General features: G+C 36.6%; 1 protein-coding gene across 2 annotated transcripts; it reads left to right on the top strand.

Moving 5' to 3' along the window:
• The first annotated feature begins 26,432 nt into the window (after nt 1-26,432).
• On the top strand, nt 26,433-125,718 carry LOC150103683 (dehydrogenase/reductase SDR family member 11-like). Of its 2 annotated transcripts, none has more exons than XM_090396492.1 (6): nt 26,433-26,716; nt 40,701-40,895; nt 59,590-59,743; nt 88,926-89,020; nt 105,537-105,666; nt 124,284-125,718. In XM_090396492.1, exons 2-6 carry the CDS (start codon nt 40,708-40,710, stop codon nt 124,479-124,481), a joined length of 765 nt encoding a protein of 254 aa, XP_090252618.1. In that variant the 5' UTR covers nt 26,433-26,716; nt 40,701-40,707; the 3' UTR covers nt 124,482-125,718. The 2 variants fall into 2 exon arrangements, with proteins under 2 accessions (XP_090252618.1, XP_090252619.1); XM_090396493.1 differs by lacking the exon at nt 26,433-26,716 and adding an exon at nt 26,932-27,016.
• The last annotated feature ends 717 nt before the right edge of the window (nt 125,719-126,435 follow it).

Here is a 126,435-nt window from a genome sequence, read left to right as displayed (position 1 = left end):
AATCTGCATAATAGAGTTCCACGTGGTATTCTGTCAAATGCGTTTGCAAAATCCAGCAAAATTATTGCGTAGCCATTTCCTTTATCGAACTCAGCTGTTACTCTGTTATGAAAAGTTAGTAAATTGCTAAGGCATGGCTGACCGTTCACAAAGCATGTTGACCCTCATACGGTATCATCTTTTTATGTACCCAGTCTTGAATCCTCTCACCAATTTTTGAATTGCTAAGAGAATTCAAGAATGGAAAACTTTAATAAAGATAAACCATAAAGCAGCTTCTGTCTAAACTTTTTTTGTTTTTTAAATTTTTAATGTTTTTTAATAAAAAAACATTAAAAATTTGGAACACAGATATAGAAAACGCAACAAAAGAAACACAAATGGCATACAAATCACTGCTTCAAAAACATACAAAAGAAACAGAAAAAATATACAAAAACAAAAGAAATATAGCTAAAACCATAGTGCTGAAAGCTCACCAAGATTCCTGGGAAGATTTATTAATAAAATAGAAAAAGGCATACATGGAAGACAAGACATAGCCTACAAAATATTAAGGAAATTAAGCAACGAAGAAAGAGATAGAGCACAAATCAACATAAAATAAAAGAAACAATGGAGAGAACATTATAAGAATTGATGGTATGACTCAAATTTATTAACGAAAGTAACGACAATGAAGAAATCACTACTGATGCAGAATTAATTAGCTTGGAAGAAGTAATAGAAAATCAACTGGATTAGCTGGTATAAATACAAAGCTTTCGAAGCACAGTGGAGAATATTTACATCACAGAGTTTTAAAATTAATAAATTACTGTTGGAGGAAACGTTAAGTGGGGATGAAGGGATTTTATCCCATTAATCCAGAGAGGATTGTAAAAAGAGTCGAAGGCGAGAGGGGAAGAACTTAATAGTTGCGTAAGTGCATGGTGAAGAGAGGTGTGAGGAGTAGATTTTATACTCGGAGAATTGTCAGTGAATGGAACGCATTACCAGAATGTGTTGTTAATGCAAGGAGTGTTAAGCATTTGAAGAATCGGTGTGATAAATATATTGTCAGTTGAATGATCCTTCCACGATGAACCTGCTGACTCTGCAGGGTGATATCATAATCATGAATATATCAGGAGGCGACAACAAATGGTGGTGATGAATTCATCTTCCTTTTTCTCTTTTCCTTCGGGATAAGATAATCACACACAGATTTTCTTTGTTTGGTTCCCGATCGTAGAGTCACTGGCTGATCCACTATTTTGTTCTGTTTTTTTTTCTTTCCTCCTCCTGCCTTCTGCAGTGTTAAGTGGCTCATTGAAATGTTTGTGTTTGCTTTTAACCTATTCTATTATATTCCTACTTCATTTTATTTATTTATTTTTCTTGTTTATTTGGTCATTAATTGTTCGTACATCTCATTTCTGTCTACCCTTGTTTCCTGCTCTCTTTAATTTCTTGTTTCTTTTTTATTCATTTATTTGTTCTTCTGGGTGTTTTGGTATTGCTTTGATCTCATTTTCCTTGTTGGTTTAATGTTTGCATATATGGATCATCAATCTATATGTCTGGTGCTCCTATTCATTATCAAACATTGCATGTGATATTATCCATAATGATTCTTAGAGTTCTATTCTTGAGAGATACTTGTGACATTAAAATAAGAATTATCAACACGTAAGCAGAAGAATATTTTAATATTTGCCAAATATTTCAGTCTGAAATTAACAGACTATCATCAGTGACTTGAGAGGAAAGTTTTTAACAAGGTGGAATACCAACAATTGATCATTCAAAAGTAGAACGAGCTGCGTGATGTTACATTGCTAAGCACTAAAGAGAGATAAATTTCATCAGGGTGATGAATAAATTATATGCATTAATTCACAATTTCATACAACAATCTTAATTTATAAATTCAATTAAAGAGAACATTAGACTAATGTTGGAATTAAAAGGTCTCAATTAAAAAAATTTTAAAAACCTGGTGTGTTATCCGGATTAAACTTTCCCATATTTTTGACATGGATAGGCAATCATTTCAATTAAAGTTAGGGCGTTGAAGTAAGGCCTCAGCACTTTCTTTGAATAGGCGTTCAAATTTATAGCGACATCTGTGTCGAAGGCGAGTCCTATAGCAGAGAATGTTGTGGCTTGTCTCTATCCCGTGTTGCGCCAATCCGGACTTATCGGATTTGTTGTGAAGAATGTACGATTGATGTTCCTGTATTATTTTTTCTACAGAGCGTCCTGTTTGTCCAAAGTAGGAAAGATTGCAGTTACAAGGAACTTGATACACACCAGCTAGAGACGTAGTTGAGCGTTTATCTTTAGAAGATGGGAAATATGTGGATATTTTTAATAGGGATATAAGTGGCTGTTAAATCACATTTCTTCAGAATTCTTGAAATTGGTTCTCAGATTCCGGAAATATATGGAATTGGAATTCCATATTGATTCTTTGTTGTTCTGGATAGGATTGTAGGAATCAAACAGATGCTGTGTACTCTTTTAGGAGAAGCCATTTAATTTCATGTGATGTTTGATAGTGGAAAGTTCTTTCTGTAATTCGTGGGGAGTTGAGAAATTAGTTCTAGCTCGTCGGATTAAACATTTTATGATTCCTGTTTTTTTTTGTTTTTTTTTTGATAAGGATGATGAGCAGATTGTTTGAGAATGTAACGTCCAGTGAAAGTGGGTTTCTGTAAACTGTTGTTGTAAGAATACCTGAAGGTGAACGGATGAGAAGGATGTCTAAAAATGATAACTTGTCGTTTTTAATCTCCATGGTAAAGTTAATACGAGGGTGAAGAGAATTGATTTTGGCTAAAAAGGAAGGTAAGGAATCTCTGTTGCGAGGTCACACTAAAAAAATGTCATCTATATATCTAACCCAAAAGCATGGTTGACGGTATATATAGATGAAAACAGTATGTCTTCTAGATGTTCCAAATAAAAGTTGGCTAGAGCAGGTGAAAGTGGACTTCCCATTCAACTTGGTTGTAGAATTTGTATTGACACAAGAAATATCCAGAGTGCATCACGAAATCGAATAATTTTACGATATTTTGTGGGAAGATGTAGCCAGTAAATGTAAGGTCTCTTTGAGAGGTACATTGGTAAATAGAAATTCTACATCGAAGCTCACCATTAGATCAGTAAGTTGTAAATGAGATAATTTTTAATTTGTTTAAGAAATCAGAAGAGTTTTTTCAAAAAAGAGCGTCATTTGCCGATATGTGATTTCAATAATTTCGCTAAATATTTGGCTATGCGATAAGTAGGTGAATCAATACAGTCCACTACAGGACGAAGAGGAATGTCTGTCTTGTGGATTTTTGGAAGACCATAAAATTTATGAGGTCTCGCAAAATGTGTTTTTTATCTTTCTATAGTGTCTGCATCCAAACTTATAACCTCATCAAGAAGGGAATTTCATTTCTTCAGTTTGCCTGTTGTTGGGTTCGTGATCAAGTTCTTGGTATGTTGAGCGATCTCTCAGACACATACAATAATATGTGTCACGGATAGTGAGTAATATCTTTAAAGCTTCTCAGAAAAATATTTTTGTGTGTCATTGCTAACTACAGCTCATAAACATGCTGTGCACACTGCAGTGTATTTAAGACCATAACAGGTGCATGAATATTAGTCTTACCAAATGAACATGCTTAAATTAAAAACAAAACTCTATTAATTTCTATTATAAAACTGTTAAAAATACTTCTTTAACAGCAATATTCATGCTCTCTAAATGACTTGTAAGTGCCAAGTACAAGTGCAATAGACAAAACACAACATTACAGTTCAATCATACTTAAAAAGGATGGAATATGATAACTGGCTTCACTTGAAAAGTATCAAATTATTGTATGAATTTAACAAATGCATTAGGCACAATTCGATAAGTGATATGCAGAATATTAAGATCCACTTTGTTGTGGATCTTAATCTTACTTTTGGATATAAACTTTTATTTATGTGCATTGATCCTTTAATTAATGCAGTTGTATTTGTATGAGATGAAGAAAGACCACGCATTGTGCGACTTTGAATTCCCTCCCTTACTCTGAGTTATAAATAAAAATAAGGCTGTTGCTTTACGTACGTTTTTGATGGGTATTTGTCTGATTGTTCTTATGCAGGGGGTCAGTCATGAAGATATCTCTTCGGAATTATTCGAAAATTCTCAGCGTGAAGGTGTGCTGGTTGCGTTTGGTGGTTACAATTCTGACAAATTAACTGATCTATTTTGTATTACAGAAAAACGGACAAAAATGGAAGTTTTATTTGCATCCGAAAGAAAACCTTGCCTTCAAAAAGGAGATGTCAGTTGTAAGATTTTCACCGGTATGATTATAAACATCACGCCAGCAGATTTTAATGGCGATTCAATGATGGACATATTAATTGCTGTATCCCATAAAAAAACAAAGGAAACGAATTGCGGATATTTTTGGGAAATCGAAATACGACAGATTGTCTTGCGGTTACTCGCTTTAATATTACTGGTAAACCCTTGGTTATGGACTATAACGGTAATTTGATTCCAGATCTTTATGGTGAAAACGTAGAGGCGAAAAGAGGTATCGGAACAAACTTTAATAAGGTAAATTTCACATTTATTCAGTTTGAACCTAATAATCAGACAGATAAACTTCAACTGCTGAAAATTCCTCAGTCGTCGTCGTTTTTAGATCTCAATAACGATATGGTTGCTGATATTTGAAGACACCCACCAATAAAATGACCGCCAGTATGGATTCCGCCACTGCCGATCAACAGGAAATCTACTCACATACGTCACCCATCTCTGGAAAAATGCTATGGAGAGGTTTGGCGAATCTCATGTGGTTGCACTAGATATCTCCAAAGCCTTTGACCGGGTCTGGCACAAAGGCGTACTACGCAAACTACCATCATTCGGTCTGACCCAGGACCTCTGTATTTGGATTGCCAGTTTTCTGTCTGGACACACACTGTGTGTGATGGTGGACGGCTCCCTATCCTCTCATCACTCAATTAATGCTGGGGTCCCACAAGGTTCTGTCCTCTCACCAACCCTCTTTTTGCTATATATCAATGACCTATCGCAATCGACTTCCAATCCAATACACAGTTTTGCAGACGACAGCACACTACACTCCTCACTTCCATTTGATAAGCCTTACCCTACACAACTCACCTCAACCTACAGAACATCAACCACCACCCACCCTCAACTCCGATCTCCACGCCATCCTACAATGGGGTTCGGAAAACCTTATAAATTTCAATGCCAATAAAACTCATTTCTGTACTATTTTCCATAAAAAAGAACCATTTTTTCCCAGTATCCTTTTTCACAATACCCAAATCTCCAGACAGTTTGAGATCTCGCTTCTTGGAATCAACCTCACATCAAACTTCTCCTATAATAAACATATCACAACCATTGCATCCTCAGCCTAAAAAAAAAACTAGGATTTCTCTTTCGCTCACGACGTTACTTCACCCCCGAACAGCTACATATTAACATTATACAAATCACAAATCCGCCCAGCTATTGAATACTGCTCCCACATATGGGGCGGGGCCCCAAAAAGCTCTCTCAAAATGTTTTACTCAACATAGAGGAGAGCAATTAGACTTATCAACACGCAGTATGTATATTCTACAAATATTTTCATGGGAAATGCTCATCTGAATAATTCCAATAATTCCTCTACCCAGTACTAAGCTCATTGAAACACGTGCAGCTACTGCACAACATCCCTTCACAGTACACCTAGAAACAAACAGAACAAGTTTCTTTTCCTCTTCCTTCATCCCTGCAACTGCTGCACTGTGAAAAAGTCTTCCACCTGCTGTGTTTCCCAAGGAATGCAATTTAAAGTCATTCAAATCAAATGTAAACAAATTCCTCCTTTCCCAAACCAATACCCATACACGGTACTAATGTACCATAGGTTGACCCAAAAATCAACAATTGTTGATATTGACTGTAATGGAGTATTGGAGCATATTATGCCAGTCTGTAATGATCCAGAATTGTATCCTTTCAGCAGTGAAAATATGGAATGCTGACAAAGAAAACTTGTAAAGTTCATTAGATTCCTTTGTGTTTGAAAATAACACTTGGGGGTTTAAGGTACCTAGTGACGGTAATGTACTAGAATAGGCTGCTTTGGCAATAACAGTGAGATCGGGAGATGTTGACATGGATGGTTACCGTGATTTTATTACAGTTTTGCACCAAAAGGGGGAAAAAAAAAGTAAGATGGCTCTACTAAACCAATTAGTAGAGCCATCTTACTTAAAAATGGTGTTGAAATAGCAGCCTTTTATGACATATTTGAAGACGGAAAATTGGACATTCTACTCTCAAGGAAAATTGACAATGTGGCTTATATAGTCCTGATTGTAATGAAAAACTCATTCCATGTGGTACTAATCGACCTGGTCCCATTATAAGGTACAGTACAACCAAGGCCGTATTCATGGGTGTGAGAACTCTGCGGTGGTACAGAGTCCCGCAAAGCGCAAAAAAATTGAAAAAAGAAAATCAATTAATTTTTTAAAAATGATTATATAAATTAATATTGTAATTATTATATAAAAAATATTATTATATAGAAAAATATATGTAAATAATTGTTGTTATAGTAAGCGAAATAAGATCGTAGCGCTAGAGTAGTAGTATTTGAAACTACTCTAAGATATATAACAATATCGTACAGCAGAGTATTAAAAAGGGAAAAGTGCATTTTAAAACAGGTGTTTTTAATAGTTTTAAGGAGTTTTTCTATTTTAGTTTATGATTTTATGAACAAGTAAGTATATACACGTACTGTCAAGGCAATTTTTTTATTCGATCTGTGGCACGGGCAAGCAGGTTTTTCCTCACAGAAACTCGGGTTTTTCGTCCTATAAACTCAAGAAAATCGACCGTAGAACCCACATTATTTCAGACATTAAATATATTGGGTTAGGGACCACGAGATGGCGGCATATTTGTAAACTGGTTTTTGGTTATCCGACATCAGAATTTTTCTTCAATAGCAGTTTTCAATCTATATTAGATTTATTTATTTTCTAATGTTATCTATTTTAGATATATTTTGTTTATCAGGTAAGTAATTAAAACAAGAAAAACGTGGAACTTCAAAGAAATCCACTGTTTAAATTTATGAAGTTGAATTCATATATTTGTTCAGATATATCAGTTGATAACGGAAGTTCTGAAATAACTACAAACAGTTCTTCGGCTTCAACATTAGTTAATAATGAGTTAATAATTAATAACTGCCCACTCAGTCTCCAAAAGTTAGATAGGGCCATTTAGCCCTATCTAACTTTGGAGACTGAGTGGGCAGTTCAATCTCCACTGGTACCCAATCACAGATATATGGCCCAAGCTTATCACTAATTAAGTGGTACATAGTGAAGAGAGACGGCTCAAATGTGCCGCCATCTCGTGGTCCCTAACACAATATATTTAATGTCTGAAATAATGTGGGTTCTACGGTCGATTTTCTTGAGTTTACAGGACGAAAAACCCGAGTTTCCGGGAGGAAAAACCTGCTTGCCCGTGCCAGAGATCGACTAACTCGGGAACCGGTCGAAAAAAGGCTTAGAAAAATTTCCTCTAGTCGCCGACTAGATTTGAAACCAAGTCTTCCTTCGTGCGGCCAAGCGCCATGGTGTGCAAACGCCACATCCACCGAGCAACACAGGTTCTCAATATAAAAACGCATTTTGCAAGATCTCCTAGATTTTATGGTCTTCCAAAAATTCACAAGACAGACATTCCTCTCCATCCTATAGTTGACTGTATTGATTCACCTTCTTACCGCATAGCGACATTAACGAGATAGCGACACTTGTCAGTCGTCTCTTCATTGTATACCGCTTATGATTAATGGTGATCTTGTGTTAGCTGCCCCTGATTAAATATCAGTAGAGATTGAACTGCTCACTCAGTCTCTAAAAGTTATATAGCATTAAAATGGCTTCGTCTACTCCATATAAAGGAATAAAAATGCGTTAGCTGATTTTTTCGTATTATTACAAAGCGACTCGGATCTTTTTATACTGCTATTCGAAAAGTGGTTAGTGTATCCACTTTTCAGCCAAGAGGCTGCGGATTCGAATCACGCCTAGGCATGGATGTTTGTGATTGTCTTTCACCTTCATACATTCATTCATACAAGTGAATAAACACTCTCCCAATATGAACTGGGTCACCATGGGAACAGTAGACCCAACCCTCCATTAATGGGAGAGGCCTTCACCCTGTAGTGGGTAGAAAAATAGGATGTATATCACCATCATCATTCGAAAAGAGAAACCTTAGGATATGTAGAGCTGAAACCGCATAATGCAGTACTTCAGCTGAAAAAAAGGAAATAGTGTCAAATAAATATAGTTACCTTAAGTGCCAACACAAAAATAAATACACCATGTCCAGACACACACAGTGCTCATCTATACTTTGTATCGTCCAGACAGAAATATGAGATTTAAATAGCGTGCGCGCGCACACACACACACACACACACACACAAGGAAAAGCCGTGCGTATGTGTGTAAGAAAGATCGCCTGTTTTAAACAAGCTTCATGTTAATTTCTGTACGCTAACTCAGAAATATAAATGCATTTAAAAAGGTTCTTCACGTGATGTTTTTACTAAGTCAAAACTACGAAAGCATCGCTATCCAAAACCATCTTCATATAAATTTAAATTGGCTTCGAGGATGTAAGTAGAGCTTTAGCAGAACAGAAGAGTCTGCCATTTGAGATAGCTTGCCCAAGACTATCACTAATTATAAACGACATCCAAGGAACAGAAGAAGACAAGTGCTTCCCTCTCGTTGTCTCCAACGCAGTATTTTATTTTTCTAAAATAGTGTGGGTTCTTCGATTGATTTTCTTGAGTGCAAGGACAAAAACCAAAGATTTCGGTTGAAAAAAAAAGCCACTTACCGTTTCCCGAGATCGACAAACTGGGGAACTGATAGAAAAAATAGAGTTAGAAAAAGTTCCTCTAGTCGGCGACTATACTCGAAATGAGAACGGCTTTTTTGCGCGACCAAATATGACTTCCACAGGGGATGTTTTATTAAACCAACATGAACTGCATATATCACAGTACAATATATGCAGATTCTTTAAGCCTGAGGGGTATCAATATTTGTTACACCTAATTAATTGTAAAATTACTTTCTTTAAATGTGTTCATTCCAGGTTTTGTTTATCTTTCATTTACCCTTCTTCTTATTTTGTATTTAAGACATTCTTTATTAGATATGTGACAATTTAGTCTTGTGCAATGTTTATTTCTAATTATATTCTTAGTTACATTCAGATGTTTATACTTATTCCATTTGTTTTACTATGATTAATAATATAAATTGTTAATAATTTTTGCATGATGTTGTTTGATCATACACTTTAAGTTCTAAAAGGTTTATTCCAGAAGTTATACTGTTAGCTGATTTTGCTGCTTCTTTTCTGGGAATCAGAAAAGAACTCTCTCTCTCTCTCTCTCTCTCTCTCTCTCTCTCTCTCTCTCTCTCTCTCTCTCTCTCTCTCAAATATTGCTTAGAATGTCCAATGAAATGGCTGAGGGATATCGGCTTGTATCAGAAAATTACAGCATAAAGAAGCTATTGTGTACCAATTTTCTTGTATAACAAGACCTGTAGAGTATCCATAACTATAGAATCACACATGCACTATAGTAACAATTAAATACTTTATGCAGATATTTCATCTTACTTATCACAAGATGAAATTACATCATCAGTGCAAACAGCGAACAACAAGGAAGAATTTGAATAAGAAACAGTAAAGCGTGTGAGTAGATTGGAACCCACTATGTATAGTCTCTGGATAGACTGCGCTGCTCAGTGGACTTGGCGTTTGCATACCACGGCGCTTGACTGCACGAAGGAAGACTTGTTTTTGAATCTAGTCGCCGACTAGAGGAAATTTTTCTAAGCCTTTTTTTCGACCGGTTCCCGTGTTAGTCGATCATCTCTCGTAGGGGTAAGCGAGTTTTTTCTCCCAGAAAATCGGGTTTTTCTTCCCGTAAACTCAAAAAAATTGACCTAGAACCCACATTATTTCAGACATTAAATGCATTGTGTTAGTGTTAGGAACCATGAGATGGCGGCACTTGTTGAGCCGTCTCTCTTCACTGCGTACCGTTTAATTAGTGATAGCCTTGGGCCATCTATCTCTGATTGGTACCAGTGGAGATTGAACTGCCCACTCAGTCTCCAAAAGTTAGATAGCGCTAAAACGGCCTCTCCTATACCCTATAAGGGAATAAAAAGGCGTAAGCTGATTTTTTTAAATATTTTTTATGTATACACTAGCGTGTTCAATTGCTAAAACTACTGTATTGGACTGAAATTAATTAGTTAAAAATACAATATAATGATTACAATTTATTTAATGCAATTAAGGACAGTAATTTCCTATACTTTGGAATGGTAAGGCAATCATTAAGATTTAGGTTGGGTCGATGAAGTAGGGCTTCAACACTTTATTTATATAAATGTTCATGTTTAAATATGGATCTATGCAGTAGATTGGTGTATTCCAAACTGGGAAAACACCAGCGTTGGCTATTGTTTGCGCTGATGTCTTTCGACACGATAATCACAGCAAGTAACTTTAATGAAATAAAAGTACAAATATTTCGCACTGAAACTAACATTACATCATCAGTGTAGACAACAAGCAAATCAAAGGCAAGGAATACAAAGTGTACAGAGCAGTCGGTGGTTCACCAATTAAAAACTGTTGCCGCGTGCTCGAAATTCATATTAATAATTCTTACAAATATTATTAGAAACTTTTTATGGTAAGAATACCGTAAAAAAAAAAAGAATGCCATAAGAATACCATAAAATAAGATAAGAATATCCCAAAATTTTTGGAGAGAGAGACAATCGTTGCGATTCAGATTTGGCCGATGTAAAAGGCATCGCAACTTTCTTTGAAAAGGCATTCATATTTGAACTTGCATCAATGGAGAAGACGAGCTTTATCCTACTGGATCTTGTGTTTAGGGTTAATGCTATATTATACTATATGTCAGACCAGACTTTTGAGGTTTCATGTACTCAATATAATATTGATCTTCATTAATTATTTTTCCACAAGAACTGCCTCTTTGTCCAAACACTTATATCGCTGACATCTCTCCTAGCCCATTGGCAGAATTTTGAAGAAATATCATCTTGTTCCCACATATTTTCCGATCAACAAAATTTCTCACCTGTTGCCATCTACAAAAGACAAACTGCCACCTCTATCATTAGCTGGTGTTTACCAGATACCATGTGGTAAACATGTGAATATAATACAATGAAATAACTGGCAGTTTGTCTTTTGTAGATGGCAACAGGTGAGAAATTTTGTTGATTGGAAAATATGTGGGAACAAGGTGATATTTCTTCAGAATTCTACCAATCGGTTCCGAGATGCAGCGACATTAAGGGATTGGAACCCTGTAGCCTGTTGAAGAACCTGAGGTGTTGGAATATAGGTGTCAATTATCTGCTGGATTTAATTAGGTTTGTAACCATTACATTTCATTTACATGTTGATATTGGAAAGTTCTTGTTGTAAACTTGAGGGAGAGGAGCACACTTTATGTGTTCTATTAATTAACGACTTGATAGCACCAATTTTTTGGGAGGTGTGATGAGCAGAATTTTGACGAATGTATTTGCTAATAAAGGTAAGTTTTAGATAAACACTGGTTGATAATTTACCAGAGGTTGTGCGTGTAAGAAGTATGTCTAAGAATGGTAAACTACCATCCCTTTCTTTTTCCATGGTGAACTGAATGCATAGGAAAGTGATAAATTCTTCTTCCGATTGAGGCCAAATAGCAAAGACATCATTCACATAACGAAACTAATGAGAGGGTTGGGGATGGATGGATGAGAACAAGGTATCTTCTAGATGGTTCAAAACATAGTTTGTCAAAGGTGGAGAAAGAGAGGGCTACCCATGGGGCAGTACCTTCAACTTGTTAAGGAGATTTTTGGGAGATTGGGAAGACGTTTGGGAGATTCTTATCTTATGTAATCATCAAAAAAAAAACGTTTTTAATAATGATTGTAATAATTATTAATATTAATTTCTAGCACGCTGCAACAGTTTTTAATTCGTAAACCTCCGACTGCTGTATGTACTTTGCATTCCATACTTTTGATTTGCTTGTTGTCTACACTGATGATGTACTGTTAGTTTCAGTACGAAATATCTGTACTTTTATTTTATTAAATTTAATTACTGTGGTTATCGTGTAATTTATTATTTAGAGTTATGCCACAGGTACCTTTACAGTTTAGACCTACTATCCTTCACGGGGAAGAATCCACTAAACAAATAGGCAAAATAAGAAAATTATCGGTTTTACAAGGTAAGCTTCAAAAGATATATTTTGCACACCATGGTGCTTGGCTGCACGAAGGAAGACTTGGTTTCGAGTCTAGTCGGCGACTACAGGAAATTTTTCTAAGCCTTTTTTTCGACCGGTTCCCGAGTTAGTCGATCTCTGGCACGGGCAAGCGGGTTTTTGCTGCCGGAAACGCGGATTTTTCGTCCCGTAAACTCAAGAAAATCGACCGTAGAACCCGCATTATTTCAGACATTAAATATATTATATTAGGGTCAGGGACCACGAGATGGCGGCACATTTGAGTCGTCTCTCTTCACTGTGTACCGCTTAATTAGTGATAGCCTTGGGCTATTTATCTCTGATTGGTACCAATGGAGATTGAACTGCCCAATAGGGCTAAATGGCCTCGCCTACTCCCCGTATACGGGAATAAAAAGGCGTTAGCTGATTTTTTTTTTTTTTGCTGATTACACCACATTTTTTTTTTATTATTCAGTTATATAAAACACTGAAATAATAGTTCCCGACAAATTTCGTTAATCGTAGGATTTACATCTTCAGGGGATAAATAGTATAACTTAAAGTTTAAACAAGAGAATTAATAAATACAAATCATAACCGTCTGGCTATTCAAAAAACTCAAATAACAATAATTCTATAAGTGGGAGAGTCAATTGCATTGACTCTCCCACTTATAGAATTTTAAATTTCTGTCATGTTTATTAACTGTCCATACAGGACAATCCAGATTCCGTATGGGCAGTTAATAACATTCGCATGTAAAATTCACACATATTCTTCAAAAAATCAAGAATATTCAAATACAAGAGTCTGACTTGTTAGTCAGCTTTGACATCGTTTCCCTCTTTATCAATATTCCATTAACTGACACTGTTAATATACTTTATGATGATTACCCTCCCGATATGGCAAATATTTTTGAATTTGTTATACATTCAGGATATTTCAGCTGGAAAAGCAAGATCTATAAACAAGTTGAAGGTACACTACCATGGGTAGTCCTCTCTCTCTCCACCTTTGGCAACCTATTTTTGGAACCATCTAGAAGATACCTTGTTCTCATCCATCCATCCCCAACCCTCTCATTAGTTTCGTTATGTGAATGATGTCTTTGCTATTTGGCCTCAATCGGAAGAAGAATTTATCACTTTCCTATGCATTCAGTTCACCATGGAAAAAGAAAGAGATGGTAGTTTACCATTCTTAGACATACTTCTTATACGCACAACCTCCGGTAAATTATCAACCAGTGTTTATCGAAAACCTACCTTTATTGGCAGACACATTCACCAAAAGTCTGCTCATCACACCTCCCAAAAAAATTTGTGTGATCAAGTCGTTTAATAGAACACATAAAGTGTGCTCCTCTCCCTCAAGCTTACAACAAGAACTTTTCACTGTCAAAACATTAATGAAATGTAATAGTTACAAACCTAGTCAAATCCAGCAGATAATTGACACTTATGTTCCAACACCTGGGGTTCTACAATAGACTACGGGGTTCCAATCCCTTTTATCTTATAAGAGATTGGATCTTATAAGGGATTTATATCAGGGAAACTAGAACCATTAAGGGGGGGAAGAGGATATGCAGTCATCAGTGAGGCAGTTGAGTGTAAGAATGTATATAATGTCCCTTAGCTAGTATGAAGAACAAGAGATCACAATGGGATAGTTAGTATAACTCACCAAGATAGGGGTTGGACAAATGGACCTCTGCATTTCATGTATAGTAATGCCAGGAGTATTAGGAACAAGAAGGAAGAATGTTTGGTCTTAATTGCCTCTTCCTGGCCACAGGTTATTGGCATTAGTGAAACATGGCGAACAGAAGATGATATAGTTAGCAGAATATAATGTGTACGGTATAGTCTGTTCAAGAGGGACAGAGAGAATAAAATGGGGAGAGGGGCATTATTGATGATAGCTGATGAACTGCAGCCAAGGAGAATTGAAGTTGTATTGCAGGATAGTGAAAAGAACTCATTTAAGACTATTTGTTGTGAGATTGTGACTAGCAGAACAAAATATACAGTTAGGTGCTGCTATAGACCAGGTGATGGAATAGATGGTGGAGATAGTATGCATAAACAAATTGGTGAAATGAGTGGAAGGAGGGTAATTATTATGGGGGATTTGATTGGAAGGAGGAGAGGACACATGTGAGGAAGGAACTGGATTTTATTCAATTATTAAGGGAAAACTATCTGCGACAGCATGTAGTGGAAAGTACTAAGGGTCGAGAGTGCTTCACCTTGTAATGGCACCTGAGAACATGAATGTAATGAATATGTTGCCACCAATTGGTGAAAGTGATCATGAGGTCCTGATATGGGAGGTGGCTAAATGTGTGAAATTTTCGATTAAGACAGGGTACATGTGGAATTACCATGCTGGTAAGTATGAAAAGTTAGGAGATTGCTTGGTTCAGTGATTTCGCATGTAAAATTGCAAGGGCTGGATGGTGATAGTGCATGGAAAGTAGTCAACGAGCGTTTACAGGAGGAAATGGCTGACTCTATACCTAGAGTTCGAATAGTAAATCAAGTAGGGATTATATGGATGGATAACACCATTAAGCTTGAGCTGCAAAAAAAAAGAAACAACTGTGGAGGGAATTTAAGGAGAAAGGTGACCTGCAGGCTCACGAACGATATAAAGCACAGGCAAGAAAGGTGAAGAGTGTGGTAAGAAATGCAAAAGGGAATTATGAAAGGAAATTAGCCATGCAAGCTAAAGAGAATCCCAAACAGTTTTTTCCATATGCTGCAAGCAAGAGAAAAACTGTATATGGCAGAATGAGTTTAAGGAATGCCGATGGTAGGGAGGTCACTGAATCAGTTGATAGTGGAATTACTGAGTGAGCAATTTGCAAGAGTATATCATGCAGGTGGTGACATTGAAGGAATGAAGGAACCATTAGATTATATAGGAATTGTGGTGAATGAAGTAGAGGTGAATAGTTTATTACAAAAACTTAATGTGAATACATCTGTGGGATTGGATGGTATACCAGCACGGGTCTTACGCGAAGCTGCTAAAGAATTGTCAGTGCCCTTGACCATATCGTTCAATCTGAGCCTCGGGTCTGGTTTCGTCCCGAAGGGGTGGAAAGAGGGGAAAATAGTTCCATTGCATAAAGGAGGATCCAAGACAGCTGTTGCAAATTACCGACCGATCAACATATCAGGAGTCGTTGTCAAGATCTTGGAGAAAGTAGTCAAGAGTAAAATACAGGAATGGATTGAAGAAAATGAGATATTGTATGGGGGCAGCATGGTTTTGTGAAGGGTAGATCATGCCTCAGTAACTTGCTCAAGTATTATAACACAGTGATGGCTGAACTGGATAAGTGTAATGGGTTTACAGTGATTCTGCTGGACCTTGCTAAGGCTTTTAACAGGAAACCACATTGAATTCTAATCAGTAAACTGCAGTATATGGGGATGGATAGGAGGGTGGGTGATGGAGAGATATCAGACAGTAGTTTATTCAGGAGTAGAGTTCAAAAGACGGCCTGAGAGTAGTGGTGTGCCGCAAGGTTCTGTTCTTTGACCACTACTATTTAATTTATTCATTAGCGTTATAGGAAAGGATCTGAGAGGAACAATTCATTTGTTTGCTGATGATGCAAAGTTGGGTAGGGCAATAGTGAATGCAGATTATGTCAGAATTTTGCAGGATGATTTGGATAGATTGGAGGAGTGGGCTAAGGAGAATAGATGCCAATTTAATGTGGCAAAGTGTAAGGTTATGCATTTTGGAGTGAAAAGATTAGCAGCATTATACCACTTTGGTGGAACGGTACTCCAGGAGATTGATGAGGCCAGGGATTTGGGAGTGTTGGTGGATAGGGAGTTGAAGTTTAGGGGGAACATTGCAAAAGTGGCTAAATCAGCTCATGAAACCACTTGGCTGGTGAAAAAATACATTGACGAGCAGAGACAAGCAAGTTATTATTCCTCTGTATCGAGCCTTGATAAGACCCTATCTCGACTATTAGATGGGAAGGAGGTGGAGAGGATCTAGAGGCGACTGACCAAGATGATAGCAGGTCTATGGAATGAACCTTATGAGAACAGGTTGAAGATTTGTGGGTTGCAGAAGTTGGTTGATAAGCAGAAGAGGGGGGGGGGTAAAATTGAGACATTGAAATTACTGAAGAATTTCTATGGGATTAATTCAGAGGATATTTTTGAGAACAGGACTGGTGGTGAAAGGAGTAGGGGCCATCCATGGAAGCTGGGAAGAGTGTGATTAGCAAATGTGTTAGAGCTAGGTGTTTTACTATTAAAGGGGTGAGCGAGTGGAATAAGCTGCAAGAGTCTGTTATGGGTGCTATGACTGTGAATGAGTTCAAGGCAAAGTATGATAGATATTGTGTGAATGTTGAATAGTTGATGAACATGATGTTCAGGGCCTCCCTCGATGAGTCTAAGGACTCCATGGAGTTGCCCGTAATAATAATAATAATAATAATAATAATAATAATAATAATAATAATAATAATAATCTCTGGCATATCAGAACCGATTGCCAGAATTTTGAAGAAATATCATCTTGTTCCCACATATTTTCCGATCAACAAAATTTTTCGCCTGTTCCCATCTACAAAAGGCAAACTGTCACCTCTATCATTAGCTGGTGTTTACCAGATACCATGTGAATGTAATCTAAAATACTTTGGACAAACAGGCCGTTCTGTGGAGAAAAGAATTAATGAAGTTCAATATTATATCGAATACATGAAACCTCAAAAGTCTGGACTAGCACAACATGGTATTGACACTAAACACAAGATCCAGTGGGACAAAGCTCGTCTTCTCCATAGATTCAAGTTCAAATATGAATGCCTTTTCAAAGAAAGTTGAGAAGCCCTTTAAAATCGGTCAGATCTGAATCGGAGCGATTGGCTCTCTCTCCCAAAAGTTTGGGAGATTAATACTTTGTGATATTTGTAACAATTATTAATATTAAGTTCTAGCACTCGGCAACAGTTTTTAATTGGTAAACCACCGACTGCTATATGTACTTTGTATTCCGTGCCTTTGATTTGCTTGTTGTATACACTGATGGTGTACTGTTTGTTTTAGTACGAAATATCTGTACTTTTAATTCATTAAAGTTAATTACTGTGGTTATCGTGTAATTTATTATTCTGCTAAAACGTTTTTCATCAAGGAGCACCAGGCATATCTGGAGACGAAAATTAGGGTAGTAGTGAAAGGCATACCATTGAATGATCCTTTAACTTGTCACTTTTGTAAAGAAACACTTTACCTCATGATAATTTATTGTAAAAGCAGAAGAAATCTGATGTGTTGTGAAACAACCAATGTCACAGATTTTGAAAACGACTACTTTAATATTCAATAATGCTGTATCCATTCCACCTCCCCTGTCCTCGCAGGGCGAGCTAAATGCTCACAAATGGGGAGGCCCAGGGTGGACAGGGGTACACAGCATGAGAAAGGTGGATGCTCTGAGAGGAGGTGAGAGCATGTGTAGAAAGAAATGGAATGACCTGTGATCAAGAGCAAATAGTTGTAATTGAAAAGGGTTTTAAAATGAATAAGCAGTAAAGGAAATGGCCCCAGTCGAGCATTGAGAGATCACATCGAGTGGGTAGTATCAGTGAAACTATCTGTAGATCCAGAAATGAGCTGTTGTGTTTGTATACAAATGCTAGAAGTATAAGAAACAAGCAGATGAAATTGTTGCACTAATTGCGTCTGTTCACCCGAAGATTGTCGGAATAAGTGAGGCATGGTTGGAAGAGGATGACATCCTGACAGGAATAGAGATGGAAGGGTATGATGTATTTCGTGAGGATAGAAAAGGTAAAAATGGAGGGGGAGTGCTATTGATGACAGAGAAAGAGTTATGTCCATGCAAAGTAGATATGCAAGAGAAAAATAGTGCCAGTGGTTTGAGGCAGTATGGTGTGAGATAGAGCTGAATGGAATCAAATACTTGGTTGGATGTTGTTATAGACCAGGAAATGTGGGTGGTAGTGATAATGAAATGTATAATCAAATTAGCCGAGCAAATAAGAAAAGGGCGATCATTATGGGTGATTTCAATTATGGCAATATAGACTGGAATGATGAGATAGCAACTGGAAGTAAAGAAAATGAGTTTCTTGAGTTTTTGAGGGATAACTACTTCAGACAGTATGTTACAGAGGACACAAGAGGATTAAGGGTCTTGGATTTGGTTATCTCATCACAGGATGTAATTATAAATGAGGTGTCAAATCATCCATCAATTGGCGAGATTGACCATGAGGTGATAACTTGGGTGGTTGCCAGCAGTGCAAGGCCCCCTGTGAAAAAAGGGTATATGTGGAACTACAAGGGGGGTGATTATGAAGAGCTCAGGAAACAGCTTGCAGGTGTAGCATGGAGTGAGGAGTTAGCTGGAATAAAAAAGATCAATGCAGCTTGGGGATTTTCAAAAACTATCCAGTAGATGCAATGTCTGAATATATTCCAAGGGTGAGTAGGTTAAATAAAGTAGATTTGAAATGGATGAATAAAGAGATTAAGCATGCGATACAGAGAAGTGGAGGCAGCATAAGCGAAGTGGAAATAGCCAATTCCATGAGGTCTACAAAAACCAGGCAAGGAGGGTGACATGGTTGGTGAGGGCAGCTAAAGAGAGGTAGGAACAGTAGTTAGCTAATGAAGCCAAAAAGAATCCGAAGGAGGTCTTTTGATATGTAGCCAGCAAAAGAAATAATGATTAGGGAAGAATCACATTGATTGGAGAAAATGGTATAAAGACAGCTGTTGTGGAATGTGTGATGGTGGTGGAGATACTTAATGAGCAATTCATACAGGTCTTTCAATCTTGTGAATGTGACTTCATGGAGAGATTGAGAGCAGTAGATTATGGGGAGGAGAGACTGACTGTAAGCGAACAAGAGGTGTATGGGGACTTGAGTAAACTAGATGTTAATAAGGCTGTGGGACTTGATAATATATCGCCACAGATTCTGAAGGAATGTGCCAGGGAGTTGACACCTGTCTTGACATATTTTTTTAATACGAGTCTTGCCCTAAGGAGTGGAAGGAGGGCAATATTTTGCCACTACATAAAGGGGGTGATCGAAATCTAGCATTGAACTATAGGCCTATCTGTGGGTCAGGTGTTGTGGTTAAGTTGTTGGAGTAGCTTGTGAGAACTAGGATCCAGAGTTGGATTGAAAACAGTGGTATCATCTTTGATGGACAGCATGGATTTGCTGAAGGGAGGTCATGTTTTAGTAATCTACTTACTTATTACAATAAAGTGACTGCTTCCTTGGACAGAGGAGAAGGATACACAGTGATATACTTGGATTTCGCAAAGGCTTTTGATAAAGTACTTCATGATAAATTGATAGTCAAACTGGAGCGGATGGGGTTGGATATTAAATTGGTACATTTCATTGGAGATTGGCTGTCTGATAGATATCAACAAGTTGTGTATGGGGGAGCGATGTCGAGGAAAAGCAAAGTCACTAGCAGAGTGCCTCAGGGATCTGTTTTAGGGCCATTACTGTTTAACTTGTATGTTAATGATATAGGTGAAAATTTGGATGGAGTTATTCAGTTGTTTGCAGATGATGCAAAGTTGGAACGAACCATGAAGAGTAGTGAGGATGTTCTGACCTTGCAGGAAGACTTGAATAAATTGAGTGGCTGGGCACGGAAATGGGGATGTGAGCTCAATATTGCAAAATGTAAGCTTTTAAATTTTGGAAAACAAAGATGGGATGCAGAATTTATGCTTGGTGAGGATACATTGTTGGAGGTCGCAGAAATAAGAGATCTCAGGGTGATAGTGGATAAGGATCTGAAATTTAGGGGACACATAGCCAAAATTTTGAAGACAACAGAAAGGCTTCTGGGAATGATGTGGAGAACATTGACGTGTAGAAGTAGGGAGATTCTTGTTCTGTTGTATAAGGCTTTGATTAGGCTACACATGGATTTCTGTGTCCAGATTTGGTCACCTGCTTTTCAGAAGGATGAGGATATTTTGGAGAGGATCCAAAGGCGACTGACTAAGGTAGTTTCTGACCTCTAGAATGTCCAGTATGAGGAAAGATTCAGGAGATGCAATTTGCAGAGTCTGGTGGACAGGAGAAGAGGGGAGATATGATAGAGACCTACAAGTTGCTAAGGGGTTGTTATAGGATCAATGTTGGAGAAGTTCTACAGAAAATAGTGGTAGATCAGGGGAGAACCAGAGGTTATCCCCGGAAACTGTATAAGGATGGTGTGAGTAGGGGAGTGAGAGGCAGGTTTCTTTCGTGCAGAGTTGTGAATGATTGGAATGCCTTGCCTGAGAGTGTGGTGTCTGCAGGGAGTTTGAATGTGTTCAAAGCACAGTATGATGAGCTATGTGTGTGAGTGTGATAAAAGGACCTCCAGATGAGTCTTTGACTCCATGAGGTCTTGGGTAATATTAATAATAATAATAATAAATTTTTTCCCATCGATTTCCTAGGTATCAGATAACGGGGAGCATAAAAAGTTGAAAGCTTCACTCTCTGAATTAGAAATGTTCCGGTTCCGTCGAGTATTTTATCTGAATATTCATAAGACGACCGTGCAAAACACCGAATGCATGACATAATACAACTGTATAATATATATATATATATATATATATATGTACATATACCCAAGGTAAAATAATTTTTACGTATATATATATATATATATATATATATATATATATATATATATATATATATATATATCAAATCATTAAAAAAAATCAGCTAACGCCTTTTTATTCCCGTATATACAGGGAGTAGGCAAGGCCATTTTCAGCCCTATCTAACTTTTGGAGACTGAGTGGGTAGTTCAATCTCCACTGGTACCCAATCAGAGATAGCTGGCCCAAGGATATCACTAATCAAGCGGCACGCAGTGAAGAGAGACCGCTCTTCAGGTGTCGCCATCTCGTGGTCCCTAATCCTAACACTCGTATTTAATGTCTGAAATAATGTTAGTTACCATCGATTTTCTTGAGTTTACGGGACGAAAAACTCGAGTTTCCGGGAGAAAAAACCCGTGTCAGAAATCGACTAACTCTGGAACCGGTCGAAAAAAGGCTTAGAAAAATTTCCTCTAGTCGCCGACTAGACTCGAAACAAAGTCTTTCTTCGTGCGGCCAAGAGCCCTGGTGTGCAAACGCCGCATCCACTGAACATGGTATTGAGAATCTTCATAGGTTTCTCAACCACTTAAACAACCTCCATCAGGATATCAAATTGACCATGGAGATTGAAGAAAATAGTTCCCTCTGTTTCCTAGTTGTTAAACTCACCAAGAAGCCTGAATCAATAAAAGTCTCTATATTTAGAAAGCCAACACACACGGACAGATATTTGCATGCGTCCTCACATCACCATCCAGCGCAAAAGTTGGGTATTATATCAACTCTTGTGAATCGTGCAAGATCTGTACTGTCAGATGAAGAAGAACTAAAAAAAGAACTACAACATCTTAAATGGACCTTTAGAAACAATGGCTACTCTTTAAAAAGTATTAACAAACAATTATCCCACCGTCAACGTAGCAACGTAGAGACACAGGACATCTCCTAAGGTTATATCTCCTTGCCATATATCAGCGCACTATCCAAACAACTGAGTAGAATCCTAAAGAAGTTTAACATACAAACGTGCTTCTCGACTATTTCAAAAATAAGATCAAGTTTCAGCAACTACAAACAATCTCACAACCTTCTACAATTCCCAGGTGTTTATAAAATCACATGTGAGTGCAAAAAAACCTAACTATGGCTAAACGGAGAAATCTATCCTCCTACGTCTCGAGGAACACCAGAGAGACATTGCTTACCAGAGAACCAGAGCCACTGCCCTATCAGGCCATGTCTTATTTTCAATAAACATGAACAACGAAAGCCGCCAACATGAAGTAAATTGGACAACAACTTCAAACCTACACATTTGCAACGCTCAGAGAGAACGCTGCATTGTCGAGTCAAAAGAAATCACCTTGGACCCTCTTCATAGGAACAATAATCTCAGCTATAATTTGCCTGACTCTTTCAGCTCTACTATCAGATACTGGAGATCGAGTGGTTCCACACACGCAGAAATGTACAACAATAGAACTTTGACACGGACTATAGCTCAAGTTCATAATAACTGTAATTTACAGTCGAAAATTATAGCTTTATAATTGTATAGCTTTAGAGTGTCTCAATGTTTCCACTTATAATAACTTTCTATGTTCTTAGCGCCGGATGAAGTCGATCCCGACGAAACATGTTGCGTTTCGAATAAATCACAACTTATTATAATTCTCGGATTTTTAGTCAGTTTATATAAAAATGAACATATCCCAACGCCGAGTTAATATTAGTAGTTTATATATATATATATATATATATATATATATATATATATATATATATATATATATATATATATATATATATATATATATATATATATAACAGCTCATGTTAGAGCGCCTGTATTGGATTACTGCGCTATGGGAATCAGGCAAATTGTAGCTTACGATTGTTGTGAAAGTGTGAAGGATCCAAAACTATTTCTTTGATTCTATAATTCGTCTGTCAAATTCATCCTTGCATATATATAAATTGGTTGGGCGGTCCCATTCAACTTGGTGTGGCCGTTTTTCGAGGTTAGAGTTTGCAGAGAAGAGAACATGACTGGAAAGGGCGCTCGCTCATGTTCTACTGTAGGAGATATCACGTCTATGTTCCTCAAGACGAAGTGAAATAGATTTATCTGTCTGGCCAAAATAAGGTCGACCATAGTCGCACATAACTTTATAAACACCAGGAAAATGCAGTTGGTTGTGTTTTGGTTTTGGTCGACTCAGAATATATATATATATATACCCCAAAACATATATAAGTTATTTACACATATATTTAACTTCAGAATTATAGCAAGTTCTGAAGTTAAACTTCTTGAGAATTTTTTCTGAAGTTAAACTTTAGAACTTGCTTTACTACGCACCCAAAACTTCGTTCAATACTTAGCAAACCTAAAGAGAAACATTTTCCAACTCAATTTCCAGGAATATACAAGATTTTATGTGATTGTCGAAAGCCATACTATGGCCAGACTGCTAAATCCACCCTTCTACGTTTCGAAGTACACCGTAGAGATATCTCCTACAACAGGACTAGATCCAGCACTCTCTCTAGCCACGTTCTCTTTTCAGTTAACTCAGACCAAGGCTGCCAACACATTGTGAACTGGACTCAATATACTACATGGAATCAATTAGATCAAATGATACAACACCGTTATGAAAAAACTTTCAAACTTTATAAGAACAAACAAATTAGGAAATTCAATGAACTTTACAAGAAAAAATATTGGACACAAAACAACCTCCCGGACGACAAAGTGATTTTTAATTTGACAAATCACAGTCTCACAAAAAAATGAATCTGACATTCTCAAAAAAGGTTTTAACTTTGCGATTACTCCCAAACACATTCCTAAAATGGATTTCATGTGTGCAATTGAAAAAGGCCTATATCCACTACCACAAAATGTAGCCAACACTATTAGATTCAAAAGTACGATAATCCTAGCCAAAGCCAAACAACCTATTCTCAATACGTCTTCTTATGATAGAAAGGCAATTCTCAACTTGAAGAAAAACAAAGATATCATTATTACAAAGACTGATAAGGGAAATTCTACAGTTATCCTTAACTCTAAAGATTAGTATGATAAGTTAAACGTATTACTATCAGACAACTCCACCTATAAGATCCTAGATAGAGACCCTACAATAAAAAATCATAACGAAACAAAACTAATCAGAAATTGTAACATTTGGGCAGAAGAAGTGAAGAGAACACTAAAATCCTCACATCCTATCACTCCAAGACTATATGGGACACCTAAAATACATAAACAGGATATACCTCTCCATCCAATCGTTGCTGGAAGATCATTACCAACCTACTTTTTGGCAAAGCATCTTGCAAACTTATTAAATAATAAAATAAGATCAACAGAATTCTATATCAAGAATAGTCAACCTTTTGTAAATAAACTCCAAGCCATTAAGATTACCCCAACAGACTTGCTAGCCAATCTAGATGTTGTATCCCTTTTCACCAATGTACCAGTAGAAGAGGTAATAAACATCATCCACGATCTCTTTCCTCTAAACATCACACAGATGTTTAGACACTGCCTTCAATCTAATTTCTTCAAGGTTAACAAACCATATACCAACAATTAGAAGGCCTAGCAATGAGAAGGCCACTATCACCATCTTGTGCAGACCTTTTCATGAAAAAACTTGAAAAAGAAATCCTCTCCACAATCTCCCCTAGACCATCTACATGGTGAAGATATGTTGACGATACGTTCATTATATGGCAAGACAGCTTAGAAAACCTAAAATCGTTTGTGGATAAAATCAACCCAATACATAACAAGATAAAATTCACTCTGTAAGTGGAAAACAACAATCAACTGCATTTTTTTAGACATCTTGATAAAGAAACAATCAAATAGTGTCAAATTATCTATTTACAGAAAGCCCACAGATACTGGAAGATATCTTCATTATACTTCAAACCATCACAAAACACACAAACTGAGCATTATCCACATGTTGAAATATAGGGCCAGAAAGTTATATCAGAAGAGGAGGATACACAGACTGAACTCTCACTAATAGCCAGCACATTATCAAAAAATTGATATCCTCAAAACATCATCAAAAAATATCTATACGGTGACAACCCCAGACAAGAAGAATCAGGCTCCCAGCACATTTCTACCATAGTGATCCCTTTCATCAAGTCAATTTCTTATCAAATAGCCAGAATACTAAGAGCCTACGACATCAGAGTGGTCTTCAAACCAACCACCGGCATCAGACAAGTTTTAGGATCCCCAAAAGATAAGGTGCCTTTCTACAAATATCCAGGAATATATTACATTCCTTGCTCCTGTGGTCTTGCCTACATCGGACAAACTTCGTGGAGTTTAGAAATCAGACAAAAAGAACATGTTGGGGATGTAAACCACAACAGAAGTATCTCTTCCGGCTTAGCACATCATTGCTGTACATCTGACCACACGATAGGGTGGCAAAACAGCTCCATGCCATATCTGGATGACGACTACAGACATCGTTTATTCAAGGAAGCCACGATAGTGTTAATAACCGGTGGAAACCTCAACAGAAATCAGGGTGCAATCCTAAACAGTTCGTGGAAAAACCTGATCCTCTCTCTAAATCAATCTGAACTACAGCTAGCTAGTAATCACATTACACGTTTACAACAAACACGCATGCGTGATAATGAATAAGAACAATAAGTCCTCTCTGTCACGCGAACGTGTAACCTTTGCTACTTAGTTGATTTACAACGTTTTTTATGTTCCTTTCAATTTGCATTTACTAGTTTTTATGTCTCCGCCTTGAAAAAGCCAGACAGTTTGCTAGCGAAACTGGTAGGCTCTAATGTAGTTTGTTTTTTGTAATGGTCAGTAATAAATAAGTTTGTATTTTTTAGCCATGTCATCTCTTTATCTCTCGGTATCAGTCATTAAAACTTTTTAATAATATATACTGTGTGTGTATATATATATATATATATATATATATATATATATATATATATATATATATATATATATATATATATATATATATATATATATATATATATATATATATATATATATAAAGTATTTTTTTACCTTGGGTATAATCTTGGGAAGTGGAGTAAAACCAGGATTAAAATAGCTTGGTATCTTTAACATATATAGAAAGTTTTTTTCACTTGGGTATATATTATGTTAAAGATACCAAGCAATTTTATAAGCTAGGTTTTTAATCATTTTTCCCAAGTATGTAATCATTATTATTTTCTCTTCTGAGGCGATATAATATAAATGTTATAAATAATATTTCTAATACTGTAATAAATTATAGTAAAATCTCTTCTTCGCAATAGCACTTCAAGCGATGGTGTATAACCTTCAGAGACATCGTCACTAGTGGTCATTCCGGAATAATAAGTGTGTGCTGAAGCGAAGAGCTGAAAGTTACTGGATTCTGGGACAAAAACAGGAAGTACCGAAACAACACTGCCATGATTGACAGCACGTGTTCAAGGTCGGCCCCGTTGCTTTTGTATGAAAGGTGATAGATAAGCCACTTATTTCATAAGTTTTAGAAGTACCAACAGATTAGGTAACTACATAACCTGTTCTGGCATAGTAGTAGAGCTATCGTTTTGCTGTGTTCTAAAGGGTAAGTGAATGTTGATTTCTTTTAATACTGAATAAGAAGCTAGGAATTATTTTACGAAGAGTAATCTAAGGGAAAAAAATCGTTTTTGACAGAGAGGGTGAAGGTTTATAATAATTCAGTATTAATAATAGTAGTGACAGTAATAAATCATTAATATCACTGGAATCAACAGGTGCTTCTCGTGTGGTTACCTCCTAATGTTATCAGCTGTGGGCACGTGATTTAGCTGGAAAAACTTGTTTTCGATTCCCGATGTAGTACGGTACGACAGGAATATATTCAAAGGCTTTTCAATTAAAAGTGAGTTAACTGGAGTCATCTCCAGATGAAGAAGTCATCATCATCATCATCATACGTATCAAGGATTTAGGCCTGGTATGGCCTTTTCCCGCCTTAGAAGTCATCGTTTAAGAGGACGTCCTGGTTTTCTTTTTCCTAATGGCTTGTACTTTAAGGCTTGTTTTGGTAATCTTTCTGTTTTCATTCTTTGAGTGTGTTTCATCCATCTATGTTTATATTTTTTAATTTTTTCAATTACTGGTTCTTGGTTTAATTCTTTCATAATATCTTCGTTTCTTTTGTGATCAAATAGGGTATACTTTGCAGTTTTTCTCATAAACTTCATTTCTGCTGTTGTTAATCTTTGTTTGTCTTTTTGTTTTATTGTCCAGATTTCGCTTCCATACATTAAGACCGGTAGGGCTAATGTATTGTATACTTTTAGCCTGGTTTGTTTTTGAACTAGGTTTGGTTTAAATATAGAGTTAATTACACCTGTTATTTTTAAATATTTTGCAATTTTTATGTTTATATCTTTTTCATTTTCATAAGTGATCATACATCCTAGGTAGTTAAATGAATTCACCTGTTCTAAGATCTTGTTATCTAATACTATTTTAGTTCTTGCTGGATCTTGTCCTTTAAAGGCCATAGTTTTTGATTTTTCCGTTGATATTATCATACCATAATCTTTGGATATCTCATTTAGATTTAAAATAGCTTTCTGTAAGTTATCTTCAGAATTTTAATTATTATTTGGTCGTCTGCAAAGAGGAGAGTGTTTAAGTTAACTGTAGGTGAAAGTTTAATTCCTTGATGTAAATTTTTACTCCATTTTATTATTATTTCATTTAAGTAGATATTAAAAAGAGTTGCTGAGAGGGACATCCCTGTCGGACCCCTTGGTTTATCTCTATTGTATATGATAGCTCATGATTTAATCTTATTTGTATTTGATTATTTTCATATATACTTGTGACAGCTTTTAGGATATTATTTTGGATTTGTCTTTCTTTTAATATGTTAAATAATATGTTTCTTTTAACTTTGTCAAATGCTTTTTCAAAGTCAATAAATGCAATATGTGTTTCTAAATTATATTCTCTTCTTTTCTCTATTATTAATTTTAGGCAGAAGGCTGGGTCTATACATGATCGTCCTTTTCTAAATCCATTTTGTACCTCTAGAATAAAGTTTTCGGAATATTTCATTAGTTTGTTATTTAAGATTCTGCTGTATATTTTGTAACATGAATTTAGTATACTGATACCTCTATAGTTTTTAGGGTCATCTCTATTACCTTTCTTAAAGATAGGAATCACATTGCTTTTTTTCCATTCAATTGGGGGCATACCAGTTGAGTAAATTTTATTTAAAAATAATAAGTCTTCCTTTGAATCTTGTTCCTGCATATTTATATAGTTCTGAGCCTAGCTTATATTCTCCAGATGATTTTCCGTTTCTTGTTTCTTTCAGGCTGATTTCCAATTCTTCTTCAGTTATTTCCTTTTCATTTTCGTTAATTGTTTGCCAGTTGTCTTTTTTAAAATATTTGTCTGTCCACAGTTCTGTGTAGTAATTTAGAAATTCTTCTAATTTCAATTCAGTGTTTAATTTTAGGTTTTCTTTAGTATCTGCATTTAGGTGTTTCAAAATCTCTTATTTTATAAAAGTCTTATTTTATATAAATCATGTTCTAAATTAGAAACAAATTTATTCCATGATTCTCTATGTCTTTTTCTGACTTCTCTTTTAGCTATGGCTCTTATTCTTTTATATTCTATTTCATCTTCTAATCTTTTACTGCTTAACCATTTGTGATAGGCTTCTTTTTTCTTTTTGATTATTTCTTTGATTGTATCATCCCAGATCTTCAGTTTTTTTCTTTTATTGAATTTTTTGGTCTTTCCTAAGCTTTCATTTGCTGCTGCATTTAGTATCGTTTTTATATTAAGCCATTCTATTTCTGTTTCTTCATTTTGTTTTATTTTATCTAGATACTGGTTAATTCTTTGTTCATATAGCCATTGTACATTTGTGTCATTCAGTAGTCTAGTTTTATAAACAAATGTTTCAATTTTTCTTTCTGTTCTTGTTACTTGTAGCCATTTAGGTGGTAATCTTAATTTTATTTTAACAAGGAAGTGGTCACTGCTTATTTTATACTGTGAACTCTAACATCTAGTGAAAATTTTGATGTCTTTTCATTTAATATGAAGTAATCTAATATTGATTTCCATCCTCTTGCTGCCCAAGTATATTTATGTATGTCTTTATGTTTATAGAAGGAATTCATTATTTTTAGGTTATTATAAACTACAAAGTGAATCAATTTTTTACCATTTCTGTTTAGAGTGTGTTCTCCATGTATTCCTATATTATTATTAATTTTCGTGTTTCCAATTCTTGCATTTAAGTCTCCTGCTAAAATTATGTATCATTTTTATTTATTTTATTATATATGTTTTGTAGCTGATTATAAAAATCAGTATTATCCTGTTCTCTTCCTTCTTCTGGGGCATATAAACCAATTATTGTTAAATAGCCTCTATCTATTTTTATTCTAGCTTCTATTATTCTTTCATTCCATAATTTATAATGTTTTAACTGTTTTGAAAGGGAGTTATGAATCCAAATCATGACTCCTGCTTGTGCTCTTTGGTCTCTGTCGACTCCACTGTATATCACATTAAAATTTTCAGTTCTCATAGTTCCTTTTAATTTCTTTTTTGTTTCAGTGATTACTGCTATTTTAAAATTTCTTTCATTTAATAACTGGTCTAATTCTATTTCTTTATATGCTATTCCTCTTACATTCCAGTTTGCTATGTGTATTATATTTTGTCGTTTCCATTTTCGTTTTCCCTTTTCCATTCCAGGGTCGTTTCCCATAGATTCAATCCGATTATCTTTTTCTGTCAGCTTACAAGTATGGTTATGTTCTCCATGTCAGGGGACTAGGCTGACGATGGAATAGTTCAGTGGTAGGGCTGCTACCTTAAGGCTTCTGAACTCGCCTTCTTCCGAATTTAAACCCATAGGAGGAATAGGGTATATTGAAGGGGAAAGGGTAGATTATAGAAGAAATATAGTAAGGTTTATAGAGAGGACATAGTTGTAAGGCCAGAAATGAAAAGACCCCATGGCCCTCGAGTACTCTAATAGCACAAGGGTCATAAAGTAAGAAGAGTTGGCTGATAAGGCCTTATAGGAAAGATTAAAGTAAGTGGGTCTTCCTCAAAGTAGAAGAAGGAGAGGATAGATCCAGCTAGGGGTCCATGGGAGTGCCACTTCCCTTACAATCAAGATGATTGCTCCTTATGGCCCATGAGTCCTTATTCAGTATATTCGGACCACCCCACCATATATATATATATACACACACACATGGTGGGCTCCCCTATCCGCCACCCAGGGGACGCGCTCTCTAGGGGTTACAGGGTCCCCTGAGAGTAGATGATGAAGTACTTTAATTAATACTTATTTGAAGATAAGTGATCTCACACAGAGGTGGCAGGAGTTTTACTTCCCGAACTCCATTTTTTCATTCGTATACGGGTCAGTTGGCTAAGGAACAATTAATTTACAGCGACAAATACTATTGGTATGCGGATAGCGTTTTGTGCAGATGGAGAATTGAGTGAGTTGCATTGAGTGCTTTGTTGTGATGAAACCTTGGAGGTGTCTAATAATAATAATATAGATTGAAAAGAGAAAATAACATTTGGAGAAAAGGAAATTAAATTCATACGACTTCCGAGAGTATTACCTAAAACGACACATGGAAGGAATAGAGTTTGAGTGTTGGATGTGGTGATTTGGAGTATTTTGCTCATGATCATATCCAGAGTTGCCATTTTACCTTTGGTTGCAGAGTAATTATGGTGTGTTTATCTGGGAGGCAGACAAACATGTGGAATTTTTGGTTAATATGGAACTACAGAGTTGGATATAACACACATAAGGGAAGCTTGGAGCAGTGGCATAATATAAGAAAATAAGGATGTTAACACTGCATAGGTGATTATTATTACAGGCAACTTCAAGGAGTCCTTAGACTCATCGAGGGAGGCCCTAAACATCACGTGAAGAACTATCCAACATTTGCACAGTATCCATCATACTTTGCTTTGAACTCATTCACAGTCATGGCACCCACAACAGATTCTGACAACCTGTTCCACTCACTCACGACTCGAAGCAAAAAACATAGTTTTAACACGCTTGCTAATACCTTTACTCAGTTTCCATTGATGGTCCCTAGTTCTGCCACAACCAGACCTGTTCTGAAAATTTTCCTCTGAATTAATCTTGTAAAAATCTTGCCGGCCTGGTTAGTGTATCTGCTCTCCAGCCAAAAGGCTGCGGGTTCGAATCCCGCCTTGGGCATGGATGTCTGTGAAAGTACTAGTGGTGGCAGTTGGCAGTAAATGGCAGTGGTGGTAGATGATGAAGGTTGGTGGAGTAGTGAGACGAAGAGCTGTAGAGTAGATACCCTCCCTCAATGAGTCTTTGGACTCCCTGGGGGTGTGATGTAATAATAATAATAAAAACCCTTCAGTAATTTGTATATCTCAATCAAGTCACTCCTTTACCACCTATCAACCAGTTTCTGTAACTCACAAATCTTCAACTTGTTCTCATAAGGTTCATTCCATAGACTGCCTACCATCTTGGTTACTCACCTTGGATCCTCTCCACCTCCTCCTCATCACCAAGAAATTCCCAGATCTGCGAGCAGTAGTTAAGATGGGTCTTATCAAGGCTCAATAAAGAGGAGCAATAACCCGCTTATCTCTGCTCATCAAACTATTCTTCAGACCAGGTGATCTGATCAGCTGCTTTAGCTATGTGCTCCTAAACTTCAACTCCCTACCAACACTCTCACGTCTCTGGCTTCATCAATTTCCTGAAGTATAGTTCCGCCCATGCGGTATACAGCTTAATCTTTTCCATCCCATCCATTCTCCTTTGCCCAATCTGCCAATCTATCCAGATCATCCTGCAAAATTTTGACATCACCTGTACTATTGCTCTACCCAATTTTGCATCATTCAGCAAACAACTGAACAGTTCCCTTCAGATCCTTTCCTATATCATTAATGAATGAATTAAACAGTAGTGGCCCAAGAACATAACCCTGTGGCATGTCACTAGTTACAGGCCTTCTTTTGGTCTCTATTCCTGAATAAACTACTCTCTGATGTCTCTCCATCAGTCATCCTTCTATCCATCTCACCAACCTTATATTCATCTCCATGTCCAGCAGTATCACTGTAAATCCATTACCTTTATCCAACTCAGCTGTCCCTGTATTATAAAACGTGAACAAGTTATTGAGGCATGACCTACCCCTTTACAAAGCCATGCTGCTCCCCTCCCATACAGTATCCCATCTATCCATTCCCGTATTTTGCTCTTGACCAATTTTTGACCAACTTTCTCCAATACTTGGACAACAACTCCTGATATGCTGATTGGTTGGTAAGTTGCTACATCAGTCTTGGAGCTGCCTTTATACAATGGAACTATTTTCCCCTCTTTCCACATCCTTGAGACTAACCCAGAGCTGACAATTCGATTAAACAATGTGGTCAAGGGCACTGACAATTCCCTCACTGCTTCACATAAAACTGAAGCTGGTATACCATCCAATCCCACAGCTGTATTCACATTAAGGTTCTGTAATATGCTATGCACCTCCATTTCATTACCTCAGTTCTCGTATAAGCCTTTGACTCTTTCTTGCGATATCACCACCTGGATCTTGCAAAGTATTCACTTAGTAATTCTACTATTTTGACTGATTCAGTTACCTCCCTACCATCGGCATTCATTAAAATAATTTTTCCATATGCATTCTTTCTTTTACTTGCAGCATATCGAAAGAACTGTTTGGGATTCTCTTTAGTCTGCATTGCTAACTTCCTTTCATAATCTGCTTTTGCCTTTCTTTCCACACTGGTTACCTTTCTGGCTTGTGCCTTGTACTGTTCACGTGCCTGCAGGTCACCTTTTGCTTTAAATTCCCTCCACATTTTTTTTTTTCAGCTCCAGCTTAATGATCATATTCATCCATTTAATTCCCACTTGATTTACTCTCCTGACTCTAGGTATGCAGTCTGCCATTACCTCCCTCACACACTCCTTTACCACTTCCCATGCACATCCAGCCTTTGTAGTTTCATATGCCATGGCACTGATCCAAGCAATCTCCTAAACTTGTCATACCTACCAGCTCTATAATTCCATATATATACCCACTCTGAAAATTCCACACATTTAGCCACCTCCCAGGTCAAGACTGTATGATCGCTCTCACCAATTGGTAACAACGTGATCATATTCATTACAGACAAATGTTCAGATGCAATTACCAGATATAGCATGTTCGAACCCCTAGTATATTCCATTAGATGCTGTCTCAAGTAATTATCCCTTAGTAACTGCATAAACTCCATTTCCTTCCTCCCATGTGTCCTCTCCTCCTTCAAATCTATATTCCCATAATTGAAATCACCCATAATAATTACCTGTCCTCTACTCCTTGAGTCTAATTGTCATTGCATGCTATCTCTATCATCTTTTCCATTCCCTGGTCTATAGCAGCATCCAACTGTATATTTTGTTCTGCTGGCCTCATTCTCACACAGATACCCTCAAATATGATATTTTCACTGCTCTGCAGTTGAACTTCTGTTCATCAGCTATCTTCAATAGCACTCTTCCCCCCCCCCCCCATTCTATTTTCTCTATCCTCTGTGATGGTAAACTAACACTTCTAGTATCTCAGAAGTGGTGAGTGAGGTTTGGAAAAGTTGAGGATAGGAATATTTTCCTCTATAGAGGACAACATAGCTTTGTGAAGGAGAGATCATGCTATAGCAATTTTCTATTTCTTCACTTATCACCAGTTGCCTTTTATTGTTGACTGGTTCCCAGTTTTCCTGTCCACCTGTAAATTGTCATCAAAATTCTTTTTTCCCATGGCTCGTACCATTCCTCATTGCTCGGCGTTTCTTGCATTTTCTTCTGCCTGGAGGAGACCAAACAAATACTATTTTTTATTTTTTGGCATCCTGTTAGAAGGATGCCAAAAAACATGACCACACCACTGTAAAGTTTCTCCCTGCAATCTTTCTTTCCCAGAGTCTTGCAGATGCATCCATTCTCTGATAATTTCACTCTGAATTCACTGGGTACTAGAGATATGATATCCCCATTTTTAGGCTATCCATTTCTATTGCACATAGCCTTTGTTGCTGCTCGTGATTAGTTGTCATTTTTCATCCCTCCATATATCAAAATACTCTCATTTATGACTCAATAGTTTTTTCATGTAATTCTCGACTCTGTTGATCATATGCAATGCTCTTCTCACTTAACTTATGATGATCCACATCTTTCTCACAAGTGCTAGATTTAAGCGATATTGTCCCCAAATATTTAAAGTTTTCAACAGAGTTTATATCATATCTATCTCCTGCTATCGTCAGACATTCTGTTTTTTGAAGGTGCATCATTAAATCTTCTAGTTTTTCTGTTTCTAAAGTTTAGGTCCTATATACTGCATCATCTTTACCTTGGGCTATTATCATCTGGTTGTTGGCAAAAAAAGTAAACAGTGTGCCCCCCCCCACCAACTGGAACACCCATTCCTCAACAGATGTATCCGAGAATCTCATTTTCTAATTACATTTTGTAAGTAATTTTAAAAAAGGTTTGGACGCACACCACATCCCTTTGTTTGTTTTTCTAAATTTTTCTGAAACTGCCATCCAACTTTGACTGTTTCCTGGACTGCATCACAGATGTTTATCAGATGGTGGTTCATCCACTCCAAATTTCCTAAGTGTTTCCTACACTTGGGGTATTGGTACTGAATTTTCTCATGATCTAACACAAATTAATCTGTTAACTAGAAGACCAGATGATTCTCACCATTCTTCTGACACTCTTGACCTTTTCTTAGTCAGCTCTCCCTCCAAATGCCTGCAGATATTTGCTCTCTTCTTAGCAGCTCTGACCATAAACTTATTTACCTTTCCTTTTCTATGAATTGATCTTCTCCCACCTAATCTCAATGTCAGCTTTGTACCCTATATACTAAAACAGTGCCAAGTAGATGACCTCCGGAATTTCTACACTGATTACCATTTCTGACCTGATCCAATGACCTACTCTAACGAAATAACTGAAATAATTCTTACTGGAATTAAGACTTTTATTTCCCACCCAACTACAAATCTCTGACCTGTGCCCAAGTTCTGGTTCTCTAAAAAAAAAATATGCATTTGTAGTCCATGATAAAAACTATAGCATATATCCAATGATTCTTGAGACTTTTCACACAATCTGCAATACATCCTAAGGTATAACACTGATTCCACTGATGTCACAGAAGAGGAAAGTCACTAGTAGTGTGCCTCAGGGGTCTGTTTTATGACCATTGCTGTTTAACCTGTATGTTAATGATATTAGCAAAGATTTGGATGGGGATATTCAGTTGTTTGCAGATGATGCAAAGTTGGGATGAACTATAAAGAGTAGAGAAAATGGTATTATGAGCTGTGTGTATTACAAAAGGATCTACTAGAAGTTTTTGATTCCATGGGGTCTTAAGGTAATAATAGTATCAGAAAATTATCAAGAAATCCAAAGCAGACTTTGTAAGAGCCAAATGCAATAAGCTTGCATCATGTTCAACTGGCAGTAGAGCCTTTTGGTCTCTTGCTGAGGCTGTTTGGCATAACTTTCTTCTGCTCTTGCTTGTTACCACCTTTCTCTTACCTCCTGATGATACCATGGTAACATTTCCCAAAGATAGAGCTGATCTCTTTGCATCCGTTTTTTTTTCTTCTTCAATTCTCAGGCAAATCATCTAAAAAAACAATATCCTGAACTGCTCATGGAATACATGAATTCTTCAGGACTCTGATCTTTTACCAGAAAAAAAAAAAATCCTGAATAGTCCTGATACTAATAATACTTTCAGTGTCTCAGAAAAGGAAGGTGAACCAGTGGCATGCCTCAGGGTTCTGTTCTTGGGGCCTTACTGTTAACTTATTTGTTAATGATATTTTATTTGGATTTACTAAGGATCTTCAAATGTTTGCTGCTGGTGCAAAGTTAGGTAGAACTATCAGGAATAGTGCTGATATTAATTCTCTACAGGAAGATTTGAATACACTTTTAGCTTCGACAAGTGAGTGAGATTGCAGTTGTAATATTAATAAATGCAGGGTGTTACACTTTGGGATACAGAGATATAAGGTTATGTGCTGTTATTGGTGGAGATGTATTTCAGGAAGTGAATGAGATTTGGGATCTTGGAGTGATGGTAGACAGTGAACAGAAATTCTGAGGGCACATTGCAAGTATTGCAAAGACTGTACACTGCATTGCTGTTATGATAAAAAGTATATTTATTATTTATTATTATTATTTTATTATTATTACGGGTATCTCAATGGAGTCAGTAGACTATCGCAGGAGACCCAAACTAGCAAAACAATATCTGTCATATCTCTTCTTGAATTCATTTACAGACGAAGAACTTACAACTAAGTCAGGCAATGAATTCCACTCATTCACCACCCTCCAGGCAAAAAACCTTGTTCTCACACCCTTGTTAACCACACTCTTCTTTAATTTCCAGCGATGACCTCTTGTTCTTCCATCACTATCACACAGCTGAAACATTTCCCCTGCATCAATCCTATAAAAACCTTTCAGTAATTTAAATGTTTCTATCATATCCACTCTTCTCTGCCTATCAACCAACCTCTGCAATCTATCAATGTAGGGAGCATTTTTTACATCACTCATCAACTTAAGTCACTCTTCTCTGAACCCTTTCCACAGCCTTCTCATCTCCAAAGAATCCAGGTGACCAGACCTGAGCACAGTAATTCAAATGTGGAAGTATCAACGCTTTATAAAGGGGAATAATAACCTCTTTATCTCTGGATGTCAGTGTGTTCCTCAACAACCAAGTAATCCTATGTGCAATCTTGGACACCTTAGCAATGTGTCCTCTGAACTTCATCTCCCTATCTACCAATACTCCTAAGTCCCTAGACTCATCAATCTCTTGGAGTACCTTTCCATTGATGTAGTACACAGCTGGTAATCTTTTAATCCCAAAATGCATGACTTTACACTTTTCCACATTGAACTGACATCCATTGTCTTTTGCCCATTTTACCAGCTTATTTAAATCCTCCTGCAAACTTTCAACATCAGCTTGATTTTTTATTGCACTACACAACTTTGCATCATCAGCAAACAACTGAATATTTCCCTTTAAGCCATTTCCTATATCATTTATATACAAATTAAGCAACAATGTCCCAAGCACAGAGCCCTGAGGCACACCACTGGTCACCTGCCTCATCCTGGACTCGGCATACACCACCTTCTGGTATCTCTCCCTGAGCCATTCTCCTATCCATATCACCAATTTAGTATCTATTCCCATCTGCTCCAATTTGCATAACAGTATTCCATGGGGGCATCCTGTCAAAGGCCTTAGCAAAATCCAGAAGTACCACTGTGTGTGTAGCCAGTTCCTTTGTCCAACTCAGATGTCATTCTATTATAAAAAGTTAATAGATTGCTAAGGCAGGATCTACCTTTAACAAAACCATGTTGGCCTCTACAGAGTATCATATCCTGATCCATCCATTCTTGAAATTTGTCTTTAACCAACTTTTCCAATACTTTTACCACTACTCCTGAGATGATGATTGGTCTATAATTAACTACCACAGTTTTAGAGCCACCTTTATGCATAGGAACCACTTTGCCTAACTTCCGCTCCCTGGGGACCATACCAGAGTTCAAACTTAAGTTAAATATCCAAGTAAGAGGGGTTGACAATTCCTTTGCACATTCACGCAACACCCAAGCTGATATTCTATCTAAACCTACAGCATTTAAATTTTGCAATATATTAAATACCTCTGATTTCTTAACTTCAATTCTCACATTAGTTATTGCTATAGGTACAGAGATATCCTCACTTGGGTAACAGACTTTGAAAAGTGATCACTCAGTAACTTAACTATTACGTCCGATTTTGTCACCTCAATACCATCAGCACGCACTAAAGTCATTCTTCCGAAGTCATTCTTCCTTTTACATGCTACATATCAGAAGAAATCTTTGGGATTACTCTTGATCTCATTGGTTAAGTTCTTCTCATAATCTGATTTAGCTTTTCTTACTATGTTGGTAACCTTCCTAGCTTGAGCCTTGTACTGCTCATGGGTGTACTGATCGCATTTCTCCTTGTACATTCTCCATAACATTAACACGTAGAGATAAGGAGGTGGTGGTGCCTCTATATAAGGCATTGGTCAGACCACATATGGACATATTGTGCTCAGATATGGTCACCCAGTTTTCATTGTGATGTGGAAACACTAGAGAGGATCCAAAGATGAATTACCAAAGTGATATCAGGAATCTGAAGTGTTGGTTATGAAGAGCATTTGAGGGAATGTGGATTACCGAGGTTGGTGGATAGGAGGTAAAGAGGAGATATGATAGAGACCTTCAAGTTAGTTAAGGGATTCTGTTGTGTAAAGATGTGGTGAAGAAGGGTGTGAGGAGTAGAGATTTTTTACGTGGAGAGTTGTTAGTGAGTGAAATGCATTGCTAGAATGCATTGTGAATTCAGGTAGTGTAAATAACTTCAAAGCTCATTATGATGGACATGTGATTGGTTGAGTGGGCCTCCCACAATGAGTCTGTTTACTCCATGGAGGTTACCAAAATAATAATAATAAGCCTCACTTCTAAATAGTATCTCTCCAGTTGTAGTCTGGAATTAACAAGGCTCGATAAATCCACTTGCCCATGGTGAGTAGATTTTGCCAGCTTGTAAGTAGCTGCAAGATGGATCAAACAGAATTTTTTTTATGCAATAAAAAATAACTTTTTGACAAAATATTTTTAACTTCAAAAATAGAGATGCATCACCACTGATCATTTTATAGAAGTCCTACTGACTTATGGACACACATCATTAAAACAAATAGGAGTCTTGGGCAAGTACATTTTTTTTCATGATGAGTAGAATTTTGAATAATTTATCAAGCCTGAGATTTAACACTCATCTCCTGTATTGCTTATATAAGCAGTCATACTCATCTGACATCTACCGTAGCAAATACAAATTCGAAAGACTATTTATGGAATCAGCTTCAGCCCTAAGAAATTCTCCAACCTCAACAAATTTGGTTGTATGCAACTGCCCCAAATTTGGGAAGCTTACATCAGCAGACCTTCAGCCAATTGCCAAGAACACCTATTAGCCCGCTAGAGGGCACCATCAGGACTTTTAGGAGAACAATAGCTTCATCTCTTCATTCCAAGTTACTGTGTTGTAGTGCCTACGTGCACGTGCCTTTTTTTGTAAGTTCCTTTAGAAGATGGCAACGTGACGTTGCCAAAATATCGGAAAGTATTTATTGATGTATAATTTAATTTATATCCTTAACTACGTTGTTCAATTCCTTAAGTGTTTTAATAATGCATAACCAATGTATAAGCCTGTCTACGAGACTCAGCATGGAAGCAAGCCTTTATGCAGCTTGTCCATCTTTTTCATTCAAAACACTTTTTCTCTTCCATTTAACTCCTAACACTATGAATCCCAAATCAGAATGACCTTAGCATATTGTTCTCGCATTTGGGATAGCGCATATAAAACCTCAATAAGAATTCTTGATTATATACAAAACAGAACAAATTATAATTATTGTTCATTTGTATAATGCCTTTTAGGCTGTATATAGATTGCTGTGCATGTATATAGTCATCTGGTTTTTAGAAGGATGAAGAGAGAGAGATGAGAAGATGGTACAGAGGATTCAGAGATGAGTGACTAAGCTGGTGATAGGTCTGTGGAATACTCCCTATGAGGATAGGTTGAAGGTGTGTGGGTTACAAAGTTTAGTTGCTATGCAGAAGAGAGGAGATATGATATTATAAGATATTAAAACAGTTTTAAAATTGACAAAGGAAATTTTTTACTATATCACAAATAGTCAGAATGAGGTTCATTTGTGGAAGTTGTGTAAGAATGAGTTAGTAAGGGATTGTATGAGTAGAATGGATTGCCAGAATTAGTTGCGAGTGTGCTCTGACAGTGAATGAGATTATGGAGAGGTATGATAGTTTTGTGTATAAAAGTTAGTGTGAGTCTCCCATAATAAGTCTCCAGATTCCATGGAGACACCATGTAATGATAACAGTATTGGAAGGGGTCTAGAGAGATGATTGACTAAGGTAGTTTCTGGTCTCTGGAATGTTGAGTATGGAGTAAAGAAATGCAATTTGCACAGTGTAGTGGATAAGAGGAGGATGGGTCTATTATTGAGGCATATAAGTTGGTAAGGGATTATCACCAGATTAATGTCACTGAGATTTTCCTTAGAATTGAGTTGAAATAGGGGAGGGGACAAACAGAGGCCCTCTCTGGAAGCTGTATAAGGATGGTATGAGTAGAAGAGTGAGAAATAGGTTTTCTGGATGGAGAGTGCCGAGTGATTAGAATGTGTTGCTTGAGAGAGTGAGTGTTAAGATGATGAATGCATTTAAGATGTGGTATTGATGAGCTGTATTGATAGTGATATTTCTATGATGAGACTGGACTCAATGGTGATCTGATAATGATAATAGGTGCTGTTTCTTTTAGCAATAAAATGGAGCGTTGGAATGGACGTGTGGCTTTAGTTACTGGAGCGTCAGTTGGAATCGGTGCTGCAGTATGTCGTCTGCTTGTCAGAGAAGGTATGAAAGTGGTTGGCTGTGCACGGGATGTAGATAAGATCAAGAAAATTAGTGAAGAAAAAGAAGTGAAAGCTGGACCTGGAACTCTTCTGGCCCTCAGGTATAGTAATATTATTAGTAGAAATGTCTTTTTAGAACGGTAGGATGAGTTATTATTATTATTATTATTATTATTATTATTATTACGGGTATCCCCATGGAGTCAGTAGACTCATCGCGGGAGACCCAAGCTAGCAAAACAATATCTGTCATATCTCTTCTTGAATTCATTTACAGATGAAGAGCTCACAACAAAGTCAGGCAATGAATTCCACTCATTCACCACCCTCCAGGCAAAAAACCTTGTTCTGACACCTTTGTTAACCACACTCTTCTTTAATTTCCAGAGATGACCTCTTGTTCTTCCATCACTATCATACAGCTGAAACATTTCCCCTGCATCAATCCTATAAAAACCTTTTAGTAATTTGAATGTTTCTATCATATCCCCTCTTCTTCGCCTATCAACCAATCTCTGCAATCCACAAGCTCTCAATCTATCAATGTAGGGAGCATTTTTTATATCACTCACCAACTTGGTCACTCTTCTCTGAACCCTCTCCACAGCCTCCTCATCTCCAAGGAATCCAGGTGACCAGACCTGAGCACAGTAATCCAAATGTGGAAGTATCAATGCTTTATAAAGGGGAATAATAACCTCTTTATCTCTGGATGTCAGTGTGTTCCTCAACAACCAAGTAATCCTATGTGCAATCTTGGACACCTTAGCAATGTGTCCTCTGAACTTCATCTCCTTATCTACCAATACCCCTAAGTCCCTAGCCTCATCAATCTCTTGGAGTACCTTTCCATCTATGTAGTACACAGCTGGTAATCTTTTAATCCCAAAATGCAAGACTTTACACTTTTCCACATTGAACTGACATCCATTTTCTTTTGCCCATTTTACCAGCTTATTTAAATCCTCCTGCAAACTTTCAACATCAGCTTGATTTTTTATTGCACTACACAACTTTGCATCATCAGCAAACAACTGAATATCTCCCTTTAAGCCGTTTCCTATATCATTTATATACAAATTAAACAACATTGGCCCAAGCACAGAGCCCTGAGGCACACCACTGGTCACCTGCCTCATTCTGGACTCGGCTCCTCCATACACCACCTTATGGTATCTCTCCCTGAGCCATTCTCCTATCCATATCACCAATTTAATATCCATTCCCATCTGCTCCAATTTGCGTAACAGTGTTCTATGGGGTATCCTGTCAAAAGCCTTAGCAAAATCCATAAGTACCACTGTGTAGCCAGTTCCTTTGTCCAACTCAGATGTTATTCTATTATGAATAGTTAATAGATTGCTAAGGCAGGATCTACCTTTAACAAAACCATGTTGGCCTCTATAGAGTATCATATCCTGATCCACCCATTCTTGAATTTTGTCTTTAACCAACTTTTCCAATACTTTTACCACTACTCCTGAGATGGTGATTGGTCTGTAATTCAATATTGCAGTTTTAGAGCCACCCTTATGCAAAGGAACCACTTTGCCTAACTTCCACTCCCTAGGGACCATACCAGAGTTCAAACTTAAATTAAATATCCAGGTAAGAGGGGTTGACAATTCATTTGCACATTCACGCAACACCCGAGCTGATATTCCATCTAAGCCTACCGCAGTGTTTGCATTTAAGTTTCGCAATATATTTAATACCTCTGATTTTTTAGCTTCAATTCTCACATTAGGTATTGCTATAGGTATAGAGATATCCTCACTTGGGTGATAGACTTTTGAGAAGTGATCACTCAGTAACTCGACTATTACATCTGATTTTGTCACCTCAATACCATCAGCACCCACTAAGGTTATCCTTCCGAAGTCATTCTTCCTCTTACTTGCCACATAGCGGAAGAACTCTTTGGGATTACCCTTGATCTCTTTGGCTAAGGTCTTCTCATAATCTGATTTAGCTTTTCTTACTATGCTGGTAACCTTCCTAGCTTGAGCCTTGTACTGCTCATGGGTGTCCTGATCGCCCTTCTCCTTGTAAATTCTCCATAACATTTTCTTTTTTTGTAGTTCAAGCTTGATACTACTGCTCATCCATCTAATGCCTGCCTTGTTTGACCTCCTGACCATGGGGACACAATCTGATATTGCTTTCCTCAGATACCCGCTGATTTTATCCCAAGCACTGCTAACATCTTTCCCTTGCAATATGTTCTGCCATGGGATGGCTGCAAGCTCACTCCGAAGCGAGTTATCAAACTTTCTAACAATTTCATTCATATACTTTGATATATACATAATATAAAACATTAACAATTTTTAATATTTTATAAATCTTATAATTTGCTGATAGATTTTAGAGAAAGCATTGACTTCATAAGAAGCACTTCCGATATGAGTAGAAACATAAAGACAAAAATGCATCTCAGTGCACACATTTTGCCTGAAATAATACTGTTGCTGAACCCCAGTTGAATAGCATCTGTGTTCTCTCACCAACAGGACTGTGTTTGTGAATCCCACTGTGGCTTGGATGTTTGTGAGTCTTTAGCCTTGACCACCTAACTTGTCACACTTGTGAAAAGATATTATTATTAACATCTGACCTTCATGGCATCAGAGACTCATAATGGGAAGTACACACTGTCACATACTCATAATGGAAGGTACACACTGTGCTTTAAACTGATTCAGTGTCTACATTTGCAGCACATTCCACTCTCCAACCACTATTTATGCAGAGAGCCTTCTCCTCACTCTTTTGCTCATATCTTGCTTAAACTTTTTCCAGGGATTGCCTCTTGTTCTATCCACTTCTCCCATTATATGAAAAGCTTCTTCCATGTTAACCTTATAACAACCCCTGACCAACTTATATGTCTCAATCATACTCCCCCTCCTATTCATGAGGTTTTGAAAATTACATAAACTGGTCTCATACTCCACATTCCAGAGACCAGCTACCACCTTTGTAGAATCTTCTCTGCACCCTTTCTAACATATCTTCATGAAAACTTGTGACCAAATCTATGCAGAATAATCCATATTAAGCCGGATCAAGGCTTCATACAATGGAATCATAACCTCTTTATTTCTGTATATCAAGGCCCTCTACATCATTTCCATTATATAATGTGATGACTTCACAACTTGTGCCATGTGGCCCATGAATTTCAGGTACTTGTCCTCCACCACTCCCAAATCTGTCATTTCCTCTACCTCTTTCAAAGTTTTTTCCCCCACCAAGTGTATACTTTGCATCTCACTGTTGCTTACCAAATTTCAACACCTTACATTTCGCAATGTTGAATTGACAGTTCCACTTACCTTCCCATCCATACAATCTATTCAAGTTCTCCTGTAAGACTATAACATCTTGACTTTGCATTGTTCTTCCCAATTTTGCATCATCTGCAAACATTTCTATATCACCAGTTAAACCCATCCCAATATCATTAATATACAAACCGAACAATAATGGTTCCAGTACATGGCCTGTGTAGCTCAGTGGAAGTGCATCCTCTGCACTAGGCTGTCTAAAGATCAACTAATGCAAGTCTAGTTGCTGACAGGAGGAACTTTTTCTAAGCCTTTCTTCAACCAGTTTCTGAGTTAATCTATTTCTAGCAGGTTTTTTTCTCCTCCACCACTTTTTCTTGTAAACTCAAGAAAATTGATCCAAACCCACACTATTTCAAACAAGTACATATGCTGTTAGGGTTAGGTACCAAGAGATGGCAGCACTTATTTGCCACTTATCATTAGTGAGAGTCTTGGGCTAGTTAAAAGAGGCCTTGCCTACTCCCTATAATGGAATAAAAGCTATTAGCTGATTTTTTTTCTTCTTCTCAATACAGACCTCATATACACCTTTCTGATACCTATCTGCTGCCAGTCTCTGATCCAACTCACGAGTCTGTTATCCATTTCAGTTTATTGAACATCTTGTCATGTGGCAGTCTATCAAATTGATATCATACATTTTGTGTTTTGATTAAGCTAAGGATTACATAACTATACCACAGATGTATCTTTTCAAGTTTCCTATAAATAAAAGGATGACACCATTTTATGAAAACATTTTTGAAAAAATTTTTATGAGTATAAAAGAATAATTTTTTGTTAAGATTGGGATGGTTTCTTCAGGATTCAGCAGCAACCTCCATTAACAATGTTTTGGATATAATTTACTTACGAGTACATTCATACTGGACTGTGTGTTGTACATCAGGCAGGAATTTCCTTGATTGTGATCATCTTCCTTCTGCACTAGGTATGTACATTTTTCCAAAATTTTCAATATATATATGAGGGTGTTCAAAAAAAAGGCTGAACTTTTTAAATAGCATGGCAAATGGCACAGAGAGTGCACCTAGTGGCAGGTTTTGACAACAAACTGCCATTTGCCTCATTTCTGTTATGAGCATTAGTCATTAAATTATATACGCTGAAGTGAGTATGTGCACAAGCTGTTTGTCGGATTAGCGACAAAGTGACAATTGAAAGAGCTTGAAGAACAATGTGTGTTTGTGAAATTTTGCTGCAAACTTGGTAAAAATTTTACAGAGACATTTCAGAAACCAAGATGTAATCGTCGCAGTGGCTGGGGAAAGGGTCTCCTTGACCAAAAAAAGCACAGATGAGTCGGTCAAAGATCAAGGTGATGTTGGTTGTGTTTTTGATTGGAAAGGCATTATCCATTATGAATTTGTGCCCCATCCATGCTATTCTCCACCCTATTGACCAGCAGACTTTTTCCTGTTTTCCAAACTTAAAACCACTCTGAAAGGATGTTGTTTCCAAACCATAGAGGAGATTCAGGAAATTGCAATTAGAGAACTGCATTTATAATATAATATAATATAAACAAATATAAGTTTACATTCCAACAATGTAAACTTATATTTGTAAAATTAATTACATTGAGATTTTTTTATACCATTTATCTTATTTCAAGTGATTAAAAAAATATTTCTTTTTGAAAATTTGCATTATGACAATCTGCACATAGTGAAATATATATGGAATTATGCTTATTCTATTTCGATTTTGTGATCGTATCATCCTGTATTATCTACAAAATTAACAAAAGAAAGCAAGATAGCAATTATTACAATCGGTTTTCCTTTATAAAACTATAGTACTGTAGGCAAATTTTGCCATTTTTATTAATTTTTTATATATTTTTTCTTTTTTATCTAGTCTGGAAACCCTGTAGAGACCAAACATGGAACTCATTCAGGCCACTTCAGGCTTCCAATAAATAAGGCGGTAAGCATACCTGTTCTCCAACCAACAGGCTACTTGTTGGTTGGATAGCAGATATGCTAACCACTTGGCCAACCAGGCTGGTAAGCAGTATCAAGAAAACTAGCAATATTGAGATTGCTCTGCATATATACTAGCATTATGAACCATGTGACTACATATGTTGCAGATATTGCTGACATTGTGGCATTGACTGATGTGTGAGGGAGATACGTAAATTGAACCACATAATGCATTGCTTGACCAAGCGCCAAATTGATGTTTTTGGAAAAATATTTGGCATTTGGTCAAAAGGAATGCATTCCGTTTGGCGTTTAGTTCTTTGAAACAAAACTGTGAAAATATAGACTCTTGCTTGGTCGTGATTATTTGTAGGTTACATCATTATACGTCAGATGGCAACCTAAACTCCCAAACATCAATTTGTAACTTGGTCAAGTGATGCATAATGCAGTCCAATTGGAGATGCTTATGATATTGCAGATGCAGCCATGGGATTAAATGGGATATCAGCCCATGTATTATAAGAATGTGCTAGGGAATTGGCAGCCAGTAATTAAGCCATTTAATTTAGGTCTGATTAAGTTTACATTACCCTTATGAAATATGCTAAGGGAGCAGAAAGAGGGCAAAATAGTTCCATTGCATAAGGGATAAACAGAGGTAACAAATTACAGACCAGCCAGTATCTTGGGAGTGGTGGTTAAAGTTTTGGAGAAGCTTGGTCGAAGGCAGAATTCTAAAATAAAATAGGAATATGATATTCCATGGGGGTTGGGATGAATGGTTTTATGAAAGGTAAGTCCTAAGTGCTTTGTTCACTTTTTTAAGGTGACAATTGAGTTCACATGGCTACACGATACTGTTGGGCTTTGCAAAGCCATTCAACAGGATACCATATGGATTCCATATTATATACTCTTTTGCATAAATTTGAACAAATGTAATTTGATATGAAGTTTGGAAAGTTTTATAAGAGTGGTTGATGGGTAGAAATCAGAGAAATAGCATATGTGGTAAGTAATTGAAAATGGGTGACTGGTGGTAGGATCTGTATGTGGGCCACTGTTATTTAATTTGTATGTCAGTGATATAGGAAATGATTTAGGAGAAAATATCCGGTTTGCTGACAACACAAAACTGGAAGTCAATGAAGATGATATGGAAAGATTACAGAATGACTTAAATAGACTGATATGGGCAAAGAATACAAAGAATACTTAAACTTCCACATTAAACTGCAGTTTAATGTGGAAGTTTAAGGTAATGTCGAGAAGAGATAACTTGCTTCTACATTGATGGAACTGGACTACAGGAAATTGATGATGCCAGGGAAATTTGGGGATAACTGTAGATGGGGAATCAGATTACTCGGCTGCTGGAGAACATACTAACAAGAAGGGATAGGAGGTGATTAATTATTACTGTTGTAAGGCTCTAATAAACCCAAGGTCTGCAGAATGTTCCCTATGAGTACAGATGGAAGGTTTGTGGGTTATAAAGGCTAATTGATGGTTCAAAACAGAGGATATTATAAATACATAAAAGTTATTGAAGGGTTTTATAGGATTGATATAAAAAAACTTTTTTTTTTTTCAGTACATGGCAAGAAGTGAGAAAATGAGGGACACCTTTGAAATTGTATAAGAGCATGGTTGGCTAGGGTGTGAGGATGTTTTGCTTGGTCGAATGTGTGAAATGGGTTGTGAAGGCTTTGTCAATGAGTAAGTTGAAGGAAAAGTGTGATACTCTTTGTGTGCATGAATAATGGTTAGTGTGGTTTTCTCACAGTGAGTCTTGGAGTTGCATGTGATAATGGTAATTATATGCCCAAATTTGATGAAGTTTGGAAAATTTTTCAGGGGTAACTATTAATTTTTTTTGGAAATAACGTATACACTAAAATCCCTGAAAAACTTTCCAGGCCTCAACAAATTTGGGTGCATGAGATTGCCCCAAATTTGGGAGGGAGGGAGGCATTAATGTTCAGATCTTCAGCCCAATTGCCAAGACTACTCAATTTAGCCCACTAGGAGGAGCCATTTAGGACTCTAGTCCTGACTTTATTATTTATTAATTCATTATTATTATTATTATTATCCATTTATTAATTATTATTATCATCATCACATCGACTTCTTTGGAGTTAGTAGACTTTCAGAGGTTCGTTTAACCAACAAGATAATATTAAAATCCTCAATGTTCCTTGAATTCTCAAGGCATTCTAGTAATGTGCTCCATTCGCTTATAATTTTCCATGTAAAAAATCTACTTGATAAAATCCCCTCACCAACTTGAATGACTCTCTTGTATCACCTCTTTTTCTATGTCCACCAAACTCTAATTTATATTCCTTCAACCTTTCTTCATAACCAACATTCCAGAGACATGATACTGCCTTAGTCACTCATCTCTGGACTTTCCTCACTGTTCACTTCAGTGAAATTAGGTGGCCAAATCTTAGCACAGTAATACAAGAATGGTCTGACCAGTGCTTTATATAGTGGCACAACCATTTCCTTATCCCTACATGTCAGCATACTCCTAATTGTAGCAGCAATGCAATGTGCACTGTCACTCATTACTCCAAGATTTCAAATCTTATCCATTTCCTGAAGTATTGTTCGATTGATACAGTGCATGACCTTATATCTCTTCATCACTCTGAAATGTAACACGTTGCACTTATTAATATTAAAACTATAACCCCACTTATTTGTCCAAGCTAAAAGTGTATTCAAATTTTTCTGAAGGGAAATAACATCAGCAGTGCTCCTTACAATTCTCCCCAACTTTGCATCTGAGGATTCTCATTCAGTCTGCATGAGATATCATTAACAAATAAGTTAAACATCAGGGATTCAAGAACAGAAGGAGGAATCCTTCTGTTCTTGAATCCCTGATGTTTAACTGTTTAACTGATGAATACACCCTGGAATATACCACTATTTGTCTTTTTAGAGACGCTGCTCCATCATACGCAGCTTGTAGGTATCATTCAGAGAGCCATTCTCCAATCCATCTTACCAATCCCATCCTCTGCAACTTATATGCTTACCTATCATGATGTAATCTATCAAATGCTTTTGCAAACTCCAAGAATATCACTGTTTGTGAATCTCTCTTATGCAACTTTGTCATGAATGCAAGTAGATTGCTAAAACAAGTCATACTCTTTACATACCTTGACTACAACTTCAAATATACAGACTGGTCTATAATTCGAAATTTCTGTCCTAGAACCATGTTTGTGGAGTAACACTATTTTGTCTTCCTTCTATCCCTAGGAACCTTCCCCACTGCAAGATTTCCATTAGATAACCAGGTTAAGGGCATAGTTAACTCTTTTGCATATTCCTTAAAAATATGTGGTGATGTACCATCAATCCTCACAGTCCTATTAATATCTAACCCCATTAGCACATGATTCTCCCAATATTTCATTCCTCTCACCTTCTCTACATCTACATGTTGCATAGCATCATTGACACTGGTACGATATACACTGATGAAATGCTTATAACTCCAGTACATTTTTTGCAATGATCACTGCTACCATAACTACCCTTCAGTTTCATTTTGCATAATTATTCTTCCTCTTGTTTGTCATATATAAGAAGGATTACCCTTGGCCTGACTAGCTAGTCTCCTTTCATAGTGTACTTTTTCTTTCTTTACTACTTGCATTTTCCTGTAAAACAGCTGATATTTGATTCAATAACATGGCTATATTAACATTGAAATTTCTTAATATCCAAAAACACCTTGAGTTCATCTACAACTTTTCTCATCAATCCTTGTCACATTGGTCATGCATCATGTTCCACCTGTATGATACATACTTGCAAAGTAATCCCCTTAATGACTCGACTATTTCTTCTGATTCTAACCAAGAACCATCAGTGTTTATTAAAGTTATTCTTCCAATATTTGTCTTCCTCACGTTTATCACATTGTGAAAGAACACTTTGGGATTTCCCTTAACCTGCTTATCTAATTTGTTTTATAATTTTTCCTTCCTCACCATGCAAATCACCCTTGTTTCTTGTGTTTTTATCACTCATGAGTTGCTGACCACCTTATTCCTTATGCTCTTTCCATAATTTTATTCTTTGGCAGCTCTTGTTTAATTGATGCTTCTCACCATTTAACTCCCATCTAATTTATCATCTTATCCCTATATAGGACTAAAATATTGTAATAATGTTGCAAATGTTGTTGTTATAATGTTGAATATTTACAATATTGTAAAATATTGTAAGGCCTGTGGGGTGCTTAAGGGTCAAAGCTGTATAACTGAGAGGAGACCTCCACATAGTCTTTAAAGGAATGCAGAGAAAGCTGACATTTATTTTGCTATTGATATTGCTGACATTTGAAGGCATTCTGGATGCCATAGTACTGCTGAGTAGGTTCACATGGGCATTATCTCATATACACCAAAGTTGGATAGCTGAAGAGTACAATCAAATAGGTTATAGCTAAGATTAGTATTAAGATGGATTGGATTGAAGACAATTTCTGTTGATTCCACAATTCTTCTTTTCAGTTCATCATAGCATCTAAAAATATTTTCTAATTTGTTCAAGATCACTGGATGAATGATAGACTCCTCCTCATTAGGACGAGCAGAATTAAGAATATCATTAGATATTGCACTAGCTCTAGTTCTGCTATATATGTCTCTCATATGTTCTTCCAAATGCAACTCAATGGATTTCTCTGTCTGACCAAAATAGGGCAAATTGCAATTACACCAAAGACAATAAACTTTTGGATACTTTATGGTGCCATGTTTAGGTTTAGATGAACCAAATAAGGAATGGAATTTGGAAAAAGAAGTATGGATTTTAAATTTCTTGAGAATTTTAGCTAGCTTTGATGAAACAGAGCAGATATATGGTAGAGATCTAAAGCCTTTTATATCAGTACTATCTTCAGTACAGTGAGCAGATGGATTAAAAAGCACTTTACAAACAGTTTTATTTTTTAGGACAGCCATTTTTCTGAAATGTTGTAAGAAGAAACTGTAGTTCTTTGGTGATCTCTTGTTCTTCACTGAGGGAGCAAGCACATTTGCCCAAAGTGGAAATGATGTCAAGCTTTTGGGACAGATAATGATTAGACTGCACATGAAGTCATCTGCTGGTATGTGTGGGCTTTCTATATATATATATATATATATAAAAGAGGGTAATATTCTGTTGGAGAATTACTCTGAAAAAAAAAAAAAAAAATTAAATGAGGTAACCAATGATATTAAATGAGGTAGTAAGATAAGCCCAAGACATAACAGTGTAAATATGACACAGGAAGTGATCACATCAAGTACTGAGTACTTGATGCCAATAGTACATCAAGTACTACACTGAAAAGTAGCATGGAAAAGGGGGTGGCTGACAGACACCAGAGAATAGTATATGGTGGAGTGGAATCTAGGAGAATAATGGTGACCAGTGGATGTCCTTGAGGTTCAGCACTAGGGTCACTACTCTGTAATTAGAATATCGACTCTTAAATCTTTCTCTATGTCATTGATATACAAATTTCTCTAGTGCTGAATCCTGAGGAACTCCACCTATTCACCATCATTCTCCTAGATTCAACTCCACCATATACTACTCTCTGGTGTTTGTCTGTCTGTCAGCCATCCCCTATCCATGCTATTAGCCTCACATCCATTCCCATTTCCTCCAGCTTTTGTAATAGTTTCCCATGTGGTATTCTGTCAAATCGTTTGGCAAAGTTGAGCAGTATCATGGTGTAGCCATTACCTTCATCCAATTCAGTTGTCGCTTTATTATAAAATGTGAATAAGTTACTAAGACAGGACCTACCCTTTACAAAGTCATGCTGCCCACTATAGAGTATTGACAATATTTTATACAAATAACAAAATAAATCAGCTAACGCCTTTTATTCCCTAATAGAGAGTAAGCGAGGCCTTCATACTCTATCTAGCTTTTAGAGACTCAGTGAGTGTTCAATCTCCACTGGTAACCAATCAGAGATAGCTGGCCCATGTCTATCACTAATTATAGGCAGCAACTGATGAGGCTGGCAAACAAGTGCTGCCATCTCTTGGTGCCTAACCTAACAGGATATGTTACTGTCTGAAAAATAATGTGGGTACTATGGTCGATTTACTTGAGTTTACGGGACTAAAAACCAGAGTTTCGGAAGGAAAAACCCACTTGCCATGCCAGAGATCGACCAACTCAGGAACCAGTCAAAGATAGTCTTAGAAAAAGTTTCTCCAGTCGGCAACTAGACTTGAACCTAGGTCTACCTTCGAGCAGCCAAGCGCAGATGACACAAGCACCACTTCCACTGAGCTACACAGGCCTTACATCATTATCAAATTCCTGCCATTTACCCTCAAGGGATGTACAAGATATGATAGTACTACATGAAAAATTTACATCATTACTTACTTCCTATGTACAATTTTTCTCCAAATCAGTTTGTTACTTGTCAAGACTCCAACATTATCAGATCTTATATTTCTATCTTCTAAGGCACTTTTTACCGTATCAATCCACCTGTATCTTGGTCTTCCTCTGGGTCTTTTTCCTGCCAACCTGGCAGAGAATGCTTGTTTTGCTAATCTTTCCTCACCCATTCTGTTTAAGTGATTATACCACCTGAGATTAGGTCTACTAACACATTCCTGGATGCTGACAATGTCAAGTTCTTTCCTAATATCCTCATTTTTAATATGATATTGCCATTGATACCATCTGTTTGTGCCACTAATATTTCTTAGGACTCTCATGTCTGCAGTCTCTAGTCTTTGGTCAAGTGTTTTACTTTTAACCCAGCTCTCAGATCCATAAGTTAAAACTGGTTTGAACACTGTCTTGTATGCAGCTAATTTAGTGTTCCGACTAATTTCTCTCTTATTCCATATGAATTTATTCAATTTACTTAATGCCATACCAGCTTTGTTGATTCTGTTGTCTATTTCCATATTTAATTTACCATCTTCACTAAAAATCGTGCCTAAGTAGCTGAAATGTTTTTCTTGTTTCACGGGTTCTCCATTCACAACGCAGTTGACATTCTCAGTGATTCTGATAATTTTCATGGTCTTTGTCTTGTTATTGCTGACCTTCATACCATATCTATTACAACAGTTACTCAGTTTAGTCAGGGAAGCTTGCAAACTTGTAGCAGATTTATTTAGAAGTATAAAATCGTCCACATAAAGCAAAGAGCTGACATTAACATCTCCAATTCTGATATCATGTTTAATACCACTTTCCTTCATAATGTGATCCATATAGATATTGAATAACAGAGGGGATAATGTACATCCTTGTCTCACACCAGATTTAACATCAAACCATCTTCCTGTACTTCCTTCAATTCTAGCTACTGACTTACAACTCAAATAAAGACTAAGTATTGCTTGATATAATGCCCCATTGACACCATATAACTGCAGCGTATTGAATAGCTTCTCTCTTGGCACCTTGTCATATGCCTTTTCCAAATCGACAAAACTTAAATACAGATCTTTGTTATATTCCCATGCTTTCTCGACTATTTCTCGCAAAGTGAAGATCTGATCCTGACAACCTCTATTTGGCCTGAATTCAGCTTGTTTTTCACCAAGCTTTTCTTCCACAATTCTTCTCAACCGTTTCTCAAGGATACTTGCATAAATCTTACCAGGAATACTCAGTAGGAAAATACCTCTGTAATTCTCACATTCAGTTTTATTTCCCTTTTTATATCTGGGTACTAAGAGTTCTCCAATCATCGGGAATTTGTCCCTCTGTCCAGGCCTTCTGAACTATGCAGTGCAGCCGCTGTAAGACTTTTATACCACCATGCTTCAGCAGTTCTGGTCGAATATCATCTGCTATTGCTGCTTTTCCACATTTCAAGCTTTTGATGGCGAATATCATCTATTCCTGCTATCTTTCCACATTTCATGACTTTGATGGCTTTTTCTACTTCAAGTATGGATATGTGTTCCTGACTGTATGCCCGTCGAGTGTTTTTTTACCATTGTGCTATCACTGCTTGTTTCATTTAGCAATTTTTCGAACTAATTACCCCATACTTCAAGGATATCTTTTTCTCCAGTGTTCATGTCACCTTTACCATCTCTAATTCTTTTTACAACATTCTTTCCTCCATTTCTGAGCTTCTTCAACAACCTCCAGAATATCTTGGCACCTTCTTGATATTTATTTTCTATGTTCTTACCAAAGTTTTCCCATGACTTTTGTTTAGCTAATTTTACACAGTGTTTAGCTTTCTTACATTTTTCTCTGTATTGTCTAACAGCACAAGCTGACTTATTTGCCAGGAACTTTTGATAAGCTTTCTTCTTTTCCTGCACTGCCTCTTTACTTCCTGTGTTCACCATGGAGTTCTGATTTTTCTATCCTTGCAGACAACCTTACCACATGCCTCTCTGGCTGAATCAATCAGGGTTTTCTTAAAGGCTTGCCACTGAATCTCCAAGGTTTGGTTCCTGTTCTCAAACGCTTTCATTTTTTTTCAATAATCTTTGTGTATTTTAGTCTACAGTTCACATCTGAGAGCTGCTCAACTTTTATTCGCTTTAAAACTTTCTTACATGTTCTTCTTTTCAATATGAAATTCAATTTTATCCTGCTCAAGACTAAATAGTGATCACTTCCAATTTCAAATCCTCTGTACACCCCGTGTCCTGCACCAGGAGAAAACATCGCTGTCGACAGTAACATAGTCAATGAGACTTTTCTTATTCCTTGTTTCTTCTCTCCATGTGAATTTGTGCACATTTTTATGTTGGAACATGGTGTTAGTAATAATTGTTCCATGTTCTGAGCAGAAATCACACAGGTATTTGCCATTATTATTAACTTTGCTCTTTTCTCCAAATTTTCCCAAAATATTTTTGTATGTCTGACAATCATTTCCTACTCCGCTATTTAGATCTCAAACAAGGACCAACTTTTCCTTTTTCATTGTGTCAGTTGCTTTCTCTAAAGTCTCAAAAAAATTCCTTCACTTCTACCGTAGTAGAACCTTCTGTGGGACCATAGGCACAAATAAATCTCATTGTCCAGTTCCCCATTCTGATATTTGCCAACATCACTATTTGAGATTGCTTGCCATTCAAGAAGATTACCCTGTTTAGTGTTGAGTACTATGGCAACTCCTTCTTTTCCTTGATTGTCATTGCCTGAATATAACAATTTATATTTATTGCTCAGAAAGATCTCACCAGTTTTTGTCTTTTGTGTTTCAATCACCCCTATTATGTCGATCTGGAACTTATCTAATTCCTCGGCTAGCTCCATTTCTTTGCCATTCAGGCTTCTTATGGTGATAGTACCGAACTTTAACTCTGGGGATGTTGAGTTGGGGTGTGTTTTAGGATTTGTTTCAGTAGCTAACTTTTCGCTGTTTGCCCTAGTTCCCTGGCGAAAACAATGGGCCTTGTTTAAGCAGGTGACCACCCAGCTGGCATGAAATTCTGTTATGTTGTACCATCATTTTGTATTTTGGGTTAAGCTAATAAGAATACAATTTGGTCGGCTAAATCCCAAACTGCCAGCCCATCCTCGTTCTTTCAGTATCCAGGTAGATACCCAACAGGGTGCACCACGAGAAGGTAAAGATTGGACATTAGGTCAGAAGCCCTGCTTCTGACCTAATGTCCAATCTTCTCCATGGTAAACTTAATACGAGGATGTAAGCAATTGATTTTGGCTAAAAAGGAAGGTAAGGAATGTCTGTTGTGAGGCCACACTGAAAAGATGTCATCATTGAACTCATGGTTTAATGATGACATCTTTTTTTTTTTTTTTTTTTACCATGGAGATCGAAAAAGGCAAGTTATCCTTTTTAGACAATCTCTTCATCCGCTCACCTTCAGGTATATTGACAACAACAGTTTACAGAAAACCCACTTTTACTTGATGTTACATTCTCAAACAATCTGCCTATCATCCTTATAAAAAAAACAGGAATCATAAAATGTTTAATTCGATGAACTAGAACTAATTGCTCAACTCCTCATGAATTTCATAAAGAACTTTCAACTATCAAACATCACGTGAAATTAAATGGCTTCTCCAAAAAAACTACACAAAATCTGTTTGATTCCTACAATCCAATCCAGAACAACAAAGAATCAATACGTTGAGTTCCAATTCCACATATTTCTGGGATTTCAGAATCAATTTCAAGAATTCTGAAGAAATATGATTTAACAGCCTTTTATATTCCTATTAACAAAATATCCACCTATTTCCCCTCTTTTTCTAAAGATAAATGCTCAACTATGTCTCTGCCTGGTGTATATCAAGTTCCTTGTAACTGCAATCTGTTGTACTTTGGACAAACCGGATGCTCTATAGAAAAAAGAATACAAGAACATCAATCATGCATTCTTCACAACAAATCCGATAAGTCTGGATTGGTGCAACACAGGATAGAGACAAGCCACAACATTCTCTGGTCCATGACTCGCCTTCTACATAGATGTCACTATAAATTCGAACGCCTATTCAAAGAGAGTGCTGAGGCCTTACTTCAATGCCCTAATTTGAATCGAAATGACTGTATATCCTTGTCAAACATATGGGAAAGTTTAATCCGGATAACACACTAAAATTTATTTTTTAATTGAGACCTTTAATTCTTACATTAGTCTAATGTTATCTTTAATCGAATTTATAAATTAAGATTGTTATATGAAACTGTGATTTAATACCTGTAATTTATTCATCACTCTGATGAAATTTACCTCTCTTTATTGCTTAGCAATGTAACATCACGTGGTTCATTCTACTTTTGAACGATCAATTGTTTGTATTCCACCTTGTAAAAACTGTTCCTATCAAGCCACTGAGGATAGGCTGTTAGTTTCAGACTGAAATATTTGGCAAAAATTAAAATATTGTTGTGTTAACTTGTTTATAATTCTTAATTTAATGTCACAAGTGTCTTTCAAGAATAGAACTTAGCTATAACCTATTTGATTGTCACTCACTCTTCAGCTATCCAACTTTGGTGTATATGAGATAATGGCTTCAAATGTTTATTACTGACCTGGTTGGCTGAGTGGTTAGCATATCTGCATTCCAGCCAAAAGGCTGTGAGTTTAAATCCTGCCGTGGGCATGGATGTTTGTGATTTGTTTGAAAATACTAGTCGTGGTGGTTGCCAGTAGATGGCATTGGTTTAGGGGCGGTTCATTGTAGTTGGTGGAGATGGAGAACTGTAGAGTAGAATCATTCCCTCGATGAGTCCTTGGACTTCCTGGAGGCGACACATAATAATATCTAAAACTGTCATGTGTCGGTTGGCACGTTGAATGCAGAGTTCTGAGGCTCATAACACAGGTTACCATGGAGGGCCACAATATGCAAGCCCCACATTAACCGACCCAACATGTAGCATCATTTTCAGTGAAGCAAAGAGCATGTACAGTGGAACATGGAAGCTTGGAAATCTGTGTTATGGAGCGAAGAATTATGCTAAATCCTCTACCGAGTAGATAGATGGGTGTGGTGGATGCCCTGTGAATGTCTTATCAGAGTGTGTAACCTCAGCTATGAAATTTGGAGGGGCGGTGGAATGGTATGGCCCTGTTTTTTTGTATGGTTTGGCCTTGGACCTCTGTGGTGCAATGAGCATTGAACTCCAAAAGATATCTGAACATTCTTGGCAATGCAATACTTCCTACTTTGTGATGTTTTTATGGAACTGTCCATTGTCTCTTTCAGCAACAGAGCCCTGATCTCAACCCTATTGGACATCTGTTGGATGAACTGGAGCTTTGGGTGCAGTTAAGGTGTGTCTTCCCCACAACAGTCCAGGATCTCATTACAAAAAATCTAGTCCTAACATCTTTGCTAACTAAACTTATACAATTTCCACATGTGATCCCTTGTTCTCTTTCATCCTGCCATGAACTGCAAAAAGCCTACATTTAGATCAGTCCTATAAAACCTCTTTAATAACTGATATATTTAGATCACATATCTTTTTTTTTTTGCCAACAAGCTAATTTGAAGCACAAAGATCTTTAGTCTACTCTCACAGGGACCATTCTGTAGACTTGCCATAATCTTTGTTATTTGTTTCTAGATCCTCTCCACCACCTGTTCATCCTCGCAGAATCCAGGTGACAAGATCCATATGCAGTAGTCCAGATGTGAGCTTATTAAACCCTTATAAAGGGGAACAATAACCTTCCTATTCCTGACATAATCTGATGTTCTGTTTTGAATGCTTTTGCAATATGCCCTCTAAACTTTATTTCTTGTCCACAATCACCTGCAAGTCCTTGGCCTCATCAGTTTCCTATTGTTTATTTCCATCAATGTAGTACAGTTTGTGATCTCTTCTTCCCAAAGCACACTACCTTACATTTAGTCATATTAAACTGATAGCATTTACTTTTGCCCATACTGTCAGTCTGTTTAAGTCTGTCTTGCAGGATCTATATATATACATCACCTTCATTTACTATCACTCTTCCTAATATCATTCACAAACAAGTGAATACTTCCTTATCATTCGTTATATCATTGATACACAAAATAAACAACAGGACAAAGTTTTGAGCCCTGCCTTCTTCTGGACGCAACTTCTCTATAAAACCACTCTGATACCTGTCCATCAGCTATCCTTGAGTCCAAATCACCAGATTTATATCCAATTCACACTTGTTTCCACATAGAACTCCAGAGTTCTGTGTGGAATCCTGTCTAAATGCTTGCAAAGTTCAGCTGTACCACTGAGTAGATATTTCCTTTATCCAACTCCATTGTCATTTTATTATAAAGAGTAAACAAATTACTAAGGCAAGACCTACCTTTAACAAAACATGTTGCTCCTTATAAAGTACTATATTCCTATCCACCCAGTCCTTAATTCTGTCTTATCAATTTCTTTAATACCTTAACCATCACTTCTGAGATGCTGATTGGCCTATAATTTGCTGCTTCTGTTCTTGGAGCCTCTTTTTTGCAGTAGGACTATTTTCCCCACCATTGTCACTGTTTTTCACTTTCTCATTACTGAAGCTTAAATTAAACAGCTTGTTCAGAGCAGCTGATAATTCCTTTGCACATTCTCATAATACACAGACCAATATACTATCTAATCCCATGGGCATCTTTGCATTAAGATTCTAAATATCCAACGTACCAATTCTTCAAACTCTATTCTCCCATCAGTCAATGGCACATCTGGCATTGAAATATCACCACCGAGATGGTACAGCTTGTAAAATGATCACTTGGTAATTAAACAATTTGGTTTACATCTGTAACCTCCATACCATCAGCACTTTTTAAAATAATCCTTCAGTAGTAACTCCTTCTTTTACTTGCTACATAGGAAAGAACTGTTTAGAATTTCTTTTGGCCTTATCAGCCAGCTTTCTCTTGTAATTAGCTTTGGCCTTCCTTATAATTTATTTGTTGTATTTTTTTTTCTGCAGTCAATTCTTTTTTGTAGTATATGACTAATCATGGTATTTATTGTTCAATATTTACAGGTGCGATCTTACTAAAGAAGAGGATATTACTGCAACTTTCAGGCAAATTCGAGAGTGTTTTAGAAGGATTGATGTTTGCATCAATAATGCAGGTTTAGCTGAAATGGCACCTCTTCTAACTGGAAGCACAGAATCTTGGAGGAAAATGCTAGATGTTAGTATTTTTAATTATCATATATATTGTAATAACTGTGGGTGTAATATTTGTGTCGAATATAATTTCATATTCTTTTTTGGTTCACCTGTAAGAGAAAAGGATGTAGTGATGAATTTAAATGGTTACCAAGTTAATTAGTCTGTTAGTCTCTGCAAAGGTTTGAAAGCATCCATCATTGATATGTATTTAGAGTATATTCAATTGTATTCTCATTATTTCCTTGGTATTAATCCAAAAACGTACTGTTAGGTGAAAGCATTATTGAAATCATGAATTTTACATAGTTTCCTGAATAATACCAAGGAAATAATGAGAATACAATTGAATATACTCTGAATACATATCAATGATGGATGCTTTCAAACCTTTGCAGAGACTAACAGACTAATTAACTAATTGATAATTAAGGTTCCTTGCATTTAAATATTCATAAATGAATATAATGTATAACAAAATTAGGCATTAAAATGTCTAATAGTAATAAAATGTCTCTTTGCTGATTACTTCAAGCTGAATTGAATTGTGAAAATTACCTCACTTCTTCACAGGATGATCCTAAAAGATTGGAAGAAGAACAAAAGAAGTCTGGTTTAAAATTTAATGTAGATAAATCTAAGTACATTTGACTTTCATTATAGAAAACTAATAAGGACTTGCATATTCCTTAACCTTTTTTAAATGTCTATTCGATTTATTTCAGGTTTTGGTATTTTTGTTGTTAGGGAATTACAGTAAAGGAACTAATAAAACTCAGAAGATTTTAGATAACGCTTTCTTCCAAAAGCCATGGGACAGTCCTATGGTCGCAGGAAAATGGATGCCATTAAGCAGAATTCAGTTATTTCATTTTTGTGTGTTGAATGATGATTTCCTGGGGAAAATGTCTATACATACTATTACACATACAGGTAACCATTGTATAACGTGGTTTAAAAACTGTAGTAACCCTTGTTCAATGCAGAAGTTAACACAATTTCGTTATAATACAGTCTGCAAACTGTAGTAACCCTTTATCTTTTTATATATTTTTCACAGCGTGACTAAAAATCAAATTTTATCTTCGTTAAATTTGTGTCTTCCTTTATCGTGCGTATAGTTATAAGTAGCGAATTTATATTAGGGGAAATACCCTTTAGCATGCATGTACTTCAATTGTTTACCGTATAAAGTGTTTATTGTTGAAAATTATCTTTAAAATCATGTATGTTAAATATAGAAATAGACAACAGAATCAGCAAAGCTGGTATGGTAGGAAGTCAATTGAATAAATTCATATGGAATAAGAGAGAAATTAGTTGCAACACTAAATTAGCTGTATACAAGACAGTGTTCAAACCAGTTTTAACTTATGGATCTGAGAGCTGGGTTAGAAGTAAAACACTTGACCAAAGACTAGAGACCGCAGATATGAGAGTCCTGAGAAAGATTAGAGGCGTGAACAGATGGCATCAATGGCAATATATTAAAACTGAGGATATTAGGAAAGAACTTGACATTGTCAGCATCCAGGAATGCGTTAGCAGAGCTAATCTCAGGTGGTATGGTCACTTAAATAGAATGGGAGAGGAAAGATTAGCAAAACAAGTGTTCTCTGCCAGGTTGGCAGGAAAACGACCCAGAGGAAGACCAAGATATAGGTGGATTGATACGGTACAAAGTGCCTTAGACGATAGAAATATAAGATCTGATAATGTTTGAGTCTTCACAAGTAACAGACTGATTTGGAGGAAAATTGTAGATAGGAAGTTAGTAATGATGTAATGATGTAATTTTTTCATGTAGTACTGTCATATCCTGTACACCCCTTGAGGGTACATGGCAGGAATTTGATGATGATGATGTTAATCTCAAGCCGAGCACTTTATTTTTTGATGAGTTACATACAATATGTAATGCTTTTTTTATGTAAAAAATTTATTTTTATAGTAATGGCCATTTAGAGGGCATTCGTGATGGTCGAAAACGAAATTAGTGAATTTAATTGATGGGGAAATAGATTTAAATGAGGAGGAACTGGTACAATTAATAGATGACGTCAAACCCAATGGCGGGGAAAATTCTGCCAAAGATTCTGATTGTGATGAATCTGTTAAAGAATTCAGCTTAAAGAAATTAGCAGAAGGATTGGACTTGGCAAGAAAGTTAGGAAGTTATTTTACGGATAATAATCCCTCAATGGAGCGCTCCTGAAAATTAACGAGACAATTGGATATTTGTTTAGCTCCGTATTATGAACATAATAAATATTTTCAGCATAGTAGTAAGCAAGGTCTTATTATTGACTTTTTGACAACTAAACCAGCCAAAGCATGCAATGAGAATTATACAAATGATGTTCAAGAGATTTTAAATGATGACGATATCTGGCCACTCGTAAATAAAGAACATCTACATTCTTTTAGTTTTGAAGACAGTGATGCATAGCATAGCATTACATCTCTTAAATTTTTCTCTGTACTCTGTAGGAGCATTTGCTAACTTACTGGTTAGGAACTTTTGATATGCTTTTTTCATTTCCAGGACTGCCTCTTTAACTTCTTATATCTATATCATACTTTATTTTATTTTGCCTAAAACATTTACGCATTATGTGCAATGGAGTTTATGTACAATTCATAATTTTTATAAGTTTATACTATATATTTGTTTCATAGTTTATGTTTTCTTAACTTACATGAATTACCTGAAATAAATAAAAATATATTTTTGTTGGATATGTCATTATTTATATAATTTTTAAAAAAAATTATATCAGAACATAACCCTACTTTTTCTATGTGATCTGAGTCTCGCATAATGCGATTTATGCAATGCAGCATTTCTATAGAACCTAACCTCCCCGTTATATGAGGGTTACCTGTATTACACAGAAGTAAATATTTCTGAGTCTACTGTTAGAACATGTTCAAGAAATGGAAAGCAAGAGGTGTTGCTGAAGCTTAAGGTATGATCAGGTAGGCTTAAAATACTAAGAGGGTTTAATGTCCTTTCAGAAAGCTGATTGCCTCATATTATTGTCAGACATTAGAGAATCTAGGTTTGGAGGTGCAAGCAACCATAAGAAATCCCATGTGTTTTCATAACATATAGGTTGCCATACATTTTTAGGGAAGAGGTGAGGCTCATAAATAACAACAGTGAATACACAAACACTTTTATCAACAAAGATGTTTTATTAACGCTAATATTTCGCTGATTTTCAACTCAGCATCATCAGAGCACAACACACATGTAAACGCGACAGTGAGTGAGTGAAACAATATAATTGCAAAAGACAAAAGATCTAAAGTCCTGTTTTTGGCACCCTCTAACGAAAAAAAAAAAAAAAAAAGCAGTTATCCAGGAGTTTTTCTGAGGATAACTGTCTCCCAAATTTTTGGCAAATTAATGCAACCATATTTGTTAAGGTGGGAGAATTCTTCAAAGCCATTGCTGACTCAAAAAATAATCTTTCAGATCTATAACGACTCCTAAATAGCAAATTCGTTTTCCTCCATCTAATCCTGTGTGAAGGAGTGTCCAAAGCGTGGTCTGCCAGTCCCGACTTGCCATAGCAATAGTAGCGAATGTATCTTTCATGTTCTTCCAGGCGGATGTTCACTGATGTTCCTGTTTGCCCATAATAGGCCAAGTCACAGTCACATGGAACTTCATACACTCCTGGGTGTGCTAAAGGGTGAAGTTTATCCTTTGGCGAGCGGATCAGAGTTGCCAGCTTGACATGATGTTTGAAGGTGGTGCGAAGGCCATGTTTCAACAATACTTTGGCTATCTTTTCCGATGTACCTCTGATATAGGGAATAGAAATGGTCATGTTGTATTCTTGTGAATTAGGGGAGGGCAGAGTAATGAGCCTATGTAGTATTTTATCTATTTTGTAGGGATTGTAGCCGTTGGCTAAGAATGTATGGCGCAGGTACTGGAGTTCAGTGGTCAGAACTGTATCGTTAGAACAAATGGCTCTGGCTCTGTGTGTAAGTGTTTTTAAAATGCCATACTGTTGGACTGGATGATGATGTGATTGTTTATGTAGGTATCTTCCTGTGTGTGTAGGCTTTCTGTAAATAGAAAAAGATAGTGATCCATCTGAAAGGCGGGTGACTAATGTGTCAAGAAATGGTAAACAGTTATTTGATTCTTTTTCTACTGTGAAGTGAATTTTGGGGTGTTGGCTGTTTAGGTAGGTGACAAAAGCATCCAAAGTGTCTTGTCCATGGGGCCAGATGGCAAACACATCATCTACATAGCGCAACCACACTTGTTGCTTGTATGTAGCTGTGGTAAGTACTTTGTTTTCAAAGTGTTCCATGTAAAAATTTGCTAACGGGGGAGAGAGGGGGGAACCCATAGCAGTACCATTAATCTGTTTATGGACTGTCCTACAGCAGATCTCCGAAGTTGCAGCAAAAAAAGAATTCACAAAAGTTAAAAGTAAGCACCTAAAGAAATTTGAACTACTACAACAGCGCCAACATACGAAGTCCCGACCGCAACTTCGACGAGACCACTTGGTCGTAAACCTATCGTCAGAAACACTCACTGAAGAAGCCAAGAACGCTCTCGGTTTAGGACATAACTTTGCCGTCGTGCCCAAACAAATTCCTAAACTCGAAATGACGATGAAAGTAGAACGGGGTATCCACGATCTTCTGCCAGCAATGGCCAATAACGTGCGACTAGACATAGCAAGTATTATAAACAAGGCTAAGCCTCCAAAAAGCAATATGACACGTAAGCAAATAACTGCCCTAAAAAGTTATATAATAATAAAAATATTATTATTACAAAAGCCGATAAAGGAAATGCAACAGTTATCATGAATAAAGAAGAGTATAACAGAAAAATGCAAGATCTCATATGTGACAGTTCCACGTATCAAATTATACATCGAGACCCTACGATGTCGCAAAAGAAAAAAGTCCGAAAATTACTGAAAAAAGTGACATCATGGCCGAAAGAAATCATCAGGAAAATAAAACCAATTCATGTTAAAACACCCCGTATTTATGGATTACCAAAAATCCACAAAACTAATATTCCCCTACGCCCCATAGTTGATAGCATAGATAGTATCACATATAAACTGGCCCGGCATTTAGCTAAGTCGCTTGCCCCTTTTACTGGCAACTCCTCTACTTTTGTAAAAAATTCAATCCATTTCAAAACACTAGTTAAAAATCTAATCCTAAAAAAATTCAGACATAATGGTTAGTTTCGATGTCACCTCCCTATTTACCAATGTACCACTTATAGACACGCTTGATTTAATCAAGTCTAAATTTCCCCCAGATATTTTTGAATTATTTCAATTTACTATGAATGCAGGTTACTTTACGTGGGGGGGGGGGGAATTCTACAAACAGATTAATGGTACTGCTATGGGTTTCCCCTCTCTCCCCCGTTAGCAAATTTTTACATGGAACACTTTGAAAACAAAGTACTTACCACAGCTACATACAAGCCACAAGTGTGGTTGCGCTATGTAGATGATGTGTTTGCCATCTGGCCCCATGGACAAGACACTTTGGATGCTTTTGTCACCTACCTAAACAGCCAACACCCCAAAATTCACTTCACAGTAGAAAAAGAATCAAATAACTGTTTACCATTTCTTACACATTAGTCACCCGCCTTTCAGATGGATCACTATCTTTTTCTATTTACAGAAAGCCTACACACACAGGAAGATACCTACATAAACAATCACATCATCATCCAGTCCAACAGCACGGCATTTTAAAAACACTTACACACAGAGCCAGAGCCATTTGTTCTAACGATACAGCTCTGACCACTGAACTCCAGTACCTGCGCCATACGTTCTTAGCCAACGGCTACAATCCCTACAAAATAGATAAAATACTACATAGGCTCATTACTCTGCCCTCCCCTAATACACAAGAATACAACATGACCATTTCTATTCCCTATATCAGAGGTACATCGGAAAAGATAGCCAAAGTATTGTTGAAACATGGCCTTCGCACCACCTTCAAACATCATGTCAAGCTGGCAACTCTGATCCGCTCGCCAAAGGATAAACTTCACCCTTTAGCACACCCAGGAGTGTATGAAGTTCCATGTGACTGTGACTTGGCCTATTATGGGCAAACAGGAAGATCAGTGAACATCTGCCTGGAAGAACATGAAAGATACATTCGCTACTATTGCTATGGCAAGTCGGGACTGGCAGACCATGCTTTGGACACTCCTTCACACAGGATTAGATGGAGGAAAACGAATTTGCTATTTAGGAGTCGTTATAGATCTGAAAGATTATTTTTTGAGTCAGCAATGGCTTTGAAGAATTCTCCCAACCTTCACAAATATGGTTGCATTAATTTGCCAAAAATTTGGGAGACGGTTATCCTAAGAAAAACTCCTGGATAACTGCTTTTTTTTTTTTTTTTTTTTTCGTTAGAGGGCGCCAAAAATAGGACTTTAGATCTTTTGTCTTTTGCAATTATATTGTTTCACTCACTCACTGTCGCGTTTACATGTGTGTTGTGCTCTGATGATGCTGAGTTGAAAATCAGCGAAATATTAGCGTTAATAAAACATCTTTGTTGATAAAAGTGTTTGTGGTGTTGTTAATACCATGAAAAATAAGTCATGAATAACCATCAATGCCTAAGCTTATCTGTTAAATTATATTCTCAGTTTCATCCTTTATCCAAGCATAAACGAACAAAGTTTGCACATGAAGTCACTTCACGACTGGGTTACTTATATAGAAGCTAATGACTTCACATCAGTTGCCTCAGTATCCCATAATGAACTGCACATTCTTATGGACATGTATAATGCTATGCATTATGGAAAGAGCCACTACCCAGAAATGATACCAAGGTTGAAGTAATTCAGACGTCATAATTCTATATACAAATAACCAAAAGGTATCACACCTTATTACTAAATTACTCTGAATTAGAGATAAACGTTGAAAGTTTTTTCACTTGGTGATACTTGGAAGTCACTTCATGACTGGTAATGCATTACCATATAGTGTGCTATATGTACACACACTATATGTGTGTTGCATATCCTTACGGATATGCAACACACATATCCGTAAGGATATGTGTGTTGCATTATTTATTGTTATTATTATTCAGGCCTCCATGGAGTAAAAGACTCATCGCCGGAGGTCCTTCCTAAGAAACACAGTCTATCATACCACTCCTTAAACTCATTGACCATTCTCACTCTCACCACTCTATCAGGCAATGCATTCCATGATTCAACCACCTCTGTGCAAAGAAACCACTCCTCGCCCTCTTGTTCACAGTTTCCTTTTGTAACTTCCAGGGATGGCCCCTTGTCATCACTCCTTCCCGCTGTTCAACCAAGAGAAAGAACTCCCTAGTGTCAACCCTGTAACCACCTTTCAACAGTTTAACAGTCTCAATCATATCAACCCTCCTCCTGTCCACCAAACTCTGCAGTCCACATTCCCTCAGCCGATCCTCATAACTAACATTGTACAGTCCTGAAACCATCTTTGTTATCTGCATTTGTACAGATAATTTATCCCCCTTCAAATCCTGGGGACAAAATCTGAGAACAATAGTCTAAGTGTAGTGTGATCAGAGTCTTATACAACAGAATGATAACTGTTTTATCTCTGCAGGTCAGCATCCTTCTCATTATTGCAGCAATCCTTTGTGTTACCTTCATCTTCTTTGCAATATGTCCCTTGAATTTCAGGTTTCTATCAATCATCAACCCCAGATCTCTTGTTTCCCCTACTTCCTCCAGTATATCTCCTCCAATAGAGTATGCAGCGTCCCATCGATGTGTCCCAAACCACAAGATCTTATATTTTGCTGCATTAAACCGAGATCCCCCATTCATTTGCTCATCTGTCTAGCTTATTCAAATCCTCTTGCAGGGCTACCACATCTGCACTATTATTATTAACCCTTCCCAGCTTTACATCATCTGCAAACAACTGAATATCCCCCTGCAATCCACTGATAATGTCATTGATATAAAGGTTAAACAATATAGGTCCCAGTACTGAGTCCTATGGGACCCCACTTGTAACCCTCCCTCCTTGAAACTGCTGCACCATACACAGCTCTCTGATACCTATCAGACAGCCAATTCAGTTGACCAACCTGACATCCAGACCCATGTGCTGCAACTTATCAGCTTATCATATGGCACCCTGTCAAATGCCTTTGCTTAGTCCAAGAAAATGGTAGCATATGCCTTTCCCCTCATCTACTGCTCTTGTAACTTTATTATAAAAGGCTAGCATATTACTAAAACAAGAGTGGCCCTTCACAAATCAATGTTGACTCTCACAGATAACATTACCCTCATCTGCCCAATGTTGTAGACGGTATGTCTCCAAGATCTTAACAACTACTGATGACACAAACTGGCCTATAATTAGACACTTCCAGTCTGCTACTGCCCTTATGCAATGGCACTATCTTACCTTACTTCCATTCCATGGGCACCTTTCCAGCAGCCAGCCTTTCATTGAAAAGCCAGGTCAAAGGCACTGTCAGTTCTCCAGCACATTCTCTCAAAACTGGTGGTGAAATACCATCCAGTCCCGCAGCTTTACTGACATCCAGAGTACTCAGTATTTGGAACACTCTCCTCCTGCACCTCGAACCTGCCCTATCCTTCTAGTATTAAAATTTACTCCTCCAGGATGAAATACTCCAATAAAGTGTTCATTGAACAATTCCACTATGTCCTCTACATTAGTTATGCTATTTCCATTTTTATCCCACAATGTGATTCTTCCACAGTCATTTCTGCTCCTACTGGCTACGTAGCTAAAAAAATTCCCTAGGATTTTCTTTGGATCTTAGGGCCAATCTCTTCTCATATTCCAGTTTCGCCTTCCTTGCCATACTAGTCACACTCCTGGCCTGTGTCTTATATTCTTCATGCATCTCCTCTTCACCTGTCTCCTTATATCTCTTCCATAGCCTCTTTTTCGCATGCAGTTCCTGTTTAATATTGATTGTCATCCACTTAACTCGTGGAATACAGCTGACTATTGCTGCTAACAAATATTCCTTCACAATTTCTCAAGCACTAATGATATTCCATCCTTCCAATTCCTCCCTCCATGAAACTTCCACAAGTTGACGTCCAAGACTATTATAATCATCTGCCTTATAATTCCACATATGTTCCCATCTCTTTGATACTCCTGGATGTATTCATCTTCTAAGTCAAAACTATATGGTCACTTTATCCAACTGGTGGGAGAGATATTATTTGATACCAAGGCAATTGATGTGAAGTGATTAGTCTCTATATACAAGTAACCCAGTTGTGAAGTGACTTCATGCACAAACTTTGTTTGCTTACACTTGAATAAAGGATTAAACTGAGACTATGATTTCTTGGCATCTTTAATTTATTCCACTATTTCATCTGTCATAAAGACATCTTCATGGGTATACAACATATAAATTGTAACAAACACACAAGTGGTACAAAGTAAAGTGGATTTTTAGAGACATAGTAATATATCATAAAACGGTTACCATATGTAAGGAAAATTTAAATTTAATATCAACTCCTTTGTTTTGCTTACTGTAACATGAGTATAATTCAGAAAAAATGCAATGGACTATTTACAATGTTCAAATTAAAAAAGTCAGGAACAAATAATATAGCATGTGCATACTTCTTCGTGTCACAGCTGGGATAACAGTAGAAGGAGTTATTAAAGTTCCAGGGAATAAAGTTTGGTTCTGTAATTCTAGGTTAACAAAAAAATAATACAATATGTGGTTTATGGCAATTACTTCTAAAAACTCTGAGATAGGCTTGAAGTCCGATCGATTAAGATTAAGGTGATAACCTACCAAGAATAAATTGCCACCGCTATTCTTATACCTAGAGTTTATCAAGTGCTGTGTTTCTTCCAGCTATGCTAGGACAGACTGGCCATTCTGTTAACATCAGAATCCAAGAACACCAAGACTACATAAGATTTTTAGAATCAGAGAAACTACTCACATAGGCAGATATATTCAAAAACTATTAATCCTCCTCAGTCTTCAACTTTCACTACATATGTATGTTAGTAATGCAAATTTTACTTGATTTGATTAGTAGTTGAATATATAGAATATCTATCAGCGTCAGCCCATAAAGGCAGTGAGTTTTTGATAAGAATTAGATAATCATCTAATGGGGAGCTTAAGGGTCAAACCTGTATAACTAAGAGGAGACCTCCACATAGCCTTTAAAGGAATGCAGAGAACTGACCAGGGCATCTGACCTAATGTTCAATCCTCACCTTCTTGTGGTGCACCCTGTTGGGTATCTACCTGGACGAATGATGAACGAATGAGGATGGGCTGGCAATTTGGGATTTAGCCGAACAAATTGTATTCTTATTGGGTTAAACCAACATACAAAATGATGGTACAACATGACAAAATTTCATGCCGGCTGGGGCTTCGCCCGGTTAAACAAGACCCCCATTGTTTTCGCCAGGGAACCAAGATGAACACCGTAAAGTCAGCTACTGGAACAAATCTGAAAGCACACCCCAACTCAATATCACCAGAGTTAAAGATCAGTACTATCAACATAAGATGCCTGAATGGCAAAGAAATGGAGCTAGCTGAGGAATTAGATAAGCACCAGATCGACATAATAGGGGTGACTGAAACAAAAAAGACAAAAACTGGTGAGATGTTTCTGAGCAATAAATACAAAATGTTATATTCAGGTAATGACAATCAAGGAAAAGAAGGAGTAGCCATAATATTCAACACTAAATACAAGGCTAATCTTCTTGAATGGCAGGCAGTCTTAAGTAGAGTGATGTGGGCAAATATCAGAATGGGGCATTGGACAATGAGACTTATTTGTGCCTATATGGTCCCACAGAAGGCTCTACTAAGATAGAAGTGGAGGAATTTTTTGATGCTTTAGAGAATGCAACTGACACAATGAAAAAGGAAAAGTTGGTCCTTGTCAGGGATCTAAATAGCAGAGTAGGAAATGATTGTCAGGCATACAAAAATATTTTGAGAAAATTTGGAGAAAAGAGCAAAGCTAATAATAATGGCAAATACCTGTTGGATTTCTGCTCAGGACATGGACTGATTATTACTAACACCATGTTCCAACATAAAAATGTGCACAAATTCACATGGAGAGAAGAGGTAAGGAATAAGGAAAGTCTCATTGACTATGTTATTGTTGATAGTGATGTTTTCTCCCTGATGCAGGAGACCAGAGTGTACAGAGGATTTGAAATTGGAAGTGATCACTATTTAGTCTTGAGCAGGATAAAATTGAATTTCATATTGAAAAGAATAACATTTAAGAAAGTTTTAAAGCGAATAAAAGTTGAGCAGCTCTCAGATTCTGTAGACTAAAATACACAAAGATTATTGAAAAAAAAGTGAGAGTTTGAGAACAGGAACCAAACCTTGGAGATTCAGTGGCAAGCCTAGAAGAAAACCCTGATTTATTCAGCCAGAGAGGCATGTGGTGAGGTTGTCTGCAAGGATAGAAAAATCAGAACTCCATGGTGGACACAGGAAGTTAAAGAGGCAGTGAAGGAAAAAAGAAGAAAGCATATCAAAAGTTCCTGGGAAATAAGTCAGCTTGTGCTCTTAGAGAATACAGAGACAAATGTAAGAAATCTAAACACTGTGTAAAACTAGTTAAACAAAAGTCATGGGAGGACTTTGGCAAGAACATTGAAAATAAATATCAAGAAGGTGGTAAGATATTCTGGAGGTTGTTCAAGAAGCTTAAAATGGAGGAAAGAGTGCTGTAAAAGGAGTTAGAGATGGTAAAGGTGACATGAACACTGGAGAAAAAGATATCCTTGAAGTATGAAGTAATTACTTCGAAAAATTGCTAAATTAAACAAGCAGTGATTTCACAGTGGAAAAAAACAGTCATACAGTCAGGAATACATATCCATACTTGAAGTAGAAAAAGCCATCAAAGGCTTGAAATGTGGAAAGGCAGCAGGAGTAGATGATATTCGACCAGAAATGCTGAAGTATAGTGGTATAAAAGTCTTACAGTGGCTGCACTGCATAGTTCAGAAAGCCTGGACAGAGGGACGAATTCCCAATGATTGGAGTAGAGCTCTAATAATGCCCATATAGAAAAAGGGAAATAAAACTGAATGTGAGAATTTCAGCGGTATTTCCTTACTGAGTCTTCCTGGCAAGATTTATGCCAGTATACTTGAGAAAACAGTTGAGAAGAATTGTGGAAGAACAAGTTGGATTGAGGCCAAATAGAGGCTGTCAGAATCAGATCTTCACTTAATGACAAATAGTTGAGAAAGCATGGGAATATAACAAAGATGTATATTTAAGTTTTGTCGATCTGGAAAAGGCATATGACAAGGTGCCAAGAAAGAAGCTATTCAATACATTACAGTTATATGATGTCAGTGGGACATCATATAAACATTATATCAAGAAATACTTAGTCTTTATTTGAGTTGCAAGTCACCAGTTGGAATTGAAGGAAGTACAGGAAGATGGTTTAATGTTAAATCTGGTGTGAGACAACGATGTACATTATCCCCTCTGTTATTCATTAGCTATATTGATCAAATTATGAAGGAAAGTGGTATTAAACATGATATCAGAATTGGAGATGTTAATGTATGCACTTTGCTTTATGAGGGCGATGTTATACTTCTAAATAAATCCGCTACAAGCTTGCAAGATTCCTTGACTAAATTGAATAAATGTTGTAATAGATATGGTATGAAGATTAGCAATAAAAAGACAAAGACAATGAAAATAGGTAGAATCGTTGAAAATGTCAACTGTGTTGTAAATGGAGAACCTGTGGAACAGATAGAACATTTCGGCTACTTAGGCAACATTTTTAGTGAAGATGGTAAATTAAATATGGAAATAGAGAACAGAATCAACAAAGCTGTATGGTAGGAGGTCAATTGAATAAATTCATATGAAATAAGAGAGAAATTAGTTGGAACACTAAATTAGCTGTATACAAGACAGTGTTCAAAACAGTTTTAACTTATGGATCTGAGAGCTGGGTCAGAAGTAAAACACTTGACCAAAGACTAGAGACCGCAGATATGAGAGTCCTGAGAAAGATTAGAGGCGTGAACAGATGGCATCAATGGCAATATCATATTAAAAAAAGAGGATATTAGGAAAGAACTAGATATTGTCAGCATCCAGGAATGTGTTAGCAGAGCTAATCTCAGGTGGTATGGTCACTTAAATAGAATGGGAGAGGAAAGATTAGCAAAACAAGTGTTCTCTGCCAGGTTGGCAGGAAAACGACCCAGAGGAAGACCAAAATATAGGTGGATTGATACGGTACAAAGTGCCTTAGACGATAGAAATATAAGATCTGATAATGTTGGAGTCTTGACAAGTAACAGACTGATTTGGAGGAAAATTGTAGATAGGAAGTTAGTAATGATGTGAGTTTGTCATGTAGTACTATCATATCTATCATATCCTGTACACCTGCATGAAAGCCACGTACTCAGTACGTGACTTTCATGCAGTTAATTTGATTTTCTTTTTAAGTGAAGATGAGAGTGCTCTGTCTTAGCAGGTTAGAGCACCCTCAGAAACGTAAAACCATTACATTTTATAATGGTGTTACATGCGCATTAGGGTAGTAATTCGATAATGCATAGTTTTTGGTTTGCTTGATTGGACATAAGTTTCTACAAGGAGACTTCAGCCTTATTTATTAGCCTTCTTATTTAGGCTACCACAAGTGAAGTGTAATAATAATTATTATCCTTAACCCATATATTACCTCACTGTATGGTATGATATTCTGTTAATACTTTTGCAAAAATCTTACCTTCACATCTGTATGCAGATCTAGAACAGTCACACCCTGTAATAATACAGGAGTACGAGGGTGGTCTAAAAATTTCTCAGCCTCGACCATCGGTGGCAACACTATAGGCAAGATTTTTTTTTTTTTCTAAGTTGGTACATCTGTCATAAGCATCCATGTGAAATTGCAAGTCATTCTATCAAGTAGTTTGTTTTATACAGTTGTCTGAAGCGAAAGTGTTGTCTGTATCCCGTGAAATGGATAAAATTGAGTATCTTGTGGTTATAAAATTCTTTGTAAAAGAAGGTTTAACGCCAAAACAAATTCATTCGAAGTTCATAAAAGTTTATGGGCACTCTTCTCCTTTGTTTTCAATAGTGAAGAAATTGGCTGCTGAGTTTAAACATGGCCATACCAGCCTTGAAGATGATCCATGTGAAGGACGTCCAAAAAGTGTAATTGAAGTGCACGAAATACCATATCGTGCACTTCAATATCAAGTGCATGATATGGCATTGGATGACTGACAAGTCAAAGTGTGCGAAATTGCTGAGACTATAGGCATTTCTTTTGAAATGCCTATAGTGTTAACAATTTCACTAGAAATTGATATCATGTATTCATATTAATACATGTGATATTAATAGTGATACCATTCACAATGCAATGTTAATTTTGGCTTGAATGCTGAATTCAAGTTTCCAACTGTAAAAAAGAAATTCAGGTAGGTTTCACTCAGTGACACAACATAAAATTGTTGAAACTAGTTTTGTGTTGAGGAAGAAAGAAGTGAACGAGCAGTGTATGCAGAATGACCTAAGACAATACATGCTTTTCAGCATAGTTCCCTGTTAATCCCTGTTATATAGACTGTGCCAGTGTTGTATCCAACATTTTGTTATAGCCTGTTATGGAGAGTGAAATTATATTATTATTATTTTTTTTTTTTAGTGGTTGATTTAGAATGTTTTTTATAACATTCTAAAGTTATTACAAAAACATTCTAAATTTTTAGAATGTTTTTGTAATAACAGAGGACTTCAACTCAATTCTAGCAAGACAAAGATCGTGGTTCTCAAAGGAAAAAAAACAGAGAAGCTCTTGAGAAACAAATGTATCTTAATGGAGAAAGAATTGAGGAAGTCAGCAAGTTTGAGTACCTGGGATCCATTATTAATGTGAAGAATTGCTGTTCAGAAGATGTCAGAAAAAGATTAGGAATGGCTAAAACAACAGTCAGAGACCTGTCTAAAATCTGGAAGGATGGATCTATCTCCATGGGAACAAAGTTGAGGATTTTGGATGCAGTTGTTTTTCCAACAGCAACTTATGGATGCGAGACTTGGAACCTAAAGAAGTCAGATAAGAAACGGATATCTTCTTTTGAGATGTGGTGTTACAGAATGCTGTCGAGGATATCATACACTGAAAGGCGTACAAATGATTGGGTGTTAGAAAAGATTAGTAGAACTTGAAGGCTCCTTAAGGATATTGACAGAAGAAAGTTAAAATATTTTGGACACATAGAAAGGATGGAAGGAGGACTTCTCAGAACAGTAATAGAAGGTAAAGTTCCTGTAAAAAGAGGCAGGGGTAGACCATCAATGAGATGGATGGATGGCGTGTGTGGAGTGACTGATCTTCAGAGAGTTGAGGCTGCCAGAAGGGCAAACAACAGGACTACATGGCGAGGCCTAGTGTGGAACATCATCGAGCATTGGAGTGACCATACGGCATCTGTAGATGCCCAGTGAACACAGACAGACATTAGAATGTTTCACACTCATACCCATGATGGTGCATTGACTTCAATATCAGCATGTTGTGTTTTCCAAAAAAACGCTGTAATATAAAAACATAATTAAAATATTTAATGCAAACTGCAATGTGGTTAATTAGGCCATTGGTTATTGGAACAGCTGTTTATAGGGACAAATCTCGAGCACAAAATCCAAATTGAGAAAATTGCCAGAGTTTTCTTCATTTATTTGGGACAGGAGGTGCAGCACCCAAGATTATCTCTCTGAGGTAATCTCTTGTAAATGGCTAGTTGGTTTAAGGCTTATTCGCACAAGGAATACAAAGCTCATACTATACACCAAACCACAGCTTATAAGGGGAACAGTTTCTAACTAGTTTCAACTGAGTTTGCTTCTGTCATTTTTCATGCCAAGCCAATGCCTTATCAGAAAAGTGTACAGTGTTTTTCAGTATTGTTCTTTGATAATTTTGTTTTTAGTTTTATAAAATTTTGATCCTTACCAAGATGCCACGTAAAGATTTATCACCAGCTGAAAAATTGCCTTACTACACCAAATCAAGGGACATTTGCCTAATACCAGCATCATTGTCTGGCAAAGATAACTGGAATACTAAAATCTATGATTGTGTGTTGATACAACAGAAAGAAAGAGGGAACATCCCAAAAAGAAATGTGAAGGTAAGGCATCCTGATGTTGAGGATGCTGAAATCAGTGGTTTTTCCATTATAACTGGACGAGAAGTATACATCAGTGGTTTAATGTTAAAAAAGAAGTCAGAAGAGCTAGTTAAGAAGCCGGGTCATGTTGATTTTAAAGCAACAGATGGTTGGTTGTCTTCATGGAAATCCAAGAAAGTACCCAAATTACTTCAGCAATTTTGTGCAGATATTTACAATGCTGATTAAACGGCCTGTTTTATTGTGCCACACCGGATGGTTATCTAAGAAAACAATGGACTGCATAACTGTGTTATACTGTTCAAACATGTTAGGAACTGATAAAAAGCAGCTGTTGTTTATTGAGAAAAGTGGCAAGTCTCAATGCTTTAAGCTAAGAATGGATAGTTTACTCTTTGAGTACTATGCTAATAAGAACTTGGATGACTTCTGCAATTTTTAAGAAATAGTTAATGAAATGGTATGGAGTTAAACCAGAAATCAAAAACAGTTCTGATTATTGACAGTTATGAGGTACACATTCACTGTTCAGAATGTTTGACAAACATCCAGCTGGAATTTCTGCCTGCCAGCATCACATCCTTGGTGCAGGTGAATATGGGAATCATTGTCTTTTATATCTTTTTAATTATTAACATGAAATGTCACATAATTGGGGCAACCACTTAATTGTGCCAAAATGTTCTAGCACTGACATGTCCCAGTTGAAATCTACTGTGTATATATATGAATTTGTATGTAGACAAAAAAAAATTGAAGAGGATGACCTGGGGTGTAGGGAACACAGTTGGATTTGAAGAGGGTTCTGGGATGAGTAAGGAGAAAAAAAGAGATGGCTTGAGGAAAGTATGGTGTAGTCATATCTAATAAGATCTAATAAGTGGTATCAGTAAAACTAGATCCAGGAATTTGAAATAGTGAATGCTAGAAATATCAGAAACATGGGAAATGCAATGACTGCGTTAATTGAGTTCGTTCACCCAAAAATTGTTGGAATGAGTGAGACATGGTTGGATGAGGATGACATCCTGACAGGAATAGAGATGAAAGGGTATGATGTATTTCATGAAGATAGAAAGGGTAAAAAGTGCTATTGATGATAGAAAAAGAGTTATGTCCATGCAAGGGGGAAATAGTGGTGGTGATTTTGAGGCAGTATGGTGTGAGATAGGAGTGAATAGAGTAAAATACTTTGTTGGATATTGCTACAGACCTGGTAATGTTGAGGGTAGTGACCAGGAAATGTATAGACCAATTAGCCAAACAAATGGGAGAAGGGTGATCATTATGGGTGATTTTAATTACAGCTGTGTAGATTGGGATGATGAAATAGCAACTGGAAGTAAAGAAAATGAGTTTGAGTTTTTAAGGGACAACTATCTCAGACAGTATGTAACAGAGGGCATACAAGGATTGAGAGACTTGTATTTGATCATCTTATTAGAGGATGTTATAAATGAGGTGTCAAATCACCCTCCAGTTGGTGAGCACGACGATGAAGTGATTACATGGGTGGTTGCCAGCAATGTGAGGACTTCTGTGGAAGAAAGGGTATATGTGGAACTACAAGGCTGGTGATTATGAGAAGCTCAGGAGACAACTTACAATTGTAGCATGGAATGAGGAGTTGGGTGGAAAGGAGATCGATGCTGCTTGGGTGATATTCAAGAATTATCTAGTAGAAGCAATGTCTTAATGTATTCCAAAGGTCAGAAGATTAAGATGAGATTAAGCATGCAATACAGAGAAAAAAAGGCATTATGGAGGCAACATAAGAGGAGTGGTAATCAATTTCATGAGGAATGCAATGAACAGGCAAGGAGGGTGACTCAGTTGGTAAGGATAGCAAAAGTTCAGTATGAGAAGCAGTTTTCTAATGAACCCAATATGTCCTTATACCATTTTCTAATGCAGAAAATGGTATAAGGATAACTGCTGCAGAGGATATAGTTGAGATATCTACTGAGCAGTTCATAAAGGTTTCATCCTTGTGAATACAACATCTTGGAGAGTTTGAGAGCAGTGGATGATGAGGAAGAGAGACTTACTGTGAGTGAGGAAGAGGTATATGGGGAATTAAGCAAACTTGATATTAAATAGACTGTGGGACTTCATATATCACTGTATATTTTGAAGGAATGTGCCAGGCCAGAGAGTTGACACCTGCTTTGATATATTTGTTTAATGTGATTTCAAATTTGTTTAACTTGGTCCAATGCTTACATTGGGCCAAGTTCCAAAGGAGTGGAAGGAAGACAAGATTGCACTGTTTTGTAAAGGAGGTGACAGAATTCAAGCATCAAATTATAGGTATGCTAGGTGTTGTGGTTAAAGTGTTGGAAAGGCTGGTGAGAATCTGAATCCAGGGTTCAGTTGACAACAATGGTATTATCTTCGATGGATAGCACGGATTTGCTAAAGGGAGGTCATGTTTTAGTAATCTACCTACTTATTACAATAGGGTGACAGCAACATTAGAAGTGGGCGATGAATACACAGTAGTAGTATATTAGACTTTGCAAAGGCCTTTGATAGATTACCACATGATAAATTGATAATCAAACTAGACTGGATGGGGTTGGATATTAGACTAGTGCAGTGGTGGCGAACCTTTTTATGTGCGCGTGCCAAAAGTTTACAAATCAAGTTGCTGACGTGCCATGAAGTTTTTAATAGGGGAAAAATTAATACAAAATTGCAGAATTTTATTGAGACAAGTTTAAAAATTAACATAGACTTTCATAAAAATGAACTCATAATTTGTACATTGTCGTATACAAATCAATATCAATTATTAATGAGATTTTTGCTGTCATACATTAGATGCCAAATGCTTTATATCAGGTTCATATTTTGTCACTGTTAGTAATACACATGCCAAATGAGATTCATAGTCATTCTATTTCTTAAACTGTCTTTTATAAAATTCATTTTGAAAAATAATGACTCACAAGCACATGTAGAGGAGAAAATTGGTAATATAACCATTGCTATTTTTTTTAAAAAACAAAAGGTTTCAGGAATGGTATTCCAGGTTTTCAATATTTCCTCTTCTGCATTCTTTTTAATTGTGCCCAATAATTGATCATTTTCCATTATTTCCAAGTCATTTCTCAAATCGACAAACTTTTGTTTCCATATAGAACTATATTGAAAATCGATTAATCGCATTTCTATATCTTCCAAATTCAGCCACTCAAAAATCTCCAAATTGAGTTTATCTGCTGATGTTGTGTCTGGATGCAAAATAAATTTTGATGTCTCTGCAAATTGCCTGAACTGCGTATATAAACCTGCCAATGTATAATACAATGAAATCCCAGAACTGAATGTCCAATACATTTGGTAAATAAATTGAAATAAATATGCTCCAGTCATACTGCGAGTACCATCAGTAGTTACTGATACAATTTTGGAAGGATCTATATCTCTTTCAGCAAGTGCATTTACAACTGCATTGCAAATATCTGTTCCTTTTGTTGTTGTTGCTAATGATGTTAAACTTATCAATTCTTCTTTGATATTATTCCCAACAGAATAACGAATAAAAATTGCTAAACGAGCTGATCAAGTTATGTCAGTACTCTCATCAAGACAAAGAGAAATTAAATCAGAAGATTTTATATATATTTTTTGCTGATGAGTTATATTTTTAGCCATTTCTATGATTCTATCTTTCACTGTGTTTCTAGCTAAAGGCATATATTTTATTCTTTAAATAATTTTTTCCTTGTTTTCAAAATCTTCAAAGAGAACTAGTGCACATTTTAACCATGCTTCTTTTATATATTCCCCATCACTAAAAGGTTTCCTGTGTTTGGCAATTACATTTGAGGCAAAAAAACTAGCAGCAGTTATATTTGAACGACTGCCGATAAATTTCATTAGGGTTGTTGACTGGATATTCCTATTTGTAATTGCCCGAGCAATAAATTCTTTCTGTTCGTCCTTGCTTTTCTCAAGGAGCAATTTATGGTTTGTCTCATAATGCCGTTTTACTGATGATGTTCTGCACACAACTATCCTGGAGCATAAAACACATATTGCTTTATTGTCTTTGTTAATCATGCCATACTCTTTAGTCCATCAGATTTGGAACGCTCTGCTGCTTGACTGTAATAATTTTCATTTTCTATTTTCGCCAGCCATGTTCAGTAGAACTGTAACAAAATAACTCAAAAGTTAAATCAAATGCATTTTTTATAGTTTCAAAAAAATCAACATTTTATTATATGCCTAAATTAAATTATCTTTATAATTCCCATTTACAGTAGCAAAAACAAAACAGTGCACCTACGCAACAATAATTCACTTGCCGCTGCTTATTTCTGCCTACTGACAGATGCTCGGTGCGAAATGCATAATAAACGCACGTGCGATTAGAAAAGGGAAAAAGTCAGGGAATCCTAAGGACCAGTCATTCTCAATTCTTTTTCTATAAGACTGTATTTTTACTGTATTTATATTTATTCTTACTGTATTAGAGGGGCCCAGTCCCAACAAACTTACTCGTAAATATGGTTCCCATTTTTTTTATTAAAGTTCATACATTAAACTAACGTTTAATGTTGGATTTAATATCCATTTAATTTATGTAATTTTGTATTGCCGATGTGAAGCCTTTTGGCTATTTATTTTAGTAAATAAGTATTAATAATTAATTATGGAATAATCATAAAGAGTATTAGTACACTTATGTATACGGTTATGTATACTTATGTATGAGAAATATAAAAGTACGCATTTAAATTAGTTATCAATCACAGGACTAATGCTACAATATTGTAGTTTCCTCAGACCAACATCATTAACTTGTGGTAAGTTTCATTGACATAGCCCATTCTGATCACCAAAAATTTATAATATTATTCAGTATAAAACTGATTATTGTATTATTAAATTGATTATAATGATGTTGGTTTGAAAAAAAAAAAAAAAAAAAAAACGGCAGTGAGAAAAATATTTATGCATTGTAACTCACCATAGAAGTCAGCGGAGCATGGGAAGCAGCAGAAGGATGTCAACTTGTCGGCGAACGTTTACCGTCGAATATAACTTGCCCTCGCGTATAACTGGCACCCCTGATTTCACATTATGAAAAAAGACATTAAAACGTTTTGCATATATACCTCCCACACAAAAACAACACGCCTTCCCCAACAGCCATTATATACTGTAAATGCAAGAAAAAAAAAAAAAGTTTTATTCTTTCCCTGAATAAGGTACAGAGGCTTTTGCAGTCTGTGTAATATATTTCTCAACAAATAGTGCAATTAGAGACAGCTTGAATAAAAATGGAGCTAACTAATGAATCACATGTACCCCTCTCACAGAAACTATGCTGTATAGATGCAAGCAAAACCATATATTGCACCAGAAACATAGTATCTAACTAAAACTCTTGTCTAATTTTTCAATTACATGAAATAAGTGTTTGTTTGATTTCATTTGAAATTCTCGATGTCATTATGACAGATCACAAAGGCTTACTTCAAATAAAATTCTACCACGAATTGAAACATGCCATATAATGCTTGTGTGAATTCCCCTTCCAGCCCAACAAGGCTATAAAAATCAACCAAGGATTGAAACTTTATGTGAGTAGAGCCCGCCGGTAATGAGAAGTTCTGTCGGAATGATAAATGACACCTCGTCATGAATGTCTTAAAACTAAGAAATATATAGTGAATGTTGTTATGACAGATGCTATGGAATTTGGTTGAAGAGAATTAGCATTTCAACTCAAAAATTGTCGATTCCATTTGTCTTTAAAGGGTCACGTGATCTTTTGTTAATACCACACCAATAGAATTCATGTCTTCATAGCTGCTCTCTCCTGGAAAACAAAATTTAGCTTGTATGTATTTTAACAATTAAAAAAAAAGTTGAATAATTTATAAGCATATAAAAGGATACCATATGTAAATCGTTGACATGCCAGCAAAATTCTCAGGCGTGCCACAGGTTCGCCACCCATGGACTCATGCATTGAATTGGAGATTGGCTGTCTGATAAGTATCAAAATCTGGTAAGTTGTGTGTTGGGGAGCAATATCCTGAAGAGGAAAGTCATTAATGGTGTACCTCAGGGGTCTGCTTTATGATCATTGCTGTTTAACCTGTATGTTAATGATATTGGGGAAGATTTGGATGGGGATATTCAGTTGTTAGCAGATGATGCAAAGTTGGGACAAATTAAGAAGAGTACAGAAGATGTTGTGGTCTTACAAGAAGACTTTAATAAATTAAGTGAATGGGCATGGAAATGGAAATGAGTTCAATGTTCCAAAATGTAAGGTTTTAAAATTTGGGAAACAAAGATGGGATGTAGAATTTATGCATGGTGGGGATATATTGTTGGAGGTGGAGAAAATAAGAGATCTTTGGGTGATAGTGGATAAGGAGCTGAAATTTAGGGGACACATTGCCAAAATTGTGAGGACAATACAAAGAATTCTGCGAATGATGCAGAGGACACTGACTTGTAGATGTAAGGAGATTCTTGTTTCATTGTATAATGCCTTGATTAAGCCACATATGGCTTAATGCATTTGAAAAAAGGATGAAGAGATGTTGGAGAAGGTCCAGAGGTGATTTGACCAAAATAGTTTTTAATCTCTGGAATGTTGAATATGTTGAGACGATGCATTTACAGAGTCTAGTGGATAGGAGGAAGAGGGGTGATATGATAGAGATGTACAAGTTGGTAAGGAGTTGTTATAGGATTTACGTTTAAGAGGTTTTTCATAAAATAGTGGGAAATTGGAGAAGATCAAGAGGTCTTGATCTTCCCCTAGAAGTTGTATAAGGAGGGTGTGAGCAAGGGAGTTAGAAGCAGTTGTTTTGCAGGGATGCATTGCCTGAGAGCATGGTGCCTGCAGAGAATTTGAATATGTATAAGGCACAGTTTAATGAGCCATCTGTATGACAAAAGATATCTCCTAGGTCATAGATGGCAAACCTATGGCATGCATGTCAGAGGTGGCACGTCAACGATTTATAGATGATATCCTTTTATACTTGTAAATTATTCAACCTTTTTTTTTTAATTGTTATAATATGTACAAGTTAAATTTTGTTTTACACCAGAGAGTAGCTATGAAGATGTGCATATGATTGGTGCAGTATTAACAAAAGGTCATGCAAAGACAAAGGAAACCTACAATCGTTGAGTTGAAATGCTAATTCTCTTCAACCGAATTCCATAACATGTGAAACTGTCATAACAACATTCACTATATATTTCTTAGTTTTAACACATTCTCGACAGGGCGTCATTTATCGTTCTAAGCTTCTCTTTATCAGTGGACTCAACTCGCACAAAGTTTCAACTTTAATTGAATTTTATTGCTGCTTGTTTGCGTTTTAGCTGGCAGGCGAAATCACACACTCATTATATGGCATATTTCAATTCGTGGTAGAATTTTATTTGAAGTTAGCCTTTGTGATCTATCATAATGACATCGAGAATTTCAAATGCAATAAAACAAACACTTATTTCATGTAATTGAAAAATTGGACAAAAGTTTTTAGTTAGATACTGTGTTTCCAGTGCAACATATAGTTTTTATTGGGTCTATACAGCATAATTTCTGTGAGAGGGGACATGTGATTCATTAGTTAGCGCCGTCTTTATTCCAGCTGTCTCTAATTGAACTGTTTGTTGAGAAATATATTGCACAGACTGCAAAAGCCCCATACCCCGTACAATAAAACTACTTGTTTTTCTTGTATCTGCAGTATAATGGCTGTTAGGGAGGGCATGTTGTTAACCACAGGGAGCAAGTTACTATACCTCGACTTGAACATGTTTAAACATTTTTCGTGTGCGAGGCATATGCAACACTTTTTAATGTCTTTTTTCGTAAAGTAAAATCAGGGGTACCAGTTATAACTTGCTTGGACAATTTATTTTTGAGTAAATATGGTAAGCGTTTTGCCAACAAATTGACATCCTTCTGCTGCTTCCCTTGCTCAGCTAACTTCGATGGTGAGTTACAATGCATAAAAATTTTTCTCACTACTGTTTTTTTTTTTTTTTTTCAAACAAACATAATGAAAATCAATTTAATAATATAATAATCAATTTTACACTGAATAACATTATAAATTTATATATAAATAAATATTATAAATATATATATTATAAATTTATAAATAAATTAAGTTAGATTAATTTTCTATTAATTTTTACCCTATTAAAAACTGCCCGGCACGTCAGCAAATCGATTGGTAAATTTTTGGCACGTGCACATAAAAAGGTTTGCCACCACTGTCCTAGGTTAGTCTGCAAACTCCATGGGGTTCTTAGGATAATGATGATAATAGTAATATATATTTTACTACAGAGAATCTTACATTCTGCAAATGCCACATGAAGAAACACTTGAAAAATTTCTCCCCTAAAATGATTTATATTGTTTTTGTCTTCAATGTCAAATATATATTCTAGCAACAACTAAGTATGTACAGCATAGTAGCCCAGTGATTAAAGGAAATAACTTCTTCCAAATTGTAATCGTCTTCCTTTAAAAATAATATTTTATAAGCTTTAGATTATATCTTTTGTTTGCCATTCAGTCATTTAAAAGAAATCCTTTCAGATAAATCTATTGGTCTTTGTATTTCTGTTCTTAAACTTTTCTCTCTCTCTCTCTCTCTCTCTCTCTCTCTCTCTCTCTCTCTCTCTCTCTCTCTCTCTCTCTCCCCTCTCAAATCGATATTGCATTAAAAATAAAAGGGTAGTTTTTGTTATGTTTTTTTTGCTGCTTCCTGGATGTCTCTGCACATGCCTCAACGTATGGAATTCTCTTTGTATGGGTAGGACAAGCAGTGTGTAAAGTAAATTTTCATTAAGAAAAACAGTTTGTCTGTTAAAGTGAAAGAATGATATGATATTGACATTGCTAGCCAAACTAAATGCAATTCTTAAACTTGAAACTCTCAACACCATGTATGTTGGCTTCATCACTGAAGTTTAGCCATATTGTATAACATAAGTAACATATGTTATTTTTATTTATTTATTTTTAACGAACAACGTGTCTTACTAATTTTTATTAACATAAACTTTTATGCCATTATTTTAATGAAATGTGAAATAGGTGAATTTTAATATTACAATAAATTATGATAATTTGCTGATATGTACCTTTAACCACCTTACCGGCCATTACGGATCAAATACACATCCTCATATGCTTCGTATTCATCATATATTTCAATGTAATGTCAATGGGGATTTTAAATCCCACATTGTTTCAAAACCGAATAAGATTTCACAGATTTCTTTTAAATGACTGAATGGCAAACAAAAGATATAAATCTAAAGCTTATAAAATATTATTTTTAAAGGAAGACGAATACAATTTGGATTAAGTTATTTCCTTTAATCGCTGGGCTACTATGCTGTACATACTTAGTTTAAATAATGTTACATCGCCGAAATGAAGCCTGTTGGCTCTTTATTTAAGTAATGTCAATGGTATTACAATTTTAACATGCACTTCGCATCCATGGTAACTTGGACGTATATATATGTCCTGGCCGGTAGCATGGTTAAGGGTGTTGTTCAAGCTACTGTGACAGCACTATAAAGATTAAATTTACCTTATTGTTAATTTCCTATTAACAGTTTTCCTCTAAATTAGACTATTACCTGTCAGTACGCCAATATTATTGTATCTAACATTTCATTCTTCTAAGCCACCTTTGCTTGAATCATTCCACTTAGACAAACTTGGTTTTCTTCTGGGTCTTTGTACTGCCATCTAGGCACACATGTTTTGCTAATTTTGTTTTTCTACCATTATGTTTAAGTGACTACCACATTACATTAGTTCTGCACACACATTCTTGACTGCAACCAATATCGATTTCTTTTCTAATGTCATCATTTGTAATGATTCTGCCATTGATGCCATCTGTTCAGGCCTCTAATTTTTCTCAGAACTCTCATATCTGTGGTTTCCAATCTTTGATCAAGTGCTGTATTTCCAACCCATTGCTCAGATCCATAACTTAAAACTGGTTTGAACACTGTCTTGTATACTGCTAGTTTAGCATTTTTGCTAATTTCTCTCTTATTCCATGAATTTATTCAGCTGACTACCATACTAGTTTTGCTTATTCTGTTGTCTATTTCCAGATTTAATTTGCCATCTTCACAAAAACTGTGCCTAAATAGCTGAAATACTTTACCTTTTCTTTAGGTTCTTTATTGTGAATACAGCTGAAGTTTTCTATGTTCCTGCCTATTTTCATTGTTTTGGTCTTTTTATTGCTAATTTAATTAGAAAATTATGGAGACTTGTACCGGATGTATTCAGGTTCAACATCATCTGCATTTAAAGCCAAAGAGCTAAGAACTAAATACCTATTTAGTATTGATATCTCCAATACTAATATCTGGCTTAATGTCATTTTCTTTCAGGTGATCCATATAAATGATGAATAAAAGTGGAGATATGTGCATCCTTGTCTTACATCTGATTTTACACCAAACCATCTTCCTGTATTTTCTTCAATTCTAACTGCTGACTTACAACTTAAATATAGACTATGTATTGCTTTGTATTGTATAATTTATTATTTATTGCTATATAATGTATATCTGTTAATGTTCCATTTACCCCATATAATTGTGTATTGAAAAGCTTTTCTCTGGGCACCTTGTCGTAAGCCTTTTTCAAGATCTATTAAACTTAGATCCTTGTTATATTTCCATGATTTCTCAACTATTTGTCATAAAGTGAAAATCTGATCTTGACAACCAGTAAATTAAATTTACTGTAATATTAAAATTAAAAAAACCCTACATTTTGTTTTACATTACTTATAAATGGAAGAGTAGAAATTGATACATTTAATTTTGTATATATGATATGTTATGTATATATTATGTGTATTGATTTTCTGGTGATAGCAAATATCTCACCCTTATCTGTACAATATTTTTTCAGCATTTTGTGGTTAGGATTCACATTTTAAAGAAATGTTTCACTTTAAATTTATAACAGAAGATACACTTTTGGCTCTTTATTTTAGTAATTACAAAAGGTATACTTTTAAAGAAGGGTAGAAAACTTCCAATCATTATATTTTACATGCCGAGACCAGTCCTGGAGTTTGATGTTATCATCATCACTATCCTGATATATACTCAGGTTACTATGACAGCACTACACAATTAAGTGTATATTATTATTGATCAACCATCAATGACTTTCATCAAAATTAGTCCAGATATCCAGAAAATTGCCAAAAACAATTTATCATAAAAACAACTAATTGAAAACCAGTTCATCGAACAACAGTTAATCAAAAGGCAATTCTTTGGAAGAGCAATTCATATGAATGGCAATTAATCAAAAACACAAAATTCGTTGAAAAATCACAATTTACCGAAACAAATCATCGAATGAACAGTTCATCAAAAAATGAATTATAACACACGTGAATTTGTTTTGATAAATACACTTCCCTTCAAAGTGTATTTATCAAAACAAACTGCAGTTTTTAATGGATTAACTTGTGATGTAGTTGAAACTTAGCATGATATTCCCTTTGCATCTGTTATATAGATGTGTGACTTTTTTGAGGGATATTTCTTTCATAAAAACAATTAATTGAAAACCAGTTCATCAAGCAACTTGATCATTTTTCATCAAATATCATCTACTCCTGCTGCATTTCCAAATTTTAATAATTTTGATATTAAAATTATTAAAATGGAGTACATATATCAAATATTGATATACAGGGTGTTCGGGATAAATTTGACAGTTTCGTAAGGAAAAAGAAAATCTTCTTTGTATCTATTAAATTTAATGAATTGACAAAAAAACATTACAGGCAGAGTTAATTACAATACTATCAACAAGATTTACTCAAAATAACCACCATTAGCATCGATCACAGCTTCAATTCTGCTTCGGAACCTCGAACAAGCTGATGCTACAGTCTCCCTGGGAAGAGCCGCAAAAACGGTTTTAATTTTATCCATTAACTGGGCTTTTGTATTACTGGAAGTGCGATTGGTGTCTTTTTCAACTGCGCCCCATACAAAATAATCCATGGGGTTAAGGTCTGGGGAGTTTGGAGGCCAAACATTTGGACTGGTGAAGTCGTAGAAATTTTCAGACAACCATTTTTGACTTTTCCCAGAGGTGTGGCAAGGGGCCGAATCCTGCTGCCATACATACGGCCTACCATTGGCTACCCTTGTTATCCAGGGCTAGACTACAGTTAGCAACTCCACGAACAAAGCCCGAATTCCAATGCCAGGGTTCTTCAACACCTGTTCCTGCAGATTTGCGAGGAATTCTGCTGTACGAACGCAATCAGATCGTCTGCTAGGGATCTTTCTTCTTGCTACATCCTCGTAGTCACCATTGCAAGTCTCTAGTTCATGCCTGATTGTTTTTACTGTATTCAGGGAGCATTGGGCAGCAGTCGTAATATCCTTATTTTGATGGCGGGCACGAATCATCATGATACAAGTTATTCTCTTCCATGATTCAGGTGGGTTCCAGCTATCCATCCTTTCTGACATCTTGTATATGAATGAAGAAGGGTCCAAACTTTTAAATGAAGAGAAGTGTGTGTTAATACATGTAACTTACGGAAAAATATAATTAATTATAAATATGTCAAATTTATCCCGAACACCCTGTATGTACTCCTCTTTGTGTTCCTCTTGAAATTTTTTTAGTATTGTTCTGTCATTGCTTGTTTTGTTTAACAGTCTTTCAAAGCAATTATTCCAGACATCTAGGATATCTTATCTTCAGTTTTCATGTCACCTTTAACATCATTATGATAAAGGTGACATGAAAATCATTATTTACAAATAATAATTTTGAATGAGCTTTTATTTTTCTAAGTTGAGTTTTGAATTTTAATTATAAACATTTTGTTGCACCCACATTTTACACAGGTGAATGTTTTAGGACTTTCCATTTGCACAAGAGAAGCTATTAAACTGATGAATGAAGCTGGAGTTACTGATGGGCAGATAATCCATATAAGCAGGTAATTATTTTTTAACTTTAATTTTTTTTTTTTTTTTTTTTTTTTTTTTTGTGGAAACCTAGGAATTGTCCATTCAGTTGTATAGTGGTTATGTTATTCTCAAGGCCAGCTAATAGTTCATAAACATAGTGGCAATGCAACAGAAAGCTTGTTGATAATTTAACACATAATTCTATTATCGTGTCTTTTGCATACCCTGTCAGAAGAGGGGAGGGGAGGGATCTGTTTAAGGCCACTTTATTGCTAATACTGGGTGTTCTTTTATATAGTTATGTGTACTGTTTATGTAACTCTTTTGACAGTGCTAACTGTGAAAAAGACATGATTAATTAGAGTGCCATTGCTGTGGTTTACATATACGGCAATACCTTGCATAGAAAGATTTTGAATGTCGTGGGTTATACTATGGCACAGTTTATAATTTTTAACAATTTAAATATTTTTGAGAGTAGTACAGTACTGTAGTGCATTACCAACATTCTGACTCTGCTAAAACAGTACCATAGTGATTTAGCATACTGTCTTAATAGTTTGTATTATATAGTTTTGATACAGCAAAGTCAGGGTTGATCTACATTTTTTTTTAATTACGACTACCTGTTTATACACAACTATGAATGGTAGTAGGAAATGCAATGAACCTTGTGAACCTAACAAATGTAAATGGTTAACACTAGAACTAAAACTTGAAATAAGTATTATGAAAAAGGAACATCATATTTTAAAGGAACATGTGACAAAAGAATGAGCAATCGTTGATATGAATGCTAATTAAGAAAGATCAAACGGAAAAAAACATGGAATAGCCACAGCATCTTATGACAAAAGTGGTCATTAAACATAATGAAGCAAGTTTGGTATTCATTGTAAAATGCCATTCGATGTAGAGTAAATTAAGATAAAAAACTGCGTGCAAACTACTTTTTAAAAACAGTTTTTCCAAATAAAAACTTGCTTTTAGTTATCAAGAGTAAAAATCTTTACTATTTTTTCATTTTATTTTATCATCATCATCATCAAATTCCTGCCATGTACCCTCAAGGGGTGTACAGGATATGATAGTACTACATGAAAAAAATTACATCATTATTAATTTCCTATCTACAATTTTCCTCCAAATCAGTCTGTTACTTGTCAACACTCCAACATTATCAGATCTTATATTTCTGTCGTCTAAAGCACTTTGTACCGTATCAATCCACCTATATCTTGGTCTTCCTCGCGGTCGTTTTCCTGCCAACCTGGCAGAGAACACTTGTTTTGCTAATCTTTCCTCGCCCATTCTGTTTAAGTGACCATACCACCTGAGATTAGCTCTGCTAACGCATTCCTGGATGCTGACAATGTCAAGTTCTTTCCTAATATCCTCGTTTTTAATATGATACTGCCATTGATGCCATCTGTTCACGCCTATAATCTTTCTCAGGACTCTCATATCTGCAGTCTCTAGTCTTTGGTCAAGTGTTTTACTTCTGACCCAGCTCTCAGATCCATAAGTTAAAACTGGTTTGAACACTGTCTTGTATACAGCTAATTTAGTGTTCCGACTAATTTCTCTCTTATTCCATATGAATTTATTCAATTGACTTCCCACCATACCAGCTTTGCTGATTCTGCTGTCTATTTCTATATTTAATTTACCATCTTCAGTAAAAATCGTGCCTAAATAGCTGAAATGTTTTACTTGTTCCACAGGTTCTCCATTCACAACACAGTTGACATTTTCAATGATTCTGCCTATTTCATTGTCTTTGTCTTTTTATTGCTGACCTTCATACCATATCTATTACAACAGCTATTCAATTTAGTCAGAGAATCTTGCAGACTTGTAGCGGATTTATTTAGAAGTATAACATCATCCGCATAAAGCAAAGAGCTGACATTAACATCTCCAATTTTGATATCATGTTTAATATCACTTTCCTTCATAATGTGATCCATATAGATAATGAATAACAGAGGGGATAATGTACATCCTTGTCTCACACCAGATTTAACATTAAACCATCTTCCTGTACTTCCTTCAATTCTAACTGCTGACTTGCAACTCAAATAAAGACTAAGTATTGCTTGATATAATGTCCCATTGACACCATATAACTGCAGCGTATTGAATAGCTTCTCTCTTGGCACCTTGTCATATGCCTTTTCCAGATCGACAAAACTTAAATACAGATCTTTGTTATATTCCCATGCTTTCTCGACTATTTGTCGTAAAGTGAAGATCTGATCCTGACAGCCTCTATTTGGCCTGAATCCAGCTTGTTCTTCACCAAGCTTTTCTTCCACAATTCTTCTCAACCGTTTCTCAAGTATACTTGCATAGATCTTGCCAGGAACACTAAGAAGGGAAATACCTCTGTAATTCTCACATGCAGTTTTATTTCCCTTTTTATATATGGGTACTATGAGAGCTCTACTCCAATCATCGGGAATTCGTCCCTCTGTCCAGGCTTTCTGAACTATGCAGTGCAGCCCCTGTAAGACTCTTATACCACCATACTTCAGCATTTCTGGTTGAATATCATCTACTCCTGCTGCCTTTCCACATTTCAAGCCTTTGATGGCTTTTTCTACTTCAAGTATGGATATGTATTCCTGACTGCATGCCTGGTCAGTATTTTTTACCACTGTGCTGTTATCACTGCTTGTTTCATTTAGCAGTTTTTCAAAGTAATTACTCCATACTTCAAGGATATCTTTTTCTCCCGTTTTCATGTCACCTTTATCATCTCTAATTCCTTTTATAGCACTCTTTCCTCCATTCTTAAGCTTCTTCAACAACCTCCAGAATATTTTGCCACCTTCTTGATATTTATTTTCTATATTCTTGCCCAAGTCCTCCCATGACTTTTGTTTAGCTAGTTTTACAGAGTGTTTAGCATTCTTGCATTTGTCTCTATATTCTCTAAGAGCACAAGCTGACTTATTTGACAGGAACTTTTGGTATGCTTTCTTCTTTTCCTTCACTGCCTCTTTAACCTCCTGTGTCCACCAAGGAGTTCTGATTTTTTTATCCTTACAAACAACCTCACCACATGCCTCTCTGGCAGAATCAATCAATGTTTTCTTCAGAGTTTGCCACTGAATCTCCAAGGTTTGATTCCTGTTCTCAAACTCTTTCATTTTTCCTTCAATAATCTTTGTGTATTTTAGTCTACAGCTCACATCTGAGAGCTGCTCAACTTTTATTCGCTTTAAAACTTTCTTACATGTTATTCTTTTCAATATGAAATTCAATTTTATCCTGCTCAAGACTAAATAGTGATCACTTCCAATTTCAAATCCTCTGTACACTCTGGTATCCTGCACCAGGGAGAAAACATCAAACATCACTATCAACAATAACATAGTCAATGAGACTTTTCTTATTCCTTGCCTCTTCTCTCCATGTGAATTTGTGCACATTTTTATGTTGGAACATGGTGTTAGTAATAACCAGTCCATGTCCTGAGCAGAAATCCAACAGATATTTGCCATTATTATTAGCTTTGCTCTTTTCTCCAAATTTTCCCAAAATATTTTTGTATGTCTCACAATCATTTCCTACTCTGCTATTTAGATCCCCAACAAGGACCAACTTTTCATTTTTCATTGTGTCAGTTGCTTTTTCTACAGCCTCAAAAAATTCCTCCACTTCTACCTTAGTAGAACCTTCTGTGGGACCATAGGCACAAATAAGTCTCATTGTCCAGTTCCCCATTCTCATATTTGCCCACATTACTCTACTTGAGACTGACTGCCATTCAAGAAGATTAGCCTCGTATTTTGTGTTGAATACTATGGCTACTCCTTCTTTTCCTTGATTGTCATTGCCTGAATATAACAATTTGTATTTATTGCTCAAAAAGATCTCACCAGTTTTGGTCTTTTTTGTTTCAGTCACCCCTATTATATCGATCTGGTACTTATCTAATTCCTCAGCTAGCTCCATTTCTTTGCCATTCAGGCTTCTTACATTGATTGTACCGATCTTTAACTCTGGTGATGTTGAGTTGGGGTATATTTTCAGATTTGTTCCAGTAACTGACTTTTCGCTGTTCGCCCTGGTTCCCTGGCGAAAACAACGGGGGCCTTGTTTAACCGGCCGACGCCCCAGCCGGCATGAAATTTTGTCATGTTGTACCATCATTCTCTATTTTGGTTTAACCAATAAGAATACAATTTGGTCGGCTAAATCCCAAATTGTCAGCCCATCCTCGTCCGTTCAGTATCCAAGTAGATACCCAACAGGGTGCACCACGAGAAGGTGAGGATTGGACATTAGGTCAGAAGCCCTGGTCGGTTCTCCGCATTCCTTTAAAGGCTATGTGGAGGTCTCCTCTCAGTTATACAGCTTTGACCCTTAAGCACCCCTATTTTATTTTAATCCTTTTTAATTTTTCTGTGTTCACTAATCAATTCTGGTGAACTTGCAGTAAACAAATAATTCTTTTTTTTTTTTTTTTTTTTTTCAATATTGTAAATGTCTGTTTAAAACACATTACCCTATAACATATCATAATAATGTTTAAAGAGTGTTGTTTTGCATAGCAGAGAACTTTTTTTTAGCACTGATTAACTGTGCTGTGCAAGGTATTACTGTATATATAAAACCATTTTCCCATCCATTTCACCAGGATTCAGAACATAAATGATCCACACTATCACCTGTTAACATCCAGGCTTGACTTATTTTTTACTGAACCTTAAATTGCTACACTTCAACAGTAATATATTGGGACTATCTGAACTCCTCTGCAATTCCTTCTGCCACAGAACAGCACTTGAGGATTTCAGTGGTCCGATATTCTGTTCCAAAGAGTGCTAAATTCAGAATCCTCTTTCTGACTTTCTCCGTGTTAACCCTTACCCTTTGAAATTTATAGAGGCATGATAACCAGCTTGATGGAAAGAGGTATCTACTAGCAATACCTGTAGGACTAATAAAGTACATAATCAGAGAAAAGGAATTGGATATGCTACAGTTTTATATTAATCATATCTCTACATGGCTGGTACTAATTTATCGCTTACTCAGTGGACACCTCTGAGGCTGCTGGATTTTATTTCCTAAAAATAGATTAACTTAGTTCAAGTTCTTGCATTAACTGTGAGAACAGGAAAACAATTTACTGAATAATTTAGTATTGTTTGGATATTATGTCAAAACATAAAATTCTAACCAAAGAGAGAAAAATTTGCTTAAGAGTAAAAACCAGATAACTAGGAAGAGACCTCTACATCACCTATAAGGAATGTGAAGAGCCAACTGGGGTTTCTGACCTAATGTCCAATCTTCACCTTCATGTTGTACAACCCCATTAAGTAGATATCCTTTAATGAAGATGGGTTGGCATAATAGGACTTAGATGATCAACTATAGTCCAATAGTACTGCAGATAAGCAAGAAAGAACAACTTTTTCATATTTATCTTGAAGAGCTGTAGATTGTATTCCTTGTGAAACACATAAGATGGCAGACTGTTCCAGAGGACTGTAGTGGGAAGGATGATTGAAGAGGGTGAGAAATTTGTTCTGTGAGTTTGAAGATGCACAGTGAAAGAATGTTGATTAGTTGATGCACACATTTGAACTGATTTGACGGAGACTGAGAGGTTTTATTGATGCTAAAAAGTATTTTTGTAGAAGATGCAAGCATCGATACCATGAATGCCTATATGAAAGTGAGTGGAGTGTGAGTGAGGGATCATTGATCAGTCTGACTGTCCTTTTCTGCACAGTCTAGGCAGCTCTTGGGGCATCACCCTAGATATGGGAGCAATATTCAGTGGTTGGGCAGATTTGTGATTTGTATAAAGTTAGTTTGAAGCTGAAGTAACTCCTCGAGCAAAAATGAAAACTCAGTTTTTTTGGAGGAAGAGGAGGCAGTATTTTTAATATATTTGTGCCAAGAGAGATTTGGGATTAGTGTTATCCCAAAAAAACTAAATATCATCATGTATGGTGGTTTGGGTGTTGTCAAAAGTAAGGCTGGATGAGAAGTGTTCTTTGTGTGCGTGTGTGTGTGTTTAATAAGACAGAGTTGGTGTTTTGATTACATTAAAATTGACAAGAAGATCAACCCTCCCCTGCTGATGAATGTTTTGGAAATGGCACTAGAGATTAGCGATTTGTGCATTGCTTGGTTTGTCACTTGAAAGGGAAGAATGCAGTATGTTGTCATCAGTAAAACTGTGTATTGGGTTGTTGGTCTGCTGGAATAAGTCATTTATATATAGATGGAATAGGGTGGGTGAGAGAACAGAACCTTGTGGAACTCCTGCATTGGTTGTATACTTAGAAGATAAGGAACATCTGCCATCACTCAGTGAATGTCCAGTCAGAAATCTGGCAGTCCAACTGCAGAAGTTGGGGTAGGACCAGATGATGGGAGTTTGCTTAACAGGCCTTTGTGCCTGACCCTGTCAAAAGCCTTGGGGATATCAAGGGCAACTACTTTGGATTTGCCATACTTTTCTATGTATTTGTTCAAACATGGGTGATATAAAATGAGTAGATCACCTGTAGACTGACAGTGATAGAAACCATACTGGCCATTGTTTATTAACTGAGAGCCTTCAAAATAGCATAACAGTTGAGAGTTGATACTCTTTCCATTACTTTGAAAAGAACTGGAGTAAGAGAATTTGGCCAGTAGTCTGAAGATATAGATTTGTTGCCCTTTTTTTAGAGATAGTTGAATGTGGGCTAATTTCCAGACTGCAGGATAGATAATGGTGAAATAAGGTCAGCTCTAGAACACAGACCCTTAGGGCAATCAGAGGAATACCATCAGGGCCAGGAGACATTTTGGTATCCAATTTAAACAAAATCCTCCTGATCTCTTTTTAGCAAAAGGACACACTGGACATTGATTGTGGGATGAGTGGGGACATATTCTAAAATTAGCAGTACAAGAATTGGAGGAAAAGTAGGAAGCCAAAAGATTGGCTTTTTCTGTGGGTGATGATGCATCAGAGCTATCAGCATGCATCAGTGGTGGGAGCAGTGATGAGCAGAAGTTGCAACCAGTGTGGCATAGGCTAGAGGCAAGAATGCATGGCTTCCATTTGGACAGGAGCAAGTTTCCTGCTTTTAGATTTCTCAAAGTCAGTTTTTTACATGTTGATAGTTTTCTTGCAACTATTTTTCATCCGTCTATAAGCTGTATAGGTGGATGAAGTTTTTGATGCAAGGCAGTTGGGTATGCTCGGTTCTTCTCTTGTACAGCTTTGGTACACTCATGGGAGAACTGAGGCTTAGATAGGAGATGGGAACCTAGGATGGAACTGGGAATGAATGTTTCCATGCTGATAAGAATTATTTCGGTGATATGTTCAGCACATAGGTTTGTGTCAGGTGGCCAGAAACAGTAATCAGTCCAAGGAAATGTGTAGTGGGTGCATAGATCATTTCACTTGGCTTTCTTGTAATGCCATACAATGCATGGATGCAAGTGATTGCGTTCATGTTGTTTCATGGGAGAAGAAATCAGCATGAGATTATGATCTGAATTACCTAGAAGATAGGCTACATTCTCTTTGTACTTGGATGTGTCACTAGTGAGGAAGAGTTTCAGGGTTCTTGGAGAGTGGTTGGGAGTTGTCTGGTGTTCTGGTAGGCATGTGTACTATTTGTGTAAGGTCAGTCAGTTATTAGTAATGGCAAATGATTCAGCTTCTTTACCTTCTTGATCTATGCAATCTTGATCTGTGGAGTAAAAGAATCAACTGGTGCTGTAAACATTGAAGTCTCCAAGGAAAATGGCCTCTTGCTTAGGAATGTTGGATTGAAGAATATCGACTTTCGAGGAAAGGAAATTAAAAAACTCAGAAGGTTGTTGGTATTAGGAGAGTAGTAGAAACATCAAACGAATTTGATAAAATTGGGTACAGAGATTTTTGGGAGATTGCTGGTTGGGCACTGTTTGATATAGTATGTTGGAACAAACATATGCACAAACCCCACCTTTAAGGGATGAAAACTATCAAAGAATGCGTAAGCTCATATGAGTAATACTTGGGTGAGTAGAAATTTGGGCTTCTGTCAGGAGAATTGGGGTTTTGCAGACTGGAGATGGAAATGGACATCATGGAGGTTTGAGCAGAGGCCATGTATATTGGTGTAGAGCAGTGTTTCTCAAAGTGGGGCGTATGCCCCACAGGGGAACAATTTGAATATTTTGGGGGGTAATTAGAAAATGTATAGTATAAATATGTACATGATATTTATACATATATGTATAAATATTATCCAAAAAACTTTGGAGAACACTGGTGTAGAGTATTAGGAAGGTTCTGCAAGGTTTACTGTTGACTTATCAGTCATGTACATTCCCTATGTAGTGATAGAGTTTTTGTGCTGGTGGTAGTTGGTAGGACTGACACATTAGTAAATGCACCAGTTAATAAACATACCATGGATCTATTGGTGGTATATTAATAAGGAGGTGACACCAAATCTAACCATTTTGTCTGAATTTTTAAGGATGTGATTTGAAATGGACAAAATTTTTTTTAGAAAAGTAGAGGAATTGTGAGGGGAGCAAGTGACTTAGCTAACTGTTGAGCAAATTTTTATAAGTTGGAATGTCTATACTATCAATCATAGGGTGTAGGGCAGGGGTGGGGAACGTCTAGCCTGCTGGCCATATGAGGCCTGCGAAATTATTTGGTCTGACTCAAAATTCAATAAATCGAGGAGCTTTTTTCATAGCAACATAAATTTATATTAAGTGAATCATAATGATGTAAATTTTGAGTGACAAGCAAGGAACATCCATTATGGGATACAGGACACATGACAGGACAGACATGTATACTTCTCGTCGGCTGCTACAGCAACCTACAGCAATGGTACGAACATTGGATATGTTCCAAATCCAAGATGCTGGATTAGAACAGCGATCAAAGCAAAATAATCGCATCACTGGCGACACACACACACACACTGGATAGTTATTAAAACTTAAGTGGTGTGACATCCTACAAATGGCAACTACAAAAATAAGAAAAGTTGATGCAGAGTGTCAATCTTTCCAAGAGAAATGGACAAATTATTATTTTTTTTGTTGAAGTCAAAGGCAAGCCTGTGTGCCTAGTTTGTGGCGATGCATTAGCGGTAATGAAAAAAAGCCAATCTGGAGTGTCATTACAGCTCAAAACATGCTAAACTCAATGAATTGGGAGGCCAAATGCATCTGGATAAAATCAATGCTCTTAACAGAGTTTTGAATCGCAACAAGCTGCTTTCACTAGGCCTCGTTGTGACAGAGACAACGTTATTCAGGCGAGTTATGTAGTGAGCGAGCTAATCGCAAAGAAGTTCAGGCCTCATGTAGAGGGAGAGTTTGTGAAAGAGTGCATGGTGGCTGCTATGGAGTTGTTAGCACCAGACAAAGTAAAATTGTTTCAGAGTGTTAGTTTGTCTCGGAGAACCATCACAGATCGGATTACTGACTTAGCACAAGATATTAAAAAACATTGAAGGATTCTGCAGGAGATTTCCAATTTTTCTCTCTGGCTTGACGAGACAACGGACATAATAAATACTGCTCAACTAGCCGTTTTTGTCCATGGGGTAACTCCAGAGTTTGACATGCAAGAGGAACTGCTGTCACTGGAAGCTATGCATGGCATTACAAGAGGTGAAGACTTGTTTGAAAGACTTATTTTATCAAAAAAAAAACTTCTGCAACATTTGAAAAGTTAAGCGGCCTTACTACAGATGGAGCTCCAGCCATGGTTGGCTTGCAAAAAGGGTTAATTTCATTTATCAAGAAAGAACTGAATCGTCTCAGTCTTGATCAAAGTGATTTAATTATAGGCCACTGCATCATACACCAAGAAAGTCTCTGTGCACAGTCGTTGCTGCTCAACAATGTGATGAGAACAGTCATGTCATGTGTAAATTTTCTCAAAAGCATTCAGTAACTCCTTAAACAGCTGCCAATTTAAGGAGTTACTGAATGATCTTGAGTCTCAGTACGGTGATTTTTTTTATCACTGTGAAGTGTAGTGGCTGAGTCACGGGAACATGATTTAATTATATGCTGTTTTAATCAAACTTCATCCCGCAGTTTTACAAACTGCGGGATGAAGTCAAGCAGTTCATGGAGATGAAGGGAAAACCTGTCAGGGAACTCAATGATAGCAAGTGGCTGTGTGATCTAGCGTTCATGGTGGACATTACCAAGTACCTCTCAGAGCTGAACGTCAAGCTGCAGGGTCCCAACCAGCTTCTCAGCTCCCTGCTTTCAAACATGAAATCATTTGAAGCTAAATTAAGACTATGGAAAGTGCAACTCGAAAGAATGAACACAGTGCATTTTCCCACTCTGGAAGGACAAAAGCCTTCTATGACACTTGAATATGCTGGTGAATGTGCAAAACTAATTGAGGCATTTAATGAAAGATTCAAGGATGTGAAAAGTAAACAAATCGAATTGAACATCTTTGCTACACCGTTCAATGTGGAACCAACTGATGTGCCCGGTAAACTGATGTACAACACGAACTCATTCAGCTGCAAAGCGATGAGCCCTTTTGCTCTCTCACTCTAGTGCAGCCAGCCCTATCATCTCATTCATTATGATATGATAAAATGCCTCCCACCTCTCTATCAGAGAAAGTTTCCAGACTCTTGGCATAAGTCAGTTATCATTGCTATCCCAATGCCAAGCAAGGATCCAGCCCAATCAACAATTATTGTCCCATTGCAACTAACTGTCTTTGTAAGGTCTTAACACAAGGCTTCTCTGGTATACTTAGCAACAAACTTCTTTCCAACATGCAATGCGACTTTCAAAGCCACCAGTCAACCTTGCTGCTTGGTTCATTTAGAAACATGTATAAGAGACACTTTCCTGAAATGAGAACATGTGGTTTCAGTGTTCTTTGACATTGCCTGGGGATATGGTATATTAAAGCACCTGCTTAATCTTGGTCTGAGGTGGTGCCTTCCTGTTTTTATTAAGAACTTTCTCTCCAGCTGGATGTTCCAAGTCCAGCTGGGTAGCACGTTATCTTGACCATATCATCAAGAAGAGGGGGGGGGTTCCCTCAAGGCAACAGTGTCCCTTAGTGTGACTCTCTTTTCTATTAAAGTGAACTCAATTACTGAACAGCTTCCTCCCACAGTAGACAATTGTTTTTATGTCGATGATTTCACAGTATACTGTCCACTCCTGTAATATGCAGGAAAGATAACTTGAACAAGCAATCTTCTGTATTTCTTCATGGGCTCTTTGTCATTGGTTCAGGTTATCTGCTGAAAAAACCATCTGTGTACACTTCTGCTGGAAATGCACTCTCTCTCCGCCCTGATCCTGATTTAAAAATGGGACAAGCTAGTATCCTCATAGTTCCAGAGGTCAAGTTTCTGGGACTTATCTTTAATATAAAGCTCTCCTTTACACACATTTATCATCTTCAGAATAAGTGCAAAAAAGCATTTCTTGCACTTATCCTCTGCATTCTATCCTCAGCAAATGGGATGCTGATCAATGTTCCATGCTCCGCATTTATTGTTCCCTTTACATTCAAAGCTTGCTTATGGATCCCATGTTTACAGTTCTGCAAGGGAGAGCATGCTCTATTGGTTGCATCCGGCCCATCATCAAGGTATTCAATTAGCTACCAGTGTTTTTTGCATACCACATGTTCAAAGCCTTTATGTTAAATCAGATGAATCCCCTCTATCACTTAGATGAAAATATGTCTTAATTATGCCTTAAAAATAAACTCCCTTCCAGATCACCCTACATGGACTAGTCTCTTTTTTCTACATTGGGAGGTCCTGTATCACACACGCCAGACTGCCATCTGTCCTTTTGGTATGCACTTTAAAGAGGCTAAGGGAAGCTCTTGACATGAGTGCTAACAATGCCTGCATCAAATAAAACAGCATTCCTCTATAGCAGACTTGTATTCCATCTTGCAGCCTCTCACTTTGTCAATTACAGAAGTCTCATACACCTTCATCTGTCTACCTTCAATTGTTCAATGCATACAGAGCAATCCACTCTAATTTTGTGCCTGTCTGTACTGATGGTTCAAGATCAGAGATCTCTGTTGGCTGTGCTGCTGTATTGACTAACATTACAATCTCTAACCAGATCCCACCCAATTGCAGTAACTATACAGTAGAATTGCATGCCATTCAGCTCATATTTGTGCATATCAAAGAAAACTTCTACCAAAAAGTGTATAATTTATACAGACTCTTTGAGTTCTTTACTGGCTATCTCTTCTCTGGTGTATAATCCAGTGCTTGGTGAAGTGCTTCAACTCTTACACCCTTAATTTCGATGTTCAGCTGTGTTGGATTCTCAGCCACATTGAAATTAAGGGAAATGACATTGCAGATGCAGCTGCTAGATCATCTCATACTTTCTCGGTCTATTGTTTGGCAGTCCCTTATACTGACTACATACAGATTATAAAATCAAACTTAATTTCAGAATGGCAATACTCATGGCAGGAAGTACTGATGAACAAATTACATGAAATTAATTAATTACATTCTCATTAAGCACTGGCAGTCTAGTCAACATAGGAACAGAAGTGAGAAAGTTGTTATTGCTAGGCTCTACTTCATTCACAGTCATTCATCTCACACACATTCTTATTTACTGAGGGCTGATGACCCACCTGTATGTGGGAAATGCAACACACATCTTACCATTAGTCATATTCTGGTGGAGTTTGAGCACTTCACACAAGAGAGAAATGACATTTTTACTTATCTGGCCTAGCCCTATACACTCAGCCAGATGTTATGAAACTCAAACAGATTGCACAACTTTTTTAGATTTAAAAAAAAAAAAAACATTAATTTATTCAAAGATATTTGATTATGGATTGTATATATGTAGATACCACATTGTAAATATTAAACTTTGTATATACATTTTATTTAATCATTGACATTTTGATAACTTTGTATATATATATATATATTTTATACTATTCACTATCTTATCTCCTTGTAACTATTTATTTACCTGCCAACACCTTGTTTACTGCTACACCCATGTCCTGGTGCAGTATGACCTTTGCTGTGCCATAAAACCCAAATCAACTAATCAATCAAATCCTACTTCTTCCTCTGCAAACATGCAAGTACAAAACAACATCATTCCTATTTTATATATCTGTGGTACATCTGAAAAGAAAGCCAAAGTACTAATAAAATATAATCTTTAAATAATAAAGTAACATGTAAAAACCACAGTGATGTCTTTAATTAGTAAAAGGGCAGATATTTCGTACTAAAATTAATAGCACATCTTCAGTGTCTGTAACACTGAAGATGAACTTTCCACTTTTCTACAAGGATAAATAACCTTCACCCACGCATCCAATTCACTATGGAAAAAGAAAATGGTAAAGTACTCTGGTACTTTACCATTTTTGGACATTCTCCTTACTAGAACGTCTTCTTGTGCCTTGTCTATCAAATGTGGGTTTTTGAAAACCCACATTTGATAGATTTACTGGCACTTGAATAGATTAACATTTACTGGCAGATACATTCACAAAAAGTCTGCACACCACATGTCTCAAAAATTTGTCATTCTTAAATCTCTAATTCATAGAGCACATAAAGTTTGCTCTTCCCCAATAATCTTACAACAAGAACTTTCCATCATTAAAAAGTTAATGGAATCAAATGATTACAACTCCAATCAAATCCAACATATACTTGACTCTTATGTTCCAACACCTACAGTTTCTTCAACAGTCCACAGAGTTCCTATTCCGTACATTCCAGGAAGCGCAGAATCTATAGGTAGAATTCTGAAAAAGTATCAATTGATTCCAACATATATTCCTATCAACAAAATTTCTTCATTATTACCTTCTACAAAGGATAAACTGTCTTCTCTATCTTTGGCTGGCGTTTACCAAACCTTGCGAATGCGATGTCTCTTATTTTGGACAAACTGGCCGTTCTTTGGAAAAAAGAATAAAAGAACATCAATATTATATTGATTATAACAAACCTCTGAAGTCTGGTCTGGCGCAGCACAGTATTGGCTCTACTCATAGTGTCCAGTGAGATAAAGCAGTTCTCCTCCATAGATGCAGATTCAATTATGAACGCTTATTCATAGAAAGTTGTAAAACTATCTTACACTGACTGAATTTAAATAAAAATGACTGTATGTCTCTCTCAAAGATCTGGGAGACTTTTATCTTATGTAAAAAATCATTTACCTTAATAGATTAAATTTGTTATTTCTATTATTTCCTAGCATGCGGTAACAATTGTATTTTAATAGGTGATCCACCGAACGTTTTGCTTGTATTCCATTCCTATTACTGACACTGAAAATGTACTATTAATTTTAGTATGAAATATCTGTCCTTTTACTAATTAAAAACATCACTGTGGTTTTTACGTGTTACTTTATTATTTAATTATTATGCCACAGGTTCCACTAAAAATCAAAATATAACTTTCACACCACATTCAAATCACATGTCAAATTAGCAACTTTGATCCATTCTACTGAGCACAAATTTCATCCTCTGGCATATCTTGGAATGTACAAAGTCCCTTGTAACTTAGCCTAACTTTTCTCCTGTTAAGCTCTGGAGAACATGAGGAATACATTCACTACCATTATTATGACAAGTTATGATTGCCAGACCATGCTTTGGATACTCCTTCACACAGGATTAAATGGAAGAAAACCAATGTGCTATGAAGCAGTCTACAAGCCTAACCAAGTATGACTGCATTGTGCTGCCTAAAATTTATGAGTTTGTCACCTTACGATTAACACTACACAACTGTAGTACTTTTATATAATATTTGTGAGCACTAAATTAGGATTTTAGATCTTTGTTTGTTATAATTTGAATTCTTTCACTTTGTTGTGTGTAGACTGTAACGTTGTTTTGCTCTGAAGATGCTGGTTTGAAATCCAGTGAAATCATAGCCAGTTAATAAGCATCCTTTTTATAGCTTAGTCTTCTTGGTGTTATAATACTGTTAAAATTAAAATAAGTTATGTTTCCACTGTTATTCATTATCTATGTGGATCATATTATGGAAGAAGATGGCATTAAACCTGATATCCAAATTGGAGATATTATTCTTAGCTCTTCACTTTATTCAGATGATATTATACTCCTAAATAAATCCAGTACAAGTCTGCAGGATTCACTAAATTGCATAAATACTGCAATAAATGTGGTATGAAAACAAGCAACAAAAAACAGGCAGAAAATGAAAATAAGCAGAAACATTGATAACATCAACTCTATCCTAAATGGAAAATGTATAGAAGAACTAAAATATTTCAGCTATTTAGACACAATTTTTAGAGAAGATAGCAAATTAATTATGGAAATAGACAACAGAATTATCAAAGCTGGTATGGTAGGAAATGTCAATAAATTTATAATGGAATAAGGAAGAAATTAGTCAAAAGACTAAAGTACTGTAGCTGTATTGAAGACAGAATTTTAACTTATGGATGTGTGTGCTGGGTTAAAAATAAAATACTTGATCAAAGGCTTTAGACCACAGACTTGAGAGCTCTGAGAAAGGGTGGAGGGTGAACAGATTGTATCAGCGACAGTATCATATTAAAAATGATGATATTAGCACATTCTTGGATGATGATATCATCCAAGAATGTGCTAATAGAGCTAATCTCAAGTGGTATGATCACTTAAACAAATCGGAGAGAAAAAGATTAGCAGACCAAGTGTGTGTGTGGTCAGAGTAGGAGAAAGACCAAGATCTACATAATTGATACAGTAAGAAGTGCCTTAGAAACCAAAATCTAAGATATGAAGATAGAGGAGTCTTGACAGATAGCAGATTAATTCGGAGAAAAATTGTTGATCCGAAGTTAGTGATGATGTAAACTTTTCATGTAGTGCTGTTATAATATACTGTACATGCTGCAGAGCATACATATCATGAATTTGATAACAACACATGAGATGCAAAATCTAATACAAGTACGGTGTATTTGGAAAGTGGTTAGACAGAAAGTATCTGATGTTTCTTGAACAGTCAGAGGTGATAGACCTCGAGGGAAACAATATTAAGAGAGCTGTTCTGAAAAACGGGTAAATGAAAAAGAGGAGGAAGAGAAGTTGGTTCAGTAAGTTTACACAAGATAAGAAGCATCTGAAACATTGTCATTTCTCATTTTTTATCGGGTACATTTTGGAAAAACATTGAATGAATTAAAAGCATAAATGGCTTTTTATAAGAAGCAAACTGCACTTGTTTTGTTTATTTCATGGGTCATTTCAAATTTTATAGTTAAATATATATAGAACACATTTGATTGAGCCAAAGCATCTCTCTCTCTCTTTCTCTCTCTCCTATTCTATTGTTATGTGCATCAATTGTGTACATGCAGCTTTGCAATGTCTTCAGTGCCATGCAGGTTATCCGTTTGCTACTAATTTGCAAAGTTATTATTAAAATAAATTAATAAACTGTCTATATTATCAAAGTATTGAAAAACTTTATTGCTTTAATAGTGTATCACTTCTCATTTTAGCATGGCAGGACATCGTATTGCTCCATATGGTGGTACAAATTTCTACTCTGGGACCAAGTTTATGGTTAGAGCATTATCAGAAGGCCTTCGGCAAGAACTCCGTGCTGCTAAGAGTAAACTTAGAGTTGCTGTGAGTAACATGTTTAACTTTTTGTGTGTGTGTGCTTGGAACATCAGTAACATTTCAAGTTGAACAATTTGGATAGACCCTTTCAAGGGCTACCACAATTAATTATTCACTATAGAATGTGCAATAATTGATGAAATCTGGTATAGTGATCTGGAATAATTAATGATCAGTGATCAATACTGAATTATAATCAGTCAAGTGTTCAATGTTATATTGACTGCACAGGTAAGACGATGACAAGTATTTTGGGAAGAAACTTGAATTTGAATCTCATCTAGCATGTGGGGGGGGGGGTATTGGGATTGCAGAGCTTATAAGGAATTTTCAGCTGGAAATAATTTAGCCATTCTGGTACAGTCATTGTGCTTACCATGATTGTTCTTTTGGACTGCATTATATCTCAGTCAAATCTGCTTGGCTGTGATTTTCCAAAGCATGCAAAAAATTAAAATATATTTTTTCAGTTCAAATGAACTAAATATGATACTGTTCTTGCTTATTTAATAAAGTACCAAGCCCATCCACAAGATGTTATGCCATAGAAATTGAACAGAATGTGCAGTCAATGCATTTTTTCAAACCCACCACATTTTGATCCACTGTTTTTTTTGGATATTTTTGTATTAGTTAATTAGTTTTTGTTTCCGGTTACACTAGGGTGACAACTCTCCCCTATTTTCCATTCATAGCACGATAAAATCTTCCCTTGATGAGCACAATTTAGATGTAAAAAATGTTACTTCATATTGTGCAGATAATGCACATGTGAATTACGGGAAACATAATTCTGTAATGAAGCTGCTCATAGAGGACAATGAAAACATGGCTAAAGCAAACTGCTGCAATCATATTTTGCATAATGCAACCAAACATGCCTCTGATGGATTGGATAGCTATTGATATTGAAATGATAGTTTTAAAAATTTATGGACACTTTGCAGTATCTACAAAAAGAAGAGAAGAATTAAAATCATTCTTTGATTTTCTTGAAGCAGAATGGTCTGAAATTCTTCATGTTCCTACTTGGTGGCTTTCTTCGACATCAGCTGTAGATGGGTTAATAAAGAACTGGTTACCTATTAAGAGTTATTTTGAAAGTGTCAACGACTGTCCAAAAATCTTGAAAAAACAATTCAGTGATGAGGATCCAGAAAAGGAGTGTGTTATTGAAGTACCTTAATTTTTTTTTCCAACATCGTTGCTATACTTGTTCAAGCTGCCAAATCCCTTGAAACTGCAGATCTCAGTATCATTGAATGCTACAGTATAATGCAATATTTTTTTTTATTATTATTATTATTCAGGCCTCCATGGAGTCAAAAGACTCATCGTGGGAGGTCCTTTCTAAGAAACACAAAGTCTATCAAGACTCATCAAGGGGAGGTGCCCCCCCTAAGAAACGCAAAGTCTATTATACCACTCATTGACAATTCTCACTCTCACCACTCCATCAGGCAATGCATTCCATGGTTCAACCACCCTCCATGCAAAGAAACTACTCCTCACCTTCTTGCAAACAGTTTTCTTTTGTAACTTCCAGGGATGGCCTCTTGTCATCACTCCTGCCTGCTGTTCAACTAAGCAAAAGAACTCCCCAGTGTCAACCCTGTAACCACCTCTCAACAGTTTAAAAGTCTCAATCATATCACCTCTCCTTCTTCTATCCACCAAACTCTACAGTCCACATTCCCTCAGCCAATCCTCATAACTATCATTGTACAGTCCTGAAACCATCTTTATTATCTGCCTTTGTACCCTTTCCATGGTTAATTTATCCCTTTCAAATCCTTGGGACCAAATCTGAGAACAATAGTCCAAGTATGGTCTGAACAGGGTCTTATACAACGGAATGATAACTGTTTTATCTCTGCAGGTCAGCGTCCTTCTCATTATTGCAGCAATCCTCTGTGTTACCTTCGCCACCTTTGCAGTATGTACCCTAAATTTCAGGTTTCTATCAATCATCAACTCCAGATCTCTTGTCTCCCCTACTTCCTCCAGTATAACTCCTCCCATAGAGTATGCAGTGTCCCAAACCACAAGACCTTACATTTTGCTGCATTGAACCGAGACCCCATTCATTTGCCCATCTATCTAGCTTATTCAAATCCTCTTGCAGGGCTGCCGCATCTGCACTATTACTAATAATCCTTCCCAGCTTCGCATCATCTGCAAACAACTGAATATCCCCTTGCAATCCACTGACAATGTCATTAATATAAAGGTTATACTGAGCCCTCTGGGACCCCACTTGTAACCCTCTGCTTCCTTGAAACTGCCCCACCATACACAACTCTCTGATACCTATCAGACAGCCAATCCTGAATCCAGTTGACCAATCTGACATCCAGACCCATGTGCTGCAAGTTAAATATCAGCTTATCATGTGGCACCCTGTCAAATGCCTTTGCTAAGTCTAAGAAAACGGCAGTATATGCCTTTCCCTCATCTAATGCTCTTGTAACTTTATCATAAAAGGCTAGCATATTGCTAAAACAAGAGTGCCACCTCACAAATCCATGTTGATTCTCACAGATAACATTACCCTCATCTGCCCAATGCTGTATACAGTCCTTCACTACTTTCTCCAAGATCTTACTAACTACTGATGACACACAAACTGGTCTATAATTAGACACTTCCAGTCTGCTACTGCCCTTATGCAATGACTCTATCTTACCTTCCTTCCATTCCATGGACGCCTTTCCAGCAGCCAGCCTTTCATTGAAAAGCCAGGTCAAAGGAACTGTCAGTTCCCTAGCACATTCTCTCAAAACTCGTGGTGAAATACTATCCAGTCCCACAGCTTTACTGACATCCAAAGTACTCAGTATTTGAAACACACTCTCCTCCTGTACCTCTAAACCTTGAACCTGCCCTATCCCTCTAGCATTAAAACTGACTCCTCCTCCAGGATGAAATACCCCAATAAAGTGTTCATTGAACAATTCTAATATGTCCGTTGCATCAGTCACTCTATTCCCATTTTTATCCCACAATATCATTCTTTGACAGTCATTTCTCCTCCTACTGGCCACATATTTAAAATATTCCCTAGGATTTTCTTTGGATCTTATGGCTAATCTCCTCTCATATTCCAGTTTCGTCTTCCTTACCATACTAGTCACTCTTCTGGCCTGTGTCTTATACTCTTCATGCATCTTCTCTTCTCATGTCTCCTTATAGCTCTTCTCCTTATAGCCTCATTTTTGCATGCAATTCCTGTTTAATATTGTATGTCATCCACTTTACTCCAAATTGTGTCCTCTTGTTCGCTCGTGGTATACAACTTACCATTGCTGCTAACAAATATTCTTTCATAATTTCCCATGCACTAATGATATCCCAGCCTTCCAATTCCTCCCTCCATGAAACTTCCCCAAGTTGACATCTTAGACTATTATAATCACCTGCATTATAATTCCACATACATTCCTGTCTCTTTGATACTCCAGCATGTCTATTCATTTTCCAAGTCGAAACCATATGGTCACTCTCTCCAACTGGTGGGAGAGATGTTATCTCAGTTATTATCAACTCTTCTGATGCTATAACCAAATCCAAAACACTTGAACCTCTTGTTCCCTCTATTACATGTTGCCTAAGACATTTGTCCCTCAAGAATTCTAGAAATTCCATTCCCTTATTGCTATCTTCCTCTCCCCAAGTTATACTACTGTAGTTAAAATTTCCCATAACAATCATTCTTCTTGCACTTGTCAAACTCAACTGTCTAAACATTTCCTGGTCCTCACCCTCTGTACTCCTGAGTCTGTAGCAACACCCCCCCTAAATGTCCTGTCTTGCCCACCTCTACCTCACACCATATGCTTTCAAAATCATTAGTGTCACTGCCTTCCAAAGTCTCCACTCTTGGAGGACATAGGTCGTCACTTATCATAAGCAGTACTCCACCACCACGTTTTACCTTCCTATCCTGCCGAAAAATGCTGTACCCAGCGACTTCCATTCCTGTTATTATATCCTCTTCTGTCAACCACGTCTCAGTGATCCCAATAATTTTTGGCTATACTAATGCTATCTGCGCCACCAATTCCTCTCCCTTATTCCAGATACTCCTGGCATTAGTATATAGCATATAAATGCCATTGTTTCTATACCCAACATTATCCCCTCTAGACTCCACTGGGCTTAGTGTTACCTGATGTAACACTAAGCCCCCAAGTTCCCATTCCTACAAGAGGCCACCCCTGCTACCATCCTCCCTGGGACACACTAACTTTTTCAGAACAGCAGTCTCCCCAGATGCCTACGTCCTTCCTCATTCAAATGTAAGTGGTCTCTTGCATACAATTCCTCTCTTTCCTCAAACGCACTCCAAACATCCACATATTCCAATCCTCTCTTGTCACACCTTCTAGCTATTATGTCATTCAATATTACCGCTCTTCTGCTCAGTTCGTCATTGTCATACCTAGGCAACACACACACTATCTTTCCTCTCTGTGTCTACCACCTCAAGCAAGAATCTCATATCTCTCACTGCCCTATTTACACCACCACTCAAGTCATTTGTTCCCACCATCACAATCATCTTCCACCCTTTTACCTCTCTTAACTGCCAAAGCCACCCTTTCTATCGTTCCTCCTGGCAAACACTCCTAATGCATCCTATCTTGTACACCATGGATCACTGAGTCCCCATACATTATACCTATTACCATTCCCTCTCTCCTATTGTTTCCATTTTCTCCTTTTCTTTCATTCCTATACCTCTCTTTCCCTCTCTCCTACTGTTTCCATTTTCTCCTCTTCTAGCACTCCCATACTCTCTCTCATTCCATTCTCTCCTCTTCTAGCATTCCCATACTTCTCTCTCTCATTCCGTCTCTCCTACTGTTTCCATTCTCTCCTCTAGGTAATAAAATTCAACACAGGATAAAGGACTTTTTTTTTGGTAATGTCACTGAAAAGATTATTTTAAACTGTATGACCTCAGCACTACAAAAAAAAAAAAAAAATTAAAGATCATTTTGTTAGTTTTTACTGTTCATTGTACAAGTACATTTCTAAGAATTTTGATTTATCTGATGCAAATTCCATCCATTGTTTTGTGCCTTTAAATTTGGACAGTGAACTTTCTTTCAGGCATTTGCAAGCCATTGTTCAACAATTTCATATTGATACTGTAAATGAAGACGAAGACAATCTGTATGAAGAGTTTTGTAGTGCAGTGAGTGTTGTGAATATGGTGAAATCAGGAAGTACTGAACAAAAGTGGGTGAATATATTTACTGAATTAAATAACAAGAAAATCAATGTTCCAAATCTTGGTAAAATTTTAGGCTATGTGTTAAGTATTCCAGGCTCAAATGCCCATACTGAGAGAATGTTCTCAATGATGAACAATAAATGGAACAGATCAGAGAAATCAAAGTAGCTTAGAATTAATTAAATTAGAACTAATGGTAGTGATCAATTTTGATTATGATTGTAAAGAGTTTTTGCAGTTTCCACAAGGAGACAAGAAAATCAAAGCTGCTGCAGCATTTTGATAAATATAAATAAGTTTAATCTAAGAAGTATGGATATTTTAATTGTAAGTGTAAATGCTTAAAATTATATTAAACATTTTGATGTACTATAATTTAAATTGCTGATGGTTTATATTTTATATATGAACCATCTTATCAATTAATGTAGGATTCACGTCCCAAAAATTTGCTAAAATTTGTTGTGACCCAATCTTCCTTATTTTCATGTTCAAAAGTTGGTCACCCTAGGTTACACAGAAAGTAAGTAATCTTTAATTTTTTTTTTTTTTTTCATCTTATACAATGCTAGGTATCAAGTATATTATGTGGGTACTATAACTATTATCATCATCAGACCTCTGTGGAGTCAAGTGACTCATTGCAGAGAGAGAGAGAGAGAGAGAGAGAGAGAGATTCCACACTCAGATGGAGATATTTTTTGTCTTAATCACTGTAAGTGCATGCCTGTGCCTACTGTACAAGTGTCAGAGTTTCATCATCAAATTTCTGCCATATACCCTCAAGAGGGGTGTACAGGATATGATACTACTACATGAAAAAAATTACAACATTACTAACTTCCTATCTACAATTTTCCTCCAAATCAGTCTGTTACTTGTCAAGACTCCAACATTATCAGATCTTATATTTCTATCGTCTAAGGCACTTTTTACTGCGTCATTCCACCTACATCTTGGTCTTCCTCTGGGTCTTTTTCCTGCCAACCTGGCAGAGAACACTTGTTTTGTTAATCTTTCCTCGCCCATTCTGTTTAAGTGACCATACCACCTGAGATTAGCTCTGCTAACGCATTCCTGGATGCTGACAATGTCAAGTTCTTTCCTAATATCCTTGTTGTTTATATGATATTGCCATTGATGCCATCTGTTCACGCTTATAATCTTTCTCAGGACTCTCATATCTGCGGTCTCTAGTCTTTGATCAAGTGTTTTACTTCTGACCCAATTCTCAGATCCATAAGTTAAAACTGGTTTGAACACTGTCTTGTATACAGCTAATTTAGTGTTCAAACCACTTTTACTTGTTCCACAGGTTCTCCATTCACAAAACATGACATTAACATCTCCAATTTTCATATCATGTTGAATACCACTTTCCTTCATAATGTGATCCATATAGATAATGAATAACAGAAGGGATAATGTACATCCTTGTCTCCCACTAGATTTAACATTAAACCATCTTCCTGTACTTAAATTCTAACTGCTGACTCACAACTCAAATACAGACTAAGTATTGCTTGATATAAGGCCCCATTGACACCATACAACTACTGCATATTGAATAGCTTCTCTTTTGGTACCTTGTCATATGCCTTTTCCAAATCGACAAAACTTAACTACAGATCTTTGTTATATTCCCATGCTTTCTCGACAATACTTTCTCGACTATTTGTCGTAAAGTGAAGATCTGATCCTGACAGCCTTTGTTTGGCCTGAATCCAGCTTTTCTTCCACAATTCTTCTCAACCGTTTCTCAAGTATACTTGCATAGATATTGCCATGAACACTCAGTAGGGAAATCCTTGTGTAATTCTCACATTCAGTTTTATTTCCCTTTTTATATATGGGTATTATGAGAGCTCAACTCCAATCATTGGGAATTCGTCCCTCTGTCCAGGCTTTCTGAACTATGCACTGCAGCCACTGTAAGACTCTTATACCACCATACTTCAGCATTTCTGGTTGAATATCATCTACTCCAGCTGCTTTTCCACGTTTCGACCCTTTGATGGATTTTTCTACTTCAAGTATGGATATGTATTCCTGCCTGCATGCCTGATCAATGTTTTTTACCACTGTGCTGTCATCACTGCTTGTTTAATTTAGCTTTTTCAGAGTAATTACTCCATACTTCAAGGATATCTTTTTCTCCCGTTTTCACGTCACCTTTATCATCTCTAACTCCTTTTACACCACTCTTTCCTCCGTTTCTAAGCTTCTTCAACAACCTCCAGAATATCTTACCACCTTCTTGCTATTTATTTTCTATATTCTTGCCAAAGTCCTCCCATGGCTTTTATTTAGCTAGTTTTACACAGTGTTTAGCATTCTTCCATTTGTCTCTATATTCTCTAAGAGCACAACCTGACTTATTTGACAGCAACTTTTGATATGCTTTCTTCATTTCCTTCACTGCCTCTTTAACTTCCTGTGTCCACCATGGAGTTCTGATTTTTTTATCTTTGCAGACAACCTCACCACATGCCTCTCTGGTATTATCAATCAATGTTTTCTTCAGAGTTTGCCACTGAATCTCCAAGGTTTGATTCCTGTTCTCAAACTCTTTCATTTTTTCTTCAATAATCTTTGTGTATTTTAGTCTGCAGTTCATATCTGAGAGCTGCTCAACTTTTATTTGCTTTAAAACTTTTTTACATGTTATTCTTTTCAATATGAAATTCAATTTTATCCTGCTCAAGACTAAATAGTGATCACTTCCAATTTCAAATGCTCTGTACACTCTGGTGTCCTGCACCTGGGAGAAAACATCACTATCAACAATAACATAGTCAATGAGACTTTCCTTATTCCTTACCTCTTCTCTCCGTTTGAATTTGTGCACATTTTTATGTTGGAACATGGTGTTAGTAATAACCAGTCCATGTCCTGAGCAGAAATCCAACAGATATTTGCCATTATTATTAGCTTTGCTCTTTTCTCCAAATTTTCCTAAAATATTTTTGTATGTCTGACAATCATTTCCTACTCTGCTATTTAGATCCCCAATAAGGACCAACTTTTCCTTTTTCATTGTGTCAGTTGCTTTTTCTAAAACCTCAAAAAATTCCTCCACTTCTACCTTAATAGAACCTTCTGTGGGACCATAAGCACAAATAAGTCTCATTTACCAGTTCCCCATTCTCATATTTGCCCACATTACTCTACTTGAGACTGACTGCCATTCAAGAAGATTAGCCTCGTATTTTGTGTTGAATACTATGGTTACTCCTTCTTTTCCTTGATTGTCATTGCCTGAATATAACATTTAGTATTTATTGCTCAGGAAGATCTCACCAGTTTTGGTCTTTTTTGTTTCAGTCACCCCTATTATGTCGATCTGGTACTTATCTAATTCCTCAGCTGGCTCCATTTCTTTGCCATTCAGGCTTCTTACATTGATAGTACCAATCTTTAACTCTGGTGATGTTGAGTTTGGGGTATGTTTTCTGATTCGTTCCAGTAGCTGATTTTTCGCTGTTTGCCCTGGTTCCCTGACGAAAACAATGGGGGCCTTGTTTAACCGGGCGACGCCACAGCCGGCATGAAATTTTGTCATGTTGTACCATCATTTTTTATTTTGGTTTAACCAATAAGAATACAATTTGGTCGGCTAAATCCCAAATTGCCAGCCCATCCTCGTTCATTCAGCATCCAAATAGATACCCAACAGGGTGCACCACAAGAAGGTAAGGATTGGACATTAGATCAGAAGCCCTGGTCAGTTCTCCACATTCCTTTAAAGGTTATGTGGAGGTCTCTTCTCAGTTATACAGCTGTGACCCTTAAGCACCCTGTGTCAGAATTTTCTTCCTAAAAATTGATTTTTCTCCTTGAAAAAAAAAAAAAAAAAAAAGATGGACAAACCAGCTGGAGAATAACATTTAAACAAGCATATGCTGCCTCATAATTACTGAAATCCCCTGCTTTGCACAGTTCATTTATCCTGTATAAATGTGTTAAATGAATATATTAATCATTGAAAAAAAAATTATAACTCACCCCTGACCTTTCCGAATCTTGATTACATTTTTTAAAATGTATTTAAAAGAAAATTATGATAAATACATTTGGAAGTAACAGCTCATAACTTTGTCAACATTCCCATTCCAGTAAATTTGCGTCCTGTGATCAAGGTTAGAGTCGGTATCCATAAGTTGTTTTAAAGTTTCCAAAGCTTGAAACAGTAATTCACGTTCTTTTAAAGTTAGGTCCTTCGTTGGTACATTTTCTTCTGCATCAGTCATCTTGTACGTCATACATGTATCGTTCATGAATGTTATTGAAGTTATTATCACTAAGTTCATCTGAATGTTCTTTCTCAATGTTAGCCATTTCTTCAAGAACAGAAAATAATCTAATAACTGTCTACCCTTCCTAGATACACTAGTCACAAGGGTTCCAAATGGTTTTATATCTCCTTCTATTAATAGAAAACCTATACATAACAGAAGATGCTTGCACAAACAATCATACCATTCATGCAGCTCAACAATATGGTATCCTAAAACCAACAACTCACAGAGCCAGTGCTATCTGTTCTGATGATAATGCTTGTACCAGTGAACTCACGTACTTTCTCCACACTTTTTTAGCAATGGCTATAATCAACAAAATAGAAAAAAAATACTTATATTTTGGTCTTCCTCTTGGTCTTTTTCTGCCATCCTGGTAGAGGACACTTGTTTTACTAATCTTTCCTCTCCCATTCTGTTTCAATGACCATATAACCTGAGATTTTCTGCTAATACATTCCTGGATGCTAACAATGTCAAGTTCTTTCCTACTATCCTTGTTTTTAATATGATATTGCCATCGATGCCATCTGTTCATGCCTCTAATCTCTCTCAGGACTTTCATATCTGTGGTCTCCAGTCTTTGGTCAAGTGTTTTACTTCTGACCCAGCTCTGAGATCCATAAGTTAAAACTGGTTTGAACACTGTCTTGTATACAGCTAATTTAGTGTTCCGACTAATTTCTCTCTTATTCCATATGAATTTATTCAATTGACTTCCCACCATACCAGCTTTGCTGATTCTGTTGTCTATTTCTATATTTAATTTACCATCTTCACTAAAAATCGTGCCTCAGTAGCTGAAATGCTTTATCCACAGGTTCCCCGTTCACAATGCAGTTGACATTTTCAACGATTCTACCTATTTTCATTGTCTTTGTCATTTTATTGCTGACCTTCATACCATATCTATTACAACAGTTATTCGATTTAGTCAGAGAATCTTGCAGACTTGTAGCGGATTTATTTAGAAGTACAACATCATCTGCATAAAGCAAAGAGCTGACATTAACATCTCCAATTTTGATATCATGTTTAATACCACTTTCCTTCATAATGTGATCCATATAGATAATGAATAACAGAGGGGATAATGTACATCCTTGTCTCACACCAGATTTAACATTAAACCATCTTCCTGTACTTCCTTCAATTCTAACTGCTGACTTACAACTCAAATAAAGACTAAGTATTGCTTGATATAATGCCCCATTGACACCATATAACTGCAGCTTATTGAATAGCTTCTCTCTTGGCACCTTGTCATATGCGTTTTCCAAATCGACAAAACTTAAATACAGATCTTTGTTATATTCCCATGCTTTCTTGGCTATTTGTCGTAAAGTGAAGATCTGATCCTGACAGCCTCTATTTGGCCTGAATCCAGCTTGTTCTTCACCCAGCTTTTCTTCCACAATTCTTCTCAAACGTTTCTCAAGTATACTTGCATAGATATTGCCATGAACACTCAGTAGGGAAATACCTGTGTAATTCTCACATTCAGTTTTATTTCCCTTTTTATATATGGGTATTATGAGAGCTCAACTCCAATCATTGGGAATTCGTCCCTCTGTCCAGGCTTTCTGAACTATGCAGTGCAGCCACTGTAAGACTTTTATACCACCATACTTCAGCATTTCTGGTCAAATATCATCTACTCCTGCTGCCTTTCCACATTTCAATCCTTTGATGGCTTTTTCTACTTGAAGTATGGATATGTATTCCTGCATGCCTGGTCAGTGTTTTTTACCACTGTGCTGTCATCACTGTTTGTTTCATTTAGCAGTTTTTCAAAGTAATTACTCCATACTTCAAGGATATCTTTTTCTCCTGTTTTCATGTCACCTTTATCATCTCTAACTCCTTTTACACCACTCTTTCCTCCGTTTCTAAGCTTCTTCAACAACCTCCAGAATATCTTACCACCTTCTTGCTAATTATTTTCTATATTCTTGCCAAAGTCCTCCCATGGCTTTTATTTAGCTAGTTTTACACAGTGTTTAGCATTCTTGCATTTGTCTCTATATTCTCTAAGAGCACAACCTGACTTATTTGACAGCAACTTTTGATATGCTTTCTTCATTTCCTTCACTGCCTCTTTAACTTCCTGTGTCCTCCATGGAGTTCTGATTTTTTTATCTTTGCAGACAACCTCACCACATGCCTCTCTGGTATTATCAATCTATGTTTTCTTCAGAGTTTGCCACTGAATCTCCAAGGTTTGATTCCTGTTCTCAAACTCTTTCATTTTTTCTTCAATAATCTTTGTGTATTTTAGTCTGCAGTTCATATCTGATAGCTGCTCAACTTTTATTCGCTTTAAAACTTTTTTACATGTTATTCTTTTCAATATGAAATTCAATTTTATCCTGCTCAAGACTAAATAGTGATCACTTCCAATTTCAAATGCTTGTACACTCTGGTGTCCTGCACCTGGGAGAAAACATCACTATCAACAATAACATAGTCAATGAGACTTTCCTTATTCCTTACCTCTTCTCTCCATTTGAATTTGTGCACATTTTTATGTTGGAACATGGTGTTAGTAATAACCAGTCCATGTCCTGAGCAGAAATCCAACAGATGTTTGCCATTATTATTAGGTTTGCTCTTTTCTCCAAATTTTCCTAAAATATTTTTGTATGTCTGACAATCATTTCCTACTCTGCTATTTAGATCCCCAATAAGGACCAACTTTTCCTTTTTCATTGTGTCAGTTGCTTTTTCTAAAACCTCAAAAAATTCCTTCACTTCTACCTTAGTAGAACCTTCTGTGGGCCATAGGCACAAATAAGTCTCATTTACCAGTTCCCCATTCTCATATTTGCCCACATTACTCTACTTGAGACTCACTGCCATTCAAGAAGATTAGCCTTGTATTTTGTGTTGAATACTATGGTTACTCCTTCTTTTCCTTGATTGTCATTGCCTGAATATAACATTTAGTATTTATTGCTCAGAAAGAGAAAGTGCTTAAGGGTCAAAGCTGTATAACTGAGAGGAGACCTCCACATAGCCTTTAAAGGAATGCGGAGAACCGACCAGGGCTTCTGACCTAATGTCCAATCCTCACCTTCTCGTGGTGCACCCTGTTGGGTATCTACTTTGATACTGAACAAACGAGGATGGGCTGGCAATTTGGGATTTAGCTGACCAAATTGTATTCTTATTGGTTAAACCAAAAATAAAAAATGATGGTACAACATGACAAAATTTCATGCCGGCTGGGGCGTCGCCCGGTTAAACAAGGCCCCCGTTGTTTTCGCCAGGGAACCAGGGCGAACAGCGAAAAGTCAGCTACTGGAACAAATCTGAAAACAAACCCCAACTCAACATCACCAGAGTTAAAGATCGGTACTATCAACGTAAGAAGCCTGAATGGCAAAGAAATGGAGCTAGCTGAGGAATTAGATAAGTACCAGATCGACATAATAGGGGTGACTGAAACAAAAAAGACCAAAACTGGTGAGATCTTTCTGAGCAATAAATACAAAATGTTATATTCAGGCAATGACAATCAAGGAAAAGAAGGAGTAGCCATAGTATTCAACACAAAATACGAGGCTAATCTTCTTGAATGGCAGCCAGTCTCAAGTAGAGTAATGTGGGCAAATATGAGAATGGGGAATTGGACAATGAGACTTATTTGTGCCTATGGTCCCACAGAAGGTTCTACTAAGGTAGAAGTGGAGGAATTTTTTGAGGTTTTAGAAAAAGAGAAAGAGGCTAGGAATAAGAAAAGTCTCATTGACTATGTTATTGTTGATAGTGATGTTTTCTCCCTGGTGCAGGACACCAGAGTGTACAGAGGATTTGAAATTGGAAGTGATCACTATTTAGTCTTGAGCAGGATAAAATTGAATTTCATATTGAAAAGAATAACATGTAAGAAAGTTTTAAAGCGAATAAAAGTTGAGCAGCTCTCAGATGTGAACTGTAGACTAAAATACAGAAATATTATTGAAAAGAAAATGAAAGAGTTTGAGAACAGGAATCAAGCCTTGGAGATTCAGTGGCAAACTCTGAAGGAAACATTGATTGATTCTGCCAGAGAGGCATGTGGTGAGGTTGTGTGCAAGGATAAAAAAATCAGAACTCCCTGGTGGACACAGGAAGTTAAAGAGGCAGTGAAGGAAAAGAAGAAAGCATATCAAAAGTTCCTGGCAAATAAGTCAGCTTTTACTCTTACAGAATACAGAGACAAATGTAAGAAAGCTAAACAAAAGTCATGGGAGGACTTTGGCAAGAATATAGAAAATAAATATCAAGAAGGTGGCAAAATATTCTGGAGGTTGTTGAAGAAGCTTAGGAATGGAGGAAAGAGTGCTGTAAAAGGAATTAGAGATGATAAAGGTGAAATGAAAACAGGAGAAAAAGATATCCTTAAAGTATGGAGTAATTACTTTGAAAAACTGCTAAATGAAACAAGCAGTGATGACAGCACAATGATAAAAAACACTGACCAGGCATGCAGTCAGGAATACATATCCATACTTGAAGTAGAAAAAGCCATTAAAGGCTTGAAATGTGGAAAGGCAGCAGGAGTAGATGATATTCGACCAGAAATGCTGAAGTATGGTGGTATAAGAGTCTTACAGTGGCTGCACTGCATAGTTCAGAAAGCCTGGACAGAGGGACGAATTCCCGATCACTGGAGTAGAGCTCTCATAGTACCCATATATAAAAAGGGAAATAAAAGTGAATGTGAGAATTACAGAGGTATTTCCCTACTGAGTGTTCCTGGAAAGATCTATGCAAGTATACTTGAGAAACGGTTGAGAAGAATTGTGGAAGAAAAGCTTGGTGAAGAACAAGCTGGATTCAGGCCAAATAGAGGCTGTCAGGATCAGATCTTCACTTTATGACAAATAGCCAAGAAAGCATGGGAATATAACAAAGATCTGTATTTAAGTTTTGTCGATTTGGAAAAGGCATATGACAAGGTGCCAAGAGAGAAGCTATTCAATACGCTGCAGTTATATGGTGTCAATGGGGCATTATATCAAGCAATACTTAGTCATTATTTGAGTTGTGAGTCAGCAGTTAGAATTGAAGGAAGTACAGGAAGATGGTTTAATGTTAAATCTGGTGTGAGACAAGGATGTACATTATCCCCTCTGTTATACATTATCTATATGGATCACATTATGAAGGAATGTGGTATTAAACCTGATATCAAAATTGGAGATGTTAATGTCAGCTCTTTGCTTTATGTGGATGATGTTATACTTCTAAATAAATCCGCTACAAGTCTGCAAGATTCTCTGACTAAATTGAATAGCTGTTGTAATAGATATGGTATGAAGGTCAGCAATAAAAAGACAAAGACAATGAAAATAGGCAGAATCATTGAAAATGTCAACTGTGTTGTGAATGGAGAACCTGTGGAACAAGTAAAACATTTCAGCTACTTAGGCACAATTTTTACTGAAGATGGTAAACTAAATATAGAAATAGACAACAGAATCAGCAAAGCTGGTATCGTGGGAAGTCAATTGAATAAATTCATATGGAATAAGAAAGAAATTAGTCGGAACACTAAATTAGCTGTATACAAGACTGTGTTCAAACCAATTTTAACTTATGGATCTGAGTGCTGGGTCAGAAGTAAAACACTTGACCAAAGACTAGAGACCGCAGATATGAGAGTTCTGAGAAAGATTAGAGGCGTGAACAGATGGCATCAATGGCAATATCATATTAAAAATGAGGATATTAGGAAAGAACTTGACTTTGTCAGCATCCAGGAATGCGTTAGCAGAGCTAATCTCAGATGGTATGGTCACTTAAATAGAATGGGAGAGGAAAGATTAGCAAAACAAGTGTTCTCTTCCAGGTTGGCAGGAAAACGACCGAGAGGAAGACCAAGATATAGGTGGATTGATACGGTACAAAGTGCCTTAGACGATAGAAATATAAGATCTGATAATGTTGGAGTCTTGACAAGTAACAGACTGATTTGGAGGAAAATTGTAGATAGGAAGTTAGTAATGATGTAATTTTTTCATGTAGTACTATCATATCCTGTACACCCCTTGAGGGTACATGGCAGGAATTTGATGATGATGATGATGATGATGATGATGCTCAGAAAGATCTCACCAGTTTTGGTCTTTTTTGTTTCAGTCACCCCTATTATGTCGATCTGGTACTTATCTAATTCCTCAGCTGGCTCCATTTCTTTGCCATTCAGGCTTCTTACGTTAATAGCACCGATCTTTAACTCTGGTGATGTTGAGTTGGGGTTTGTTTTCAGATTTGTTCCAGTAGCTGACTTTTCGCTGTTTGCCCTGGTTCCCTGGCGAAAACAATGGGGGCCTTGTTTAACCGGGCGACGCCCCAGCGGCATGAAATTTTGTCATGTCGTACCATCATTTTTCATTTTGGTTTAACCAATAAGAATACAATTTGGTCGGCTAAATCCCAAATTGCCAGCCCATCCTCGTTCATTCAGTATCCACGTAGATGCCCCACAGGGTGCACCACAAGAAGGTGAGGATTGGACATTAGGTCAAAAGCCCTGGTTGGTTCTCCGCATTCCTTTAAAGGCTATGTGGAGGTCTCCTCTCAGTTATGTCCATGTCTTGCGTAGAAATCCGACTGGTATTTTCCATTATTATTAACTTTTCTCTTTTCTCCAAATTTTTCCAAAATATTTTTGTTATGTCTGACAATCATTTCCTAATGTGCTATTTAGATCCCCAACAAAGACCAACTTTTCATTTTTTATTGTGTCAGTTGCTTTTTCTAAAGTATCAAAAAATTATTCCACTTCTACCTTAGTAGAATCTTCTGTGAGACCATAGGCACAAATAAATCTCATTGTCCAGTTCCCCATTCTGATATTTACCCACATCACTCTACTTTAAATTGGCTGCTAATCAAGAAGATTAGCTTCATAATTAATGTTGAATACTATGGTTGCTACCTCTTTTCCCTTGATTGTCATTGCCTGAATATAACATTTAGTATTTATTGCTCAGAAAGATCTCACCAGCTGTTGTGTTTTTTGTTTCAGTCACCCCTATTATGTCAATCAGGTATTTATCCAATTCCTCAGCTAGCTCTATTTCTTTGCCATTCAGACTTCTTATGTTGATAGTACTGATCTTGATCTCTGGTGATGATCAGTTGGGGTGGGTTTTAGGATTTTTTTTTCCAGTAGCTGACGTTTCACTGTTTGCCCTGGTTCCTTGGCTTAAACAACGGGGGGCCTTGTTTAACCGGGCAATGCCCCAGCCGTCATGAAATTCTGTGATGTTGTACCATTGTTTTATGTTGTGATTTAAGCCATTAAGAATACAATTTGGTCAGCTAAATCCCAAATTGCCAGCCCATCCTCGTTCACACAGTATCCAGGTAGATACTTAACAGGGTGCACCACAAGAAGATGAGGATTTGATGTTAGGTTAAAAGCCCTGGTCGGTTCTCCGCATTCTGCACAACCTCTCAGTTATACAGCTTTGACCCTTAGGCAACCCATTTATTAATTACTTAATAAATATCAGCTCCTCACTACATTTAAATCATATATCAAGTTGGCAACCCTCACACCTTCACCTAAGGACAAATTCTCTCCTTTATCACATCCAAAAGTATGAGGGACATCTAGAAAGTAAGTTCTGTTTTTAAATATTTTCACTGCAGGCTGTGATTGCAATTATGCTTATACGTGCTGAGTTTGTTGATTCTTTAGCAAGGTGTTGGTGCCATTTTCAGACATTCTTGCAGCGCATAAACTTCTTGGTGTGTGTTTATAATGTCTAAGAAAATCGAATCGCCTGCCGCCATCCATGCAGATGGTGATGCTTTACTGAGCAGACTTGTCACCAGGAACGAGACTTGGATGCCGCACACAACTTCTGAATCCAAACAACAGTCCATGGAGTGGAGGCACACCTCATCACCAATCAAGATGAAATTGAAGACAATAGTTTTCACTCGGAAAATCATTTGCACTGTGTTTTTGGACAGACAAGGAATTTTGCTGGTAGACTTCTTGGGTCAAAGCTCCACAATCAATGCGAGTATGTAGTGCCAAACTGTTAAGAAACTGCATCGGACAATCTAGAATAAACGACTTGACATTCTTACCAGGGGCGTTGTTTTGATTTATGATAACGCCCACACATGGCCGGCATAACACAACAACTTCTCGCCACCTTTGTCTGGGAACAATTCCATCTTCTCCCATATAGTCTTGACCTCGCGCTAAGCGACTGTCACCTGTTCAGACATCTCAAATCTTTCCTTGGTGGCCGGCAGTTTCAAGACAATGACGAGGTCAAAGAAGCAGTCAATACGTGGTTTGCGTCACAGGCGGCAGCCTCCAACGACAAAGGTATACAACTCTTGGCGCCCCTTTATGATAAATGCCAGAAATTATGTAGAAAAGTAGTGAAAGATGTCTACTTTAATTTCCAGTAAAGTTTTTTTTGTAAAGTATATTTTTGTTTCTCTAACAGCCGATCGAACTTACTTTCTGGACATCCCTCGTATATGACATGCCCTGCACTTTTGACCTGGCTTACTACAGTCAGACATGGTAGATGTCTGTTGACATCCCCCTCGGAGCACATAAAAAATACATTCAGCACCATCGTTGTGACAACTCGGGACTTACAGATCACAACTTGGATGCCTCTTCACTCAGGTACAGATGAGATGAGCAAAAGGACTATATAGAAATTGGAAATCACATACTGTGACAAACTCTCATGCTTGAAGATGCCGGGTATAATACCATAAAAATATCAGTAAATAAATATTAATTATTTTCTTATTCTTGTATGTTGTGAATTAAAACTATTTAAGTTAAATTTAAATTTTTAATGATGTGTGGTAGTGGATTATACAGAAGTCGTGATTTTAGGTAGCTTTAAAAAAATTAATTGTTCCATTTCCATGTTATTCTATTCAATTTGCATAAGTTATAAATAGAAAGGTTTCCATTCAGTATTAAATAGACAAATAAATAAAGCTTCCCAGTGTTTTTGCATACTTTATCCTTACTTTACTTTTTAAAATGTTTGATTGATTGATTTAAGAATAAAACAGCATTCTGATAACTAATTTTTCTCTTTCAGAGTATCAGTCCTGGAATGGTGGAAACAGAGTTTGCTTATCGGATGCATAATGTTACGGAAAAGGAAAAAACAGGATATGGTAATATGGAATGCTTGCAAGCAAATGACATCGCAGATGCTGTGTGTTATATTCTTAGATCTCCCCCACATGTTGATATAAATGATATTCTCATTAGGCCTTCTGAACAAGCATTATAATGTTTAGTCAAAAGAAATGTAAATGATATAGCAGACAGACTGTCAGATTACCACTATATTGAACTAGAAGAAGAGTTTTATAAAAGGAATGAATGTAATCAAATATGCTATTCAGTGTTGTAATCAAGACTTTTATCATTTGGAAAATTTAATGTTTTTTTTTTTTTAATACATTCAGAATGAAGAAATCACTTGTAAATGAAACTGTACTGTTCCCAGTTAGTTTTAACAAACACTTCAGAGCATTAAAATCCAACTAAAATCAAAGTGTATCTAGTCACCAACTAGAACTTTTCTAAGCCTTTCTTCAACTGAGTTAGTCAGTATCTCCTGGAAACTCAATGAGTTTCCAGGAGAATTTAAATGATAACATATTATGAGGGATCAAGAGATGGTGACAGTTTTTTCATCATCAGATGCCACTTATAATTAGTGATAGTCTTGGACCAGCTATCACTGATTGGTTACTGGTGAAGACTGAACTGTCTGCTCCCTCAATCTCCTAAAGATAGGTCTAAAATCGCTTCCCCTACTTCCTATAAGGGTGGGGAGAGACACTAGCTGATTTGCTGTTGCATAATGTCTTCAGCTTAGCTCACTCAACATGAATTAACAAAAGTGAAGGAAGACGATTCAAAGGGGCTGCTGCATTGTGCTCGTACAGGATGGCCCATAAGGGTCATCCTGTACGAGCACAATGCAGCAACTTTTGTGAAGCAACTGCATAAGGTTTTTAACATCACCAGATTTTTTTTATTAGTCCCTTTCTATGGAATGTCCATGACTTATGGCCCACCCTGCATAAATAACCATAGTTCAGTATAGCTTCGTGCAGCCATGAGTGTCAATGAATCCTTTGCATGGTTTATGATTAGTTGTTAATGTTATAATAAATTAAACTCTAGAAAGACTTGAAAAAGATAAACAGCTCATAGTAGTCATTATCAAAAATGAACTTCTGTTATTGTTATTAATTAAATGCCAGTGATGATTTCACTTCGTGTAGCTGCATTTTATTTCTGTGCCTTCTGCTACTTTTCTTATTTCTGTGCATTCTCATATTCAGATTGGCAAGGATTTTGCAATCAAATTAGCATAGCATTAAAACTCAGTGGTGAGATAGATGAATTAGTTGAATCTTGAGTTATCCTATACAGTGTTTAGGTTTATTTTGTTTGAACAGCACAATTATATGTAATTGTTAATTTTTCTTTAATAAATTTAAAAAAAAAATCAACATTCCTTCAGGTGAAAGTGTAATGTTAATTAATCATTCATCTTGACTATTCCTTATTCATTGCCAGATTAAGAATCAACTTAAAACCAGAACAGCAGGTCCCACCTTTCCGATGGGCATAAATTTTCTGTTATGACTGGATGAGATTTTAACTGGTATGAATAATTTCTAATAACTTAATCAACATGGTTTACTTTTTATCCAATAACTGATTTTATGACACAATCTATTGTATTCATTTTTCTAGACTATTGCTGTGATTTGCTATGCTCGGATAAAGACAGTCAATTAAGAAGAGTAGGCCAATGATCCAAGAGTTTGGATGAAAATTGAGCCCTTCTATTCTATAAAAAGCATTACAGATGAATGCCTAGAATGAACTGGCTGAATCTAATCTCAAGAGAGTTTGAAAGAAATTCTGCTCAGTTAATTGAAGATTTTGAGGATTGTTGCTTTTTCAGAGAAGATTTTAATTTTCTCTGGAAAAGCAACAATTTAAATAGCCAATTGGTTGGCTTTAGAAGTCTACTGAAGATATAAATGAATTGCTGGGCTCATATGAAAAAGAGCACATAGCACACCATTGAATTTAATCCTACCTCTACCTTGTATGTTATAAACTTGGGCTTTTTTTTGGGGGGGGGGGTGAATCAGGTACAAAAAAAATTTAAAACTGATGATCCAATTTTGAATAAAATAGAGCTTAAAGGATTTACC

Source organism: Typopeltis vanoorti, chromosome 8, assembly GCF_054136105.1.
Source record: "Typopeltis vanoorti isolate ZY-2024b chromosome 8, IOZ_Tvanoo_1.0, whole genome shotgun sequence".
Taxonomy (NCBI): domain Eukaryota; kingdom Metazoa; phylum Arthropoda; class Arachnida; order Uropygi; family Thelyphonidae; genus Typopeltis; species Typopeltis vanoorti.
The sequence above is the reverse complement of the archived record's forward strand: the minus strand, read 5'-3'. Positions and strand labels throughout refer to the sequence as shown.

What these genes read in the sequence shown, in the direction of transcription:
- LOC150103683 (XM_090396492.1), top strand. Translation starts at nt 40,708, where the DNA reads ATGGAGCGTTGGAATGGACGTGTGGCTTTAGTTACTGGAGCGTCAGTT. An exon ending in CTTGGAGGAAAATGCTAGAT is followed by an intron (nt 59,744 to 88,925) that starts GTTAGTATTTTT and finishes CATTTTACACAG; the next exon opens with GTGAATGTTTTAGGACTTTC. An exon ending in CAGATAATCCATATAAGCAG is followed by an intron (nt 89,021 to 105,536) that starts GTAATTATTTTT and finishes TTCTCATTTTAG; the next exon opens with CATGGCAGGACATCGTATTG.